The following is a 121,896-nucleotide window of genomic DNA, read 5'->3' on the forward strand; positions in this document are numbered from 1 at the left end:
CCACAAGTTATGAAAGGGCCAAGTTTGAAGACCCCTACACTAAGGGAACCAATTCTAGCTGCAATATCCTCTAGCACAGTAAAAGCAGGACAATCAGGTTTTCTGAATGACAACAGTGTCTAAAGTCTCCTTGTCTACAAGCTTAATGAGAGTTTTCCCTTAACCCCTTCCTGATCTGAGCATATTCAGTTTGAAATAAAGTTTTGAAACAAGGACAGTTTCCCACCTACCATCCAAATTACAGAATCTAAGAAATTGTACTTAAGCAGCTTATTCCCCATTAAATACATTTCTTCTTTTACACTTATCAAACACAGCCATGCAAGCTGGAACTTCTGGAGTTTGATTTAGTCATTCCATTTTCCAAAGAACATTGCCAGAAAAATTATTTTTAAAAGCGGTGAGTTCATGCTTATCTGATTATTCTCTGGCCTTCACTGCTTCACTTCATCCAGCTTCATTTTTCTTGAAATGTTAAGGCAGCACTTCCCAAACTTTTCCTTCATTATCCAAAGCTGTTTATCAGGAAGTTCTTTTCACCCCATGTAGGTGAATTTTAAATCAATTGAAATTTCCCTGTTGTGATTGGGTTTGCAAGTCAGCTAAAGACATAGCATTTCTACTCAATTTAGGGTAATTTACCCAGGTTTTGTTTGTTTGTGTTTTTTTTTTTTTGAGAGGGACACGGTGGCTCAGTGGGTTAGGACACTGACCTTGTCGATCAGATGGTCAGCAGTTTGGCGGGTCGAATCCCGAGTGCCGCGTAGTAGAGTGAGCGCCTGTTACTCGTCCCAGCTTCTGCCAACCTAGCAGTTCGAAAGCACGTAAAAATGCAAGTAGAAAAATAGGGACCACTACGGTGGGAAGGTAACAGCGTTCCGTGCGCCTTTGGTGTCTAGTCATGCCGGCCACATGACCACGGAGACGTCCTTGGACAAGCGCTGGCTCTTCGGCTTTGAAACGGAGATGAGCACCGGCCCCTAGAGATGGAAACGACTAGCACACATGTGCAGGGGAACCTTTACCTTTACCTTTTTTACCCAGTTTTAGGTGTTAAGGGATAGTTTCACAGCTAATGCCAGGAAGGCTTTTTAGTTTAGAGACTAGACTAGTCTAGTCTTCATAAAGTGCAAAGGCCCACTTTAACTCTCCTGCAGGTTTGCAAATTTCAGACTGCACAGTTATGAGAGAGTGTTCCATAGTGCCCTTCTCTCCTGCAAAGCATGGCTTCATTATTTGACTTGTCCTATAAGAGTTCCCAGGTTGAATCTGAGACATTTTCAGTTCCAGCTATTAAGTTGATCCATTTCCCCTCTCCTCCACTTCAAGCAAGGTGGTAGCGCTACTGCCAGTAAAGGTTGTGTTGTTATTCCCATTACATCTCAGTGCAACCCCATTAGCTATTCTGTGCACTGCCAGATCAGTAGAAGCACAATTGTTTGAGGACACAGCAGCAGGGATATGACTTTTGAGTAGCCTGGTGCTGGCAGGGGCAGTCTGTGTTGTGGCAACCACTGGAAAAAACATCTAAAACAAATCAGCTACCCAGAAAAACAAAAAAGATAAGAATCATATATCTTCCCCTTAAATAAAATATGTATTTAATTAAATTAAATTAAGTGAGAAAGAATGCTTTACCACAATGAAGAAAGAAAAGGCATTTGTCCCATTGGTACCAATTGTGGTTGTTAATAATAATAATAATAATAATAATAATAATAATAATAATAATAATAATAATAATAATAATAATAATAATAATAATTTGGAAGGGACCTTGGAGATCATCTAGTCCAATTCCCTGCTCAGGCAGGAAACCCTATACCATTTCAGACAAATGGCTGACCAATCTCTTCTTAAAAACTTCCAGTGTTGGAGCATTCACAGCATTCACAGTAACTTGTACTTACTTACTTATGCAACAAGGCAAGATTGAAGGCCAACAACAGTCAGACACAATGGCTCTGCTAGAACAAATTCTAACTAAAGTAGCGTTTCTCAGCCTTCTCAGCCATTTTAAGATGTGCAGACTTCAACTTCTAGAATTCCCCAGAGAATTCAATTCCCTTGGGAATTGAACTCCAGACATCCTAAAATGGCCAACATTAAGAAACACTGTACCAAAGGAACAGCATGAAGGCAGAAGACAAAGCAGTTAGGGAATGGGTTGAGATTAGATATGGGTTTTAAAAATAATAATAGTAATACTAACCCTACTATTCTGGTAATATAATTCTATGAATTCTATATTTTTTGAATACCATGAAATCTTATGACTTTGAAACTAAATTGCATACTTTTGTGTATTCTATATAATACTAATAATCATATAATAATTTTTCCTACATTTCATCTCCCCCAATTAAAAACATTAATTATAGACATCAGGAAAAAAGTATTATATACATATAGGTGTTCATCTGAAAAGAGAAAATAATCAAACACAGGCAAGTACTGAATCTAAGAAAATGCTACATCCCCTACATTTTTGTCCCATAGAAATAAGTAAGCTAAATTAAATTCTCCTTTGCAAGATTCTTAGACCACTAATGTATATAGGTAATCTTTCACTTACAACCACAATTGGTACCAGAATTTTGATCACATGACGGTGTGGATGCTGTGACAATTGTAAGTGCAAGGATTCGTTGTAACTCACTTTTTTCATGCCATTGTAACATCGAATGGTGGCTAAATGAATGGCTGCAAATTGAGAACTACCTGTATAATTTCTGGGTAGATGATGGTTCTGTTAGTAGGAATGTTGGGCATAGGTGTAATCAGACAATTAAAGCTCCACCTATTCTTACATGCATGTGATGTGTACTTAAAAGGGATGGGCTGTCATTGCCCTGTGGCAATCATTTTGATGCTGTTGACAGCCCCCCATCCCATGGGTGCCCCCAGTATGGAGGAAAATTATATAATGCAATTTTTCCATTATATAATGCAAGTGCAGTACAATTCATTGAAACACCTAGGAAAACTATGATACATATAGTTTATTACACAAAGCACAGGGAGTCTAAATTGTAGACAATACCATATCCATCACTAACAAGATTATGACCCCAAGCTGCTGATCTCCAGTGATTTTGCTTTTAAGGCCCATTTTCTGTCATCATTTTCATCACTGCATCTAGGTAGCAAATTGATCCATTGAAAATGAGATACAATTTCTAAAGTGCTTTTAGCCAGGTCCTTCCAATGATGTTCTGGTGAACAGAATACGTTTATTGGTCTGAAGAAGCAGATCTCTATGACAAAAGAAAGCCTGCGTATCTAACAGAGATTAAAGATTTTCATAATTTTCCCATGCCCAAAATAGAAGTGCCCTCTTGTTGAAACAGCATTATGGGTGGAGCAGAGTGCAGCCTTTGCCAAGGATTTGTAGATTTGTAGATTCAGAGCCCCCCAAAACAGAGAGGATCCAGAAATGGTGAGCTGTCAGCTAGCAACCACTTTAAATGTGGGGACAGACTTCTACTTGTGTCTGAGGTCCTTATGCCTCCTTTAGTCATAACCAAGAATGTCTGAGTATTGTTTGAACTCTCGGATGAGCGCAGCCTCTGTATTCAACATGTGATTAGTGATAAATCTATGTATATTTACCATGGAAGCAGTCAGTGCTATGTAATCAGCTAAATGTAAATGAATTGATTGTGTGTTTTGAGTAATTCTGAATACCTCATATTACGCAATGAACCAGTGCTGCCATTAATTCATATTACTGGCCCAGCTATTCAATGGCTGGGAAAGATCTTTCCTTCGCCTGTTATTCTCTCCACACAGCCAGCTACCTGCAAACTGGAGATGCTAGGAATTGAACCTGCACTGAGGAACTGAGAAAGAGGAAGGCAATAATTCACCCAGGTCTGAAAAGCTTGCTTACTCTGAAACTCCCTGCTGCCCTGAGGAATCTTTAAGTCCCAATTCATGCCTTTTTAAGAAAAGAAGGAAAAGAAATGCAACTCTCCTCCTTACCTCTTTTTTCCCCTCCCTCATGCCAATCCTAAACCTATTTTTGCTCGGACTCTTTTGAAGAGTAAATAATAATGTCCTTATATTTGGAAGAGGTATACTGTACAACGCAAGCGCTAAATGCCTTGAAATGAAGGCATTTAGGTTCAACTAGCTGAACTTTCAGGTACATAAGCCCTCTGCCTCTGCGTCGCTGGAGAAGGCTCACATCTGGAGTTGCAATTTGCAAAGCTACAGCCCAATTAATTCATCTTTTCAAATCTCGCAGCTTCAGCGATCACACAGAGCTTGCCAATTCCTATGTGGCAGTCTCTGAAAAGTGCAGAAACCAGGGTGACTCCTCCCTTGGGGAAAAGGTCTCTGGCCGGACCCCATCACACCGGCCTCTTGGGACACAAGGATAGCAGCCACCCAGCACCACCCAGCACCACCATCCCCCGCCGGTTCCCAGCCTGGTGCCGAGAACTCGAGCAACAACAGTCGCAAGACTTCGGCGCGGCGCAGGACCCCTTACCCCTTCTCCCTCGCCCTCCCCCATCACTTTGTAGCTCTTCCCCAATTGTAAATGCTGCCATGGTTACCGGGGGGGGGGGGGAAATGCTCAAATAAAGACATCAAGACCCGGGCACAAGCCGCGCCGCCCCACACACACACACACACACACTCCATCTCTTCTTCCTCCCCACCAGCAGCCTCCACTCGGCCAATCTCTCCGCAAACTCGTCCGACGCTTCCACACCTCCGCGGACTCTTCTCCACCCCCCCCCCGTCCACGCTCGCCCGCGCAGCATCTGGTTCTGCAGTGAGGCAGCCGCGCGAAACGGCAGCCCCTCGCGGGCACCGGGCTCCGGGTGCCCGGGAGGGGGGGGGGGGAAAGCCACACTTACGAGAAGGGGGACGGTCCTCTCTTCTTTGTGAAGCTCGACTTTGCCGGAGCTTCTCTGGCCACTCTTAACGCCAACGCCGCCGCCGCTGCTGGGAGACCGGCTGGACGCGGCGGAATGAGGCTTGCTGTCCTGCCACAAGTAATAGAAAGTGCCTAGGATCCAGGCTACGGTCAGGATCGCAATGGCATTAGCCCGGATCCGCCTCATTGCGGGACCTCCGGGCTGCCTGGGAGCTCCGAATCAGCTGTAAAGAGGTTCAGTTCTTGGAGAGACGAGAGAGAGAGAGAGAGAGAGAGAGAGAGAGAGAGAGAGAGAGAGAGAGAGAGAGAGAGAGAGAGAGAGAGAGAGAGAGAGAGAGAGAGAGAGAGAGACGAGAGAGAGAGAGACGAGAGAGAGAGAGCAATGGGGAAATGGTGAGACCCGATTCTCTCTCCGCCTCTGTTTGGTTGGCTTGTTCGTTGCCAGCTGTTTGTTCGAGCTCTTGTCTCCCGGCTCAGTCCCGCAGAGCGAAAAGAGAGCGAGAGAGACCGAGGAAGAGAGAGGGAGGCAGGTCTTCCGGGTCCTAACGCCTTCGATGAGACCTCCCAATATATGCTCACCCTTGGACTAACTAACCCATCCAGCCAAGACAAGTGTCGCGCTGGCAGGAGCCAATCTGGGTCGGTCACCGGGACCGGCGTCTCGCTTCCTCGACGTAGCCCTAGCGCTCAAACAAGCAGGGACGGTTGTGTGTATGTATTGCCTTCCTGTTTTTCCCCCTGTTGGGGGCAATGTAGAGGATGAGAAGGCTGGATATTTCACCTCACACGGCTTTTTGAAAAGAAGTGGTGGGGGGGGGGTTGTGTTGTGATGCCACCCTAAATTTTCCTTAAAGCAGCAGCAAGTCGTTTATTCGCTGTTAAAGGCTGCCGTGGAAAGTCATCTCCCACGCTCTGGCGCTGCTGCTGCTGCTGCTGGTGGTGGGCTCATTCATAAAACCAGCATTGTAATTTGCACACAACTGATATAAAATGTGTTGGGAGCCAAGATGCAGTCCCGATCATCATGGGCAATGGGACAAACCAGATGGAAGCTATGAATTCCCTAGATGTTGGGGGCAATAAGCTGACTTTGTAATAATGCCGCTTGGGGGGGAGGGGGCGAAAGCCCTAATAAGCAGGCATATACATAGAATGAAGGCTACTGCTAAGCACATTGGTTTGTGCTTAAATTGTAAGCCACCCTGAGTCTTCGGAGAAGGGCGGGATATAAATAGGATTAAAATAAAATAAAATAAAAACTTAGCCTTGCTAACCCAAAGTATTCAAAAACAGGGACACTGAAAACAGGAGCAATTGAAGGGGAGGCATATTTGACTTCTGCCTTACAAAGGATGCTCAATCTCACCATCATACTTTGGATGTAATCTTGCAGCCTCAGGATCCAGCAGTGTGTAATATCCAAACGTTTATTCCCCTCAGTGTAAGAAGAACCTCTTTGAATGGAGAAAGGGGGAGACGTTTGCCGGCTAATTTAAATTCAGAATCTTTACTGACAGGTGCTGTTGAATTTCAATCCTTTTGAATGTCATTGAAGTAAATCAAAACTTTCTGCTTCCGCCGATGTCCCTAGAAATGAAATAGGACAACTTTTGGAATCTGGGCCTTTCTAGATGATTAGCTCCGTAATTCTCTCAGCTGGAGTTGATTGAGAATTAAGAGAGTTGAAGTCCACAGCATTTCAGGATGAGGAAGATGGATGTCTGTAATAAAGCTGGACCTTCAGGTTTCTGAGGAAAAAGGGGTAAACTCTACTTCTAAAAGAAAGCACCAAAGCTGTCCATTGCAGAGAGAAGGGCCTTTGTGATACTGATGATTCAGAAGTGATTCAGACTCCTCTCTCAGCTGGAGGTGACTAGCATTCCCCTGGCCTGGGAAGATAACATTATGTAGAACAGGGAGGAGGGAATTCTAATGGATCTTTGGCAGTGACTTTCAAAAAGATAGAGCACTACAAGAGTTCACTTTTTGCTGGAGAAACATGAAAAGAGTCCTGTGGTCCCTTTATGACCAACAAGGCTTCAAATCCTGTGACACTTCAGAGGCTTGTGTTCAGGAGAATTCTGTAATTTTTACTGGGGGAGGGGAAGGAATCCAGTTCTGTCAAGGCAATCATTTCACCAGAGCCTTCATTTTATGTCATTATCTGGACTCCTGGGTCTGAATTGTCCTGAACTGCTTACAAGATGTCATGGAGCTCAAATAAACATGGGTTGAATTCCAGTTGCTTAGCTTCCCCATCACAGAGATCTAAAGGGGATCTGTTGCCTAGAGGAGATTCAAGGACCACTGAGGACACAGTAATTAATGTGGGTTCATATGGTAGCTCCTATGGGCAGTCCTTAACTGAGTGTGAAGGGAAGGCAAGAATAAAGACGCCTCAGGGCCAAAAAAAAAGCATGCTGCAGCAGCCAAAAAAGCTAATATAATCCTAGGTGGCATTAACAGAGGTATAGAATCAAGATCACACAAAGTACTACTACCACTTTATAAAGATTTAGTTAAGACCACACTTATAATACTGCATCCAGTTTGGGTCACCATATTATAAAAAAGATGTTGGGACTCTGGAAAGAATGCAGAAGAGATTAGGGGGATGGAGGCTAAAACATATGAAGAACGGTTGGAGGAATTGGGTTAGTCTAGTCCAGGGGTAGGCAACCTCGGCTCTTTTATGACTCTTGGACTTCAACTCCCAGAATTCCTGAGTCAGCTAGTCCATGAGTCATAAAAGAGCCGAGGTTGCCTACCCCTGGTCTAGTCTAGTGAAAAGAAGGACTGGGGTGACATGATATCAGTGTTCCAAAATCTGAGAGGCTGCCACAAAGAAGAGAGGTCAATCTATTCTCCAAAGTAGCAGAAGGTAAGACAAGAAACAATGGATGGAAATTAATCAAAGAGAGAAGCAACCTAGAACTAAGGAGGAAAAGGCTTGCCTTCAGAAGTTGTGGGTGCTCCATCACTGGAGGTTTTTAAGAAGAGACTGGTCAGCCCACTTGTCTGGAACAGTACAAGGTCTCCTGCCTGATCAGGGTGTTAGACTAGAAGACCTCCAATATCCCTTCCAACTCTGTTATTTTGTTATTTTATTCCTTTCAGATCAGTGCCATCTCCAGCATTGGCACCAGCTGACCTCAATTTTATTTTTAGTTCTTTTAAAATAAAGCTCCCGATAATAGGGTTTTTTGAGTTGCCAGCACTCGGTGTGAGAACTTTAAAAACTATATTAAAACTATCCACATTCACACAGAGAACAGCACAAAAGATATATTTTTTAAAAAAAATCAAGAACAATAACGAGAGTAATAGATATGGCAACTAAATTCTGAAGTTCGAAAAAACCAAAATGGTGGATGAATCACTCCATGGATTGTTCTCTACCAGCACTTTTCTGATTAAGAAAGTCTATCCCACTTTATAGCCCTTAGATCAAGGGTACTTCATATTTGGGGCTGGGAAGTATATTTGAACATGGAAAGCAGTGGCCCCCAACCTTTTGGGCACCAGGCACCGGTTCCGTGGAGAGAGATTTTTCCATGGACCAGAGGTGTTGTGGTTTTGCTTGCTGCCTGCATCCCGCAGATGTTGCTTCATTTGTTTGTGCAGCCCGGTTTCTGGCATGCCACGGTCCAGTGCCGGTCCATGGACTGGGGGCTGGGGACCCCTGATGTAAAGAGAGCATTCATAGAGGTGAATATTTAAATTACTTCAAGTAATTTACAGTGTGTATATGACACATTCATCAGACAATTAGGTGCATGTGGAAGCCAAAGCTGCCTGTGCTTCTCTATATATTCAGTGATAAATTTATGGTTTGCTGACATGTGACTAGTGAAATAATGACTGCACAGCTGCCCTGGCCACATTTATTTCTTCTTCCCCCCCCCCTCCTGACATGAAGGTAATCACTGGCCCTATTGTTCTTCAGAGCTCATGTGTGTCAATTTTATAGATACTGTATATTGAAAAATCCCCTTTGCTCCTTCCCCTTCGGAACACACTTCTGCCAACTGATCACCACTAACAACTACAGAGATTATGAGCATGCAGAAAAAGAGGTAAGAATCAAATTGTTTTACCAGTAAAAGAGTAACTCTCTATCATAGCCTTCTCTTATATGGTATGCTCCAGATTAGAGGACTACTACTCCCCCAGAGTTCTCGGTCAGTGTGATATTGGTCATCCTGATTGGGAATTCTGGGGTTTGTAGTCCCAAAGTATTTGGAAGGTATCAGGTGATGGAAAAATTGTGCTCTTGGGTTGACAACATTCTGAGTTTATTTATTCCATTTTCAGACATAGAAAAGACAGAACTTCATAAATGTTACCATTTGTTTTCACTTCCTGTGGAACAGATTTCTGAGAATCTGCATTATCCTACTTTGGCAGACGGGGGAAGGGGGGAGGAAGGATCTGCACCTCACCCACCCAGAAAGCTAATAAAATATATGGGGGGTGGGGAAGCTTTAAGTGAGCTGGTTAATAAAACTATGTTTTAAAAACTAAACTAAAGTCCAAGAGATTGGGATTGACCATATATTGCTCCAAGATCAGCATTATTAAGAGCCTTGTTGGAGCAGTGGGCTAATGCCTCCTTAAGTAACACCAGCTGCCTGCAATTAGTGCAGGTTCGCATCCCACCAGGCTCAAGGTTGACTCAGCCTTCCATCCTTCCGAGGTAGGTAAAATGAGGACCCAGATTGTTGGGGGCAATTAAGCTGACTTTGTAATAATGCCGCTTGGGGTGTGTGTGAAAGCCCTAATAAGCAGGCATATACATAGAATGAAGGCTACTGCTAAGCCGCCCTGAGTCTTCGGAGAAGGGCGGGATATAAATGGAATTAAAAATAAAAATAAATAAAATTATCCAGGAAGCTAGAATTTCACAGCTAGAAGACAGTTTGCCCATCCATTCTTTAGCCTTTTATTTGGCATTTTTTGTTGAGTAGAAAGGAACCCTGCTGGATTTCGCTTATTGCAAGTCCTTTCATGGGATACATTTTCCATTTTCTTCCAATTGAGTTAGAGAGTCAAGCTATGAGAGAGAGAGAGAGAGAGAGAGAGAGAGAGAGAGAGAGAGAGAGAGAGAGAGAGAGAGAGAGAGAGAGAGAGAGAGAGAGAGAGAGAGAGAAGTAGTGACATAAATCCCAAAGTGACAATAAATGGCTATCTTAACTGTCCTCTTGAGAAAGGAATCTCTTCTTCTACCCTAGAAAATCTTAAAAGAATTAGGAGCAGAAACATTGGCCTGCAACAATGCCTACTAGGGTTAATGTGATGTTATTGTGGAGATCTAGGAAATTAAAAAAGCAATTTGAGCACATCTCGTGAAAATACCCTTAGAAAAAATTCAGGGTGATTCCCTCCTGATAACACTAGTATGTGAAACATGAGAGAACTTTTATTGTTATTAAACTTTCCTACTTTTCCCAGCATCCACTTCTCTTTCCTCCAAGAAGAAAAACAGCTAAACTTTGAAGGCATTTAGGCTCTTTTGTCAGCTTTACAAATAACCTGTTCCATACGTTGAGTTTCTTCTGCCATTACCTGCCTTGCCCAAACAGCCATCAGCCATCCTGATGAGTGGAGCCACAAATATTATCTATGTGTTACCGAAACATATATGCAAAATATTATGACAGAGCATCACCACAGCTGCCCTCAGATCATTACATTGGAATACAAACGTCACGTTTATGGGTGGTAGCTTCAAGATGCTTTACATTACACCACATATTTACAGTCATCATGTGATCATAATGTGTAAAATTCAACGTCAGCTTTCCCAAATATTACAATCCTGACAGCAGCCCCATTTAAACAAATAAACCCTAACTTTCAAGAATGCATGGCTAGATTACATCTGAATTCAACAGGATTCACTTTTGACTAGATATGGTCAGCTCTTACTATTCAATCTACTGTATCTTAATAATGAGGGTGTTCCCTAAAGAGATATGCAAATAAATCAAATACTGATAACTCAATAGGACCCCAAACCACCATGGCAGAATAATGGACCCTGGAAACAAAGAGGAGGCAGTAGGGAATTTCAAGGGATAAAGTAGTTTAATATTTAAATCTAAGGTCCCTCTTAGTCCTTTCGTCTTGTTTTACTCAAAGCCACACTTAAACGTAGCTGTCCTCAAAACTTAACATTTGCCTGTATAATCCTAATCACCTTATTAAAGTGCTCTTGAATCTTGAGTGTTTTAAAGCAAGCTTCTAAAAAAGCCTTATTGCACATTTTCTATTTCAATTCTATTCAAGATTTAATTATGACTTAAGATAGTGATTTATGTCCTAATGCTTATAGCATGTGTACTTGAATAGGCACAAAAGAATGGAGAAACTAACATTTATTTGATAGCTTCTAAAATTGTGTTCACTGTAGGACATCTTACTTCCTAAAACACATTTGGAATGTGTCCGGAAAACAATAACTGGCTTTAACAGATGGCATTTTAACTTTGCCTTTCTACAAATCATCAGTAGTACAAGTTATAAATTACTAATAAGCTTTGTTTTCCTTTGATTGCCCCTCTCTCTCTCTCTCTCTCTCTCTCTCTCTCTCTCTCTCTCTCTCTCTCTCTCTCTCTCTCTCTCTCTCTCTTCTTCCTCTTTCTCTCTTGCATGTATAGGTGTGTTGATGGAGAAATCATCTTCTCTAGCAACCATATATTTTTGACCAAAAGTTCTTTGCTTTAGGGCAGACATGTCAAACACAAGGCCCGGGGGGCGGATCCGGCCCGCAAAGTGGTTTCATGTGGCCCGCAAAGCCATCCTGGAAACAGTGAGGGAACGGCCCCCACTGCCTTGGCCCTGGCCCAGAGACCCTCCTTCTGCCAGAGACCCTCAGATCTGTCCCGCTCCTGCCCAGGCCCCCATAGGCACCCTTGATGCGAACGATGTAGAGCTGGCCATGCTCACCCAGTAGGCCATATGCACTCTAGCCACGCCCACCCAGTAGGCCACACCCACCCTGGCCATACCCACCCGGCCCCCTGAGGGCAACCGCAATGCTGATGCGGCCCTCAGTGAAATTGAGTTTGACACCCCTGCTCTATACTCTGTTCTTCCAATTCTTGTTTAGTTTGTAGTTTCCCATCAGTATTCAAAATATTTTTATAAGTCACAAGTTTCTCATAATTAATTAAATTTGGGTGTACAAACGCCTCCATTGTCGAAATCCATCCTAATATTTTCATGTAAATTCTCGATTTTATCTTTTCCCATGTCAAAAGCAATGCAGGTCTTACATAGAGGTTTTGAAAGTATTTGCGAATTTTGTTCTTCCCATACCATAGAAATGTGTGCCATCCAAGTAATAGATCATGTTCTTCTAGGTATAATAGTCTTTTCTAAGGGTTACCCATTCTTTTAAACATGTTAGTGCAGCTGCTTGATAGTACAAAATCCAATCTGGTAGCCCAAAGCCTCCATTTTCTTTCGCTTCTTGTAAAATTTTCTAATTCTAGCTTTTTTTCCCTTGCCAAATAAATTTTAACATCAATGCATTTAATTCATCCAAAAAAATTCTCAATTTTTATCAGTATTGGTAGTTTTGGTAGAATGTTCATTTTCATAGTCCCTATTCTTCCTAAAATTGATAGTTGTAGATTTTTCCATTTTTCCAGGTCTAGTTTTATTTGTTTTAATAATTTTATGTAGTTGTCTTCTTTTATTGTTGCGCACCTTGCTGTTAGATATATCCCCAAGTATTTAACTTCCTTAACTACTTAAAGATCTGTTTTTTCTGAGAATTGGTTTTTTTGTTTATCTGTAAGTTTTTTAGCTATAACTTTAGTCTTTTCTCTATTTATTTTCAATCCTGCTACTTCTCCAAATTCTTCAATCTTTGCTAATAATTTATATTAGGGGTCCTCTAATATAAATACCAAGTCATCTGCAAATGCTTGTAATTTGTACTTTTCATCTATTATTCTTCTATTTGGGGGGGGGGTACCAGAAAAGAAATCTCCCCTACCTTCTTGCTTCTTGGAGCCTTGCTTTTGGGATTTTTTTTTAGAAGGAAGGTTTTTACAATTATAGAGCAGGAAGGCTGATTTCACCCAGTTCCAGATGTGATGCTTTTCTGCTTGGTCGTGCATTTTTTCCTGGCTGTCGGTAGCTTCCGACTGTTTGCTTGCAGTCAGTCTTTTGCCTGTTGGTTCAGAGGACTTTCTCGGATCAAGCAGCTTGGCCACCATCTCACTGCGATTGATGACGGTCCCCTCCTTCTTCGTCGCCTATCTGGGGAGACTTTAGGCCCTTCTTGGACCCCCAGCAGGGCAAAATCAGACGTGGGAGGCAGAGCCCTGCTTCTCTACATCCATCTCGCTACAACGCAGAACTGAAACTCTTCATCTATTTCTTCTGATTGGTTGGGTAGCCTGTAATATACACCTACAGCAATGTCACTTTTTTCTTTTACATTCTGGAGGGATTTTATCTTTGCTCATGTTCATTTCTGTAGATATGTAATATTCTCTTACATATAGTGCAACTCCTGCTCCTCTTTTTGTAGCATGTTGATATTTAGAGTTATAAAAGGCTTTGGATCAGAGAAAGATCTTTCTCTGTAGCTCCCTTCAAGATGGTTGGCTAATACATGAAGGCAGCGCCTGGAATGGCTGCGGCTGCATTGGCTCTTGAAGGCGAATAGTTTTGGGAGCGATAGTAAGGGCTATAGGCCACATGATCAGGAAGATTTTAATGTGTTTGAGCAACATGGTGGAACTAATGTAACATACGACATACGACCAACAATCTTTGCTGGCATGGCGAGTTTCTAGTTGTTCTGGAACTGTTGGTGAGACCGTTAAAAGTCGTTGGCGCTGTTTGAATTTGTTCTACCAGCAGCAAGATCTGACTGCTGGCCCAGTGATGGATTGTATTGCAAATCAGGGCTGTTTCCAGAGGAGGCAGAGGAGGAGAGGACCTGGAGCTTATGGAGCGAAGGAACTGGATGAGGCTGTCGGCAGGGCCAGAGGAAGAGAGAGAGGCTTTTGGAGGAGTTGGTGGCAGCGGCAGCGTGCTCCAGGGGCGAAAAGAAGCAAGGCCTCTTTAAGGAAAGGGTGGAAGAGTCAGGATCAGAAAAAGGAAAGAAGGCGAGGTTGTCAGAATACAAGCGAATTTGAGGGCTAATCCACATGGAGCCCCATTTCCATCTGTCCTGTTTGCCATCGTTCACTCCCTAGAGACTAAAATGGACAATGTGAAATTTGAGCGGGCCACGAACAAGGAGTATTTATCGGAGGTGGTGACCCTTTGAGAGCTGTATGCAACGAAATTTCATTTTGATGTATGCCGATTGGTGTACATTCAAAGTGACAATAAAGTTATCATCATCATCATCAGAGTAGATTCCTGTATCTTAACTCTTCTCTTTACATCATAAGCATTCAGTTCCTCCCTCAAACTCTAGGTATTTGCTGAATATCTGAAAAAGAACCAAACTAAATGTAGTTGCATTTGATGGTCCATACCATTAAAGCTTCCATGTATTCATGTGTGAAGAGGACTCAAATATTAAGACTACCTCTGAAGATGTTTCTATGCCTTTTGCTTCCAGAGGTAAGAAGGTGGTGACTACAAAGTGGACTTTTCTGTGTGCTACCTTATTAATGGCCTTTATAATCTGATGCCCTTCAAATGAGTTGAACTTGCATTCTTATATTCCCCTAGCCACCCCGACCTGGTCAGAGATATGTGCCAGTTGAAATCCAAGATATCAGGAGCACAACAGTTAAGGGAAGGTGAGGCTCCCAACCTTTATTGACAAAAATGAGGCCGCTTTGAAAATATTTATGTCTCTTGGTTAATCTTATTAGACCTTTAAGTTTTTACTATGTTACATTATTGAGGCGGCTACTATTTTATTCACACTTACTTTCTATTTAATTTACAAACTATATAGCAGTATACTGTGCCTAGTAAAAATAAAATATATATGGAAAGACAGGATAAACAAGTAAATTATTATTTATAAGGTTTAGCTGTATATAGATTCAGTTGAAATCCACTGGGCATGCTCTCAGTGGAAATATATTTAACTTGGGATGATCATTTTTAGCAGAAGTCCAAAAATAGTGCATCTCATCTGCCATTATTTTAGTTCTCAGGGCAGTTAATCTTTGGTTATCTGTTTTCTTTAGCGCAAAGGAGGGGGAAAAAGCACTATCTGATTTCCATAATAGTTATCAAAATCCAAGGTCTGCTGTATTCCATCTCAGAATGCTGATTAAATTAATTAACCTCCCCTTCCTGCAAAACCCAATCCCAAATGCCTGGTTTGTACAGTTTTTTATCAAAATAAATTGCTTCAGAAGTGAAATATGTGGAGAGATTTTTGAGTTAGAGTCAGGGATAACTAATACTGATATATCTTGTAGATTCTGCAAACAACTGAGGAAAAAATGGATTATTTTAGGTTTGAAGAATTGACATATTTAAATAATGGCTCTAAAAACTGATTTCTAGAGGGCATGGTGGGAGTGTCTAATATCCTGTAATGAATCACTGTTCTTTCCATCCTTTGAGTGGAGAACAACAGGAAAATAAGTTTGACATATCATGGATAAGGCATCTAAACTTTTGTTGATTAAACATCTGGAATAGTCTAGGAGCTTTACCTTAACATTCTTCTGACCTGAGAAATCAGGGCTGGCTACAGTCATGACCTGCAACGGGGAACATGTCATTCACAACAACAGAGAATGAGCCTTCTAAACACTGGAAAGAATTTAAACTAAATCATGCAAAGTTCATTATTAAAAAAGCAACAGATTTTAACAATGTAACTTCATACATCTTGTCTCTCCACAATGTGCATTTTATTCAAAAATACAGAACTGAGCAATATGTTTATTAGGCCAACTTTAATTACAAAATCATATGAAAGTTTTTTTGATGGTATAGTAATTAATAAACAAGGGACGCGGTGGCTCAGTGGGTTAAGACGCTGAGCTTGTTGATCAGAAGGTCGGCAGTTTGGCGGGTCGAATCCTGAGTGCCGCGTAGCAGAGTGAGTGCCTGTTACTCGTCCCAGCTTCTGCCAACCTAGCAGTTCAAAAGCACATAAAAATGCAAGTAGAAAAATAGGGACCACTACAGTGGGAAGGTAACAGCATTCTGTGCGCCTTTGCCGTCTAGTCATGCCGGCCACATGACCACGGAGACGTCCTCGGACAAGCGCTGGCTCTTCGGCTTTGAAACGGAGATAAGCCCCGGCCCCTAGAGTTGGAAACGACTAGCACGCATGTGCAGGGGAACCTTTACCTTTACTTTTACCTAATTAATAAACAAGCTGGAAAGGGAGGAAAAATTAGAACAGCTGGAGAAAGGTTGGATAATACCTTAATAAACTTGCTTATTATTAAGTTGCCATAAGCTTCATCATTCTTTTTTTACCACAATAAAGTGTTGAGGCTACTACTCTGGAAATGTGGTTCAAATACTTTTTTACTTAATTTCCAGAAACAAAATTTAGTGATAACATATTTAGTGATATTGGGTTTACCCTAATTTAATTGCTTAATTTATTAAACTTGCTATGTTTTCTATAGCCAATTCAGTTTTTCACAAAAACATTTATATTTCTGGCACTCTCTGTGATACTGGGCATGTTCTTTTACCAAGTTCCACACAATCTTGCTCAACCAGATGTCATCTAGTTATGCAAAGATAATTGCTAGGAATTGTCATCTGAAGTCAACAGGATGGCATCAACTAAAGCAAGGTTATCCTATAGAAAGCAATACAAAAGGTGGGTAGAAACTACTTTCACCTGAGAATGCTGCCACCATGTGGCTTCTGGTTAAGTTTTTATATTAAAGCAGACACGTCAAACACAAGGCCCGGGGGCCGGATCCGGCCCACGAAGTGGTTTCATGTGGCCCGCGAAGCCATTCTGGAAACAGTGAGGGAACGGCCCCCACTGCCTTGGCCCTGACCCAGAGACCCTCCTTCTGCCAGAGACCCTCAGATCTGTCCCAGGCCCCCATAGGCACCCTTGATGTGAACAATGTAGAGCTGGCCATGCCCACCCAGTAGGCCATACGCACTCCTGACACCCCTGTACTAAAGTAATGATTTTGTAATTTCATTGGTTTCACCCAGGGGTAGGCAACCTTGGCTCTTTTATGACTCGTAGACTTCAACTCCCAGAATTACTGAGCCAGCATGGCTCAGCTTGGAAACCTCTCCCTTTCCCCTCAGCGTGGCTGGCTCAGGAAATCTGGGAGTTGAAGTACATGAGTCATAAAAGAGCCAAGATTGCCTACCCCTGGTTTAACCCAAACTTACAACTTTCAGATACCACTGGCTCAATCACTTTCCTCCTTTGATTGGAGATAAATTGCATAACAAACTTTCTGGTCACAGAAAAATAAAAACGTTTCCAAAAGACCATGTGTTGTTGTTGTTGTTTCTGAACATCTTGATCAAGAACTCTTTCAGTATTATTTGAGCTATAGCACCACAGCACTTCATAACTGGCTATTAAGCCTCAGCTTAAAACCCCCTAACTGAAGGCAGTATATAACCAGACAAATGATACATGAAACAATATTGAAAACAATTACACCATCAACAAAACACTTCAAAATGCAGGAATATTAAAAACCTTAATGAAAAAGAAAATGTCCTTGCAAAAGAACAAGATAAAATAAATGTTCCTTATCTTTTTTTAGAAGGTGGGGGACATCTTTAAATAATTTGACAATTAAACAAAGAGGGCAAATCATCTGATCTCAAGAAATAGGCCTTAAAATAAGAAGTGCTTTTGGGATTGCAAAAGAAGCAGATGTTTACCAGTACCTTAGCATTTACATGCTGTGAAATCAGTCTTCTCTAGGCCAAGATGTGTTTGAGTGCAAGCCCCATCAAGTTGGGAAGGTAGTTTAAGCTGAAATATTCATAGTTCCAACAGCTAACACAAATCTGTTTCATTTTCTAACTCACAGATGCAGTAAATTCTGCTGGCATAGCTTAAGAAGCGGAAACTAAATTGCAGAATTTGCTTTGTAAGAGTCCTATTAGCCATACGATGGCTGCAATGCATTATTTAGGTAAACTGAATATGAAATAACCTAAATAAATTATCTCTATATTGGGGGAAAATCAAAATTATCTAAATTTTGTTTTGAAAAATGGATATTTTTAAGATAATGGTTTGAGCTAAAAGGCATTTTAAAAGAAACCAAAAATGAAGAATGTTGCTAAAAGTCATGGCAATTAAAAATAGATTTATGTTAAATATAACTTTCTGAAGCCATCTCTCTTCTGGAATAGTACTAATATGAGAAACACTTAATTGCCATCAGAAAACTAAGTATAGGATGCAGATAAACTGTCAGACTGCAAAATAGAAAATCTGTGCAACTTCTGTCTATTTTCATGTCTGTCTGGGAACCTAGGCAATCCCAATTTAAATGAAAAGGGTGTGGCAGAAATTGGAGAACACTGGAGAATAGGAATGATCAGGATTATCCCAACCAATAGCTACAAATAGGGAATCACATTAGTCATGACAGCCATGACAGTCCTGTATCCATTGCTCTTGAACTCCAGTAAAGCATACTGTTTTATTGATAGTGTTGAAATTAAATGTCCTTATATAATTGGAATCAACACAGAGCCTTCTTGTCTATGGAGATTCTCAATGATCCAGGTCATGGTTGTCCCAAAGGTGTTTTTTCCCCAAAAAGGCAACTTGACTATCTTGGTTTTTTTCTTTGAAAATATTTCACTTCTCATCCAATAAGCTTTTTCAGTTCTAACTGACTAGTGGGGAATGGAATGATTTACTGTATATTCCTTGCAGTCATCTGGTTGTTAGCACTCTGAGAATCAGTAGTTAGCTCCTGAGAACTGTTGAAGCCACTTGTGGGGGGGGGGTCTATCTGTTCCTCACGTTCACCTGAGTCAGAATGCAAATGGGTGTGGAACCTTCTTGGGACAGCTGAAAAGACTGTGTTGTAAACAGGAGATAGGTGGTGTCACATCCCTCCCCTCTGTTGACAGAGCGCTGTTCAATTTTAACATAGATGGACTCTTTGAACCCTCTTTCAAACCAGTGGTCCTCTTTCTCCAGAATGCGTACTTTGCTGTCTTCAAAAAAGTGACCTTTGTCTTTCAGATGCAGATGGACTGCTGAATCCAATTCTGATAGCTTTGTTCTCCTGTGCAATGCCATGAGTTTCTGAAGTGGCTGCTTTGTTTCCCCAATGTTCAGATCTGCACATGGCTCATTGTATTGCATTCCAATGCATAATCATAACTGGATTATCAGGTTTCGTAGATTCTGTACTCAAATTTTATGTCACTTGCATTCCCAGCTGCACAAGATATACCACATAGTTCCTAAGAAGGCAGAACTCCATGGATAATTTCTAACAAAACAATTGTAACTATCATGGATGATAATACACCAATATCCCCCCAAAACCACGGACCTCAAGCCACACACACACCTTGCCACCAGATTGTTCAACTTTGGACATACTAATTGCTACTTCACCTTTGGCAATAACATATACTTACAATCAGAAGCACAGACATAACTCCACAATATGCCCTTATCTTCATGGCTGGCCTAAAGCAGGGTTTTTCAACCAGTGGTATGGGTACCACCTGTGGTACATTGGCACCTGGCAGGTGGTACGCGGCCATCCTAGAAAAGTAGTAGCGGGGGAGGGGAATGAGCTGAATCGGTGGCAGCACCACACAAGCCTGAGCAAGAGATGGCTGGAGCTGCAGGGCTGTCAGGGCTCAGCAGAAGCGCCAGAATCAGCGCCAGGCTCCAGCTGGAGCTTGGCGCTGATCCTGGTGCTTCTGCTGAACCCAGAAGAAGCGCCGATCAGCTGGAATGTTGCAGCATCTCCAGGGTCTTGTGATTTAGATTCAAATGCTTAGCAACTGATTCATATTTATGATGGTCACAGTGTCCCAGGGTCATGTGAAGTGACCAAACCTTCTGCAACCACCCAGCAAATGGGGGGGGGGAATAAAGCCAAACTCCACCCCAACCCACCACGATGCCAATCCTCAACATAAATGATCACAATAAAAACCTTGGACAGGAGGAAGAGCGCCACTGGGTGGGCAGGCAGGTGTCTTGCTCGGCTGTAGCTTAGGGGGCACTTTTTTCAATGCCATTGTAACTTCAAACAGTCACTAAGCGAACTGTTGTAAGTTGAGGACTACCTGTACTTTATCACTTTTTTCCTTTTTTTTTTTTGGTCATCAAGTTTTTGACACTTTGCTAGGTGACTGATGGTACTCAGATGTTGCCATATCCTAGAAGTGGTACAATGGGTGAAAAGGTTGAAAAGCCCTGGCCTAGAGTAGTGCTTTAATCTCTTAAAGCTCCCCCTTTACTTGAAATTCATTAATCACATTTTGATCATCTGGACCCATGGAAACTAAATGAATCTCATCAAATTCATCAGGACTTCATACCTTCTACCATCAATCTCAGCCTCAAAAACAAGCTCACTTCCTTGTTGTCACGCTAAAACTACACAATAGACACATAAATAGCACAGGATAGAGGAAACTTACAGATTGTCATGTGCATCTACATGCTTCTAGCTACTGACTGGATTACACCACCAAATTTATCATCTGTAACTAGGCTCTGTGCTACAGCTGCATTTGTTCTGATCTATTTGACAGATTATCAACTGGTGAAATTAAACCAAGGATCCAAGAAACTGAACTAATCACTCAACAAGTTTAATAGGCCAATCAACAGAACCAGTTCAGTTCTCAGAGAACACATATTAAAGGAAAAGCCTCAAAAATAGAACAATAGAATACCACTGAATATCACCCAAAGCTCACCGCTCAAACCACTCAAACACATTATTGATAAGCTACAGCATACTGGATAATGATACTGCACTTTCTTAGGCCTACATGGCAGGCTATATAGATTTGCTGTCTGGGATTTCAATCCACTCTTCCTAACAGGAAGGCTGAATTCAAGAACCATGTACATTAGCAAAAGAAAGGTAATACTATATTTTAGTTGATTGAGGGAAAGGAGCTTTAATTAAGCCCATCACAAAATCATAACATTGTGAACATTAGCATGCCTAATTTCGGATCATTATTGATGCACGAAACTTTCTATAGTGTATCTAGTATGAAATTTGATTTAGTAATCAGATTCCCACTCTTTGGCTGAGAAACAAAAAATGCCTTTGGTATGCCAATATAGATTAAATGTAGCTTGATATAAAGGTGAGGTGAAAGAAAGAAAAACAGTTTTAGCAATAGAATGTGATATTTCCATAATTCCCTTCAAGTCTGTAGCCAAAGCTTTTATTTTTCACTGAAGTCTAAGGAAAAGTAGAAACCTTCCTTCCCACATTGACATTCATACAGGACATACTTTCTTTAAACCCATTCATATTAACTATACCTCTGAGTACAATGAAACTCTTTTTTCCCCATTCAATTGCATCCAATTATCAGAGGCTATTTGGATAAGTCCCGCAGTTTTCTTGGCAAGGTTTTTCAGAAGTTGTTTTCCATTGTCCCCTTCCTAGGGCTGATAGGAAGCCCAGGGTTGGAATGGGACAAATTGGCTGTGGCCAACTCGCCATGGTTAACTCGCCATGGCGAACTCACTGTGGGACAACTCACTGTGGCCAACTCACCATGGGACAACTCACTGCAGGACAATTCAACAATTCAATTTAATCTGTAAGATTATCTGGGACACTACTCATCCTCTTCACAACCTGTTTTCCTTATTACCTTCTTGGGAGGAGGCTTCGTGATATCCATAGCAGAACATCCAAATTCAACCACAGTTTCATTCCATACAGCATTAACCTTGTGAACTATCAGGCTTCCTCCTTCCATTATATATTCAAGATGGACAGTATTTAATATTTTATTGTTATGTATATGTAGAGGAAAAGGGACGCGGTGGCTCAGTGGGTTAGGACGCTGAGCTTGTCTATCAGAAGGTCGGCAGTTTGGCGGGTCGAATCCCAAGTGCCGCGTAACAGAGTGAGTGCCTGTTATTCGTCCCAGCTTCTGCCAACCTAGCAGTTTGAAAGCACGTAAAAATGCAAGTAAAAAAATAGGGAGCACTACGGTGGGAAGGTAACAGCGTTCCGTGCGACTTTGGCGTCTAGTCATGCCGGCCACATGACCACAGAGACGTCCTCGGACAAGCGCTGGATCTTCGGCTTTCAAACGGAGATGAGCACTGGCCCCTAGAGTCGGAAATGACTAGCACGCATGTGCGGGGGAACCTTTACCTTTACCTATATGTAGGGGTGTGGGTCTATACATATGTTGTATGTAGTATGATTTAGGTGTGTCATGTATGTATTTCACTTTGAGAGCAGGCAACTAAATTTCATTTTTGATGTGTGCCATTGTGCACACAGTAAAAATGACAATAAAGATTATGTTATCTTATCTTATTTTTAATAATTAAAAAATTATTTTAATTTCTGTCATTCACATTTTATTTTATCCCTCCTTTTATCCTTTAATGATTCTATTCCACTACTTCTTCAGTATTAGTGTAACTCTTGCCCCCAGCGAGTTGTCCCATGGCGAGTTGTTCTATGGTGAGTTGACTGCAACATGTTGGCTGTGGCGAGCTGACTGCAGCAAATTGGCCATGGTGAGTTGTTGTAGACCTGCCCAGGGTCACCCAACTGGCTTTGTATCCAGGTGGCATAAGAAGTCATGGGTCCCCCATTTCTAGCCTGATATCTTAACCTCTACACCAAGCTGATTGTGACATTGAAACTTAACATAGGCAAAATACAAAATAGTGGTCTCCTGTTATGTATTTTCATTGTAATGGCAGGGTTTTGAACAAGTGGGGGGGATGTGTACATCCCAGTTTCAAGTCCAACTATTCTCTGACTGACATCACAGACATTCTGTGCCAACTTCTTAAATCCATTTTCTCCAACTTCCAAATATGTTGGGATCACAAATGGAATGGAAATTTGGAAACTGTGGTTCTGACACAGCTGCAGGCCATCTGCTTGGAGTAATCTCTTTTAAGTATGGTTTGGACCAGAAAGGTCTTACATGCAAAGCATTCATTCTCCAAATGAGGAAAATGTTGTCACAACATTTCATACCCACCAGATAATATTTCTAATGGAAATGCCACCAAGTAATGATATAGCTATTTATCTAAAAGAAATGTGACATTTATTGAGAACACTATTTGTGCCAGGAGATATTACAAAATATATCTCATCTTTCCTGAGAGGTGATTTATTCTTGGAAGAAAACCTCTAGGATCTTTATGAGTTGCTTACACCATACATGCTCTGTATAGTTCCTCACCTTATCTTTAAGGTTTATTTATTTTATTTAAGGTTTCTTAAATAAGAAGCTCCTGAGAGATATTAACACAAAAGCTTCTGAACTAACTAGAATAATTTAGATTATTAGCTCCTCAGGATTTTATTGCTTACATTACATTGTAAACTGAGGTACATAGAGGAGGATTATAATTTCAAGTAACATTTACACACTGAAATTGCCTTTTCTCAATATTTTGAAAACCCTAAAATTAAATGCAGCAAAGTCTTCATATTTTTCCTTCCTTATTTGATTCTTGAAGAAAGAAACTCTAAAGAAAAAAGAAAAAAATATTCATACTGAAATTCATCCTCATTTGTACATCATAAATATGGAGTCCAGATGACATGAAACCTTCCAAATTCCACTGAAGAATTTAACTTGGTAGTGATATGGCTCAAACATAGAGACATCTTTTTCTCCCCATTTCGTGTTTTCTGGATTTAACTCTCTTCTGGATTAAATCTCTTGGAGATTTAATTCTTGCAATTATTTGTAAACCATCCAGTGACCTAATAAAGGTATTATTTTAGGGATTTTTTTCTCACAATATCTCTGAGCATGTGGCTACTTTACAATATTTACTATAAAATTAAAGTTTTAAGGGGTCTCATGTGATATAAATTTAGTCCAGTACCAGCAACAAAAATCCTCTCCAGAATTATCAAAGAATGACAAATTAATCCTTCTGCAAATATTAATTGCAAATTAATCTCAAAACAACTTTCAATGAGATTTCTATTATCTTTGGACTGAATCACATAAACTATTCACATCAAATGTTGTCTAACATCTTGTTAATATCAAATTACATCACTGGTAAAACAACATGCTGGATGGATGGATGATGGATGGATGGATGGGAGGGAGGGAGGGAGGGAGGGAGGAAGGAAGGAAGGAAGGAAGGAAGGAAGGAAGGAAGGAAGGAAGGAAGGAAGGAAGGAAGGAAGGAAAGGAAGGAAGGAAGGAAGGAAGGATCCAACAATAAAATATAAACACAGGGTCATTTAATAGACAGGACACAGGACCTCTTTATTTTAATCAACAAGCTTTAGAACCATTATGCTAACAGAGATATATGAATGCATCTATTTCTTTATTTAAAAAAAATAGCATGCACAGTATGTGTTCAGAAGGGTTAGGAATCCAGATCCTAAGTGTAACATAAGGACTAGTCCCTTTCCTTCAGGACTTTTCAATTAATAGTCTTTTTGCAATCCACTATTTGTCTTGCCAGAAAATCATATAGGCAGATTTTTCTTAGTAGAGCAGGTTGCAACCCTGGCTTGTGATATTCATCTCTAAACAGGTGAAGCAGCAAGAAGTTAGATTCTGTCCATGTCACGGATCCATTTAGGGTCACCCATCTCTCTACTTCCTAAGAGTATCAAATCTAAATGGTAAATGTGACAAATTAAAAAAAAATTAACTGGGATGTGAAATGTCATGGGAAGAGGAAATAAATGGCTTGCTAGGTTACAATATAGCAACCTTCTGTTTCTTTGGATACAAATAACACGATTTTTAACTGGGTTTTCACTTATTGGAATGTGATATTTCCATAATTGCCTTCAAGTCTGTTTAATTGACAATGTGGATTTTTATTAAGCCATTGATTTGTTGTTTAAGCATCAATTTGTTACAAATATTAATAAGATTTCTACATGGATGTTATTCAGAGATGTATCCAGTGTAGTTAATTAAAACATAATTATCTATATGTCTATTAAACTAGCAATAAAAGTAATAGCATAAAAATGCAAAAATATTATTAGGATATACGATTTGTGAGTTCAAACAAACAAGCAAGAATTGCAATGCCTCTTGTTCTAAGATGCTAAATTCCTACTGCAGTAAAGTCAATAGGATTGTCCACTACTGTACATAGAAAGGGCTGACAGAAAGTTTTCTTACCAAATGCTAGAGAACAATACATTTACATATAAAGTAATCTGACCATAAGGACTACAATCTAAGGATTATCTAATGCCATCTTAGATTTACTCATTGTCCATCCTTGGGCAGCTACTAAGGATGTAATGCTCTTGTCTAGGACAGGGAGCACAATCTCTGTAGCTTGAAGGGCTGTGCCAGGTTGGTGTTGGGTCTGCAGCAAAAACTTCATAGATGCAAAGAGCCAGATATAAACCAGACATCTAGAATTTGTTTAGATTTTTGCAGCACAGATACAGTAGTCATAAATTGGTCTGCACTCCAAATATCCATTCAGCCAAGACCTTGTTGGGGCAGGAGGAGTTTCACAGATTTAAAATCAATGAGGTGCACTAAAGCCTCGCAATGTTTAAATCATTAATTTTACCTTTTCACCGCTTCAAAATGCATAAAGGGGGGAAAAAAAGAACTGGGGGAACTATTTTGATCCCAGCTTGTCTTGCACAGTTCTAGCAGAGCTTAACGCTCCTGCTGGCTCTTTAAGCTGCGCTCCATTTTAATTGCATGAAACAGTCACACTGTAACATGTGAAAAAAGAGACAAATAAGAAGCTGTGGATTGCCCACTCCTCTCTTAATACTAGGACTAATTAAGTTGACTGGCAGTAGATTCAGGAGAAAGTCTGCTTCACACGATGTATAATTAATAGATAGCATTCACTTCAAAAGATGTAAGTGGGTTGAGATGGATTTAAAGGAGGAGTAGAGTAATTAATAGTGGATAAGGCTATGAAAGTACTATGAGTTATGATAGCTACATTAATCATTCATGGCAAGAAGCAGCAATCTACTGAATGAAGCTTCCTGTGTGGAAGGCAATTGTGGGCCAGGATTATTGACTTCTGTCACTTCTTTCAGTCTTTCTAGACATATTTCAACAAACATAATAGGTCTGATGCTGGATCAGATACTCAGCAGAACTGCTATGATCTTAGGTAGTTTTTATTGCCCAGTATACATGACTGTCAGAGTCACAAACTATTTCTTTAAAAAAGATGTACAGTATATCCTGCAAAGACCCTTGTTTGGGGTGCTAACAGCCGTCTCCAGATCTTTAAAACAACCAAATCTTTTCCTGGCATCCCATTACTGCCCTTCACAGTTGAAGCAGCATTAGTGGGGGAAATTATACTGCCTAGGACACAGGTCTGCAACCCGCGGCTCCGGAGCCGCATGCGGCTCTTTCAGCCGTCTCCTGCGGCTCCCAGTCCTCTGCCATGTGCAGTCCAAAAAAAAAAAGTGGGACTAAAAAAGTTCAATCAATTCAAATATGCAGGGTATGTGCATATCTCACCTTGGCTCCACTCTTCAGTCAAACCCTGTTCTGCACATGCGCACATGTACGCGCATGCGCACACATTTTTTGCGGCTCCCAGTTTTTCCTTTTGTGAGGGAACCGGTTCCGAGTGGCTCTTTCACTGTTTCAGGTTGCTGACCCCTGGCCTAGGATGTGTGATTTTCCCTGAAAATTAACTCATTTTCTGGTTTTCTGAGGGTGAACAGAAGAAGCATGTTTCAAGATAGTTTTACTCCTTTATAATTAAAAAAAGAGAGAGGGCTACTTCCCACCTTTTCTCTTTAGATCAGAGGTCTTTAAACTTTGCCCTTTTATGACTTGTGGACTTGAACTCCCAGGCAGACTGGCTGAGGAAGTTTGGGAGTTGAAGACAAATCACAAAAGGGCAAGTTTGAAGACCCCTGCTTTAGACTGATCTCTGCTACTGAAAGCGTGAACTGAGGGATGGCTTCTAGCCTGGTCTGTAACCAGAGGCTATAAAGCAGGGGTGGGGAGCTATGGGCCTTTTGTGATTTGTGGACTTCAACTCCCAGAATTCCTGAGCCAACCATGGTGGCTCAGGAATTCGGGGAGTTGAAGTCCACAAGTCATAAAGGGGCCATAGTTTCCCACCTCAAGTCCTCAAATAGAATAGCCGCCTCTTAAACTGTTATTTCATATGGTTGGGATTTTCCAGCAGGATAATCTCACTATAGACTGCAAGTCTTTGAGCTAGAGCCTTGGTGGAGCAGTGGGCTAATGCCTCCTTAAGTAACACCAGCTGCCTGCAATTAGTGCAGGTTCGCATCCCACCAGGCTCAAGGTTGACTCAGCCTTCCATCCTTCCGAGGTAGGTAAAATGAGGACCAAGATTGTTGGGGGCAATAAGCTGACTTTGTAATAATGCCACTTGGTGTGTGTGTGAAAGCCCTAATAAGCAGGCATATACATAGAATGAAGGCTACTGCTAAGCTTGTAAGCCGCCCTGAGTCTTCGGAGAAGGGTGGGATATAAATGGAATTAAATAAAAAATAAAAAAATCCAGGCTGTTGGAAAATATGAGATCTCTGAATAAATCAGGATCTTTTATACTGGTATTTTTTTGTCTCTAATGGTAATTCCTGATAACCCACAGCTAACATGCCTTTTTGTGTATATCTGAAGGAAACTACTTGGGAAGATGGACAACCTCCTTATGATATGGTGCTCTTATCAAAAGAAATACAAAGTGGGCCCACAGGAGAAAGCAATTCTCTTGCTGTTTTTTAATTATGGCATGAATTGTGAAACAGCCTCCACTAAGAGGCCATAATGGCTTTCCCCAATCAGGCATCTTCCAGATGTATTGGGATTCTGAAGTTCCCAGATTTCTCATAGTAGCTGGAATTTTGTCATTTGATGTCCAAATGCATCTGAATGGGCCTGATAGGGGAAGGCTAAATTCAGGCTCTCTCTATTTTCTGACATTTATAATTTTAAGTCTTTTTGGAACTGCAATAAAAATGAAATTACTGATGGTTTATTCTCAGTTTTAATATAGTAATTGGCTTTATTCTGTTTATTGTTCTACTGGCTGTTTTATGAACCTAAAAATATTAACTGCTCACAAAACATCTGTTACCAGGAAGACAAAAAAAAACGTGCATGTGATGGATGTTAAGTTCCACAGGTTCTTGTAACACATCAATCTTATTCTTGTGTCGCTAATGAGCATCTCTGAGAATAGAATAGAATAGAATAGAATAGAATAGAATAGAATAGAATAGAATAGAATAGAATAGAATAGAATAGAATAGAATAGAATAGAATAGAATAATAACTTTATTGTCACTTTGAATGTACACTAATTGGCATACATTAAAATGAAATTTCATTGCATTCAGCTCTCATTATGCACATACCCACATACACACACATATATGACACAGAGAAATATCAGAGTCTAGTTCAAAAGACCATGCCTTTGCGCGTTCACTGGCAAGCAAGCAACAGCAACAACAACCGTATATGGTGGATGTGCATGGCTGAGCTCCGTTAGGAGCTTCGGCAATTTTAGCAATGTGGCGACCCTGGGGAGCTTCACAGTGATATTTGGGTCCTGTGAAGGTTTTGGGTGAGGAGGAGGACGAGGACGAGGGAGCTGAGCTTTGGTGCCTGCCTTTGGAACGCCTACATGGTTTGCCTGGCTCTGGGAGCCTGGACTCACCGAGGGCTCCGAGGACTCCGAGGACTCTCTGAGGTCTTTCTGAGGACTATCAGCTGAGCCCGGAGGAGCCTGGAGGAGCCCGGAGGAGTTTCGGGAGTTTCTGGACGGCTTGGTGGACACGGAGGAGCTGAGCAGAGCCCCGTGTTGTATGGTGCCGATCAGCTGTTTGTCGGTGCCGTAGGGACCCGGCGAACTCCGATGGAGGCTGTTGGGCGCGGAGGAGCTGGGCGGAGCCCCGATGGAGACTGCTGAGGCTGCTGAGGCTCCTGGAAAGACCCTGATTTTTTGCTGAAGCTTGCTCGGCATGGCTCCGACCGGCTGACCGTTTGTGCAACGGAGGTCCCGAGACCCCTTCTATGGAGCCTGGTGGTGTTCCTGAGATCTGTGACGCCCGGATTAATTTTTTACAGCTCGGTGATGCTCTGGAACGCCTTCCTGCTGCTTGGGGAGCCGCGTGTTGTGGACTGACTATGAATCGCGGCTTGGAGCGGCGGGGGGGGTGAAAATGCTGGAGTGGTGGAGACGTTGTTTAGCTGGTTTCCGAGATGGCTGACGGTGAAGGGAGTGGGCCTCTCTGATATGGTGACCTGGCCTGGTGGTGGAACGCGGACGCTGTTGCCTCGGACATTTGTGAGGCAAAATTTAATCTCTGCGCCGCCAGAAAATCATTGGACCATGTTGTGGTTTCCATTCTTGACTGACTATCATCCAGTCTTTTTTGCAACATGGAAGTGACTTATATAACCGGAATCTCTCCTACCATTTTGTGACCATGCCGGCTTATTAATCCTGATGTATTTTAGATTCTTTGCTCTAACTCCCTCCCCTTCTCCCCCCTCCCCTATAATAGAAGGCCCGGGTTGTAACCACTGTGGGAGAGTGGTTAAGTTTTTACATCTGCTGCCTCCCAGAGGTGAGAGCTCTGGGGGGTATTGCTCCCCCGGTTTGTATGTACCAGGCTGCCCCCCGGCTTTGACCGCCGTGAGAGGGCGGGATTCGATCTGTTCCGGGATTTCGCAGCTCTAGTGGCAGTGGAGCTGGGCTGGCTTTCTGGTCATTTGCCTTCGATTTATTTATTTTGAGATCCTCCCATGTTGATCTGGTCTGCCTTGCTGTTTTTTTTGTCGGACTTGTTAAGATCATGCGTCTGACTTACTCTAGCACGACCTTATACGCTCTCAGGGGGGGCCCCCCATCCTGGGAGCGACCCGCCTTACTTTTTACACCTCCTCTTGATGAAGGGCCCGAGTGTTGGGACCCTGACAGATGGCTGGGCATGGGTAGGGGCCTCCGTTATAAGCCAAATAAGAGGCCCCTGGTTAGTTTTTTGGTTAAATTTTTTAGGAGGTTAGGGAGGGGGGTGGGATCTTTTGGTTGTTTGGATATGGGGGGCAGTCCAGCAACCACTGTTCAGGCCATGGCCGGGATTGATCGCGGAGGGGAGGAGCGGGGGTCGGTCGCCCCCGGGGCTCCAGGGCAAGTCGTGGGAATGCCTATTCCCACGACATTAGGGAATGGCAGCAGGTGCAGAAACAGAGGGCCGTATCGATCTCAGGGAAGGCCTCTCCGCTACTTGCAAGCGGTGAGGCGTTCCGACCCTCTTGTTCTGCCCCGAGGTCCCGGGAGTGAGGATGTGCAGCCTCCTGAGCTCCGGCTGGTGTACTTGAATGCCAGGTCTGTCGTTAATAAAGCTCCTCTCGTCCGTGACTTGGTCAAGGGTGAGCAGGCGGACCTGGCTTGCATCACGGAGACTTGGTTGGGCCCAGAGGGCGGTATTCCTCTGGCTGATCTTTGCCCACCAGGTTTCCGGGTGCTACACCGGCCTCGGGCTCAGGGTAGGGGTGGGGGAGTGGCTGTTGTTATGAGGGAGACCTTAGCTCCGCGGGAGGCCACCGTTCCGCAGATAGTCGGGTGTGAGTCTCTCTTCTTGAGATGCGGCCCTGGTGCGCAGTTGGGCTTGCTGCTGGTGTACCTTTCGCCTAGTCACGCAGCAGCAGCCCTGCCTGAGCTTCTCGATGTCCTCTCTGGGTTGGTGGTTGAGTTCCCGAAACTTATAGTTTTGGGGGACTTCAATCTACCATCTCTGGGAGGATCATCTGAGTTGGCTCGGGAGTTCATGGCTTCCATGACGGCCATGGACCTGACGCAAGTAATTTCAGGACCGACTCATGAGGGAGGCCACACCCTTGACCTAGTTTTCTTATCTGGTCGGTGGTTAGATGATCTTGGTGGGGGCTCCCCAATTATTACTGTATGCCCCTGTCATGGACCGATCATCATCTCCTGCGGCTGGTCTTCCGTTTTGCCACCCCCCGCCGTGGGTGTGTGGAACCAGTTAGATGGTACCGCTCCAGACGCTTAATGGATTCCGCAAGATTCCAGGCAGCGCTGGGGTCCCCACCTGCCTCCCCCACTCACAGCTCGGCAGATGCCTTAGTGGAAGCTTGGGAAAGGGCAGCCACTGAGGCTCTTGACCGAGTTGTACCCTTGCGGCCCCTGACCCGATGCAGATCCCGTCGAGCTCCATGGTTCTCCGTGGAGCTCCGGGAGATGAAGCGTCGGAGACGGGGCCTAGAGAGCGGTTGGAGGTCCAGCCGATCCGAATCCGACCGATTGCGACTAAGAACCCATATTAGGTCTTATCTCGCTGCGATAAGGGTGGCGAGGTCTAATCACTTCGCTACCCTTATCGCGTCCGCAGATAATCGCCCGGCCGCTCTGTTTAGGGTGACTCGCTCCCTCCTTAATCAGGAGGTGAGGGAGGAACCCTTGCAGGGTCGTGCCGAGGAGTTTAACAATTATCTGTCGGACAAAATCACTCGGATTCGGACCGGTCTGGACTCTGACTGGGCAGAGTCTGGCGATCAGGACGCGGGTGGTCTTGTCGATATCACTTGGGAGGAGTTTGATTCTGTGACTCCGGAGGAAGTGGACAGGATTATGGGGAGACTGAGCTCCACCACATGTTTATTGGACCCGTGCCCTTCCTGGCTGGTTTATGCAGCCCAGGAGAGGACACGCAGCTGGTTCCAGGCAGTTATATCAGCTTCTTTGAGTGAGGGTAGCTTCCCTGCCGTCTTGAAAGAGGCAGTGGTGAGGCCCCTCCTCAAGAAGCCTGCCTTGGACCCAGCTGTATTGAACAACTTTCGTCCGGTCTCCAACCTTCGCTTTCTTGCGAAGGTTGTTGAGAGTGTGGTGGCGCATCAGCTCCCTTTGGTCCTGGATGAAGCGGATTATCTAGACCCGTACCAATCGGGTTTCAGGCCCGGGCACAGCACGGAGACGGCATTGGTCGCGCTGGTGAATGATCTCTGGAGGGCTCGGGACAGGGGTCATTCCTCTGTTCTAGTCCTATTAGACCTCTCAGCGGCTTTCGATACCATCGACCATGGTATCCTGCTGCGGCGTCTCAGGGCATTGGGAGTGGGAGGCACGGTCCTTCAGTGGTTCTCCTCCTATCTCCAGGGACGCTCGCAGTCGGTGTTGACAGGGGGGCAGAGGTCGACCGCGAGGTCTCTCGTTTGTGGAGTTCCTCAGGGGTTGGTCCTCTCGCCTCTCCTGTTCAACATCTATATGAAACCGCTGGGTGAGATCATTCGTGGCTTTGGAGTTGGGTATCATCAGTACGCTGATGATACCCAGCTTTTTCTTTCTACCCCAAACCACCCCAGTGATGCCCTCAACGTGATGTCCCGTTGCCTGGAGGCGGTTCGGGTCTGGATGGGGAGGAACAGACTTCAACTCAACCCCAACAAGACCGAGTGGCTTTGCATACCTTCATCCCGGGTCTATTTGGATATTCCATCTCTTTCTATGGGGGGTGAATTATTACCCCCCGTAGATAGGGCTCGCAACTTGGGAGTCCTCCTAGATTCGCGGCTCACCTTGGAAGATCACATGGTGGCTGTGACTAGGGGGGCTTTCGCCCAGGTTCGCCTGGTGCGCCAGTTGCGGCCCTATCTAAGCCGGGATGATTTATGCACGGTCACTCACGCGCTCGTGACCTCTCGTCTAGACTACTGCAATGCTCTCTACATGGGGCTTCCCTTGAGGACCACCCGGAGGCTCCAACTGGTACAGAATGCAGCCGCGAGAGTTGTGTTGGGAGTCTCCCGATACTCCCATGTGACACCTCTGCTCCGTGAGCTGCATTGGTTGCCAGTTGTCTTCCGGGTGAGATTCAAGGTGCTAGTAATGGTGTTCAAAGCCCTCCATGGCATGGGGCCGGAGTACCTCAGGGAACATCTGCTGCCAGCATCAAGCTCCCTGCGCCCTGTGCGTTCCCACAGAGAGGGCCTCCTCAGGGTGCCACCGGTCAGAGAATGCCGTCTGGTGGCCCCCAGGGGGAGATCCTTCTCTGTGGGCGCCCCGGAGCTATGGAACCAGTTACCGGTTGAGCTCCGGACGGCGCCCGATCTGCGCTCCTTTCGCCGCGATCTGAAAACATACTTGTTCGAGCAAGCCGGCCTGGCCTGAGGGGGGATTGGTGGGTTTTTTTTATCATTTTTAATTGGGGTTTTTACTATGTATCAATTGTATTTTAATCGGGCATGTATTTAATTATCTTTTAATTTTTGTAAATTTCTGTGTTTTATTCTTGCCCTGTACACCGCCCTGAGTCCTCCGGGAGAAGGGCGGTATAGAAATATTAATAAATTAAATTAAATTAAATTAAATTAAATTAAATTAAATTAAATTAAATTAAATTAAATTAAATTAAATGTGTGTGTGTGTGTGTGTGTGTATATATATATATATATATATATATATATATATATATATATATATATATATATATATATATATATATATATATATATATATATATATATACACACACACACACACACACACATACGTAACAAAACTGTTACAGGATCTAGTAATTCTGCTATAAATACTTCGAAACCTCCTCCCAGAGGGGAGCAACAGAAACACACCGTGAAGTGGGTGTATGGGGTCTCTAACAATGCTTCAAGCTCTAACCACATAGTGCTTATAAGCAGTATCCTGAATAATGGGAAGCGAGCTTCCTATAATCTTCTCAGCTGTCCTTACCATTCTCTATATGGACCTTCTGAGGCTCTGCTACCACCAAACAAAACAGTGATGCAGTTTGTTAAAACGCTGTCAATCGTGCCTCTCTAAAAAGTGGCCAGGACAGAAGGAGAAAGATGTGCTCTCCTCATCTGACACAATAAATGCTGGTTTGCACACTGGTTTGCATGCTTCACTAAAGATAACATATGAAGAGACCAAGTCAGATTGTTAATTATCTGCACCCCCAGGTACTTAATATTATTGACCACCTCCACAGCTGCAGCCTTGATAAAAGTGGAGTATGACTATGCCGGCTCTTTCTAAAATCAACAATGATCTCCTTTGTTTTATTAACATTCAAAACCAGGTTATTTTTATTGCACCAGTCCACTAAAGCCTTCACCTCCTCCCTATAAGAATCTTCATTATCATCCCAGATAAGACCCACCACTGCTGTGTCATCTTTATACTTCACAATTGTTCTGTTCCAGCCTACAACCGGCCCTGTTTGTGTGTCAGGAACAACCCATTTTTCCTTTTAACAATCAATAGGCTGAAAAAAAACCAAACCAAATTTATTCCAAATAATAAAGTCTTTCAAACAAAAAAGCAGCAGAATATTTTCTTCAACCAAATACATGATTCAAAACATCCAACAAGAGTCAAACAAGAGTCAAACAGATTAGCAAGAACAGACCAGGATTCTCTTTGAATGTCTCTGAATGGTTGCCTTCAGCAACCAGCACCACCCACACCTTCCCCTTTTATTATCTGTCCCAAGGTGTGCCTTCGCAATGCCTTCTCCTCCTTTCACTGAGTTGCCTCATAGATTTTCTTTGCTCTGCTCTGCTGGATTGCCTTCTGCTTCTAGCGTCTCTAAACAGATTCAGCTGTGACTCCTCTGAGCCTGACACCTCCTCCTCACACAGCTGAGCCTCATGAGGAACATAATTGGAGGGGCCAGGCTGAGAGTCCTGCAGTGCATCAGAGCCTCCCTCCGACACTGAAGGCTCTCCAAACCCCTCCTCCTCCTCAGATTCCTCAGACTCAGCTGTTGGGAGCACAGGCTGACACTGAATCACAACGACAATATGATTCATAGTAGACTTAGCACAGCAATCATGGGTTATCAAGGTGAACAGTAACGGACTCCACCAACCTGGCGGAAATGGCAAAGATTTCAGCGTACTTGAAAGACCATTCGCAACAGAGATATATTGTGGAGTGGAAAAAATGAATTGATTACATCCAGAATAAATATGGGACTAAAAAGTTTCACTTAGCATTTGAATAAGTATTGATGTGATATTTATATTGCTTGTAGTTATTTTATAAGAGTTAAAGTGCGACAGATTTAATAGTTATTGTTGTTTGCATATGGTAGATTATGATTGTTTTTACTGTTATACCTTGTATTTAGCTCTGGGAAGTCGGGGAGGGGGGAGGGGGAGGGAGGGAGGTGTTGGGGAGGGTTGGGAAGAGGGGAGGGGGTTGGGAGGGGTTTTGTTTTGTTTTGTTGAAAATAAAATGTACTGTAAAACTTTTCAATAAAAAAAAAGTAATGGACTCCAAACACAGCCCTGTGAGGAACCTGTACTCAAAAAGATGGGATAGGAAACTTTTCTTCCAACTCGCACAAACTTACCTTTAAAGCCCTACATGGCTTAGGCCCGGGATACTTGCAGGACCATCTGCTGCTGGGAACGAATTCCCACCGCCCAGTACGCTCACACAGAGAAGGCCTCCTCAGGGTACCGTCCGCTAGACAATGTCGGCTGGCGACCCCCAGGGGGAGGGCCTTCTCTGTGGGAGCACCAGCCCTGTGGAACCAGCTCCCCCCTGAGCTTCGGATGGCCCCAGATCTCCAGTCCTTTCGCCGCGGCCTCAAAACACTCCTTTTCCACCTGGCTGACCTGGACTGACAGGGATTTTAATTATGTTTTTAATTTTTAACTCTATTTTTTTAATTTATTTTAATTTTTAATTTTAATTTATTGTACAGAGGCCTTTAATTTTAATTTTATCTTAATTTCTGTATTTATTGTATGTTATTGTTGTTAGCCGCCCTGAGTCCTTCGGGAGATAGAGCGGGATATAAGTCCCATTAATAAATAAATAAATAAATAAATAAATAAATAAACAAACTGGAACCTATCAATAAGGAAGTCAAGTACCCAGTTAGGTAAGGAAGTATTAAAATCTAATAGGCCCAGTTTTTTCCCCAAATGCTGAGGAATAATTGTGTTGAATGCCAAACTAAAATCAATATACAGCATTCACATATGAGTATTCTTCTCCTCCAAGTGCATCAAACTAAGATGAAGCACAAGAAAGTGCATCATCTATAGCAGGGGTCCCCAACCCCCGGTCCATGAACCAGCACTGGGCCATAGCATGCCAAAAACCAATCCACGCAAACAAGCAAAGCCCCATCTGCGGGATGAAGGCAGTACATCAAACAACACCCCCTCCGGTCCACACAAAAAATCTCTCTCCACGGAACCGGTCCCTGGTGGTCAAAAGGTTGGGAACCTCTGATCTATAGAACGGTTCTTCCAATAAGCAAACTTCAATGAGTCAAATGTAGGGGGAAGGCATGAAACAATATAGTCCTTTACCAATCTCTCAAAACACTTCATCATAATGAAAATGAGTGCAACCGGACAGTAATCATTAAGGCTTGATGGAAGAAGCAGTATTAATTTTAAAAAATCACAGCAACCAAGTTGGATATAAAATTGCATCTAGCTGGATTTTTCACAAGCTGTTGCAGAAATAATGTGGCTTGTGGTCGAAACAAGGAATTAAATTCCTAAAAAAACCAGTGTATGTAAAGCATTCTTGATGAACAACTATGGTCAAATGGAGAAATTACAGGTAAATACTAGACTCACTGAAACTCTGTTCTATTGAAAAGTCCCTTTTCCAGAAGTCCAACTATGGAAGCAATTCATATAAAGAAGGAAGTTTTAATGTACCAAAACAGAAGACAAATGAAGTATAAATATCGTTGTTCTCATCTGCAGTTGTTCTTTGACAATTATATTATTAATGGTGTGTGCCTTCATAGTTGGATGACTGCTATAAAGCATTTTAAAAAAATCAAGTCATGAAAAATAAACAGAATTTCTTTGCCCTTTGCCATGCTACCCATCAAAAATTCCCTTCTTCCTTCCTTCCTTCCTTCCTTCCTTCCTTCCTTCCTTCCTTCCTTCCTTCCTAACATCTTAATTATATATACTAACAAGCAAGAACAGACAGGAAAAATGGCATATACCAATTGTAAGATGAGTAGGTGTTTCTCTCCTAAAGTTGTGGACTGCATTTTTAAATTCCTTCTTGGTATTTCCAAAACCAGTATGGTGACATAGTCATTCTGTTTTCCAAGAATGCAGAACGCTGTGGTGGTAATTAGGGAGCATGAACATCCACACTATAGCCAGCTACACACACACACACACGTAGATGTAGGTGGTAGGGGTGTGTGTGTGTGTGTGTGTGTGTCACACACAGCATTCTAATTATTTCTTGCCAACTAAAACTGAGGTTAGCAACTGGCAAACTGGGAGAAAACTGGGGGGAGGGGTGCTGCCAACCGGTTTTTTGCTGGCCAATAAAGAACCTGATGTGCTTTCATGGCACTTGAGCATGCACTTGAGCATCGCTACACAAGCCCTCTCCCATGATGGCATCACGATGTGATTGTAGAGCAAGGTTTAACTTGTTCCACTTTGCTGACACTTTATGAGACACTCTTGTCAGGAGGACTGAGAACAACCAAACTCTTCTATTTGTGAACATCCCTCTCTTAAGCTCCAGGTGATATTTTCATGTTGCTATAGTGGAAAGGTGGTCCTCGGCTGCCATTGTTTTTAAAATGTCAGTTATTTGATTTTAAAGGGAATCTCTAGCACTCTATTAGGTTTACAAAGGGAAAGGAATGACATGAATTCTTCAGTTCCCTCTCTTCAGCAGCAAAGTCATTAAATGTTGCTGCCACAACAAGTTCTGAAGCTGCTCCCTCAGGAAAATGGCACAAGCTATTTGCATCCACTATGGAGAAGGCCATCTGTCCAATCCTTTTATCATTTGTGCTCACTGTTCCTCCACACTTTCAGTCACAAAGTACCTCCAGCCGCCTTTATCTCCAGCACTCTCACTTTCAGATCTCGTCTCTGCCCCAGGCAGGCAGCTCTGCTTTTGTGTGCTGCTGCACATCTCTTCTCATAATGTTTGGAAGTACATGGTAGCCAGCACTGAGATGACTTTAATTGGTTCTTTGTGATCATCTGAGCACAGAAGCTCACAGTGGGGTGTGGACAATTTTCTCTGTACTATGATGAAGAGTTGTGTGTCCCTGCCACCATATATGGAGTGTTGGGAGAAATTCATCTGATCTATGTGGTTTGAAGAAAGATTTCTTGTCTGCAACACTCACCATCTGCAGCAATCTCAGAGGGTTTCCATGTAGTTGTTCCAACCCATAAAAACTTTGAATCAACCAGGTGTCCTTTGGATATTCAAAGACGACAGAGCTTCAGAAGAATGGAAACATTCATAATTTAATGATAATAACTTTGCTTTAAATAGCTCTGGACACTGAGGAAGAACAGGACTCTTGTTGCCAAGGCAAACATTTGCTGAGTATTCTCAGTAAAGGCAAAAAAGCTTTTCCTTCCCCAGACTAGAACATCTACTTCAGTTCTCACCCCATTTACTTTACAGCATTTACTTCCTTATCAGTGATTCTTAGTGGGAACCATCTCTTGCTGAAATTATAGAAAGAGCTGCCAGGGTAATGAACATTTTGTCCTAACACTTGGTTTTCTTCTCTGTTTTGTGGGCTGCCACAGTTTGTAGTAGTGCAAGGTAGAGCATTATAAAGATACTGTTCCAGCAAGTACTGGCCCAGCCAAGTTGTTTTGGTGATGCAATAAATAACAGATGAAGAAAAGCTTTGAGTTTCTGTTCTGGCAGTGATGGATAGGATGAAGGAAGGAATCTTGCACTCCCTCCTCCCTCCTCTCTTATTCCCACACCTGAGGCTGCAAACTTGACATTAGGAGCACTGTGACATTTAGTACTGTCAAGAACACCACAGAGACTACATTTCTCAAAAACGCTGGTCCCTGCGTCACCCGTATAGCGATATCCAGGGGGAGTGTAATGCTGCCTTTGAAATTCAGAACATTCAACTGGTCCAAAATCTGCAGCCAGATATGTCTCTCCCTCTTAAAGCAGCTTTACCAGCTACCAGTACTGAGTGCCAGTTTCTGGCAAGGGAATACATAACTGAGATGATGATGATGATGATGGTCTCAATTAGATATTCTCCTTCCACTAAATGGTGTTCACAAGTGAAGCAGTCCTAAACATTCAAAATGTAGCAAAGTGAATATGTATAGCCTGAATACAAAAAATGCATCTGACTCCCACACAGCTAGATCGTGAAAAGTATGGAAATTGGTGGTACAGTATTAGTCAAAATATCCAAGGTTTTATAGAAACAACTATGGAAACGTGGACAATACATTTAGTGTTCAATTCTTGATGAGCTAGATGAAATCAAAATAAAAAGAGAGATCTTTCAAAGTGTTTCAATATTATCTTTATTATTCAAGGATGGAATAATTGACTATATCAGACATGTCAAACACAAGGCCCGGGGGCCAGATCCGGCCCGTGAAGTGGTTTCATGTGGCCTGTGAAGCCATCCTGGAAACAGTGAGGGAACGGCCCCCACTGCCTTGGCCCTGGCCCAGAGACCCTCCTTCTGCCAGAGACCCTCAGATCTGTCCCACTCCTGCCCAGGCCCCCATAGGCACCCTTGATGCGAATGATGTAGAGCTGGCCATGCCCACCCAGTAGGCCATATGCACTCTAGCCACGCCCACCCAGTAGGCCACGCCCACCCAGACCATACCCACCTGGCCCCCTGAGGGCAACCGCAATGCTGATGCGGCCATCAATGAAATTGAGTTTGACACCCCTGGACTATATAATAACTAGATGCAGCAACATCCTATAGATTTATTACCAAAAAAAGGCATGATTGAGTTTGAAAAATGTCGCCACTGGCATTTATGTAAAAACAGTATAGATTCAGACAGTGGTGGGATTCAAATATGGGAACAACCAGGTCTCTGTGTGGATGCTGTTTCCGGAACTCCATTCTGGGCCTGGGCAACAAAAAATTAGCTACCGGTTCTGCCGAAGTGGTGCGAACTGGCTGAATCTCACTACCAGATTTAGACTCAGTAAGAGTAACAAGAAACAAAAAAGTTATAAGGTTTTAAAATTGAGACTGATTTTATACCTACAACACATTAGACATTATTGTCATTGAAAAGAGCTATGTTTAATTTATTGAGTAGCTTTTTCAAGAGCCAGTAATATTGAAGAGAAAGAATTGGAAAAGATTATAAAATAGTGAGGTTTGCATATAGAGATCACAACGGTTTGGGAGATGTCAACAGTGGCATCGATTGCTATTGGACATTGTCTAAATTTGGAACAGGTTACAACAGCCCAGTTACAATTAACAGCACTGATTGGCACCCCATACTGAAGTAGATGCTCCCTCGGTGAGGCTTAAGTCATGATGAGCAAAAGCAGTTGCCATCAGTTGCGATAATACAGGATTAGTGGAATTGAAATAATAATGATAAATTGTACAAGTTGAGAAGGAAGATTCCCGATTATGAAGTGATTACACTTTAGTTGTCAAAAGAGATATTCTTTCCTCCAGGATCCTTTTCAAAGAGCTGCTTCGGTCTCAGGTAGAAATAATTTCAAACCTATCTCGTTCGAAGGGTTTTCATTCCATTTTCCCAACTCACCATCATCAACCATTTGAAATAAATGCTCTGTTTTGCAGCATATGGGCAAGACAGAAAAGTAAACAGTAATTTAATCCATTCTTATTTGTGTGAAAAACCCAAATAGATAAGTCTTTATTGTTGGCGTTAAAGTGAATTCAGTTTCAGTACTGCATTTGCTTTAGAGCAGGGTTGTCAAACTGCTGGCCCGCGGGCCGGATGCATCAGGACAAAACCACACCCACCCCATTGCCGGCAATGGGGAAAAAGCTCCAATATGTCGCGCGACGTCACATGACGTTGCAAGTTATGCTTTAGACCAGACATGTCAAACACAAGGCCCGAGGGCCAGATCCGGCCCGCGAAGTGGTTTCATGTGGCCCGTGAAGCCATCCTGGAAACAGTGAGGGAACGGCCCCCACTGCCTTGGCCCTGGCCCAGAGACCCTCCTTCTGCCAGAGACCCTCAGATCTGTCCCACTCCTGCCCGGGCCCCCATAGGCACCCTTGATGCGAAAGATGTGGAGCTGGCCACGCCCACCCAATAGGCCATACGCACTCTAGCCACGCCCACCCAGTAGGCCAAGCCCACCCTGGCCATACCCACCCGGCCCCCTGAGGGCAACCGCAATGCTGATGCGGCCCTCAATGAAATTGAGTTTGACACCCCTGCTTTAGACAGTCAGTTTGGTGTGATGGTTTGCTAGAAACCAGGTGAGTGTGAGTTCTGGTCCCTCTAAAGGCAATATTAGGGACAACACAATGGTGAATAGAATGTGAAGGACATCTGTATATATGTTTTTACTTGTGTAGTGTGCACTGTGGACAGCACTTAATTTCGTTGTGAGATACACAGTGACAATAAAGATATATTCTATTCTTAGACACAAAGCAAATGGGACCCTCACCCACTTGGGTCACTCAGTCTCTCTCAGCCCCAAGAAGCAGGCAATGCAAACCACTTCTGAAATCTTGCCAAGCAAACTGCAGGGACTTGTTCAGGCAGTCCCCGGGAAACATCACTGACTCAAAGGCACACAAAGACACTGCTTTTACATGCAGAAGCCCCCAGATGATCCGAAGCAACAGCAGGGAATGTAGCAGGCCATTCTAGCACCCAATGTCCAGAGAAGGCCTATCCTATCTCCATCCCAGCATCCACTCTGACAGTAAAATAAATAGAATAGAATAGAGCTGGAAGGGACCTTGGAGGCCTTCTCGTCCAGGCCCCTGCTCAAGCAGGAGAACCTATAACCGTCTCAGACAGGTGAATGTCCAGTCTCCTCTTAAAAATCTCCAATAATGGAGCGCCCATGATCCCTGGGAATAAGCTGTTCCACTGGTTAATTGTCCTCACTGTCAGGAAATTTCTCCTCAATTCCAGGTTGCTTCTCTCTTTGATCAGTTTCCAGCCATTGTTTCTCGTCCTTCCCTCTGGCGCTTTGGTGAATAACGTGACCCCTTCTTCTTTGTGGCAGCCTCTCAGATACTGGAATACTGCTATCATGTCTCCCCTATTTCTTCTTTTCTTTAGACTAGCCAAATCCAAGCCCTGTAGCCGTTCTTCATATGTTTTAGTCTATCTAATCTGATGGCACCTTTCTCGGACCTTTGAAATAATAGGCAGAAGCTGACATAAAATCACGTAGCACAAATGCTTAGCGTGGCTATGCATTAGGGGTGTCAAACTCAATTTCATTGAGGGCCGCATCAGCATTGCAGTTGCCCTCAAGGGGCCGGGTGGGTATGGCCAGGGTGGGCGTGGCCTACTGGGTGGGTGTGGCTAGAGTGCGTATGGCCTACTGGGTGCGCATGGCCAGCTCTACATCGTTCGCACCAAGGGTGCCTATGGGGGCCTGGGCAGGAGTGGGACAGATCTGAGGGTCTCTGGCAGAAGGAGGGTCTCTGGGCCAGGGCCAAGGCAGTGGGGGCCGTTTCCTCACTGTTTCCAGGATGGCTTCGCGGGCCGCATGAAACCACTTCGCGGGCCGAATCTGGGCCCCGGGCCTTGTGTTTGACATGTCTGGATTAGCATTAATAAATAGCATTTTAAAAGAAACAAAATATAAAATACCGTAATAATAATGCCTTTTTAAAGGTTTTAATAACAAGAACTAATGAAATTGGATTGTAGGAGCCTCTGATAATTTTCCCCTTCATTTTAATATCAGGTACTATACAATGGTCTTTTAAAAAAAATAACAACAGTGTTCCATTTTAACATTCACACTAATTAAATAAATCTTAGTTCTTCTGATCCCATGATATGGATGTACCAAAATGTTAAAAATAAGTCCTTCTATGGTAAAGGAGAGTTTCAGTAGGTTTTGGCTTTATTTCCTGAAGGAGAGAGTTTTGGAAAGTTCTCAAGCATTTATATAAAGCAATCCATTAATTTCTGACCCCACTCCCCTCACTGTTCTCAAATTCAAGCCATATGTTCCTAGTAAAGCAGTGAGAACTGCAGAATGAAGCTAAGCCTTGCTTGAAACGTGGAAAAGGGACACTTGCCAGTCAAAGGGATTTGCAGAAATAGACAAGTACCCAGCTCTGACGCTAAGGGATCCTTTTTCAGATCAAAATCTCATCAAATCTTGGCAACTGTTAGGAAGATAATAATCTCTATCGGATGCACTTTACACAAAATGAACTCTCAGACTGTTAGCTACAGGCAGAATTGCCAGATCAAGTTTGTAGAGCTAAGAGATACAGAAAGAGCTAGATATATAGCTATGAATCTTAGAAACAGTAACACACACACACACACACACAGAGAGAGAGAGAGAGAGAGAGAGAGAGAGAGAGAGAGAGAGAGAGAGAGAGAGAGAGAGAGAGAGAGAGAGAGACAATCTGCTGACATCGCCCAGCTGCATATTAGGAAAGAGCTGGCAAAGGAAGGACACAGCAAGACTGTTTGGAGAAATGAATAGCAGATAAGCAGTCAATTTGATGAGGATATTGAGAGCTTAATTTGAACCAGCAAAAAGCCCAGGAATGGACAAACCTAAAGCCAATTTCATGCTTCTTTGACATGTTGGCCTTCTTGTGTGAGTCATTCCTCTTTTGCAGAAAAATTACATCCACAACTCTGAAAAAAGATGACAGCAGAACACTATACACCTGGAGAGAAAGGCCATTAGCATCAATGTTAACTCTGGTAGGTAGCTCAGGTCAAGACACTGCAGGGATTCCAGAAATGCTACTTATTACTGTGGAGTAAATTAGCAGTGAAGAAAACAAATAAATGGAACAGCAAACAAATGAGCCTAAAGTTCTTAACTTGAGGCGAAAATGACCGGGTTCAAATTAATCATACTTTGTTTCGATACATTTTACAAAGACCTAGTTCTCTTACAGAAATCTATATTGCTAGGAAAGTGGAAGGGAAGACAAGGACATGATGACCAGCAGTAAAATGGATAGACTCAGTTACAGCGTCAAAGGTTCTACCATTGGATTTGAAGGACAAAACCCGGGGACACAGCATCCTAGAGAAAATTTATCTGAGTGATTGCTAAGAGTTGACATTGACTTGATGACATATGATCGATCGATCAATCCATCAATCACAGTAACAGAATCTTCTGTACAGGTAAGCCTCAACTGAAAAAGTGACTTACAACCAGTCCTCAGAGTTATGACTGTCACAGCATCCCCATGGTCATGTGATCAAAATTTGGGTGCCTGGCAACTGGCAAGCATTTACAATAGTTGCAGAGTCCCAAGCTCACATGATCACCATTTATGATCATTGCAGGGGATTCTGACAAAGCCAATGGGGGAAGCCAGATTCTCTTAATGACCACATGATTGAACACACACACACACACACACACACACACACACACTTGGAGCAGCTTCTGTCATGCACCCAACTTGGCAGCCAGATCATCATATTCACTAAGAGACTGCTTAACAGCGTGTGGCCTGGCAAATGAAAAACAAAGAAAAAATAACTTGGATATGGCTAGTCTAGTGAAAAGAAGGACTAGGGGAGACATGATAGCAGTGTTCCAATACTTGAGGGGCTGCCACAGAGATGAGGGAGTCAACCTATTTTCCAAAGTACTAGAAGGCAAGACAAGAAACAATGGATGGAAATTAACTAAAGAGAGAAGCAACCTAGAACTAAGGATAAATTTCCTAATGATGAGAATAATTAACCACTGGAATGGTTGGGCTTCAGAGGTTGTGGGCGCTCCATCACTAGTGGCTTTTAATAAAAGACTGGACAGCCATCTATCTGGAATGATATAGGGTCTGCTGCTCAAAGAGGAGGTTAGACTAGAAGACCTCCGAGGTCCCTTCCAACTCTCTTATTCTATGTTCCAGACACAATAGCCCTTAAGAAGGCCCTTTCTCACCAACCTAGGGTAATAAACAGAAAGAATAAACACAGGTTGCTCTGATCCTTATATGATTGCCGTATAATCAGCACTCAAGTAAGTAGGGTAGTGGAGCGTTTCAAGGAGGACTCATTATTCTCTTCAGTATTTAAACGGTTCCAGGCAAAGCTCTGGCAGTTGGGAACATTTTGCCAAGGCAGTTTCACATCTTGTTGTAAGGAGATGTTCACTGTTGCCTTTGTCCCATTGAACCACTTTGTGTCTCTTTTCTAAGCCAGAAAAGGTGGGAGACCATTGTGGCAAATGCAGAGATCCATTTTACCACTAGGAATGGAAGCTGGGCATTTCTTTTCATAGGAAATGTTCTGATCAAGACTAAAGCTTGAAACTAATTCAAGAGAGAGGTGACAATATTTTGATGAGATGAAGTAAATAAAAGTTATCATGCCAAAGAAACACTGTAATTAATAAACTATGGTAATCATTTAATTTCCAGTCCAAAATTAGTTATCCATCAATTCCCTTTATAATTTACTGCCACATTCAGTTCTGACATTTGTGATTTCTATTATCATTCTGTTATTCCCCTTAGCATACTTTTTATTATTTTATTGTATTTTGGGTTTAGTTGTGAACCACCCAGAGCTGCCATATAACAAATTCAAGGATTATGTGAGCTTATTAATTGTATACCTTACAAATATATAATTGAACTAAACCAAGCTTGTAAGCCGCCCTGAGTCTTCGGAGAAGGGCGGGATATAAATGTAATAAAAATAAAAATTAAAAATAAAATAATACCCTTATAATTATATATGTCAAAGTTTTTAAGTTACTTTTAGCATTAGTCTCTCCTAAAACAGTTTACAGAAGAATTGAGAGACATAATCCATGTAATTCAGAGCAAATAGAAACTTTACCTGAAAAATATGTAGCATGTTTGTTCCCCCATTCATCTACCTATCAAAAATGATGGGATTATGTGGGGAAGGTTGAACAACATTGTGTAAAGGTGAACTGTGTAGAGTTCTATTTGTCAACATTGTCCTAAAGTTGCCTACCAGGATGGTCATTTCTCACAGGTCACAATGAGATTTTTCTCCATCTGTGCAATAATAGGTTCATCACCATCTTATTTCCTGGAGTATCAAGGAGTTAAAACATGTCTCCAATTCAACCTCACAGATGATCGTACTTGATGCCCTGGATGATTCAATGACTTAGAAAATCTTGAACATTGGCTAATTTACCTGGAAAGACTGCATGATAATTCCTTAAAAAAATAAGGAAGGGGGTAAGACCACCAGATCAAACTGGCAAAGAAACATCTGATGGAGTTCTTTGTCAGTTTAATCTGAACCATCTGATCAAACTGACATATTTGTTGCAAAGTTTCAACATACACATCCACTTGTATTGAAAATGTAAAAGTCCTGATAAAGCAACAGCTTCTCAACCTGATATCCCCCAAATTATGTTTTTTACAATTCCCACCATTCCCAGCCAGCATAATCAGCCCAGATTGAACTTGTTTCTAACAGAATAAAAAAACACTCACACCATCAAAGATACAGCAGTCAGAGTATAGAAAAACTCAAATAAGCAGTGCAAGCTTGGAGGACATGGAGAGATCTGGCCCATAGAAACACTAAAGTCAGACATGGCTGAATGGATATCATCATCATCATCACCATGTTAGAAAAGCTTCTAAGTCTGTCTTTCTGAGCCATGCAGGAGAAACAGAGGCTCCCATGAGTTGTAGAAATTGGTATGTCTAGTCTGATGAAAAGAAGAACTAGGGATGACATGATAGCAGTGTTCCAATATCTCAGGGGTTGCCACAACGAATAGGGAGTCAAGCTATTCTCCAAAGTACCAGAAGGCAAGACAAGAAGCAATGATGGAAACTAATCAAGGAGAGTAGCAACCTAGCACTAAGTAGAAATTTCTTAATGATGACAACAATTAACCAGTGGAACGACTTGCCTCCAGAAGTTGTGAGTGCTCCATCACTGGAGGTTTTTAAGAAGAGATTGGACAGCCAATGTCTGTGGAAAGTCTCAGTCATCCAGGTCATAGTTGTCTCAAAATTTGTCTGAAATGATATAGGGTCCCCTGCTTGAGCAGGACCAGAAGACCTTCAAGGTCCCTTCCAACTCTTGTTATTCTGTTATCCAAAACAGAGAAGCATGCTCTCTTCCTTTCATGTCTGGATTTTTCCTTGCATTCATTGTAGGATTCTGCCATCTAGTGGCTCATTGATTTAGCAACAAGATCAAACCAGAAATTTTTATTTTGGAGGTAAACCAAAATCAACATTCAGATAAGCAGAGGAAGAATGCTATGAAAAAGGAACTGGGGGGAAAATATTGTGCTTCTAATATTGTTTTTGTGAGAGTAAACCCTTCATTATTGTTCTTGGCTTTGAAAAGAGATATATATGAAGTGGTACATGAATATATTTGGAGGTTAAACAGTTTTATCCATCCTAAAAACCTGGAGCAACTGTGGATGTAGTGGTGTCTTTTCAAGAAAAGCTTTTTTTTCATCCAAATTGGTTAGTGATGGATCCAGTCAAAGGGAAAAAACAAACCAGTAAGTGTACAGTTTTTAAAGCTTTAATTTAAAAAGAACATTAAGAAACTTAAAAATATTAATGATGACTGAAATCTGTACAAATGAAGCACATTTTTAAAAAGCAGGATATCTACATTAGACCTTACAACATTTATTGAGTGTGGAGAATAGTAGATTTATACCACTTCCCACCACCATCTCCAGCACCCACACTACAAAGTAACTTTCTCCAATAATTACTTTGTGGATTTTTTTTCCTCTTCCTTTAGAAAAAAATCAAATATTTCACACAGCATTTCATCAGATCAAATGTCAGTACAATTCTGGTAAGCTTCAAGACCCAGAAGCACTGAATTTGTATTTTAAAAGGCTAGATCGCTCACAAACCCATTATAGTATTGTCATAAGCATCTCTCCCAATTGCTTGCACACATGGCGTTCCTCTCAGGTCTTTTGACAGCAGCTGAATTTCTGTTTGTGAAGAACAGAGGTATTTTCCATGTGTCTAATTATAATTTTCAACTGAACTTTGCCTTCATCAACACTTCAAGAGATGCCTGGGTGTTTAAGCAGTGAATAGGCATTATCATCAAATAACAAATTGGGATGTATATGGCCAAAAGCAATACTATTTTAAAAAAAAATCCAGTGGCATATAGAAAATTGGATCTCTAGCAAAGGGTTCCTATCATACGTTTTCCTTGCATACTGATTTATCTGCAAGTGTCTGAGCATGAAAGATGCAATCATTAGTAACTAACTTATTTCTTCATTATTTGTATATTACAAGTACTTTTATACCATCCACCTAACTTATGACAATTTAGACTAAAGATCAACAAAGAAAAAAAAATAAATAAAAACAGTACATTTAGAATAGAGAGAGCCAGACAATCTGTCGAACACTAAGAGACCTAACGCCCAAATTCCTAACGCCCAAAAATAGTCTTGACTCCTTGTAAAAGTGCTCACCTGGAGCAAGGATATTCCTTAGTACCGTGTTTTCCCAAAAATAAGACCTATCCCGAAAATAAACCCTAGCCTGATTTTTACGTATGTGCCTAATATAAGCCCCTACCCCGCTCCCCAAGGGCTTTGCAGAACCACTGGGGAAGGGGAGCCTGGCCTTCCTCGCCCAGCTGCAGCTGGCATAGTTTTCCTGGAGCTAACATAGCTACGAAGCGTCCTTCCTTTCCTCCCTTCTTTCAAGAGGAAAGTGGCAGAAAATGGGGCTGCCATTTCCAGAAGGGAGACGTGGGCCAATGCAGGGCAGCAAAAAAGTGCGTGGTGGCAACAGAGTGCTAGTGGAGGGATACCAGGTCTGGCGGAGGAGGCTTGTACCCCTGGTCATGGCGCAAGCCATGAGAGAGTTGGTGGAGGAAAAGGAGTTGGCAGCTGCCACCAGGCAGATGATCTGTGGGGTAAAGCGGGGGCAGCAGGGACCGAAAAAAGCCCCTCCAGCAGCAGATGCAGCTCTGAAACAGCGGGGGGGGCAGGTAAGGCCCATCCTCCGTAGCATGGCAGTCCGGCTTGGGAAGGGAGTGAAAGGGAAGAGGTGGGGGAGGTCACTGAGCGGGGATGACCTGGGATCAGGGGCCCTGAGGTAAGCAGGTGCAGGGCACGTGGGTCAAATCCACCTGCCAAAAATAAAACATTCCTTGAAAATAAGCTCTAATGCATTTTTTCGTGCCAAAAAAAATATAAGACCAGGTCTTATTTTCAGGGAAACATGGTACTACAGCCCATTCCTGAGTCCTAACACCACTATCCCCTAGCCATCCCCTAATCCAGCAGTCCCCAACCTTACCAGCTCCATGGGCCAATTTCCAACAGGTCACAGACTGATAACGGGCTGTGGACTGAGGGTTGTGGACCTCTTCCTTAACCCACCAGCTTGATTTTCCTCCCTCCACCTTTACTGACATCCACTTAAGGAAGGAACAGAATGAACAGAAAATGGTGCTTGCAACTCCCATACCCAGCAAGATACCATGAAAAGTCTAACAAGACCAAGAAGGATAAACAGGTAGTTCTTTGTTTAGCAACCACAATTGGGACTTGTAGCCCAGTCATCAAGCAAAGAAGTCATTAAGTGAAACTGCAGTTATGAATATGATTTTGCTTCACCTTTCCTTTCCTTTACACCTTGTGAAAGTCATGAATGCTAAGACTGGTCATAACATTATTTTTTCATCACTGTAGCAACTACAAAAGGTTATGAAGATAGTTGCTAAATGTATTATTACCTGTATAATACAGTACTACAAGAATACTTCTTGCATTCCTATCCTTTAAATAAAACCTCCATCAAAATGGCTAGATGTGAATTCTCCCCTTTCTCCAAGAAAGGGGAGAAAGCTCAAAGGATCTTCAGCCTGGCATTCTGGAAACAAGAGATTCATGTGGTTCTTAGAAATTTAGAGACTCCGCCCAAATGAATTCACTAATGATAAATAAATAAATTCATTGTTAATTAAATGCTATATTTGGGGTTTATTCGGCTCCTAAGATTCTCTATATTAGACCTCCACCTTCTTCAGAATAAATGATATTCATAAATCTTATTTTTTGAGGGGTTAGTATTCTCCTGTTAAGAATTTGACACAATGTTAGGTCTGTCCTCTGACAGGTCTGAATCCAGAGTAAATGAGATCTGGATAATATGGTTCATCTATGATCCTCTGAAGCTAGGAGAAGTTGGAAAAGAGCACAGTAGTGTCATATAAGGCTGGATTGCCTTTTTCAAGCCTAGAACCAACAGAAGCTCTCTCAGAAAATCCATCACCATCTCTCGCATCCAAATAATCTCATCTTCTTCACAGACCAAACCAGTCAAGAGGAGCATGAATTCAACTTAGAAGTCACAGCACTGATATTACAGGGAATCTTAGCCACTTGGTCAGTTTCCACAAGCTTAGTGAACAGCAGATAACCTCAAAAGTCATGCTCTCAGTCATCACATTCTATCATATGGACATCTGCTTAAAATCTAACATTGTAAATGCCCAGCTGGATTCGGCACCTCAGTAAAAAACTAACTTTTTCATCCAAGTAGTAAAAATCCTATCAGAAGCAGCCACCAACACAAATTTAAGTTTAAATTTTCTTTTGTAGAGGATCAGAGATAGATAATGTAGGGAAATGGATAAATTGGAAAAGGACACTTTTTTGAGTTTAGAACAAAATAATACCACTAGGATCGTGTGTGTCTGTGTGTGTGTGTGTGTGTGTGTGTGTGTGTGTGTGTGTGTGTGTTTTGAAAAATTTCTGTGTTTTATATTCCAGCAGAATAAAACTGAAACAATGCAAACTTCCACCCCAGGAAACAATAAAAGATTGAAACAAGCCTCTTGCTCCCTTGTTCTTCATCCTTGAGCCACACACGTAGGTGAAGTGAAAGATAATGCCTCAAAGTTATCCAATGAGTTGTCAGAGCTGCCAGGCTTCGCTCGCAACTATGCTTCGCTAGGTGCCAGTCTGTCATGAGCTTTGTGGGGAGGCAGCTGGGGGAAGACAAGGGAAGGGGAAACCAAAAGGAATCTTCATGCTGTCCCGAGATATCCCAAGACCGCAGTCCTGGGAATGGAATGTAACATCTATCCATCTATCCAAGCTGGGCCAGATCTGACATGAGTTTTAATAGCTAAATATGGGCCTTGAGTGATATATAATTCAACTTTAAAAAAAAAACACCTGATGCTCACCCTTCCTCCTTGGTACCTTCAAGGTAAAACAAGAGGGAAACCTGAAAGCCTCCAGATATTTCATGCTGTCTTCTGTGTCCATGGCCAATGATGACAAATGGCAAGAATAGTACTGTACTTCAGAAGGAACATCTGAAAGGCTGGAAGTGATACACACACATAGATAGATAGATAGATAGATAGATAGATAGATAGATAGATAGATAGATAGATAGATAGATAGATGGATGGATGGATGGATGGATGGATGGATGGATGGATGGATGGATGGATGGATGGACGGACAGACAGACAGACAGTCAGACAGACAGACAGACAGACAGACAGACAGACAGACAGAGACGCCTTTCCTAAGAAGATATGGCTATGGTGGTCTTTACAGAACAAACATTCAAATTGTAATTCGAAACAATTAAAAAGACTTAAAACCACTTTTTACTTTAAAATAATTTGAACTGGCAATGCTGGTGAAATTTTCTACACAATGTAACTGTCTTAGTGGAATCTTGTTAATCCCAACACGAGGGGGAAAGAAAATAATAAATCTCAGTTATATTTTCCACTTTCATCATTTCATCTTCAGGAAAGTTCAATCTGGAGAGTCTCCCCATATTTCCGGATTAACTTGTCATGATTGTGATCAACAGACCATTGTGCTGGGAGATGCTTGGGCTGCATAACATCCAAGAAGTGCTGGCGCCAACGTTTCTCCAGCCCCATGAGAGAATATAAGCCCCCTTGAGCAAAAGACTGGACCACTTTCAGGCCATGTGGCACATACTTCTCATTAAAAATCCTGAAAAAAAGATGAACAAAGGAAGTGTTTGGGAAAGCACAGGCTGGAAGGATGCCAAACATGATTGATTGATTGATTGATTCATTGATTCATTCATTCATTCATTCATTCATTCTTTATAGTGTCGAGAACATTATAGGCACCAATCCTATTTACTAAGTGGTGAGGAAGTGAAATGAAAGGGATGAGCATCTCTAATAAAAACACTGAGCATTTTCAGACTTCCAGTTTTGTGATGCAGCGACGCAGTAAGGCAGAGCTCTGCCTTCTGTGCCCAATTTCACCTTGCTGGGGGCTCTGAAAAGGGCCTAAAGTCACCCTGATGAAGAAGAAGGGGTGCCTTGTTGATCACGGAGAGACGGTGGTCTCTCCATTTAATCCAAGGAAATCCCTCTAAACCAGCAGGGGAAAGACTGGCCACCCCTCTGTGGCCGGCCATTAGCTGCTGACAACCGAAGAACAAAAGCTTTAATTAGCATTTTAATTTTTTATGGGGGACAGAAAAATACAATACTGAAGTGAAAGTAATACAAAGCTACAGTTTTGATAAATTTGAGAACTGAGATAATTAAGATTTTCTCTTTGTGAAAAAAAAATATTGAGGTGAAATATAAGAAATCAACCCTTTATTTTAAGAGTGGAAAATGGACTTTGAATGACATCTAGTGGTGGATTTGAGTACAGCACTATAACTAGCTCCTTGGCTGCTTGGTGACTTTCAGCTTGGGACAACAGCTGCCAATAAAGGAAAATATTTTGGCATATTTATCATCCTGACCTTCTTGGACTAAGAATACCTACTGAGCTTGGACTTTTAATCTCAAGAGCTAGTGGGAGAGAAAGAAAAAAATGACTTTTTGAATACGTCTGGCTGCAGGGAGGTTGAACATTTTGAATACTTGGAACATTGTGGATTACAACCTGGCCTGACTGATAATTTTCAGGATACTTGAGACAAAGGATTACTATAAAATATTGCTATTAGGACTGGATTATAAAGGCTATACACAAAGACCAGAAAATTAGAGGAAATTTTGTTCCACTCTTACTGAGACTGGTGAAACTAGAAGATTTCTAGGAATGATGCCTCAAGAAAAAAATAATATCTTTCAGAAGGAAATACTTTTTATGCTACAATAAATTCATCAAACAATTGTTGTATACAGAGAGGACATCAAAAGAAACCATAATGATACTAAAAATAACCTATATGATATAAAAGACCAAATCTCCAAATTGAAGCTACAACTGGAAAGCTCCCAGACCTTGATTACAAAGTATGAACAAATAAACCAGAAATCAGAGGATGATACAGAAGAAATGGATCTAGAGATGGAGGAGATAGGAGAAGGGAAATATGAACTGTCATACACAAATAAAATACTGCAAGACCTACCTATAACAATGAAAATACAAAAGACTCTTTACTCCTTTCTCCAAAATACACCTGATGACAAGGAAGAAGATTCTAGAAAATGGAACATAGAGCGAGCAGGGGAAATGTCTAGGGAATGTGGATGGGTGGAGTTTCCCCCTCACCCCCAAATACTCTACCTAAATATTGTCTTTCTCATGCCAAGCAGCTTTCACAAAAATAGAAATTAAATTCTTGGATGATTTAATTGCCTTGGTCTGGAAAGCTGCTTGGCAAAGAAAGAAAGCAAGAATTAAATTTTAAAAACAGAGGATTTGATCTACCAGAGGGGGCACTATCTGTTTAACATACCTGTTTGAATATGATTAAATATGAATATGATTTTTCTTTTTTTTGCCCAAGATGGCGACGGCCGCAGCCTAAGCTTCGGGCGCTCTTCGAGGGCTCCAAGGAATCAGCTTAGGGAGGCCCACGGTATGTTTAGGCGACGCTGGGGGTGGGGGATTTAATAAACAGCTGCTGGGCGCTATTCTTTGCGGCGCTTAGCCCCCCCCCGAACTAGCGGCGCTGGAGAACTGCTGCCTGCCGAGCTCCATTATGGCCCCGAACGCTGTTATAGCGTCGTGAAGACAGGGACGCCTTGCCTGATTTCTTCTTCTGCCGGCCTGCCGAGACGACTTTGGGGATTGGGAGGATTCTGGAACAGCTGCTGGGCGCTGCTCCTCGTGGCGCTGAGCCCCCTCCCCCTCTGAACTGTCAGCTGGCTGATCTGAACCGGCGGCTTTCGAGAATTGAGAATCTGCCTGCCTGCCGACCTGCTGTTCTTTGCTATGACGCCGAGAAGTCCGGGACGCCTTGCCCTGCCTTCCCTCTTCTGCTTGCTCGCCGTGAATACCCTCTGCTTGTCGGAGGGGCAGCGGCGACGATCCCACCGGTCAGAGATCTTTTTACGACCATCAGCTGGCTGGCGCCGTTTTTGGCGGCGCGGAGCCTTTTTCTCCTCCCGGATGGTGGCTGCAGACGGTGGGCCTGGTCATCGGCCTCGGCGGACATGTTGGCAAATTCCCGGACTTATTACATCGGCTGAGATTGCCTCTCCCCGCTGTTGGAAGATTGCCTGGACTGGCGGACGAGCGCTGGGAAAGAATGCTTTTGTTCTTCCCCCTCCCGGACTGGTGGTGCTGGCTGGAGATGCGAGGATCGACAGAGGCCTGGCCTGCCTGTTCTTACTTTTCCTGTTGACAGGCAGGCATTTGGCTAGCTCCATGCCTGATGGGAGTTAAGATCCCTCCTATTGAAAGTCCAGTGTGGCCGGGACCGGACCGTGGTGGGAGGACGGTTTTGGACTGGTCAGTGGCCACCTCACTGGTGTGAGAGACCAGTTGGGGTGGCCCTGGCTCAGGATTCCCCTTTCTCTCTCTGCTCCTGGATTTCCATCTCAGGTGAGAGCTGAGATGGCTCTGCAGATTAGGAGATATGCCTACTGGACTTGTTTACCATCTATATACCATCACTGAGTGATCCTTGGACATTAACATCTGCCCTAAAAGACTATCCTAGCGCAGTATGATTTATCATTATTCCGGAGCGGACTTGTATGCCCTTAGGGCAGTTCCTGCCTCATGGGCGCGACCTGTTGCCTGTTTCCATACTCCCCTTAATGACGATCCCAAGCTTTGGGATTCCGAGAGGTGGCTGGGCTTAGATAGGGGCCTCGAGTTAAGACATGCGAAGAGGCCCCTGATAAAATTTTTAGCCGGTTATTTTAAGAAGTTAGGGAGGGGGAGGGAGGGGGGGGTAGGGAGGGAATCTTTAACCGGCACTCAGTCTGGTCCTGTTAGAGGTCCTGACGGGACGGGGTCTGGGGAGGTGGCTGCTGGTTCTGAGAATGTGGGGGTGGGGCTTCAAATCCCCACGGCGATAGGGAATGGCAGCAGGTGTTTGCGCGGAGGGCCATATCAACATCTGGGATCACGCCCCCGCTATCTCCGAGCGGTGGCGCGCTCCGACCCTCCGGTTAGCACCCTCTTACCCGGGGATGAGGGTGATCAGGCCCCTGAGCTCAGGTTGGTCTATTTTAACGCTAGATCCGTAGTTAACAAAGCTCCCCTCATCCGTGATCTGATCGAGGAGGAATGTGCGGATCTAGCGTGCATCACGGAAACTTGGTTGGGTTCGGAGGGAGGGGTGCCTCTCACCGAGTTATGCCCGCCAGGTTTCCGGGTGCTGCACCAGCCACGGGCTCAGGGCAGGGGTGGTGGGGTGGCAGTGGTTATTCGGGAGACCTTGTGTCCCCGGGAGGCCACCATTGTCCAGATGGCCGGGAGTGAATCCCTTCTCTTGAGATGTGGTCCTCGGGTTCAGTTGGGCTTGTTGCTCACATACCTGGCGCCCAGCTGTGTGGCAACAGCCCTGCCTGGGCTGCTTGACACCCTCTCGGGGTTGGCGGTGGAGTTCCCCAGGCTTATAGTCCTGGGTGACTTCAACCTGCCATCACTGGGGGGGTCGTCGGAGTTAGCTCGGGAGTTCATGGCTTCCATGACAGCCATGGGCCTGACCCAGGTTATTGAGGGCCCTACTCACGAGGGGGATCATACTCTCGACCTGGTGTTCCTGTCTGGACAGTGGTTGGATGATCTGGGAGGGGGTTCTCCATCTATCACCCCTCTGTCATGGTCAGATCATTACCTCCTGAGGCTGGTTTTCCGTCATGCCATCCCCCGCCGCTGGGCGGCGGAACCGACCAGGTGGTTCCGCCCCAGGCGCCTAATGGACCCAGACCGGTTCCAGAGGGCGCTTGGGCCGATACCTATCACCCTTACCCACAGCCCAGTTGATGCTCTGGTGGAGGCCTGGGAAACGGCTGCCACCAGGGCACTCGACTGCGTTGTACCCATGCGACCTCTGATTCGGCGCAGATCCCGTTGGGCCCCATGGTTCTCTGTGGAGCTCCGGGAGATGAAGCGTCGGAGACGAGGTCTAGAGAGCGGTTGGAGATCCAGCCGATCCGAATCCGACCGATTGCAGTTAAGAACCTTTATAAGGTCTTATCTTGCGGCGATAAGGACGGCGAAGTCTAACTACTTTGCCGCCCTTGTCGCATCCGCAGATAATCGCCCGGCCGCCCTGTTTAGGGTGACTCGCTCCCTCCTTAACCAGGAGGTGAGAGAGGATCCCTTGCAGGGACGAGCCGAGGAGTTTAGTCATCATCTGGCGGACAAAATCGCTCGGATCCGGACCGGCCTGGACTCTGACTGGGCAGAGTCTGATGTGGAGGAATCAGGCGGTCTTGAGCATGTTATCTGGACTGAGTTCGACCCTGTTTCCCCTGATGATGTGGACAGGATCATGGGGAGACTGAGCTCCACCACCTGTTTGTTGGATCCGTGCCCCTCCTGGCTAGCTTATGCGGCTCGGGAGGGAACACGAGGCTGGTTCCATGCAGTAATAACTGCTTCTTTGAAGGAGGGTGTCTTCCCTGCCGCCCTGAAGGAGGCGGTGGTGAGACCCCTCCTCAAGAAGCCTGCTTTGGACCCGGCTGTTTTAAACAACTATCGTCCAGTCTCCAACCTTCGCTTTCTGGCGAAGGTTGTTGAGAGTGTGGTGGCGCATCAGCTCCCTCTGTTCCTGGAGGAAACTGATTATCTGGACCCGTACCAATCGGGCTTCAGGCCCGGACACAGCACGGAGACGGCATTGGTCGCACTGGTGAATGATCTCTGGAGGGCTAGGGACAGGGGCTGCTCCTCTGTCCTGGTCCTATTAGATCTCTCAGCGGCTTTTGATACCATCGACCATGGTATCCTGCTGCGACGTCTCAGGGGGTTGGGAGTGGGAGGCACCGTTTTACGGTGGTTCTCCTCCTACCTCCGGGGCCGCTCGCAGTCGGTGTTGACAGGAGGGCAGAGATCCGCCCCGAGGTCTCTCGTTTGTGGAGTTCCTCAGGGGTCGGTTCTCTCGCCTCTCCTGTTCAACATCTACATGAAGCCGCTGGGTGAGATCATTCGTGGTTTTGGGGTGGGGTATCACCAGTACGCTGATGATACCCAACTTTTTCTTTCCACCCCGAACCAACCCAGTGATGCCCTCTCCGTGATGTCCCGGTGCCTGGAGGCGGTTCGGGTCTGGATGGGGAGAAACAGGCTTCGTCTCAATCCCGCCAAGACTGAGTGGCTGTGCATATTGGCGTCTCGGGTTAACCATGTTATTCCACCTCTAACGATGGGGGGTGAGGTGTTGCCCCCCGTTGATAGGGCTCGCAACTTGGGCGTCCTCCTGGATTCACGGCTCAATTTTGAAGATCATATAGGAGCCGTGACCAGGGGGGCTTTTGCACAGGTTCGCCTGGTGCGCCAGTTGCGTCCCTATTTGGACCGAGACGCCCTACGCACAGTCACTCATGCGCTTGTGACCTCCCGTTTGGACTACTGTAACGCTCTCTACATGGGGCTGCCCTTGAAGACCACTCGGAGGCTTCAACTGGTGCAGAATGCGGCCGCGCGAGTTGTAATGGGGGTTTCCCGATACTCCCATGTAACACCTCTACTCCGCGAGCTGCATTGGCTTCCGGTTGCCCTCCGGGTGAAATTCAAGGTGCTGGTTATCACCTATAAAGCCCTACATGGCCTGGGTCCGGGTTATTTGAGGGAACACCTGCTGCCGGCATCAAACGCCCTTCGCCCAGTGCGCTCCCACAGGGAGGGTCTGCTCAGGGTTCCGCCGGTGAAAGATTGCCGGCGGGTGACACCCAGGGATAGGGCCTTCTCGGTGGGAGCGCCTGCCCTCTGGAACCAGCTGCCGGTGGAGCTGAGGACTGCCCCCGACCTCCGATCATTCCGCCGGGGCCTGAAGACCTGGCTCTTCGAGCTCTCGGGCCCAGACTGAGGAGGAATTTTTAATTTGGGGTTCTTTTTTTTTAACTGACTACAGGGTTAATTTAATTTTTTTTAATTTGGTTCTTAATTTTTGTATTTTGGATTTTTAATTCCCTGTAAACCGCCCTGAGTCCTCAGGGAATAGGGCGGTATATAAATATAATTAAATAAATAAATAATAAATAAATAAAAGAACGGATGACCCTTAGATATAATTAGATTTTTATAATATATGATTTAGAATTAAAATAGCACTTTCTTTCTTCTTTTGATATGGAAAATTTGAAAATAAGAGGATGATTGGTATGAATAAAATGTTTAGCTATATAAATGTAAGTAATATTGAGAAAATCATAACTGACAAAGATCTTTTAAATATTGATGGGAAATCAAACTTCAATAGGATACAAAAAACAGGATATTGACTTATGAATTGATATTATTGTTATTTCTATAATATTAGTAAAATATGACTAAGATGTCTATATCTAATTTTGTATACATCAACAGTAATAAGAATTGTAATTGCTTAATGAGGGGGAAAGGGAAAAATATGGGGAAGAAAGGAAGATCCAGGAAAAAATACTGGATTGTGTAGTGCTGAATAGATTTATATTGAAAAAGTTAATGTTAATTATGTGAACCCAGACAATATGTTGTTTACTGAGCTCCAAAGATTGTAATTTTAAAAAAAACAATAAAACTTATTAAAAAAAACAACACTGAGCATTTTCCAAAGGCCATCATCCCACCAGGAAGGCCATGGCAAATCAATCTGATGTTAGATGAAGATGGACAGCATCCTCTAACCTGGAACCTTTCAGATATCACAGCAACCGGAAACTTGGAAGTGCAAAACATATATGCTTATCCCAACATGATTTTTATATAGCTAAATATCAGGATTCCCACACAAAAGGGAATTGTCAAGAAGATGGAAACCCAAATATTTACAGAAATACAATAAATAAACAAAAACTTCCAAGAAAGGATTTCCTAGAAGGGAAATCCCCAAACAGCTCAATGAGAACCAAGTGGGTTGGGGCTGCCAGAATATCAAATGGCAAGAGAATAGAATGCCTTCAGAAGAGATTTGGCCACCTGGCTCATTGGCTAGAACCAACCATGCTGCAACTGTTCTCGTCAATTGCTGTTAAAATGGAAGGATAGGAGAGTATTACTTTACTGTTTGAAGATCTAAGAGAGAAAGTCAAGTCCATATTTGATACCACCAATGGAAAGCGTGATGTCTTTTTTATCTTCTGCAAGATCTGAACTGATCCTTTACTTCAGATTAAGTTTTTCACTTTTCCCTGGGAATTCCACTTATTACCGTGGGCCAAATTCTAGAACAAATTCCCCAAGCCAAACCCTGCTCTCCTTCCCACTAGCACTCTCCAAAGTTGGATAATTGGGCCCAGTAAGCAGAAACCTGGAAAACACTGCAAACAAGCAGGCAATAATCATGCATCTTAATCTAAATCTAATCAACCCTTACTCTTAAGACACTGTACCTGGTTTCCAGTCCAGCTGCTTCCTGCACCATCTCTGGGGAAACTGTGTCACATGCAAAGTAATCCCTGATCAGCTGCAACAGCTCTTCCTTCCTGGCAGCAGGCAGGCTATCTGCATTCACAAGTGCTCTAGCTGCTGAACGGACTAATCTGCGGGTGGGATCTTCGAGCAAGCGAACGCCCTCCTCACAACCAATAGGGGCACCAAATTCTTCTGCCAGTTGTTGCTTGAGATGATTATCATAGTAGTTAGAGAGCGCATGACACGCAGTGCAGAGAAGGAGCACATCGTGGGAATTGTGGTCTTTCATTTGGATGGGAAAGTGTTTCCGGTACTCGTGAGGTACAATGTTCTTTCTGTTGAGGAAACAGCAACATTTGAGAGTGGATCACCAATAGTGCCACTGAGCCTGCAGCCACCTTTGTACCACGAGGTCAATCAGGTCCTCTCTTCAGCTGAAGAAGCTGCCACTGAACTCTATAGGGGTCACAGTATGCAAAGGATTTCACTGTTTTGTTAATTAAGACTCTACTCCAGGGTTTCTCAACTTTATCCACACATCATAAAATGCCAAGGTGGAGAAACACTGCTCTACTCATTTTCCTGCGTTTGGTCAGCATGCATATTTTATTGTCAGCTTTTAATGTTTCAAGTACCTTACTTATTTAAGCTTGAACAAGATGGGAGATACATTGCTTTTCTTTTAATGTAATGGCAGAAGCATGTCATCCTGGAGCTGCCAAATAACCTTACAATGATCTGTTTTGTTTTTTGTGTTTCAGTTAGCAAAGTGATTTGCATTAATTACTAAATGAAGCTCTGGAGGGCAGAGATGTAAACATTATTACTTGTGAGCTATTATAAAGCAAATGATGGTTTTAAAAAAAGGTAGATTAGCAAACTTCCTTGATGCCTGTGCCATAGGTTCTTTCACTTTCCTATTTAAAGTTTAATATTCCCCTTTTACTCTTTTACAGAAACAAATTTTCATTCCTATCTTCTGCTGAGGTCTCGAGTTTATAACGCCTCACAGCCCCAAATACATGAATTGACACAAAGCAAACTACCCTTATACCCAACTCAGCTTCGTAATTGCAACCTAGAGTGATGTAGCTGAACACAGCATATTGGAGGTCCAGAACATATTAAATGTTCTTCTTGGAAGATATGAAACAGTGTAGGGTGCTGTGCAACACCTTTAGAATACAAATAGTTTATTGTAACCTACGGGCAGATGGCACAACATTAAGGCAGGGAAGAATATGTTTAAAAGATTATTATGAGTCAGGAGAGAGAATCTTGATGACTACTCTGTAGCTACTTTGGAGAGTACTATCATCAGCTTGGCTTTTAATAAAAGTGGTTAATCAAATTGTCTCACAGTGTTCATTATCTTCGTGTATTGTTTTCTATAGCGTCCATTATTCTTAAACAAGCCAAATGCCAATATGCTATGGAATTTCTGTAAGCTTGGAATTCATTACATCAGCCATCAATAGACATATGAACCATATTAATAAATTAATAAACCAGATTTACACACCATTCAAAAGAAACAATAAAACTCCTAGGAAGGAAACAAAAAGACTACAACACATCCCCTCCAGCAGCCCATATTTAGATAAGCAGTGATCAGCACCAGATAAATAATCAGGCAAAAAACAATACTCTGGTCAAGAAATCATCAAAGAGAAAACTACCGGTATACCTCCATCAAAATTGGCAGGGAAGTTAATGTATATAAATAGGCAGCAAAACTCTATTCATTTACACTGATGATGTTACTTTGTTGGGTAATAAAATTCCTGCAAGTAAACAACCAAGCTCAGGGTACACCAAGAACTCCATTGTTCACCTGTTAGCTTAATTTATACTTCTTCTTTCCACTAAAAAAACAAGTGTTCCAGATAGTTAATGATAAAAGCAAACCATTACAAGTAATTAGTGCCAATATTTGCATCCCACAATAGGTGAAGAGAACACAGCAGTTTGTAAACATACATAGAATTTGTAAACTTTGTCAATATGCAATACACTCATTATACTATGACACTTTAATACTTATGAAGTTCAGACGTACAAAAGCAATCCAAAAATTTATGCAAAAATTGATACTGTATGATCTTGGTTTTTTTATGGCAGATTAAAAATTAATTGATATTGCAGCCACTGAGATACTCAACGCTTTGTGTATGTATATTTACAAAGACATCTCTACACGTTCATTGGATTTAATGCTATTCTTATTTCTTAAATGCAACATAATGGGGTAGGAAGCTTAAGATCTTTCAGTAGTTTGATCAGCCAGACAGAACTGCCTTCTGAACAACTCACCGAATATAAGACTCTTTTTTGCCACACGCAACACAGAGATTTTCTTTGATTGCCAAGTAATAATCCACAGTTGATTCAGGGCGTCCAGAGGGCTCAAACTTTAATCTCACAGTAAATGGCTCCACATTTATTAATTCTGAAATAACAACACACACACAAACACACACAAAAAAAACCCAGAGAATATTTAATGCCTGCTCTTTGGTGCTCTCAAGGACTGTGATCTTCCAGATGTTGCTGATCTGCAGCATCAAAACCCCTCCCCATTAGCCTACAGGCTAGTGGACTAAGAGTTCTAGTTCAGCAACATGAGGGAGGAGCTCCCCAATCCTGCTCCAAATAGTGGATAAATAAAAATTAATATATATAATTGAACTTCAGTGTAAGAGGCGTTGAGGTATAAAATGATGTATAAAATTTGCTAATTTTCCATGGTAACCTCCAAATTTGTAACTCTGTCTCTTTTGTCCACCTTAGGTTTATGGAAGATTCAACTGCCCATGTTTCTCCTCTGATTTTTCAGACTGAGATAAGAAATCCCATTTTAGAGAATGGAAAGAAAAAAGTTGAAGAGCGTAGATGTCCCGTGGGTAGAAGGCAAGTATTAACAGTAGAAACTGTCTCAGTCTCGGTGAAACAAATGGAATGAACATCCTGATTCCATCAAACATGAATACCCATATGTGCTCCTAATATAAAATAACAATAGCACTTAGATTTATATACTGCTTCATAGTGCTTTACAGCCTTCTCTAAACCGTTTACAGAATCAGCATATTGCCCCCAACAATCTGGGTCCTCCTTTTACCAACCTCAGAAAGATGGAAGGCTGAGTCAACCTTGAATCCCATCCCGGTTGAACTCCAGGTCGTGGGCAGAGTTAGCCTCCGATACTGCATTCTAACCATTGTGCCAATGGGGCTCTTAGCCTCTTAATAAAAGCTACATTTGGTTTAAATAACTTTTTTAAAACCTAAAATTAATGTCTGATTTTAGTTTTGTTTTTTTGTGGGTGTTTTTTTTAAAAATCAGCCAGGCCAGGAATCTACATGCTTTACTCTTGCCATCGTAGATGAACCAACATTTCTGTGTTCTAGAAAGCACAGTATGTATTAATATTTGCAAAAGCCACCTTGACCTCACATACACAACCTGCTTTTACATCTCAAGACTTACTTTAAGCTGCAAACCATTTTAACTAAACCTCCTGGCCTAATTTCTGGACTTCTTGTTTCCTCATCTTCTAATTTTTGTATTATTTTGCTTCGTGAAGAGTCCTGAAACCTCTGAAAACCAGAATACTTTTAATGTCATTTAGCTAGTATTACTAAAGGCATTATCCCACTATGGATTTTGGATTATAGCATAGCTTTTTAGGACACAACAGCAAGCACACTTCTTTCCAAGCTTGTGTTTAGGCCTTTTTGACTCTAAAAAATCAGATTCACAAACCTCCAATCCCTTTGTCAAGATACCACTGGGCTTTCTTGCGATCACATGTACATAAAGGCTGCCCATCTGGAGCGTGTAAAAAGCAATTATCATACAAGGGAGATTTCCTGTGTAAAGAAAAGAATGCCACAATCGCTATCAGATAAGAATATGGGAATCCTAATAGCCACATTTGTTAAGTGAATCACTCACTGCAGCTGTTAAATTATTAACATGACTGTTAGCTGAATCTGGCTTCTCCAATGACTTTGCTTTGCAAAAGGTGATCGCATGACCTTAGGACACTGCAACGATCATAAATATGAGTCAGTTGCCAGGCCTCTGAATTTTGACCATGTGACCATGGGGATGCTGCAGTGTGAACAACAGTCACAAGTCATTTTTTTTCAGCACCACTGTAACTTTGAACGCTCACTAAACAAACTGCTGTAAGTCAAGGACTACCTGTACAACTGTTAAAAATGTTAAATAACTGCCTCCTCAGTGTTGTTCCTTTGCATTTACCATTGATTTTAACTAAACATACTCCCAAGCAAAGACTTAAAACTTTGCAAATTTTATAGAGAGTAAGATCCACAGAATTTTTAAAGAAAGGCATATCATTCAATGAGAGCCAGTGCAGTGTAATGGTTACGGTGCTGGACTGGGAGCAGGGGTACCCAGCTTGTAGTCATTAAGCATGAAAGCCAGCTGTGTGATTTGGGCTACTCACCCTCTATTAGCCCTGGTCCAGGGAAAGAGAAGTATATATATTAACTCCCACAGAAACAATGCAGTCAATTAGATGAACATTTCACACTTGATAAAGAGTCTGAGCAATAAGAACAAATGTCTGCCTAATTATCTAGAGCAAAGAAAATAACTCTCATTAGAGTTCACTATCACATCCACACTCAAGGAATCCCTTGTCATGATTCTCTGGTGTCCCACAAAGCAGAAAACCAACTCTGAATTCATTTAGTATTTGGCCAAGAAGAGGAAAATAGTCTCTAAAGCACTATATACATAATCTCTGGGTTTGGGCGTGCACTTTCAATGGGGATCTTCACAAAAGACTTAATCTAAACTAATCTAACTTTCATTACGATCAAAGACCGTCATAAGGAGGATAAGATGCAAGAAATTAAAAGGCATAAAATACCACAAAATAAAATTACATGTAAAAAGTTAAAAAAAACATCAAAACAAAACAAAACAAAACATTGGCCACAATCAAAACTATGCCGAAAGAGGGGGAAAAATCTTCAACATTTTGATGAAAAAGTACACAAGGAACACTCACCTTGCAGAATATCCTACACCCAGAGGCTTCCGTTTGTGTTTGCGAGGATCCTTCACCTGCTGGTTGATTGGGGAGGATTCATGAGATGGAAGTTTCTCAGACTGTGGGCAGTGCTCCACATTTCCTGGGTTTTCATCATCACCAAAGCTATTGTTTTTTCCCCTGAAGGGTACATCCACCAGACCCTGACATTTCTTCAGGACTTTTTCCCAAGCAGGAAGAACATATCCATCACCTGACAAACAAGGGGGGCAGGAAAGGTTCACCAGATGGAGGAACAAAGCCACTGACACCTGCGCATCTCGGGCAGCATAATCAATCTGGGGAAGAAAACCAAGAGGCATGCCTTAACTTATTTATCAGCATCTCGAATATCCAAAGTGAATTCTCCCCAACAACAAACAGAAGACTAGTTGGTAAATAAAAAGTTCTTCCTTATGCTGTTAACCATAGGCCAAAATTACCTCACTAGCCATCTTCTAATCTAGGCCAAGCCCTCGTGATATTTGTTTGTTTGTTTATCTCATTTCTAGATCGCCCATCTCCTTCAAGAAGGGAAATATTTATTTATTTATTTATTTATTTATTTATTTATTTATTTATTTATTTATGGGGCTTATATCCCGCCCTATCTCCCGAAGGACTCAGGGTGGCTAACAGCAATAATATACAATAAATACAGAAATTAAGATAAAATTAAAATTAAAGGCCTCTGTACAATAAATTAAAATTAAAAATTAAAATAAATTAACAATTAGAGTTAAAAATTGTAAACATAATTAAAATAAAAATTAAACATAATTAAATCCCTATCAGTCCAGGTCAGCCAGTTGAAAAAGGAGTGTTTTGAGGCCGCGGCGAAAGGACTGGAGATCTGGGGCCATCCGAAGCTCAGGGGGGAGCTGGTTCCACAGGGCTGGCGCTCCCACAGAGAAGGCCCTTCCCCTGGGGGTTGCCAGCCGACATTGGCTAGCCGACGGTACCCTGGTATTACTTTTATCTCATTCTCAGACTACTGGAGGCGCAGTGTACATCTGAATTTAGCTGTTGCCGTTTAGAAGCAGCATTCTCCGCTTTTCCTGGCACAGAACTTACCCTAGAAATATATATAGATTGCCTGCTTTTCCAGACAGAACCGTATACACATGCCTGTCTACAGATCAGTGAGTTTAGAGCCAGGTTCTGGCAGATGATCTAGCCATCTATCAAAATCTGCCTCTCTCCTGTTTCCTGTTTGGTCTACTTGAGAAGCCGACAGTCTTCCTCCCAAGGGACAGGGATTGGTGGTTGTTTTTCTCAAATAGCAGCTGATGTTGGGGAATCCATCAAGCACTTCTCCTAAGTTGTCCCAGACTAATCATGTGAGGACAGTCTCAGTTTCTTGCCTTGTTACTGTGACAAAATACAGCTGAGCCATAAGAGCATCAAAGACTTTTGTGCTGCCTCACAGTCTAGAGCAGGGGTAGGCAACCTCGGCTCTTTTATGACTCGTGGACTTCAACTCCCAGAATTCCTGAGCCAGCTGGCTCAGGAATTCTGGGAGTTGAAGTCCACGAGTCATAAAAGAGCCGAGGTTGCCTACCCCTGGTCTAGAGGAAGGCACATCATGAGGAAAAGCCTTTTTATTCTATTTAGAAGCATCCCCCAAAGATGTCAATGCCCATCTTCAATGAGACTACAATATAGGCATGACAATCCACATTTGCTCTTCAAGATCTCTTCAGAGGAATCTGGCAGCAAAATGGATACAGCAGTGGTTGTTGTCTCCACCACCACCACCACCAAAATCAAGATAGAAATGGGAATGGGAGCCCAATTTCAGCCCATGTTTTGTTTTGGAGGGAGGAATTAACAATGAAAATGGAAGTGGGAGAGCAAGAGGCTTCCACTTCCACTTTTAAAAACTGAAATAAACCAAAAGCAGCTGATTAAGCTCCACCTCTTTCAGTAAAGTCACCATGTCATTGAATTAATTCTTGATCCACCCAACCCTAAAACAGAAAAGGGCTATAATAATTTCATCTAAGGATTTCAAGTCACCTCCTATGTTCAAAAGTTCCCCATTTTTGAAAACTGGTATTCCTTCCCCTCCTTCCCTTGGGAGAAAAGAGGGGTTTGACTGCCAAAATGAAGGACCAGATAACACCATGAATTGCCTTCATTGAAAGCTGCTACTACAAAACTTACAAAGAAAACAAACCTGTTCTTGAGTTAACTGTTCCGCTTCCCAATTGCTGCAGCACAAGTGTAGAGATTTGTCAAGGGAATATTGGAGAAGCTTTTCAGCAAGAGACTTCAGGCTGAGCCCATTTTTGCAGAAGGTCTTACTTCAGGATTGTACATGGAAGAAAAAAAATGCCCTTTATCCCATCAAACAAATGCTTAGGAACCAAATCATCACTATTTATGTGTGTGTGTGTGTGTGTGTGTGAGTGTGTCTGTTTCTCTGTTTCTCTGTCTGTTAACTTGGGGATCTGATATTGAAATTATCAACAGCAGGTTAACTTTTCTTGAGTTCTTTTCATAATTGCATCCATTTACCTATGGGAGAAAACTTTATGTTTGTACAGCATGCTTAACAGGGGCACAAGCGGGATTAAGTGAGTGTTTTAAGGTGAGCAATTAGGGGGCCAGGAAAGAAAGGTAGCTAGAATGAGCGAGAGCTATAAATTCGTGTGGAATTTTAATTTTCAGCACAGCTGCTTTTCTTTCCCTTTTCTGATCGATCTGGAATATAATGAAGATTTGCTTATATCCTTTGGGGGAAAAAGGACCCTTGTGACACCAAGTATTCCTGCATTAAAATCAACAGGGATACTATATTCCCCAAACTGAAGATAGTTGACACGAGTGTAATTGTGCGCTAGCAAACTAGCAACCGATAGACGTAATTAGGTGAATAACTGATTGGGTAAAACATATTGTATAAACAGGGCCCACATAGATCTCAAAATTTAAAATAAATAAAGTACAGTTAACAATGAGACATTGCCAACACTCTATTACTTACTGCAATTAGTATTCTAGAGAACGAAAAGCCCTAAAACTATGTTAAATTATAACCTTCTCAAGTAACAAAACATTTGGAATATTCAGAAACACCATTATGATGAAACCTCAATTTAATAGATTTTGGGGGTGATGGACATTTTCGTCTGGTCACCCTACCATAATAAGAGACATATCCATTGTGTCTGTGGATGAGAGGGACTTTTAAAATATCAAACCAAAAAAACTCTACTGTATTTCCCTCATTCACAGTTATTTACATAATTTGTATGATAATACTATGTAGATTAAGTCATTTGCATGAAATTATGTTGTTTAAGCAAATGTCAGATGACAAAAATGATATAATTTGTTACTTTTGCTTAATAATGTCACTATGCCCCAATGACATAGTTTGCAATATTATTGCCATTCAGGAACAACATCCAACACTTCCACCATAAATGGTCTGTTAAATCAAGGTTACCTTTCGAGGAAACAGACTGATTCAAAGATACATACCTATGTCTTAGGGCCAGATAGCGGAGGTCCACAGTCCCTTTGACTGTTACACTATAGTCATGAAACAGCTTACTGGCATCTTCCCAACATCCTACCCCAACTTTTAGGATTTTGCCATCTGCCAGAACTTCAAGCAAAGTCTTTGGAAGAACTTGTCCCCCACTGGTCAGTTGGGGCAAACGAAGAAGAAGGCAAAGTCCATTACAAGTAGCCAATTGTAAGAGAGAAACAGGCTTGGACTTTTTTCCTTTCACTGAGACCTAGAAGGATTTCAGACGAGAAGAACAATGGCAATAAAAGCAACTGGGCAACCTAGACTATGTCAAATCTACAGACAACTCTATGTATTTTTAGTAATACCAAGTATACAGGCTGATCCTGACACCTAAATCTATATTAAACGTTCACTATGTAATCCAGTAACCATTCTGCTGATTGTAGAATTTACGTAATTAGTTGTTCATCTTATAGAATCTCAGAAGAACTCTCATCTCCAGATTGTGATACCATAAATAAGCCAAGAATATTAGGTCTATGCATTTCAGATCAAGATCTAGCAGTTCCCAATTGTGTTGAAAATCCTGGTTGATTGTGGTAATTCTATTGTGGAAGAAGGATTGCAAATCCAGATTTATTTAACTTGGCTACGGAATAGGTTTTTCAGTTGGTTAGTTACACCAGATTTATCTAATAGATGGTGAGGTTTTTTCTGCCAAAATAGCAAGTAAGAGAGAAATCATTTTACAGCAGCAATAGAAAATAAATTAGAAAAACAACAAATAGATGGAAGGACAGTGTGGATGCCTGTGAAGTTTAGCTATGGGCAGTGATTTGAGAAGAACTGATCACTTGGTGACTTTTAACCCTTTGTGTAGCCGATTCAAAGCAATATGTAAAAGCTGCTCAAATAGGCTACTCTTTTTTGCATCCCCTATTCTTTACAAGTATCAGTATTTTTCTGTAAACATTTAGGTAGATCTGGAAAACCCAGAGTCAGCAACCCCTCCTATATCATACTTTTGAGTGAGGATGGTCCAGTTTTGTCTACAAAAGGATTTGCTCTTCAGTAAACTAGTAAACAGGGTGATATAAATTCACATTTGGGCAATACTGTAGAATTTGTATAAAGTACCTAAACTACCATATGAACAGATGTCAATCCAAAACCAGTGTGAAGATAAAACCAGTGTGAGGATAAAAAAGCATTTGTTTATGACTACTACCTGTGAAAAGATAGTGGTCACTATGACATGGAAAGAGTCTCCAAAGCAGCCTCCAAAGTTAGGCTCCAACAGAAATATTTAGTGCTGATAGGGAAACTCTTCATAAGACCAAGCAAACCATGTTATCACAGACTCACCTAACTTGTCATGGGAGTATATGGTATCCAAGCCAGCCCTCAGTCTTAGCTTATAAAGCCTACGTAAAGTAGTTTATTAATAACCTCTACCTTTAGCTTGCGAAACAGATTTTCCAATAGACTCTAAGACTTACCCACTCACAGTCAATTCCAAGGACTAGACAACATTCCAACTCTTTCATTAATATGGGTTCCACTTCATTCCACTTCTCTACCTCAGAAACAATTATTACTTTTGCCTCAAGGATCTCCTCCAGCCAGCAAATTGTAGGAGAAGGTAAAGATGAACGAAAAATATCTTCTGAGATATCTTTCTTTTCTCGTTCCTTCACATTTTCTCCTTGGTTAGGTGTAATGCAAGTTTTATGTTTTCGACGTTGGATGACCTTCCAGACAGCTAGACCTCCTGCTGCAATGCCAAACAGGGTAGCCACAGTAACAGTGACTGCTGTTGGTCTGGGCATGTTTTCATCTTCCTTTCTACTCCACCTTTGCAAAAATGGCAATACGCAGTGATCTAATAACATGGAATAACATTGATTAAAAATAAAGCAAAATTGTGGAGAAAAATTAGTAAGCCTGAAGAACCCACTCACCTGAAATAAGTCCTCCTAAGTTTCTGTCTAATACAGCAACAGGAACTGCTGGGATTGCCATCACTAAATGATGTGGTCATATGGCACTACGTTTTACCACTGCAACATTTAGTGACAAAATTCTGGTCCCAATTACCATTCTATCCCAAATTCTATCTGTAACAACCCTCTGTAACAACAACAAAAAAGAGGTTGGGGATTGGACACAAATTGTCCAAACCTGTTGCATCTAGTAATAGCTTTTTAAAAGGGACAGACCACTGCTTCTTTCAGACGTGGGAAAACCACCCTGTCCGTCAAGACATAATTTATCATCACAGGAATCCAGTTACATATAATCTCCTTGGGAGGCCTTGACCAATCAGAAGGGACTGACCTATGGACTACTAGCACATAGTGGAAGCCCACAGATACAACACAGCTAGAATAATGTTTTATGACAAAAAAGAAACCACATATACAACTTTCTACTTCCTTCAGAACACAGCAGTCCAAGCCAGTATACAGAGATTTAATTTCTTCCCACCTAAGTTAAAGAATATTTGCTTGGTCTTTTCAAACCTTTGAACATTTTCTATGTAACAGTCCTCTCTAGAAAGAGAGGACTGCTTCGTCTCATAAGCTTTAGTCCTTATAATACTAAAAAAGATAAGGAGATTATAAAGAAGATGAAGATGATTATTGTTATGGGGAAAATAGGAGGAGGAAGGAGCAGTGTGTGTGTTTGCCACCTTGAGTTATTTATAAAAATAATAAGGGCAGGATATAAATATGTAATCATAAACAAATAATCATGAGTTCTTTGCATTTCAGAAATTGTAGGGTAGACAAGTAGTGTGTGATTAAAATTTTCAGGCAGAGAATATGAGTTAGTGATTTAAAAAATAAGTAGTATTTGCCAAGAATATAGCAATGTGAAATCTTAAAACAATGTTTTACAACTTTTCTTTAAGATTCACTCCAGCCCCAGGGAAGGAGAAAAAGGCCAATGTGGTTCCCATTCTTAAAATAAAATCCTGCTGGGATTCAGAAAATTATACCTAATTTCAGTTCAGTTCAAATTATACAAAGTATGATTAATATAACATTTTCCAGTGCTTACATTTCAGCCCTTCTGAGGTAGGCCAGGTCAGGAAATAGACTCCAAAAGAATGATAGGAACTCTATTTTATTTATATAGGCATTAGTAATAAAATCTTGAAAGCCTGACTGTATTTTCTCTTCCTTTCCTCTTGCACCCCACCAAGTTAAGGCAAAACCAGTTCGAATTTCTTTCTAATATTTTTTTTTTCATTTTCTGGGCTTAACGTATGTTTATAATGGTTTTCACAGTTTCTCCAAGCTCATCTTTTTGCTTCTCTGCACCAGGACCAGTTTTGCTGAAGAGGAGTCAATATAGAAAGTTTCCAAGTATAAGACTAAATTTCATAATCTCCGAAAGTGTCAACGCACATGAATGGTCAGATGAATCCATTTAATATCAACAAGTAACTGTGTCTTATATACCCAAGGAAGAAAAATGAATACCCATTATAAAATCCAAATTAGTGATATTTTTATTATATAATATGAGAAGGTGTGCAAACTCTCAAGCTCTTCAGAACTGTTTTGATTTCTGAAGAACAAGAAGTATAGAAGAAATACACGAAATTAGGCTAATTCAAGCTACAAAGTCTGTCATCTCAACCAATATGACTGGACTTTCAGAACACTTTTGACAAGACTCATTAAAAATTCCTGAGCAAATTTAGAAGTTATGAAATAAGAGAAAAATATTGTCTTCTAGATTGTTTGCCAAATAAAATACAGAAGAGAACAAAAATAAAACAACAGTCCCCATATTGGAAGGAAACAAGACATTATATTGTTAATCATGTTCATGAACACCAGTGCTTTAAAAAAAAATTCTACATGTGATTTTGAATTAGGAGCAGGATGGCCAAGTGTACTCACGGAGGGATCTCTCCAAATTACAGAAATGAAATGAACATGCAATTCAATATAAGATGTGAAATATTACAGATTGGAGCAAAACTCTCAGAAAGAAGTCTTGTTAAGGGATAGGATAGACAGTAATAATTTGTTGCTGGTCACATTTTTTGTTTCAGTGGATTTATTCCTCAACTGCACTAACATATAAACAGAAAAACTTTATAGTGGTACAACTACAGTAAAATATACCGTCCCCTTAAATATTACTTTTCTTCATACCAGGAAAATGACATATCATTTATAACTGAGGAAACATTCATCACGCTTTCTGCCACACCTAACTGCTTTCTCAAAACCCTATAAATAAAAAAATAAGAAGAAAACTGGCATACTGCAAACAACCCCAGCTTCTGGCATTATTTACAGCACTGCCTTTCGATCCATGCTGGTAAGAATTCTGGGAATTTCAAGCCCAACACAGAGACTGACATAGAATTTGATTCAATTGTGACACATAGTCAAAGGTGTCAGTAAATCTTGTTTTAAATTCATAGATGGGACTGAAATGTGCAACAACATTTTTGTATACAATGTGTGAGCTATGTCAATGCCTGAATGTAAGATTACCAACACTTTTACATGTGCCTTTTATGGTCTCACAGGAAAAACAAGTATAATAAACACACTTTGCGAACATTTTTTTCAGCTCCCATTTTTGTGCAGGTTCAATGAGCAAAAAAGTGAACAGTTTCCCTACCCTTCCCATCATTGTATGCAGCGGATTACAACAATTAGGACATACTATCTTTACATTTCTAAACATTTATTTATTCTTGGAAATTTGCTCCACATTTGATCAATATGCTTCATCATTAAGTTTTCTTGATCTTCAACAATATTATTGAGGCATGAGAGGACCCATTTAAATGTCAAACATTCAAAATGTACAAGTAAATAAAGCACAGTAATCTTTGCAACCACTTTTCAGCCTTGATATATAAGTTATTTGGAATTTTAAAATCTATATAAAGGGCAGAATTTTTACTTTTATGTGTTCAGTTCTTGCAACACTGTCCCTCATAAAGGTAGCCAAATACATTTACACAGCAGATTGACAGTAATAATGAAGATTTTTCACTGGGAGCAACCACAATCCTCCCCCAACTACTGCCTCCAAAATACCGAATAATTTCCATTATCCCCAGCTAGCTTTGTTGAGGAATAAGCCACAATAGGGAACCAAAGCAAAAAGGACTGCTAATAATAACATATCTGGATGACAAAATGTTCCTGTTTTCCTCAACAGGGAAACACCGCGAGAGATTCCACAAAGAGCAGTTTCTCCATCTTGTAAACTTCTACTAGGCTAAAGTCCATTATGAATTTGGAAGCTTTACATTATTAACATCTTTAGAAAAAGGCTTCAAGCAGAAAGCAAAAAGACCCAATAACTACTAAACAGTACTGTATTATAATCACAATCTCGGAGGAGGGGAGACTACCCATACCTAAAGAAAAAGAAATCATACATCCAGCATATTTTGCCTACAGTCCTCAAACTAATAATAATCCCCATTCTCCTCTGACGGCGCTTTTATCAATAAAAGGCGCTCACGTGTACGTTACCTGTTTTAGTAGCGAAAGCCAAAAAAATTCTTCGTTGGCACAGCAAGACTTCCGGGCTCCCCCTTCAGAGCGGAACGTACAAGTGTATTGTCATACAAGCGCTCCGGGGCGCTGCCATGTTGTACGGCAACTGTGGCTTAAATTCGATTTGTTTGGGCTTCTGTTTTCTGAAACGGTGGTCTCTAAGCGTTGATTAAAATAATCACTCCTGCTACACTAAAGCTTAAAAAAAAACAATAGCCGGTACTGTGTGGCATGCACCTTTTGGATTTCCTGCGAAGTACCCAAATTGTTTGACATAGGTGTTGAACTGTTCATTGAAGCAATTAATTAATCTACACCTTAGCATCCCTTAATTTACCGGAGACGTGGGAATTTGCTGTGAAAAGGGAAGCTCTTCTTAGTGCTGCCTGATTCTATACATATACGTTACTTGGACTAGAAGACCTCCAAAGTCCCTTCCAGTTTCTGTTACTGTTGCTTGTATGTACACTGAGAGCTTATGCACCGGAAACAAATTCCTTGTGTATCAACCACACTTGGCTAATAAAGAATTGTATTCTAATCTATTTACTCGGAAACAAATAGCATCGAGTTCAAAGCAAAGATTGCAGTGTTGTTTATGCCTGGAGGTGAAGACTCGGCTGTCTCTGACAGCAACTTGCTTTAGTTTGACTAGAAAATTACGAAGCAAGGGGTTTTTCCCCCCACATTTTCTCCCAGGCTAAGTATTTATTTATTTATTTATTTAATTGAATTTTTATACCGCCCTTCTCCCGAAGGACTCAGGGCGGTGAACAGGGCATATAAATAGAAGTACAAAAGTTAAAAAGGATTAAATTATTGCCCAAATTAAAACAATCAAAATATAAAAAAACATTAAAACCCTAACATTTCCCCCATCAGGCCAGGCCAGCTTGGACTGCATTGGACTGTATTAGACTGCATTATTGCTGAGGACTTCATTACAGAATGCCTCTCCTCACCATCTGGTGTCTTCTGAAAATGTTTTACTACAATTTCCATAATTCCCAACCAGCAGGGCAAGAGCATGCTCCTCTGTAGGTTATCAGACTGAATAACTTCTAAAACTTGTACTGAACACTTTGAAATTGTACTACTGTATTTGGTAAGAGTAAGTGTTCAATTAGCTTTACCTGCTTTACCAGAAAATCATTATAAAGACTACAGGTAGTCCTCGACTTATGACCACAATTGAGTGCAAAATTTCTGTTGCTAAGTGAGATATTTGTTAAGTGAATTTTACTCCATGTTACAACCTTTCTTGCCACAGTTGTTAAGTGAATCACTGCAGTTGTTAAATTAATAACACGATTATTATAAGTGAATATGGCTTCCCCATTAACTTTGCTTGTCACAAAAGGTGATCACATAACCCTGGGACACTGCAACGGTCATAAATGCTAGTCAATTCCTAAGCGCCTGAATTTTGATCATGTGACCATGGGGATGCTGCAACGGTTGTAAGTGTGAAAAATGGTCATAAGTCACTTTTTTCAGTACTGTTGTAACTTTGAACTAAATGAACTGTTGTAAGTCAAGGACTAACTGTATTCACATGTCCCTTCACTTAGTTTCACTGGCTCTGAAAAGGGGAAAGTTCCTTCTGGTTAAGTACAGTACAAGGAATCCTCGACTTACAACAGTTTGTTTGGTGACCGTTCAAAGTTACAACGGTACTGGAAAAAAGTGACCTATGACCGTTTTTCACATTTACAATGAATTTATCTCAAAGTCAATTAATGGAGTCTGTTTATGAAATTCACAAAGCATTGCCCAGATTCAGTTGCCACTTGGAGGTGGAGGAAGGAGAAAATTAACAACAAAAATGTCTAAGACAGTCATAGGTAATTGCTAGAGCATGCGCATGTGCTCATGAGAGAGGGAGACTCCTCATAATATTAATAGCAATTCTGGTTTTCCCCAGGGGCCATAAACCAACATAAAAGTTGCTGTGATCATAGCAGAAGGCAAGCACTGTTAAATGGAAAAAACTTTTATTCTTCATGATATAAGTATTGCATAGCAAACATATTCAGCAAATGGTAATTTCTTTTAGCAACTTAGCATGCCACCTGGGTAACAGTTTTAGTAAAGTTCATTTTAACCAAATCTCATTACCATGTAGGAAAAGAATAACCAAATGTTAGATGGGGAGAATTTGCTTTACATAATATATAAATTATATAAATTAAATAAATAAATAAATAAATAAATAAATAAATAAATAAATAATAAACCTCTCCCTTAGGTAAATAAGTTTGTTGGATATCTTTTAATATTTAATTCATATTTATGTACAATTATATAAATTAATAAAATCCCAAGCTATAATAGTTTTGATTTCAATTTTGCATTTTGTACTTTGGTAACACCTTATATCTAAAACTCAAAAGTGCTTTTTACATAGTCCAGAACCTAGTTTCCTAATCTAAGTTATTGGATGAACTATCATAAATTATGTTTGCATAATAATCTAGGCAAATTAATTCTATGATGTATTAATATGAACACATATTTCAGTATTTTTGTATGGTTTGTTTTTGGCTGACTGAATATAACTGAGTTTTCTGAATATACATAATAAGATTAATTTAATAAACTGTAGTTCAGCAAATTATGGAATCATGTGTCTGGCACAGCCAAAGGCAGCATGGCTCTGTAACTCTACTAACCCTCTTTCTTGGTTGCTGAATTAAACCATATTCTGAATTCACATAATACAGTGAATCATAATATCAAACTGAGGTTGCACAACTCACTATGCCAAAAAAAAAGAACCAAAGTAAAAATAACCCATGTGATATGTTGTGTGAAAGATTAAACATTGCAAATAAATGACTGTATACCCTCAGTGCTAAATCACATTCTGTTTTTTTCTCTTGGATAAAATTGAGGATTAGGTGTCAGGTGTATTAAGCTCTTGCTGAGGAATATCTTTCAGAGAGCTGCTGTGGAATCTGTTATCTGAATATATCTGGTGCCATGGGATAATGGCATCCTCCTAGGATCAGTGAAAGCCCTAATAAGCAGGCATATACATAGAATGAAGGCTACTGCTAAGTTTGTAAGCCACCCTGAGTCTTCGGAGAAGGGCGGGATATAAATGGAATTAAAATAAATAAATAAATAATCTCTGCTATTAATACATCCCACCGTGAACCAAATGAAAACCCATAAATTTTACTATTATAAACTCACCTATTTGGGAGATTTATATTAATATCAAACATGTATGCACCATGTACCATGTACCATGTATTTAAAAATTGTATATATATCATAAAGTTGTCAAAGCAGATTCTACAGCAATTTAAATTCTCTTTAAAGACAAACTAAAGATAGAAATATTCCATGAAGTAATGTACACTTTGATGAGGCAGAGTTCTGTACATTTCATGTAAGTTCCACTAAGATAGTCTTCAGCAAGTACAGGCAGTCCTCGACTTACAACAGTTCATTAAGAGACTGTTCAAAGTTACAACGGCACTGAAAAAAGTGACTTAGGACAGTTTTTCAGTTACAGCCTTTGTAGCATAACTATGGTCACATCATCAAAATTCAGATGATTTGCAACTGGTTCCTACTTATGACTGTCGCAGTGCTGCAGGGTCATGTGATCCCCTTTTGTGACCTTCTGACATGCAAAATCAATGGGGAAGCAGGATTCACTTAGTAACAAAGTTACAAACTTATCAACTGCAGTGATTCACTTAACAGCTGTGGCAAGGAATGTCGTAAAATGGTACAATACTCACTGAACAAACGTCTCACTTAACAACAGAAATTTTGGGCTCAATTGTGGTTATAGGTCAAGGACTACTCATATTGTTTTATTCATTTCTTGGGTACAGTATATCTCTTCCCCAGAATCCCTTTTCAAAATATTTAATTGGTATGGAATTATTTCCTAAGATGTCTTTTTAGGATATGTTAACATTCCAGAATGTGTTTTAAAACACACACACACACAGGAAAAATAGCCTTCTGTCGTTTGGTCGATTCAAACCAAAATCATTAGGGTTCCATGATACCGTGAGGAATATATAAAATGTCAGCATTAGTCACCAGAGAAAGATTAAAAAACGAATTCGGAAATCTCATCTTCCGGTCAAGAAGTGTTATTGTCCTAGAAAGAATTTTGAAGAAAACTCCAGGAAGTTCCTAAATCTGGTTATGTCTCATTACGCCTCCTCAATTTCAATAAGTTACTTTAATGGAGATCGTAAAGAAGGAAGGCAGGGCAAACGGCACCTGGCGGCTGGCCGCTTTATCCTATCTACCCGTTCTTGTCCCGCCCGAGCGAGATCTATTGGCTTTCCGCTGTGGCAACTCCGTAACATAAGAGTGATGGTGGATTCAACGTCTGTTCGGTCTCCAGCGAAAGTCAAATATACTTCCGCCGATCTTGGATTTTATAGGGAAGGAGTGGTGATGATGAGAGTGATGATGGTGGCGAGGGACCACTTCGTCAAGAGCACATCCTCGATCTCCAAAACCACTGCCCCCCCCCCGCCCCCGAGCAACGTTCAGTCCAAGGAAGCAGCCGGCAGAAGAATCGCATCAAGGAAAAGGCTGCAGCTGTGAATCAGCTGCTGTGGCCGCCGCCGCCGCTGTAAGGCAGGGGAGGAGTTTAAAGGGGATCAGGAAGCAACGGAGTGTCTAATACCTCTCCCCTGCTATGGCCGGCTAAAGAAAATCATCATAACCATAACAAGGGAGGGCGGGGAGAAAGCGGAGGGAGGGAGCGAGGAAGCGAGCGAGCGAGCGAGGGGGGCAAGTGGGGGGACCAGCACCAGCACCATGAGACGGCGAGCTGGCCTAGGGGGCAACATGAGGTCAGTCGTGGGCTTCTTGTCCCAGAGGGGCTTGCAGGGAGACCCTCTGCTCACCCAGGACTTTCAGCGGAGGCGCCTGCGAGGCTGTAGAAACCTCTACAAGAAGGATCTGCTGGGCCACTTCGGTTGTGTCAATGCCATTGAATTCTCCAACAATGGAGGCCAATGGCTGGTCTCAGGTAATGCAAGCCCTCCTCTCTCCCCCTCCCCCGCCCTCCCCCTCCCCCAATTTTATCTCCTTCTTCTCCGTCCCCCTCGCCCCGCATCGCCGAACCCGACTGGAGAAGCAGATGCCCTCCCTCTCCCCCCAAAACACACCCTGAGGTTTCCCAAATATAGATCTAAAATGGTTGACAGTTTGGGGGGGGAGGGGGGATGGTCCTATTCCCCCTGCTCCCAATCCTGTTTATTGAGCTCCAGCTTGCAGGAGGTGTTTTTGGGGGGGGGGGGGAGTTGGGCTTCCCCATCCGGACGCAGTGGCTCCTCCGGAAGGTTTATAGGAGTTTTGTTTTTTTGTTTTTTTTGCTCTGGGTGTCTCTTGCGTATTAATTAATAACAGGATTTCGTTCTTCTTCTTTCGTTGCGTTCTCCTGCTGGAGGTGTCGGAGTAGCTGGAAACAAAATGGATAAGACGCGTAGACATTCCCAAGCGAGATCCGACCAAGTCCGTAACTGGGACGCAACGCGTCGTAAAGGGGAGTCCGAGATAGGGATTGGGGTCCAGATTTGAAGGGAGGGGGGTGTCCGGGTCAGATGTGGGGGGTTTTGTTTTGTTTTTTTTTACTCCGCTTAGGGGGCGGGGGGGGGGGTTTGGGGAAGAAGGAAGCACCTAGGAAGCCGAGAGTCCTTGTAATTTGCAAGCTTTTCTCTTTTTTGCCCTCTCCCCGGAAGGGGAGCCCCTATGCTTATTTGACTGCCCGGTTTTAATTGCAGCTGGAGGGGGAAAGCGAGCGGGGGGTGAACGAGGAGGAGGGGGGGGCTGCTGTCAGGTGTCGGGGAGACTCGGAGTTGACGTGAGCTGCGGCGCGACGGGGTGGTGGGCGAAGGAGGGAGGAGCCCCTTCGGGCTTCGCCGCTTCCTTCCGCGCCTTTCACCGGAGAAGGAATCCGAGGGCAGCGCTTCTTCTTGTCAGCTCCCGCTGCTGCTTTTAGGCGGAGTTCCCACCCGCTCCGAGGGGAAATGCAAACTCCAGGCCGGGGCTTGAGTGGGAACCGCAGGCCTTGCTCTCCTTGAGCTCCTCATAGCGACAGGCCGGGGAATCGATGGCCTATTCCAGGGGTCGGCAACCTCGGCTCTTTTATGACTCGTGGACTTCAACTCCCAGAATTCCTGAGCCAGCTATGCTGGCTCAGGAATTCTGGGAGTTGAAGTCCACGAGTCATAAAAGAGCCGAGGTTGCAGACCCCTGGCCTATTCCGTCCAGAGCGTGGAGGCGACAGAAGTGGCATCTCCCTCCGCCCGCCTTGGCCTTCCACTACCCGGGGAAGGTGCGTGTGCCTCTTCCACGCAGGCTTTCCTCCGCGTAACTAAACGTGGAGTATTTTTTTTGACAAGGAGCAAGAGAGACGTTTGCATTTTCCTTTCTCTTCAGCCACAGTTAAGAGAGCACATTTATCAAGACACTCCCAGCACAGTTTATGGGGAATAAGCACCATTACTTATTTGTAGTTTTGGTCTTTCGATTCGGGTCTCCAAGTCACTCACAAAGGCATATAAACCCTTTTATAGGCCTGACAGGAGACCTAAAATGCCTAGTAATATGGTAATATTTTCCCAACTTAAGATGTCCACAGCATCTCTGTCTCAAAGGGGGGAAAAAGTTGGAAATCTGAAGAGCTTTGGGTTCCTTGCAAGAGAATAAAGAAAGAGATCAACATTCACACATTCCCCATGAGCCCAATATTTAAAACAAAGCAATTTTATTATAACACAATGCTATTGATTAGTATTGATGATACAATGCTATTGTACTATTGATACTACATAATCACCTCTATAAGACCTTAAGTATATAAGGTGTTATGTTTTCTATTTTAGCCTGAAAACAACTACGCAAGTGACTTGCCTGAGGCCATCTTCTTTGCTCATACTTAGCCAATTAATCAAACCAATTCTATCCATTATACCACACTGCCTTCCCTAGTAATGAAAAGAGCTTCCATATTGGCAGCTACATGACAGATCCTTTTGCTTAATATCAAACAGTATTTCAGTTGTGCCTGTATTTATTTCCAGTATTTTTATACACCACTATTATACATGTCTAGGTAGTTCATCCACAAAAAGCAATTTTAAAACATAAACAACAATTTTCATAAAATAGCAAAATATTTAAAAGCCTGCTGGTGATCAGAGAAGAAACAAAGCATAGAAGTTAATTTCAAGACTTGTTGGAAAAGCTACATTTTAACCACTTACCTCCAGATGGTAACTGAAGTGCAAAAATATTCATTTTACAAAGCTTATAAGCCACTCCAATTGAAGCTGACTCTTAAATGACATATATATGTTGCCAAATATGCTGCTGGCAATAATCTGAGACTTTTATTTAATAGGGTTTTAAATGGTTAATATTATGTTGATTTGACTTTCATATAGTCACAGACTAGGCAGTATAGTAAAGGGAATAGCTTCTGTGAAGTGGCAGAGATTTTGCATCAAATAAATGCAAACTTCCACTTGTTTTGAAACAAAGGTTTTTCTATATGTATCCTGATTGTCTTAAGATCTTTGTCAATCCAAATATTTTCTATATTTCTGGCCAAATATTAACATTCAATAACTACCTCATCATTTGTTCCCTCTCTCTCCCTCATTGACTTTGCTCTGACCATTGTTGGTATTTGTATTGTTAAATGTATTGTTGCCTCCTTGGAACTCAGACTCAGAATCTGAGGTAGGAAGAAAACAACTCATCTTCCTTCTGTAAAGTGTCATTTCAAATTTGAATCCAAGTTTAGTTATTTAGGAAATTTGTACACTGCCTCAATTCAATTGAGCATTAGGAACTTGACAAGATATATAATAAAATGCAATAATAATAATATGATATGATATGAATACAAAACTAAATAAAGCTAAATGTAACATCAGTGATTCTAGAATCAGTTCTAAAGGTTTGTTTTATCTGTTGTTTGTAAACTTGCTGATGTCAGTGGCACTTGTTTTTTTCAGGCCAAGGGCTAAATTTGGTATTTGAGTAGTGTGCTGAAAACAGCCTTCCCTAACACTGGAAGCCTTGAAATGTATGGACAACTTTCAGTTTTCTCAGCAATGGTCATGTAGCTGGGAAATTCTGGGAATATGCATATCTGGAGCATAGCATTGCTGGGGAGATGTCTCTTAATAATGGACAAAATCAGGACACAGAAATAGATAAGGTCCTTATAAAAATATACATATTTGAGTTAATGTGAGGCTTAAATTATTTAAATATGGTAATTAGGTTATACCTCTTATATTCCCATTTTACAAAAAACATTGGGAGAGTAATCATATCATACTAGAATTCAGCATAATGCAGGCAAAGGCAACTGGACATAGTCAGATCGGTGTTTCAGAGAGCTTATTTTAACAAACTATGAGAAATTACCAAGGACTCCAAGGATGGAAATCCTAGGAGAAACAGTTCAGGATGCATGGGAAATTCTGAAAAACAAAATACTAAAGGCCCAAACAAAAACAATTCCACAGGGAAAGAAAAACCAGATGAGACCAACATGGTCGTACAAAGAGCTCTCTAACAAACTGATGAACAAGGACAAATATAAAAAAAATGAAAAGAGCAGTACATGTACTCTATTTCACATATTTTTTAAAAAGGATATTTTTGGAAGTTAAATTGATCATTTTACTTGACCTAAAGAAAACTGGTGTGCTAATTCAGATAGTGGTTGCAGAGGTTTTGATTTCAAAATCACATTCTGCATGGTCACCCTAGCTTATTCAATGCTCAGGAAAGTTATATTCACCATATGAGTAAGTGAATATAAATTTTAGAATGAGATTGAGTACAAGTATCACAATGGGGCAACAGCTATTTCCTGCATTTAGTGTTTCCCCATGGGTTAGACAGAAGAGGGAGTAGCTAACACATGTTTTATATGGAAATGGTAATTGGGGATTTTCATTCATGATGAAAATGATGGTTATGGCTAGGAGAGAAAAACCAGAAAGGCCTATGTATCCCTTCCCCCAAAAGTGGCTAGCACTAAATGTTGTGACAAAGTTACTCAAGAAAGTGTCTCATTGGGTACAATCTTACAGTACTTTGTAGAAACCTTCACTTTAGCTGCCAATCAACTACCTTTTTGAAGATGGTGACATTTGTTTTATAAGACCTAAACAGAATTATCTGTTTACTCACAGACATACTCAAATAAGAAGTGTCTGTAATGGTATCTATTATTGGAACTTCTAATTAAAATTATGTGGGTTCCCACTGTAGGGTCTTTTTCTCAAAAATTTAAAATCTACCTCTTCAACCAGGACTTGTCTATTTAATCAGCTGCCATAATTTCTGGCATTTCTCCATTCTTGGTTTTATGGATTTAAAAACTTTTTTTAGCTTTAATTTTTATTATAATTATTATGTGGTACTCTTTTTCCTTTGAACCACTTTGATGTTTAAATGAAAAGCACTATAGGAATATTCAGAGTTCTGAAATAAGAGAGGAATTTCTACACTGTAAACAGACATCTATGGGATTTGATAGTTAACTTGCTTTAACTCAAGTTAAATGTCTGTCACTCATAATTATGAACAAAATGAGATCACTCAGTTGAGGGAGATCATGTTATCTATTTAGTACAGTACATGCTGTTTGCTCTAGATTATTTACTGCAGTTCTAGGGCTTTCTAGTATGATTGAGAAGTCAGTATTAATGGACGCCAGATTCTTAAACTATTAATAGAAGATGGACAAAGATAAAATAGAAGTCAATTCAAATAAACCAAGAACAATTATGCCTGACCTAAAATGGAGAAATAGTATTGTCCAAATGCAGCATAAAATATTGAAGAGATGTTTATTATCTTTGCCTCTTCATTTTTTGCAGCACTATCAGACAGCTGTACAGAAATAATGTTGTGCTTTATACCTGTCCAGAAAAGGCATTCATGATCATAACAAATCTGGAGTTGCAGGAATAGAGGTGTTGAGTTGGAATTAGGGTTAATGCGTAAAAATTGAAATGTTGCATGTATTGGCTGGATGCATGTAAATTTGATTTTATGTTGGTTCCATTGAAGTCCTATTCAAAATGCTGGTTCTAGCTTTTAAATCTCTACACAGCTTAGGGTCTTTTAAAAACCAATTGCATTCATTTAAGTATGCCTGGGATTCAAAATCTAAAAAAAAAACCTATCTTGGAGCTGTTTGTCATTGCTGTAATTTTAGTAGTCTGATAAGTGAACAGGCAAGTCAAGTATTACAATTCTGGAATGGCCTTCCAATAGAAATTCAACCTGTCTGTTGGTCTCCTTTGCTAGGAACCAGAGATGCATCATATAATGCATAATTTGCACACTGTCCTATGGATTACTACAAAAATCATGAGCCTTCTGCATATTTTGCCTCACTTTCTCTGTACTGAAACAGGCTAGGAAAAAAAAGACAGGAAACATTCTTTAAGTGTTCAAATGTGGTTACTTGCTATGTCTGAAACCAGATAAACTATGCTAAGTTTAACTCTGTTTTAGGACAGGGGTGTCAAACTGCCAGCCCACAGGCCGGTTGGGTCATGAAGAAACCGTGCCCACCCCATTGCCGGCAATGGCAAAAAAGCTCCAATACGTCACGTGACATCATGTGATGTTGCGAGTTTGACATATTTGTTTTAGGGAAATGAGCCAACCTCATGTGGATGATACTTCTTGGTTTAAAAAGACATAGTTCATACTAATTACAATTACAGTTTCAGTACACTCCATAATGATGGTTAGTTGAAAAAGTAAATTACAATTTATAATCTATTTCTCATAGTCAAATTGGGAGAGGGGATAATTTATACACCCAAGATTCATCTCTGAACAGTCTTTTAATGCTGGGTTAAATAAAATTTAGAAATTCAACCCCTAGGTTTCATCCTTTATTTCCAGTGTTAATTATACTACATGCTTTTGTTATTGATTGTAGAAATTATTAAGTGTAGCTCACAATACATTATTAGTATTATATTTAGCAGATATAAATAAATGTAATCAAATACTATTCTGAAGTTATTCTATCAAATCAAGATATTGCTGATGCTCCAGGTATTATTGGATCACCTGCCAAGAACTGCAGGTTAGCATGGTTATTAATAAGAGATGCTGAGGGTTACTCAAATGTGCATAGGTTTTCCATCCCTGTTTTAGAGATTTGATGTGGTTTGTTTATGTTACATATTTTCAGCAGATCCAAATATATTCAATAGTTTATTTACTTATTATATTTAATTTGCACTCAAGGCAACTTATGACAATTATGTATTATTTTATTTTATTATTTAATTTGTTTGCCACTCATCTCACTGCAAGGCGACTCTGGGTGGCTTAATTAAAATAAAACCATAAATACTTATGTACAGTATGTATGTATAAAATCACCATAACATCTCAATACAAATACAGGTTTTAACTAAAAGATGGGGAGGGAGGGAGCAGAATGTACAGGAGGGAGGTGGGAGCTGCTATTTAAACGTCCTAAATATAAAACATAACAATAAACTAATGCTGCTAAAATGAAAAGCAAAAAACAGAAATAATTAATTAAAATAATTATCAAGAGTTAATTAATATGCTCTGGAATGGAGTTTTATAACTAGTGTTGATCTATATGGAAGATACAGGAGCCAGAACAGGCACTTTCTCATGCAGCAATATCTGAGCTTCTGGTAACAGAGGATCTTCAGAACAGTCTTTCCTGCTGATTTAACTCTGCAGAATTGTAGCAATAGTCCTTCAAATAATCAGGCCTTATGCTGTTTATGATTTAAAGGTCAACACTGGTAAGGCCATACTTGGGATACAGTACTACATCCAGTTTTGGTTACCACAATGTAAAAAAGATGTTGAGACTCTAGAAAGAGTACAGAGAAGAACAACAAAGGTAGGGACTGGAGGCTAAAACCTATGAGGAACGATTGCTGAAATTGGGTATATCTAGTTTAATGAAGAGAAGGATGAGGGGTGACATGATAGCAGTGTTCCAATATCTCACGGGTTGCCACAAAGAAGAGAAAGTCAAGCTATTCTCCAAAGCACCTGAAAGCAGAACAATTAGCAATGGATGGAAACTCATCAAAGAAAGAAGAAACCTAGAACTCAGAAGAAATTTCCTGACAGTTAGAACAATTAATCAGTGGAACAATGTGCCTCCAGTAGTGGTGAATGTTCCAACACTTGAAGTTTTTAAGAAGAGACTGGACAACCATTTGCCTGAAATGGTATAGGGTTGGACTGAGCAGAGTGTTGGACTAGATGACCTCCAAGGTCCCTTCCAACTTTCACTACTACTACTACTATTATTATTATTTTCTTAAATTGTGCTAAGTACAAAACTATGTCTATGCAGATCTTTCAGTACAGGTTTCATGGGATCTCTACGTCTTATACTAATTAGAAGTCCGACTACTGTATTTTGCACAAATTACAAGTTCTGGACACAGCCATCAAAATGGGTTGTAAATAACCAAGGTTACTGTTTTAAGGTTATGCTGAAGAGCAGCTAGCCAAATAGTCTCCATTTTTAGCAGCTAGGCATAATAAAATATAATTCTGATTATTAGAAATTGAGATATAAATAAAAGTACTGAATGTGGAGGTTTTCTTTAATTTTTAGTTCTATTAGCTTTCATGTATTCTTGAAGGATAGAGATTATCATGTTCCAAGTCTAACCATACTTGGTTTTGACACTGAAATGCCCTTTGTTGCAATGACACATGGCCAGCTCTAGGCTGATGTCACTGCTATGCTAATGACATCCATTCTCCTACCATCAGAGTTAGGTAAGTCAGTGTAGCTGTTGGACCAGTGTTTGTGATCCTTTATGAAAAGGATGGTCTCAGGAATCAGTAATGTTCAGTAATCTCCCAGGAAGACACCTCAGTCTACATTTAGTGAGTTTTTTTTTCATTTAAGAGGAACGTCCAAACATACTGTTGCAGTAATAAATAGTTAAATCCTTGTTATGCAAATCTCAAACAACACAATAAAACATTCATTTAATTTAAATTTCAGCTCTAGGACATGTTCTAATTCATCTATTTCATTATTTCACCTATTCATTATGTTACATATATAAATACACATATTTCTCCTATTTTGTAAACTGTTACCACACCGAAGGTTTCATCATTGAGCAAATGATGTATGTTAATGTGTTAGAAAAACTATATTGTAACTAACAGAAGGTCAAACAATTTATGATGCTTTTCTCTAACTGCTTAATTGTCTTTGAAGACTTTTTTCATATAATATTGGATGTAGGAGCTACCATCATACCTATAAACTTAGGTTGATTACTGGACTGATAATTTTGGCAAGATATTTGTAAAAAGCTGAACATGTATAGCTCTTAATATTTAACTTTGTTCTCTCAGATTAAGATTTTGATTTCAAGTAAATTTGAATTATTTTTAATGCTCTCCCTATGATTTTGAAAGAATGTTGGAAAAGATAAGGCAGATAGCCAAGAAAATTCATTACAGGGATAAATTGTGTTAAAACTCTTCTTTAAACATGGCATGAATAGTAGATTTATTAGAAATATGCTAGCCAACACCACAGTATTGGACTAGAACTGCAAGTACCATAAGTCAAATCCCAATTCTACATTGAAGTTCTAACTCATGGGTGTTAAACTTGCTGTGTCACGTGACGTGTCGCAACTTTTTTTTGCATTGCCGGAGCTGGGGTGGGCGCAGCCTCTGTATGGTGCAACCGGCCGGGGGGGGGGCGGCAGTTTGACATCCCTGCGTTTAACTGGATATCCTTAGGCAAGTCATGCTTTCAGCCTAAGTATTTCATAGCATTATTCGGAAGTTAAATGTAAAAAAAAGAAACCTATATGTGTCACCTTGAGTATCTTGAAGGAAATATAGCTTTACATGCAATAAATACATTAAATACATGTTGACTCTTTCTTACCTGAGATTTGAATCTATTTTTCAAAAAGGCTTCAGTCTGAGACTGCATGATGTGACACAAACAGCCTCGCTCAGGGGCATATGGTGCCTCTAGGCTGCCTTGAATGATGGTGCCACCTCCTAGAGATGATGCTACCTCCCTCTTGGATTTGTAAAATAGATTTTGTTTTTGGAAGGAAGGGCAGCATTGGTGCCCTCTAAGTTTTGACACCCTAGGCCAAAATCCTGGATTCAAGCATAATACATATTATTTCACTGTTGTATTGGGTATTTGTATGTGATCATCTATATTTCAAAAAGTGCCTTCTGAAGAAGTCTGTAAGAAGCAAGACTTCTGTTCAGTATTTACAGTCTAGAGTTCTCAGTTAAAGAATTCCCATCGCCCAGTACGCTCACAGAGAGAGGGCCTCCTCAGGGTACCGTCGGCTAGACAATGTCAGCTGGCGAACCCCAGGGGAAGAGCCTTCTCTGTGGGAGCGCCAGCCCTGTGGAACCAGCTCCCCCCTGAGCTTCAGATGGCCCAAGATCTCCAGTCCTTTCGCCGCGGCCTCAAAACACTCCTTTTTCAACTGGCTGACCTGGACTGACAGGGATTTAATTATGTTTAATTTTTATTTTAATTATGTTTACAATTTTTAACTCTAATTTTTAATTTATTTTAATTTTTAATTTTAATTTATTGTACAGAGGCCTTTAATTTTAATTTTATCTTAATTTCTGTATTTATTGTATATTATTGCTGTTAGCCGCCCTGAGTCCCTCGGGAGATAGGGCGGGATATAAGCCCCATAAATAAATAAATAAATAAATAAATAAATAAATAAATAAATAAATAAATAAATAATCCGAACCATATAGAAGAATGAATGTAAATGCCCAAGACAACAGCTAGTTTGTTTATATTTATGTAGCTGTTAGAGTTTTCCCCTTTTTTCCCATCTCAGTTCAACATTATATAATAGCCTCTATTTAGAAAAAAGAATGAGCAATAATGGAGAAATTCATCCTAACTTGTAGTGGCTCTTCATATGATCCAGCAATGCAGACTTAAAATATTCAGGATTTGATATCACAAGATATATAGATGCTAGTTGTGGTGCTTTTCTTGATAATTATGCTCTGTACTGTGTAGGTGGAGATGACCGTCGAGTTCTGCTCTGGCATATGGAACAAGCAATCCACTCCAGGGTCAAGCCTGTTCAACTGAAAGGAGAACATCACTCTAATATCTTCTGCCTGGCTTTTAATAGTGGTAACACCAGAGTCTTTTCTGGAGGTAAAGAATACAGTTTTTCAAAACAAAGCAAGGATACCTTCATTGATTGATGGATTGCAATTTACATCCCGCTTCAATCTGAACAGTATTTTTAAGTGGTTCCAGTGTATATCTCCAAACCTTTTTTTTTGGCAATATTATTGAAGCTGCACAACTGAAAAGTAATAGACAGACAGACCAACTAACCACCTTCTGAGCACATTGTCTTGGATTAGACAACGATTTTTTTCCATTCACTGCTGTTGCCGCTGCAATGTAGCATGTATTGGATACAGCATGAGACATATGATGGCAGAGTGCCTCACAGGATAGCCATCTATTTTAATAAAGTTGTAGAATGCCTTTTTTGTCCCCTGACCTGCTCTATAATCTTGCAGGTTATACATATACACAGGAAAAAAATGCACCAAAGTATTTTTAAAAATAAGCAATATTATCCTCTTCCTAAGCTGAGCTATCTTTAGCATATAGTAGGAAGGAAAAAAAAGAGTCCTTTATTTGCACCCATTTCTTTAGTGACCTTTTGAAGTTAACCACAGCACTGGAAAAAGTGACTTATGACCATTTTTCACACAATCGTTGCAGCATCCCAGTGGTCATGTGATCAAAATTTGGCCACTTGGCCACTAGCTCATATTTATGATGGTTGTAGTGTCCCGGGTCAACTGATCACCTCTTATGATCTGACAAGCAAAGTCAATGAGGAAGCCAGATCCACTTAATAACCATATTACTAATTTAACAATTGCAGTAATTTGCTTAACAGCTGTGGTAAGAAAGGTAATAAAATGGGGCAAAGCTCACTTAATAACTGTCTTGCTTAGCAACAGAAATTTTGGGCTCAATTGTGGTCGTATGTCGGGGGCTATCTGTACTTTTTTCTGATCATCAGATGGAAAAGCATTCTGTGTCCTGCACTATTTCTGTTGCTCCTGGAGGATCCCAGAAGTTGAGCATTACTTCAGTGATGCACAGAAGTCTGGTTTCACACCATTTTGAGAGAGAAAAACCTATGGAAACTGTAATGTAAACCTAAAATAGGCTTGGCATCATTTAAAACAAAAGACCATAAATTCCTCAAAACTGCACTCATGTTGTATCATGCTCCAGACATTTTGAAATGTCATTCCACCCAGTGTAGTTACTGATCCCTGTCGTACTTATGCAAGGCCATTCAAATCATTTCCCAATTGCCAAAAGTTTGCCCTTCTTGAGGATACAGGTATTCAGTAACAAAAAGGATTCCAAATCTTGTATATTCCTGTGATGTGCGATGTGATAATGTTTCTAAAGCAAACAATGGGATGGTAGGCTTTTTTCTGTACAACTTCTCCACACTTAACTTCCTGGTGCCTTTAAAGATAGAATGGACTTATAGTGAACAACTTGTTTTATGGTCACAAAGGTGCTTTTCAAAAGCACCTGGACTTTCTTAAGAAGTTGCCTTTTGAAAATCACCTCTCAGACAACCATGACCAGGATGATTGAGAATCTCCATAGACAAGTTCTTTTACTGCTGCTCCACAACAAATTGTTATTTATACTTCAAAAGCAAGCCAATAAGTAGGAGTCATTGTCATGAATATTTGGTCCACAATAAAATTTAAAAGCTAATATCTTTCTTGTGTTCCCAGACCATTTTACCTTTTCCTTTTCCACAATCCTTCTCACTTATGTTACTAAATGACAAATTTTATTTCTGTTTATAGGTAATGATGAGCAGGTTTTGCTTCATGATGTCCAAAGGTAAATGCATTTTTTCCAATGTCGAAATACTCTTTATCTGGATGGAAAGAAGGAGAAACACTGAGATATCGGTGGGCCCAAGTTGTAGGACATTGTAGTCATATCTGATGATCTAAAATATTTACATGATTGGAATATTCCATTATCCCACAGATTTCAATGCAATAATCTATTCAGAAATAAAACACCACCACCACCCCATCTTCAGTAAGACTAACTTTCAAGAAGTGGCATGTAGGATTGCATTGTTAGTTAATGTAACATTCTCAAGGTCACCGTTACAAGCATGTTAATCCATGTGCTTCAAGCATATATGCGGCTCTACTAAGAGTACAACTATGCAAGCAGTTTGAAACTTCTCTGAATTTAAAGATGAGTGATATGATATCTGTCTTCCTGTCTACTTTGCATTAAGATCAAGATGCTTACTCCATTGCATACTTACTCCTAATGAATAAGGCTTGCAAAAACCTGGAAAGCCATTTGATGACAGCAACAGATACAGAAACTTCTATTAGTGATTTAGAATTTTGCAGTCCAAATATGAGTGTCCTAGTTTATATAGAATCACATTACATTAACATATTTGTAGATACTTTTTCTATATACTGTTGCTTCTAAGGATATGTATGGGATAATGGACTTTAAATGTTTGGAAATAAATTTTGTAGCACACTGTAAAAGATAAGAAGCTGATGATGCTGGTGTATGTTTCAGTGGTGAAACTCTGGATGTGTTTGCCCATGAAGATGCAGTCTATGGACTGTCCGTGAGTCCAGTTGATGATAATGTTTTTGCAAGCTCATCTGATGATGGTCGAGTTCTCATTTGGGATATCAGAGAGTCTTCTCAGGGAGGTGAGGATCACATCTGCTTTTTCTGTTAAAACAGAAAACTTTAGTTTGATAAGGAAAGAATTGCATGTATTTCAATTTTCTTTAAAATGTTTGTTCACTTGGAGTGGGCAGTATTTTTCTCCTGTGGCTTCAGAAACTTGGAATCTGTAGCTTTAAATAGTAATGAAATAAGATGAACTACCTCATGTTTTGTAGTACTTAATTTTTTATGCTGTTCTTCAATTTCATGTATTTACATAGTAGAGCCAGTTTGATCTAATGGTTGGCTCTGGACTAGAAACCTGGGAACCTGAGTTCTAGTCCTGCCTAGACAGGAAAACCAGCTGGGTGACCTCTGGCCACTTACACAGTCTCAGCATTAGGAAGAAGGCAATGACAAATGCTGCTTAGAAAACTACATGGAGTTCTCCTTATAGTCATCAGGAGTAATAAAAACAAATTTATTTATTTATTTTTATTACATTTATATCCCGCCCTTCTCCAAAGACTCAGGGCGGCTTACAAGCTTAGCAGTAGCCTTCATTCTATGTATATGCCTGCTTGTTAGGGCTTTCACACACACACCCCAAGTGGCATTATTACAAAGTCAGCTTAATTGCCCCCAACAATCTGGGTCCTCATTTTACCTACCTCGAAAGGATGGAAGGCTGAGTCAACCTTGAGCCTGGTGGGATGCGAACCTGCACTAATTGCAGGCAGCTGGTGTTACTTAAGGAGGCAAAGGAAGAGAAGGAGGAAGAGGAAGAAAAAAGAGTATATCTCTTTGCGGCATAAAATGTATTTCAGTTGAAAATGTAAACATCTGGGAAATAAAATGTTACCAAGCAGTAAGAATGGATGCCAAAAAGCTTTTCCAAAAGAGTGTTTTAATAGCAGGGATTGTCTTTCCACCCACTTCACCCCTGAAGATGAAGTTTTTTATCCTTAAGACCAGATTATGGAAATAAAAAGGGGGCAACAGAGAATATAAGACAAAGTTCAGTGTGGCACTAAGACAAAATGTGGTTTATTTCTTATCAAATTACTTTTTTGTGTGAACCTAGTCAGGGTGATTTAGGAACCACATTGGGATTTCTACTTTGTCAACTATTGCATGAAGTGTTTAGCTCTTAGCTAAAAATGTAATGTTTAATTACTGAAGCTATTATAGACTTGTCTTTGTCATCTGGATACTAGCATGTGGCCTACTTCCCATATAATTCTGTTTCTCAAGAATTTTTAAGCAAGATCTGAGGAACAAGCCATTATGATCTGACTCACATTAATGTTAAACCATAATGGAATAGAATGCAAACCACAGTAAACTGAAAGCATATAAAGCTGTATTCACAATAAAAGCAAATGTAAAAGACTTTAAAAGTTAATTTATCAAGAAGCATTATAGAGCTGACATCCATTAGAGATACCTGGGAGAAAGGACTTTGATAATAGTGAGGAGAATTGAATGAATACAATGAAATGGAAAAATAAGATGAAAAATATAAATATTGCCACAGAACATGAGATCTTGATATCTGCCAATAGCAACCATATTTTAAGATGTTGATAGGGCAACCACTATTGTTGTGAATAGCAGTTTATAAACTTATTAAAGTTATAATATAAAAAGTTGAAAATCCATTTCAACTTTTATTAAACTCATTTCAGTGCCACAGTTTGATACAATAATCCAATTTTAATTAGATGGTAAGTGAAGCTTTTGTAGAGTCCCTGGTGCCCTCTGAGCTTGGTTGCTTGCTTGCAGATGTTTCATTACCCAACTAATAATAACATCAGTGAAGCTCCTTTAACAACTTTGCAAAATATCTTGCAGATTGGAGCATTATTTTGTATATGCAAGTGAACACATACTTTTCAGAATTTAGGTTAAAATAACTTGAAAATGCAGAAGAGACCGATCTAAATTATTTGTTGCTATTGGTCACTTTCAAGATTAAGATTAAGATTAAGACTCTATTTGTATTTTTTGGTAGGCATTAATGAAGAGATAATACATATTTCAGTAGAGATTACTGTTCTATCATTTTTGTGGGACTTACAGGAAGATAATTTAAATTCTAATATGAAACCTCTGCCAGGATGGCTTAAAACTAATTCTACAAATGATTGCCAAATATAAACAAAGTTTATCTAGAAATATTTTAATTGAAAATGTTCCATCTTTTCAGCTGTATTTTAATTTTTTTTCACAGAGCCCTTTTGCTTGGCAAATTATCCTTCTGCCTTTCATAGCGTGATGTTCAATCCAGTGGAGCCCAGATTACTGGCCACTGCCAACTCAAAAGAAGGTGTTGGGCTATGGGATATTCGAAAACCTCAAAGGTAAAGATTAACATGCTTTCTTAGGCAATGTTTAAAGAAATTGGAAAGAGAAATCAAAGTGGAACTTGTAATCTGATAAGAATTTGATTTATCTTTAAATTTTCCTTGGTAAAAATTTTTCTGTATATCATATAATATATAGAAAAAGCCTGTAGTGAGCATTCTGCTTGGATACTGATAAATTGCATCTCTTTATCCAGAATATTTAAGCAAACTTTTCAGTTTGAAATGAAAATACCTGGCTTCTGCTCAATCTATATTGGGTTTTCAGAGTTTCAAGAATGGATTCTATTACTTGATTACTTAATTTCCTTTAGTGCACTTCTAACCTCTAACAATATGGATACAATAGGCTATTTATATTATTTTCTATAAATCATCTTTACACTGTATATTAAAAATGCTGTTATATGATTGGTTGTTCCTGCTCCAGTTATTACTTCACATGAAGCTTAATTGATTCATTGTGTATTTCATATGTCTTTCAATTCATTTGATAACAAACAACAGAATGACCTATAGACTATCTAGCAGAATCGCCTACAATACTTAGAGCTTGCTAGAAGTACATCCTACGTTAGTTTTGAATGCTGCAAATGAAGAAGATATCACTAAGCGTTCTGTCATTTCATATTGGTGAAACATGTTACTTAAAACACGTGTTTCACAATGCAGAGTAGGATGAATAAACCATATCTCTTCAAATTGTCCTAGCATTTGTATCATTTAAATGGCTTGTGCAGCTGCATTGAAGACTGTCTTAGCATATGTGTGCATGCATAACCACATTCCTTTCTTTCTGGTACCTCCTTTGCCTTAATATATAGTAAAAGTGGGGTGCTGATAGTGATTGTAACTTTAAATAAATTCTTATCTTATCCTGGACTTGCTTGGATATATACGTCAAATAAAATTGTGGTTAAGTCTTGCTTCAAGTGTATATATGGTTGTACTTAAATTGGGCCTCTGAAAGCCTCTTCCCTCTTATGTCAATTGAGAATGGTCAAAATTATTAGTTTTAACTAAAAACATATAGACTCATTTCCTCCTTCTCCACTATTGCTAAACTGTCAAGATAGTGTTGAAAAAATGCTGAGTAAATAATTGCAAGTGGTTAATTGTATGGAACCATACAATTTAGTTGCATATTTGTGCATGTTTTTACTGCAGGTCAGTATTGGGCAGCTTGTATTTGCATTTACTATTATAAGTACTATAGTATAAAATTGTATCTTCCTGGGCAAAGTCTGTTGTGGTGAATGAGGCAATGTCTTGCTATGTTATCTGGGATTCTTTTTTAGCCTGCAGATTTTGAAGAAATTGATAAAGTCTCTCTAAGCTGTCTCAAATAGTATGTGAACTCAATCATGCCCATTCTTGGCCCTATAATCTTTAATTCTCCTAGATTTTGGAGGTAGTTAACATTTCTCTCTTGGAGGGATTGATGCCAACAGTCTTGAAATAGGGTCTTCCTAGGTCTGACTGTCTTTGGCAACTATTGCCCTATGTCTTAAAGAAAGTTATTGAGACTATGGGTAGAATTGTGAAGCGTGCTAGAAGAAGTAGATTATCCAGACCCTCTCCAGTGAGGGTTCAGAACTGCCCATGGATTTTTTATAAATCGTCACTCTCCCATATGAAATCTGACTAGGGGTGGTATGCACCTCCTAATCCAAATTTCTTCTGGATACCTTCAAGGAATGGAGATTCAAGGCACTGTTCTGCAGTGGTTCAACTCCTTACCCATTGAGCACTTACCGTTAGGACTGGGGGGAATGGAAAGTTAAGAGAGAAAAAGGATACTTTTGTTAAGATATTCAGTTTATTCCTTAAAATCTTGACCCACATAAATACATTTGGGCTCTGGCCTCTCTACCTTTGAGATACAAATTTAACATGATGCTGTTTTCTGAGAATATAGGAAACTATTATCATAGTTGACCATATCTCAGCTTCAGTATGATTTCTCTCAGAAGATAGATAAAGCAATTATGGGATTTTTCAGCCACTGACAAAAAAAATGTTGTCTGAATATCCTGTGGTTATATGATAAAGGTAGTCTTTAAAGTGTACTGTGAGTCTTGTTTGCTAGAAGATACTGGCTGTTACCCTTCAGAATTGCTAGAGTGTTTACATCACCTTATGACTTTTTGTGTTTCAGCTATCTTGACAATGGTTTTTGAGATAAGATTGGATTCCAGCCATCATGTGACTTTTTGAAAGACTCCAGGAAATCATCCCCTAAAGATGATTTTTTTATAATTTTATTTAAAAAAATTATAATTACTAATCACTGAGGAATATGTGTTTACAGACAATGTAGCTTTAATCAGTGGTGGGATTCAAATATGTGAACAACCAGTTCTCTGTGTGGATGCTGCTTCCAGAAGTCCATTCTGAGGTTGGGCAACAAACAGTTAGCTACCGGTTCTGCTGAAGTGATGCAAACCGGCTGAATCCCACCACTGGCTTTAATTCATTTCGTTAGGAATGGAAAATAAATATTATAGAATATATACGCTTATTCATGCAGAAGACCCATGTAGTCACTGAGTCAACATTAACTTGATGGCACATACAATAATCACACAATATATAATAACATATCATTGCACTGTAACTTTCCATAAAGTTGCCTCTGTTAATTACCTTGCAATATCCATCTCGCTTTTCTCACTTTTATTTTACATTAAAACTAGGTGTTTGGAGAAATTGTTTAGTTGGACTTAATGGAGATATTGCTACATGATAGGATATGATGCTATAACTTTTGGATTTTCTCAGCTTGGCCAAGAATTACTTTTTTGCTCATTAGTTGTATTGCTATATACCAGACATGTCAAACACAAGGCCCAGGGGCCACATCCGGCCCACGAAGTGGTTTCATGCGGCCCACGAAGCCATCCTGGAAACAGTGAGGGAACGGCCCCCCCACTGCCTTGGCCCTGGCCCAGAGACCCTCCTCCTGCCAGAGACCCTCAGATCTGTCCCACTCCTGCCCAGGCCCCCATAGGCACCCTTGATGCCAACGATGTAGAGCTGGCCACGTCCACCCAGTAGGCCATACGCACTTTAGCCATGCCCACCCAGTAGGCCACGCCCACCCAGGCCACACCCACCCGGCCTCCTGAGGGCACCACAATGCTGATGCGGCCCTCAATGAAATTGAGTTTGACACCCCTGCTATATACATTCTTGTTGCAGTAATAAAAATATCACAATTTGTAATAATGGCAGGTTTTTTCATTATATATAATAACTTTTATGTTCATAGTCTTTAGCACTAGATATTCTTTGTCCTTCTTTCCACCCAAAGATTATCATTTCCTATATCCATTGGCTAGCATGCAGCTAATTTAGCTACGATTGTGACTTACCAAGATATCCAGACTGAATAACATAATAAAAGCAACTGAAGATATTTCATGCCCCAATCTCTTTGCCCTTTGTTAGTAGTGTTTTGTTTTTGTTTTTGTGAGCTTCCAATAAGCAATTCAGATGATGCCACTTGCCAAAAGAAGATAACCTTTTATCTTTTATCTTGGAAATGAAGCCATTGATTCTTGAATGCAAGAATTGTCATTTGTTTCCACAAGCTATTGGTAAAAACTACTTTGAAATAAGAAACTTATTCTTGCATTTAAAGTTATATTGTTTCACTTTTTTTAATTTACTGCCTGATTGCCCAATGACTTTTTAAGGCCTATCCTTTCTGCTTTCCAAAAGGCTTTAAGAGGCTTAAATTTGTATAATAGATTGCTTTATGTAACAATAGCAACCCAACTGTATCTTCCTCCAGTTTTTGTATAGCAATAACCTGAGGGTATCTTCTTTATACCTGTGTAGCAGGACACACTATAAATGTGTTTGTGTGTGTTTCCCCATTTCCACAAAGAAATTACTTCCTGCCCAGAGACAACTTTAATAGGTACATGAAGCAGCTCAGTAGTATAGTTGCAAGATTTCAGTAGATTATCCAGGGAGAAATAATGAGGACCCAGATTGTTGGGGGCAATTAAGCTGACTTTGTAATAATGCCGCTTGGGGTGTGTGTGAAAAAACCCTAACAAGCAGGCATATACATAGAATGAAGGCTACTGCTAAGCTTGTAAGCCGCCCTGAGTCTTCGGAGAAGGGCGGGATATAAATGGAATTAAAATAAAAAATAAATAAATAAATTAATGAAGCAACCAGTGAAATAAACAATCAACTAATGTTGATTTATGTTTTTATTGAGAACAGCACAATGCTAACAGATATTGGATTTGAGCTTTTTTTATTCTGCTCTGACACTCAGCCACTGTGCATTTTAATATGAAGAACTTTATGACATAAACATCTTAGAAGATTTCATATACTGTATTCATGCAGCCTTTGGCCCAAAACTAGATTTTTTTTCAGTTAAACAGAATGTGATAAATATGATATGCACCAAAACAAAGGCAGCACATAAATTTAGCAAACAAATTATCTTATTCCTAAAGATTTACTTTTTCTGTCTAAAATCTTACATTTTAAGACTTTAAGTTTTTAAAATGTTATTACATTTAAGGCAAAAATCTTAAATTGATTTCTTTGTGAGAGTGCCTTATTCAACACTGATTACCTTTGAAGAAACATGCATGGAAGTGATCTCTTAGACTTAGATCTAAACATTATCTGTTTTTTACTGGAAGGGAACCCAGGTTAAATCGGTGCTTATTTTCTGCACTGTAGCCAGAATCCGCAACCCCAGCTTAGCAGTCAGTAAAATAAATTGGTTAAAATCACCCTCCTCCCTTTGACTTCTATGCCGTTAGACTTAACTGCAATAAGGTTGCAAAATATATACCGCTCACTTGAAATGTGTTCCAAATGTTTTTGCAAAAGTAATTCTAATTCAAATACCTTGGATATCTGAGGGATATCTGGCTACAGTATCCAAATTATTATGATGTTGTTACAAAATAGCACATTCAGACACTCTGCCACTCTCCGTTACGGAAACTTGGGTAGGCTCGTAGGGAGGGGTCCCTCTGACCGAGTTATGCCCCCAGGTTTCCGTGTGCTACACTGGGCACGGGCTCAGGGTAGGGGCGGAGGGGTGGCGGTGGTTATCAGGGAGACTTTATGTCCGTGGGAGACCACCATTCTCCAGACTGGCAGGAGTGAGACCCTCCTCCTGAGATGGGGCCCTCGGGTTCAGATGGGTTTGTTGCTCACATACCTGGTGCCCAGCTGTGTGGCAACAACCCTGCCCGAGCTGCTCGACACCCTCTCAGGGTTGGCGGTGGAGTTCCCCAGGCTTATGGTGCTGGGTGACTTCAACCTGCCTTCACTGGGAGGGTCGTCGGAGTTAGCTCGGGAGTTCATGGCTTCCATGACAGCCATGGGCCTGACCCAAGTAATTCAGGGCCCAACTCATTTGGGGGGGTCACACTCTCGATCTGGTGTTCCTGTCCAGACAGTGGTTGGATGATCTGGGAGGGGGTTCACCGGTCATTGTTCCCCTGTCATGGTCCGACCATTATCTCCTGCGGCTGGTCTTCCGTTATGCTACCCAGGTGGTTCCGCCCCAGGCGCCTAATGGACCCGAAACGGTTCCACATGGCACTTGGGTCTATACCCATCGCCCTCACTCACAGCCCAGTTGATGCCTTGGTTGATGTCTGGGATAGGGCGGCCGCTGAGGCACTCGACTGTGTTGTACCCTTGCGACCCCTGACCCAGCGCAGATCCCGTTGGGCTTCATGGTTTTCTGTGGAGCTCCGGGAGATGAAGCGTCAGAGACGGGATCTAGAGAGCTTTTGGAGATCCACCCGATCCGAATCTGACCGATTGCAGTTAAGAATCTTTATAAGGTCTTATCTTGCGGCGATGAGGACGGCGAAGGCTAATTACTTCGCTGCCCTCATCGCATCTGCAGATAATCGCCCAGCCGCCCTGTTTAGGGTGACTCGCTCCTTTCTTAACTAGGAGGTGAGGGAGGATCCCTTGCAGGGGCGGGCCAAGGAGTTTAGTCATCATCTGATGGACAAAATCACTCAGATCCGGGCCGGTTTGGACTCTGACTGGGCAGAGTCTGATGTGGAGGAATCGGACGGTCTTGAGCATGTTATCTGGACTGAGTTCGATCCTGTTTCTCCTGATGATGTGGACAGGATGAGGAGGAGGCTGAGCTCCACCACCTGTTTGTTGGACCCGTGCCCCTCCTGGCTGGTTTATGCGGCTCGGGAGGAGACACTAGGCTGGTTCCAGGCAGTAATAACTGCTTCCTTGAAGGAAGGTGTCTTCCCCGCCTCCCTGAAGGAGGCGGTGGTGAGACCCCTCCTCAAGAAGCCTGCCCTGGACCCAGCTGTTTTAAATAACTATCGTCCGGTCTCCAACCTTCGCTTTCTGGCGAAGCTTGTTGAGAGTGTGGTGGCGCATCAGCTTCCTCTGTTCCTGGATGAAACTGATTATCTGGACCCGTACCAATCGGGTTTCAGGCCTGGGCACAGCACGGAGATGGCATTGGTCGTGCTGGTGAATGATCTCTGGCGGGCTCGGGACAGGGGTTGTTCCTCTGTCCTAGTCCTATTAGATCTCTCAGCGGCTTTCGATACCATCGACCATGGTATCCTACTGCGGCGTCTCGGGGTTGGGACTGGGAGGCACTGTTTTGCGGTGGTTCTCCTCCTGTCTCCTGGGCCGCTCACAGTCGGTGTTGACGGGAGAGCAGAGGTCTGCCCCGAGGCCTCTCATTTGTGGAGTTCCTCAGGGGTCAGTTCTCTCACCCCTCCTGTTCAACATCTATATGAAGCCGCTGGGCGAGATCATTCGTGGTTTCGGGGTGGGGTATCATCAGTATGCTGATGATACCCAACTTTTTTTCTCCACCCCAAACCAACCCAGCGATGCCCTTGCCGTGATGTCCCGTTGCCTGGAAGTGGTCCGTGTCTGGATGGGGAGAAACAGGCTTCGTTTCAATCCTGCCAAGACTGAGTGGCTGTGCATACCGGCATCTTGGGTCAACCAGATTATTCCATCTCTAACGATGGGGGGGTGAGGTGTTACCCCCGTTGATAGGGCTCGCAACTTGGGTGTCCTCCTGGATTCACGGCTCAATTTTAAAGATCACATAGGAGCTGTGACCAGGGGGGCTTTTGCCCAGGTTCGCCTGGTGTGCCAGTTGTGACCCTATCTGGACCGAGATGCCCTACGCACAGTCACTCATGCGCTCGTGACCTCCCGTTTAGACTACTGCAATGCTCTCTACATGGGGCTGCCGTTGAGGACCACCCGGAGTCTTCAGCTGGTGCAGAATGCGGCCGCACGAGTTGTGATGGGGGTTTCCCGATACTCCCATGTAACACCTCTACTCCGCAAGCTGCATTGGCTTCCGGTTGCCCTTCGGTTGAGATTCAAGGTGCTGGTGATGACCTATAAAGCCCTAAATGGTGAGGGTCCAGGATATCTGAGGGAACACCTGCTGCCAGCATCAAGCTCCCTTCGTCCAGTGCGCTCCCACAGAGAGGGTCTTCTCAGGGTGCCGCCGGTTAAAGATTGCCGGCGAGTAACACCCAGGGGGAGGGCCTTCTCAGTGGGCGCGCCTGCCCTTTAGAACCAGCTGCCCGCGGACTGCCCCTGACCTCCGTTCATTCCGCCGAGACCTGAAGACCTGGCTCTTCGAGCTCTCTGGCCCAGGCTGAGAATTTTTTAACTTTAACTGGGGTTTTTATTTTTTCTCAGGGAATGATGTAATCTTTTAAAATTGTTTTTAGCTTTTGTATTGATTTTCTTTTAAATATCCTGTAAACCGCCCTGAGTCCTTCGGGAAAGGGCGGTATATAAATCTAAATAAATAAATTAAATAAATAAATAAATCCTTGAACACTAATGCTAATGATAACAGAGACCACTTTGGCGACAGTTGACTTGTGGCAGCTCATTTTAATTCATTTTTGTCCCTTTTTTCCTAGTTCCTTGCTCCGTTATGGTGGGAATCTGTCACTTCAGAGTGCCATGAGTGTGAGATTTAACAGCAATGGAACGCAGCTGCTTGCTCTCAGGCGTCGGTTGCCACCAGTCCTTTATGACATCCATTCCCGGCTGCCTGTCTTCCAGTTTGACAACCAGGGTTATTTTAATTCTTGTACCATGAAAAGCTGCTGTTTTGCAGGAGATCGTGATCAGGTAAGGAGCATTAATTCCTAAAATCCATGAGTTATACAGAGAGGCATTTTAAGATGTTTTAAGACTGCTTGAGAATATAGTGTAGAACACTGTAAGATTTCCTTGTGTGTAAAACAACAAATCTAGATCAATATAAATAATTTTTAGTGACATAGTTCTCACAGCATGCTAAATGATATCGTGGTTAGTCCTCCACATAAGTTAAATAGTAATTAATGATGTGTGTGTGTGTATGATAAAATTGGTACCTCTAAACGTATATAGTGAATGATAGAAAGATCAAATTATAAGCATTTGTGGGATGTAGACACAAAAACTCACACAGGGTTGTTGTTGTGGGAAAATTAGGAGGAGGAAGGTGTGTTGGATATGTTCGCTGCCATGAGTTATTTCTAAAGATAATAAAGGTAGGAAAAATAATAATAATATGGAAAGTAAGTTTCAGTTCTACTTGAACTATGCTGCAAAAAGTAGTGATATTCAGGAGTGCCATACCCTATCTGTCTGTAAGTCCCTGGTCACAAAGTCTGGTGGGTGACTTTTTCAAGCAAGGGTTAATATATGCCATATATGACTGGGTAGTTTTGTTTTGCTTATTAGACTTGGGGCATATCTCAGACATTACATCACCACCCAATCCCCTTTGTTGACTTTATTCTGGTACAGGAGAACTTCAGGAATGCAGCAGTCATTGGTAGCATTCCCAGTAGAAATTCCTGCATTTCTGATGTGTGCTACATGCTGAAAAGCCATTTTAGCTGTTTCTACATTCATTCTCCATAGGGATCCTAAAAGAACATGCCCTATCACTTTGATACTTAAAAATAATCACAAAAACTTATGTTGTGCCTAATTAAGATTTAGTCAGGGTGTCTGTATGTATATGTGGTTCTCCCATTTCCTGCTATATTAGTATTTTATTGAAAAATGCCAAAATTTCTCTGTGTTGACAGTAGAGGGCAACAATGGGCTATTAGTAGATATTGGAAAGAGATTAGTAATCTACAATTAATATTTTATTTAATGGAAAAATGTAATGCCTGTAATGGAACAGTTATGTATAATAATGTATGGATTTGGATATGTTATTAATTCTAATATTGATGAACTTTATAAGGTTGAAGCAGTTTCCTAAGGATCCTAGGACATTACTTATTTTTTAAAAATTTTTATTTAGAAATTGTTAAGTGCGAATATTGTTAGCCCAGATTCTTTAGAGGAAGGGGAAAAATAATGAAAATATTATTCTTATCATTTAAATATATCAATAAATATATGAAGTAAAACTGAGACACTGATTAAAAGGAAAACTGGCTATTGCAAGGTTATTGCAAGTCCATGCAAATGATCATATTGAGGACACTTCGCTCATTATTGATTTGGTTGAGGTAGAAATTGCAAAGATTTAAGGGTACTTAATAATAGAGATGGCAGCCTGTACTTCAGTGGTTAAAAAAATACTAAAAAACTTCACTGTTTATAAAACTACTGTACACGGAAATCTAAACAGAGGTCAGAACAGAATAGCTAACTTGATTTAAGCCACTATTTTACTTTGCTTTTAGCTTTCATTTAACTTAGCTGTCAGTCTTGGATGTACTGTAGCTCTGATACACACATTCTTCAAGCAGAAGTCCCATATTTTAAAGGTGCCACGTGTTCATTTGTTGCCTTGTTTAATCTATCCTTTGCTGTCCAGCTGACAAGGTCACAAGATCTGAACTTTCTATTTTCTTGTAACTGGACAATCAAGAACTCTTAAATAGGATGCTAAAAATGGTTCTTGTTTTGGATGCAGATTTACCTAATTCCTGACTTACTTAGTATGTTGCTTCTATTATTTTTTTTAGCATAACTTCTGAATGCAGAGTCTAAATCTGTTAATTACCTCATTCAGGCCACTCAGTCAGCTTGGTGCACAGTTGGCCTTCTTAACATTTGTAATATCCATTCTTCTCCCTGCCTATCAAAGTCCAGGAGAAGAAAAGGCTTCTAAATCAATTCTAGTGTCCTAAAAAAAATACTTTTCTTATTGATCTAGCTCAGATTTTTATATAGATTGACTTTCTTTCTGTGAATGGAAGATCTATCTCTGCAGTTTAATCAAGGTTAATATACTGAAATTTATTTTGAATTTGATACTGAAAAGGTTTAATTGTATTATCTTTAATTTAGTGATATACAAATACCTTTTGTTTTAAGGAAATAGAGAAATTGATCACACAAGAATGTATTGTTGAAGGTACGTACTTTGCCTCTCAATGTAGAGAGGCTTATCGCTGATCAAATATCAAATAGAGTCCAGGACTTTGGTAAATCCTGAATTCTTAATGTGAGCAGCTATACTGAACAGAAATTAGAATTATTGTCCTTATTTTACTAGCCGGAATGGCACGATTGAGTTTGTTGCAACTCCTGGATTGCCTATGGAAAACAAAGACATTCCTGATGTTTTATATGGCACAGCAAACTTCTGATTTTTAGTTTAGCTGCTGGTGTTGCTAGTAAGAATGAAGATGGCTAAAAATAGACTAAATGCAAAAGCTCATAGCAAATTACAAATTGCTATAATTCTGGTTTAGCATGACATGTCCAGTGAAGTTTATTTATACATTTTTCAGTTTTGGAGGAAAGGATGGCATTAGGACATTTGGGATTCTATCTCTCTCTCTCTCTCTCTCAATACCAACAATCCCCATAAACTTTATTTTAAAAGTGATTGAAAAACAGTGGGATCTTTCATTAAGAAAGAGCTAACATGAATAGGAATTTTTTTTGGGGGGGGGAATAGAAGAAAGGTAGTTGTCCATAGAACGTTTGATTAACTTTTATAATTAAATGTATTTCAACATTTTTACTTTTTGCCTTTCTTCTCAAGAACTCTGTTAATAGTTTTGACTTTAGTATGGCAGCCTTTAGTTACCTTGGAATCCTGCAGAAAATTCTCCATTCTGGGCTAACTTTCACAGAAAAAGAAATCAGGAAAAACGTGGCCACAGAAAAATGGAATTATTATTTTTTTGGTGCTTGAAGTGAGGAGCATAGTTCTATTCTACATTCCATAAAAATGAAGGAAATGGGAAAATGACAGGAGGCTGAATTTTTCCTCAAGCAGATAAAACGTAGAAAAACACTGTTATAAGGTCATACTACTGTACTACTCCCCATATTCTACCAGTTATAAGGTCATACTACTCTACTACTCCCCATATTCTACCTTGCATAAGATGCTAGTATGAAGTTACTTTGGGGACAGAGGTGGGAGGGAGCCGTAAGATATCCCATGCAACTGCCGTAGGATGGCTAATTCTAAACATTTGAGACATGTTTATTGTTCTGAGATTGATGTTTCATGCCGCAGTTATTAACCACGCCTGGGAATTTCTTCCATCTAAGGCAAACTTCTGAATCAGCAGCTGGTCGTCTGGAAGCCATTTCTTCCCTCCACCCACAGCCTGTTGTTGTTTTTTCCCAGCTAATCATTTATGAAGAACGATTGCTTAAGAATTTTGCTCAGAAACAACTTTTAATCAGTCCAGTGCTTGAATTCACAACTTTACACAGGGTAGCAGAAAAAACGATTACTTATCTGACATTGCTAAAATGGGCATACTTTTGAACTTTGGTTGTTCCAAAAAGGTACAACTAGAAGAGTGACTATTGGTTGTAGATAGCATGTAATTTGTTTGTTTTATCAGCTTCTCTTCCTACTCATTTTTCTTCAGGCACAATTCCAAGTGCTATCTCTCCCTTGAGAATTTGCCTGGATTTGAATACCCTTGGGAGACATTAATTTCTGTTATACTACAATTAGTGGCATGTTTGTAAAACTTTTGGAAAGAGTGTACCTTCAGTGTACCTTCAGTGTACCTTCTCACTCAAGTCAGTGTTTCTCAACATTAGCAACTTACAGATATGTAAACTTCAACTCTCAAAATTCTCTAGCTGGCATGCTGGCTGGTGAATTCTGGGAGCTGAAGTCCAGATGTTTTAAAATTACCAAAGCTGAGAATCTCTGGTCTAGCTATAGTTCATTCTCTGCTACCAAATTCTGGACATTATTACAAAAAATATCTTGGTAGCATTTCTCCAAAGTTACTTATCCAATATACCATTTACTGTTTATCCAATATACCATTTACATAGTTTTTCTAATACTTCTAACAATATTCCTCTTACAAGAAAATCTAAAGTTCTACTTCAAAGAGAATAATCAGTATGTTTAATAAATCTAATAAAAGTGGAGACAGCCTTGGCTTTAAATTTTGACAAGGTCTGGAGTAAAAACTATTTTTTTCCAGAGAAGAATAGCATATGGAATAAAGTACTATAACTCTATATTAAGCTACTGTTTAATACTATTTAATCTTCCGTTGAAGCAATAAATATCTAGTATGCTAGCAGTTTCATAGTTCTGCAATGTTTGCAAGTTTTTCATCTGTAAGTGCAATTGTGCTTTTCTTTTCTTTTCTTTTTTCTTTTAAGTAGACCAGTAATTTAGTTTAAGGAAATTATGGGTATTAAGGACCTGATAACTTTTTATTCAGAGAATGTACTAAATGAGAGAATTTAGGGGAAAGCTCTGCATAAAAATTAAAGACATCCTAATATTTTTAAACAACAGACTTCATTGGTTTTATGACACCAGTACTATTATTGTATTTTGTAAGATTTATAAGTTATTCAAAAATATGCAAAATTTGTTTGTGCCAGTTATAGCTTGTAAACACTAAATATTTCAAAATGTTGAAAACAGAAGTCAGTCTCCAATGCTGCTGAGCAGACATGCCAGCAAAAGAATTGCTTACTTAGAATTGCTTGTATTTTAAGTAAGGCTTCACCATTGCAGAGACAGTCATATTTTTTTTTGTTTTATTGGCCTGGGCCAATAGTAATTTTACCAATACGGATGAAAACATGAAGGATATGTCAAGTCCACGTCTAAGCATTATTGACTATAATACTGATATCCCATGAGAAATGTGCTTCTGGCTATTATGTAACACAGCATGAAATTCTGAAATAGAATAGAATAATAACTTTATTGTCACTTTGAATGTACACTAATCAGCATACATTAAAATGAAATTTCGTTGCATTCGGTTCTCAAAGGGTCACCACCTCCGATATACACTACATATAAATATGACAAAAATAAATAAATAAATACAGAATTATGCATAAACCTACATATATTATATGACACAGAGAAACAACATTCTAGTTCGGGTTATGCATACATGTGCATGGCAAGAAAAACAAATCTTGCGAGTTTACCAGACAGATGGCATAGGGAACAAAACTATTACAGAATCGGGTCATCCTGCTGTATATGATCTCTCTTACATTTTATAATATAGTCATGATGGGTTGTAAAATACATTGTGATAACCCTATTTTGGTAAAAAAAAATGGTTGCAGCAATTGGGAAATTATATATATCATTATGTAATTTGGATGTAATACAAGAAACAACAGGAAGTTGTTTTTCAGAGACTTCATGGCCTGTCAGTTCATTAGACCACCTAACGCAGTACTCAATCTAACTGTACTTGAAAATTATAGGCACTGTTCTTAGCCTTGCCCTCAAGCAAGGAATCTTTTTAAGACAAAATATTTATTCTGTCACTGAGCTATAGATCTTTCTGGGAATTCTTTTATAAATGAGGTAATAAAATTTTATAAATGTAACCTGTGGCATATGAAAAGTTCTTGTACAAGTAAAAGTATGGTAAAGAATACCCAAAATAGAATAAATATATTTAGGGAGGCGTTCTCATTATTTCATTGGCAATTCTAAATCAATGTTTATAAGTAGATTTGTAATCTTTTTGTAGGTAACTAGTCTTCACACTGTCAGCATTTAATCTGTCATAATCCTAATAATACTAATTGACCAAAGCACAGAACATGCATTAGCCATGTTATGCAATTAAATTATATTATTATTTTGCATGTATTTTAATTGTCCTTTTCTCGTAACTTATAATATTTTGGTTTCTAATAGTACATTCTCTCGGGATCTGATGACTTCAATTTATACATGTGGAGAATTCCTCCAGATCCTGAAGCTGGTGAGTGTATGGAATTTGCTGAACTTAATTCCCCATAAGAAATGTAAGGAATGTTGTATTTTGGAATTAATGCAGAACATGAGGGATTGATAAGAAAATTATCCATGTAGGTGGGATTAATTTATTAATCTAAAATGCAATAACGAAAGGAGTTCCTTTAAAAGTCATATAGGGGTATTTTACTTTCCTTGGTAAACCTTAGTAAATACATTTTCACTTCCGTAGTCAAAATAACACATCTACAATCTGCAGCTTGTTTGGACTTGTTTTCATTCTAACAAGTTCTTAATCTACTGTTAAACATCAGTTAAGCCAAATGGGTTGTCTCATTTGATATTCTTTTTGTACTCTGAGGAAGCAACATGACTAATAATATCCAGGATAGTTTTGAGATAAAAATCCAGCACTCCCCTGGGGCATTGAAGCTTTATGTTTTCCTTTGATCAGACTGATCAAATAATATTATGTCATGCTTAACCACAAATGATCGGATTTGTGGCAGCAACTTTTTTAAAAAAAAACAAAACTTGAAATTAGTAATTTTTTTATGGTGAAGAACTTCTACTGACATTTTCTTTTGCTAACTATTTGCATAAATATAAATTTAGAAGGATATACAATATCTCTCATACTACTGAAGATTTTGATCAGGTAACCTATATATTCTGATGCAGACCATTGCTGCAATCCTTCAGGGCTTTTGTTTTCCATTCTTGTAGTTCTTTTATTGAAAGAAGATTAATACAATTCTTCAGAACTGCAGAGGATGTGTCCATATAGCGCAGACATGTCAAACACAAGGCCCGGGGGCCGGATCCGGCCCGCGCAGTGGTTTCATGTGGCCCGCGAAGCCATCCTGGAAACAGTGAGGGAACGGCCCCCACTGCCTTGGCCCTGGCCCAGAGACCCTCCTTCTGCCAGAGACCCTCAGTTCTGTCCCACTCCTGCCCAGGTCCCCATAGGCACCCTTGATGCGAACGATGTAGAGCTGGCCACGCCCACCCAGTAGGCCATACACACTCTAGCCATGCCCACCCAGTAGGCCACGCCCACCCTGGCCATACCCACCTGGCCCCCTGAGGGCAACCGCAATGCTGATGCGGCCCTCAATGAAATTGAGTTTGACACCCCTGATTAGAGTATTGTTCTGGGTAATGCAGGATGTATTTCTATTTTAGTACCTACTTGCTGCATTTGTATCTCTCTGGATTTTCTTTTGTGCCATTGTTTCCATACCTTTTGCTTGCTGATGTTTTATATTTATAAATAATCCCAGATGTTTTAAATTTAAGTTTCAAACTGTGTTCAAAGGTCTTCTCAGTTTCAACCTCTTAACGTATTTTTGCGGTGTATAAGACGACTGGGCGTATCAGACGACCCCCTACATTTCCTGTTAAATTATAGGGTTTGGGCTATACTCGCCGTATAAGACTACCCCTCTTCCAACGCACACCAAATAAAAATTAAAAAACATCAGATTTGATTTTAATATGGTAATTTTAATTCAAATGCTTATGACAATAATAATAATAATAATAATAATAATAATAATAATAATAATAATGAAGAAGAAGAAGAAGAAGAAGGAGGAGGAGGAGGAGGAGGAGGAGGAGGAGGAGGAGGAGGAGGAGAAGGAGGAGGAGGAAGGGACCTTGGAGGTCATCTAGTCCAACCCCCTGCTAAGGCAGGAAACCCTATACCATTTCAGACAAATGGCTGTCCAGTCTCTTCTTAAAAACTTCCAGTGTTGGAGCATTCACCACTTCTGGAGGCAGGTTGTTCCACTGGTTAATTGTTCTAACTGTCAGGAAGTTTCTCCTTAGTTCTAGGTTGCTTCTCTCCTTGACTAGTTTCCATCCATTGCTTCTTGTCCTGCTTTCAGGTGCTTTGGAGAATAGCTTGGCTCCCTCTTCTTTGTGGCAGCCCCTGAGATATTGGATCACTGCTATCATGTCACCCCTCACCCTTCTCTTCGTTAAACTACACATACCCAATTCCAGCAACCGTTTCCTATTTTCCTAATTCACTTTTTCACTTTTTCTAATTCACTCTAAAGCTTTCCCTGCACAGAGCCTTAAGTTACAGCCTTAAGCTGCCTGCAATTAGTGCAGGTTCTCATCCCACCAGGCTCAAGGTTGACTCAGCCTTCCATCCTTCCGAGGTAGGTAAAATGAGGACTCAGATTGTTGGGAGCAATAAGCTGACTTTGTAATAATGCTGCTTGGGGGGGGGGTGAAAGTTCTAATAAGCAGGCATATACATAGAATGAAGGCTATTGCTAAGCACATTGATTTGTGCTTTAAATTGTAAGCTGCCCTGAGTCTTCGGAGAAGGGCGGGATATAAATGGGATTTTTTAAAAAAAAGACCAAATGGGAGATCCGCTCCAGGTTTTCCAGCCAGCCCACCCAGTTCCTGAGTCAAATGTGTCCTTAGAGCTAAGCTGCTGCTCTGGCTACGCATTCCCCACCTGCCTTTCAAGTTGCTCTTGCATTCCCCACCTGCCTACAGCTGCTCTTCAACTTTAGAAGGAAAGAAGCCCAGACCCCAGCCTGTAAAAAATCACAGACTGCAGCTTCTACTCCAATTGGTCCTGCTTTCCCTGTGCAGACTAAATGGAAGATCCGCTCCAGGTTTTCCAGCCAGCCCTGTCCCTAAAGTTTCAGCACCCGGCATATAAGAGGACCCCTGACTTTTGAGAAGATTTTCATGGGTTAAAAAGTTGTCTTATACGCCGGAAACTACGGTAATTTGAACTACTGACAGAAATATGCTATGCCCTATCATGACCTCATTATTAAACTAATCAACATTCTGGAACTTATTTTAATTTCTTTCTGAAGTATTTTTCTTCTCTTCCCTTAGCCCCACTCATTTTGGCAGAAACAGCAAAGATTAAAGGGCAGTTTTCACATGATTCCAAAGTGACTGCTACGTGCTTCAAACAATTTATTATGACTGCTGTTTGCTTTTAATGCACAGTATTAAAATGCAGTATTCTGATGTTCAGAACTTTTTTCATTGCATGACTAGATAGTGTTAAAACCATGTGTAAACTAGGAAGACATTCATTCTTTTTGTAAATACAGCTAGTCCTTGACTTACAACAGTTCATTTAGTGATCATTCAAAGTTACGACAAAATTGGAAAAAGTGACTTATGACCATTTTTCACAGTTACAACCTTTGCAGCATTCCCATGATCATGTGATCAAAATTCAGAGGCTTGGAAACTGGTTCATATTTATGACCACTTTTGGGTCCCATGGCCATGTCATCAACTTTTGTGACCTTCTGACAAGCAAAGTCAGTGGGGAAGCTGGATTCATTTAACAACTGAGTTACTAACTTATCAGCTGCAATGATTCACTTAACAACTGAGGCAAGAAAAATCATAAAATGGAGCAAAGCTCACTTAACAAATGTCCCACTTAACAACAGAAATTTTGGGCTCAATTGTGGTTGTAAGTCGAGGACTACCTGTAATAAGTTGAAAATGAGTTGTTTGTTCTTAGCTGAATTTTGCATCATGTTCTTTACTAAAAAAAACACCTGTCTTTCAACTGTAAAGGCAATATACATAATTATAGAATGTATCTGTGCACAGATTTAAGTCAAGAAATCACACAAAGGTATTAAAAACAAAAGTCTTGTTTTTTAGACTAAAAATGACATATACCTGGAGGCTAAGCTTCTCTAATGGAAAATGTATCCATAAAGACTCTCCACTTACTTTTTATTCCATAATAGAGGCTTTCCACTGCTGATACTCACCTGTTACACATGGAAGACAAAAAACACAGACAGGATTTGCACAATCACTAACAATAATAATAACAACTATAATACAGGAATGACAGTTGAATAGTAGGAGATAATATTATGTACGTTCACTACCTGAAAAATAATAAAGGCAGGATAATTTTTTATAATTCAAAAAAGTAGTCTCGTTAGGGGAGCGCTAGCTTTTAATGGAATAGGGGAATACCAGACAGGCAACTACAACAAAAAGAATGGATACATTAGATCCTATAAAACCTACTAATTAATTAAATCATGTAAGATTAAGCAATGTACAATATAAAAACCAGATTGTGTCAAGAGCCGGGGAAATCAGGAAATTCAGGCAGTTCAAATGAGTGTAAAGATTTATTGCAAGTTTAAGCTCTCTACAAGAATCTGAACTACTAACAGTCAAAACGAAATTAATGGGAGTTAAGAATAGAAAGGAATTCCAGGTGAGCTGGACTTAGATCTCTTGTGGGCATGCAGGGTCTCATGACTGATGACATGTTTGACCCCTCCCTCAGGCTCAGCCTGGTCATCTCCTACAGAAAGGCCTGTCAGGAAGCAATAAGTCCCCAGTCAAGGAGTACCCCTATTCCTTATTATCAAATCAAAGAGCCTTGGTGGAGCAGTGGGCTAATGCCTCCTTAAGTAACACCAGCTGCCTGCAATTAATGCAGGTTCGCATCCCACCAGGCTCAAGGTTGACTCAGCCTTCCATCCTTCCGAGGTAGGTAAAATGAGGACCCAGATTGTTGGGGGCAATAAGCTGACTTTGTAAAAATGCCGCTTGGGGCCCCCCGAAAGCCCTAATAAGCAGTTATATACATAGAATGAAGGCTATTGCTAAGTACATTGTGCTTTAGATTGTAAGCCGCCCTGAGTCTTCGGAGAAGGGCGGGATATAAATGGGATTAATATATATATATATATATCTTCATTCACTCATTATTTGCACCTCCTTATTTTTGGATTTCAACAGTATCTTTTTCTAAAATCATGTTCTCAACAACAAATGGGGGTCGGTGGGCTACCATGCTTAACTCATTCCCCCCTTCCTATGACAACAGCATGTACTTCTGGGTTCTCAGCATCAAGAGCAGGGCAGGCCTCTTCCCTGTCTGGCAGTGACTTCTGTTTAACTGCCGCTCTGTCTCTTTGATACCAAATCTAAAACAATCTTTGCATGTTACACAATGTTAGCTTAGCCTTAGATTATAACAGCTTTTATTTTACATATAGAATGAAATGATCTGTTCAAGTAGGTAAACGTGACCCTTGTCAAAGGTTGTTGTATACTGTCATTATGCATTTATTAACAAAGTACACATATCTACTGTCTCATTTCTCTTGATTAAACTGCTGGTGGTGCTGGTTCTGAATATTTCCAAAGAATAATATGGGGGCACTGAGGCAGAATGTGGTGCCTGCTTATATTAAGAGGACATATTCCACTAGCAATACAATCAAGCCAATTTATATAAAGTCACCCAATTCTGACTTTTTTTTTCCTTTCCAGGTGGAATTGGCAGAGTGGTTAATGGGGCCTTTATGGTGCTGAAAGGCCACCGTTCAATTGTCAACCAAGTCCGATTTAACCCTTACACTTACATGATCTGCTCTTCTGGTGTGGAAAAAATTATAAAAGTGAGTTTCGGAGGGTTTGTTTTTTCTTCATGGTCATGATTTTAGTTTTTATTTAAAAATTGGTTAAGCTTTACGTAGCAGGAGAGACGTGTTATCAGACCGGTCTACAAAAGAGTGTTATCTTGTGGATCCCAGAAAAAAAGCCTTTTCTTCCATGGCATCCACCCTATGGAATATCGTTCCCCTGGACCTTACATTGGCCCTGACCCTCCCAGCCTTTAGAAAGGCCCTAAAGACAGAGCTCTGCTGCCATGCCTGGGGATTCAGCAATGCTGGGCAACTCTGTGTTGAGCAGATGTAGGGTGAATTCTGCCACTGATCCTAATATTTCTGTTTTTTTAAAAAAAAAATGATTTTAGATACTTTTTATGTATGTCTATATTGATTTTTAATTTGTTTTTATCAGAGAGTTTTTACTTGATGTAAGCTGCCCAAAGTTGCTTAGATAAGATAGAGGCCATCCCCAATCAAATTAATAATGATAAAATGATGGTAATTTTTTGTTTTTATAATTAGTGGATTTTTAATATTTCTATGCATCGCTTTCGCTCTTAAAAACAGAGCATAAAATATTCTAAACAAATAAACACATTTTGATCTTTCCAAAAATAAATGATCCATAAAGGGTGAAATTGGTCCTGATTCTCTAAATGTTTATTGCTCAACTATAAGTTATCATTTCTCCCTATATATTAAATAAATAGCTACAAAAATTGATATACCGTATATGCTTGAGTATAAGCCGACTCGAGTATAAGCCGAGACCCCCAATTTCACCCCCAAAAACTGGAAAAAGTTATTGACTCGAGTATAAGCCGATCCGCCATTCTGCAAGCCTCTGCCGCCAGCAGAGGCTCGATCCGCCATTTTGCAAGCCTGAATACACAGGAATACCCTGTGTGGCCGGGGCTCTCGGGGAAGCCCTGGCTGTCCGCTTCCTCGCTCCACGCTGCTATTCGGGGCCCGCGCGTTCCCCGGGCAAATCGCGGCGCCCAGCAGGCGAGGAAACACGCCCGCTCCAGTCGCCCCCCCTTCCCTCAGGAGACGCGAAGCAAGTGACCGCCCGGAGCTTACCGAGGACTTGCGCGCGGCCGAGGCTTCGGTGCTTCCAGGATCGCGCGCACCTCTCCCAAGCTGCCGCCGTCCGGAGACCTGCCGAAGTTTGGGGAGGTTTGGGGAGGTGCGCGCGCACCTCCCCAAACCTCCCCAAACGTCGGCAGGTCTCCGGACCTCCGCACCCTGCCTGCCTGCTTCTTTCCGCAGCGGAAAGAAGCAGGCAGGCAGGGCGCGGAGGAACGGAGACCTGCCGACGTTTGGGGAGGTTTGGGCGCCTCCCCAAACCTCCCCAAACGTCGGCAGGTCTCCGTTCCTCCTGCCGACGTTTGGGGAGATTTGGGCGCCTCCCCAAACGTCGGCAGGTCTCCGTTCCTCCGCGCAGACCTGCCGACATTTGGGGAGGTTTGGGCGCCTCCCCAAACGTCGGCAGGTCTCCGTTCCTCCGCGCAGACCTGCCGACGTTTGGGGAGGTTTGGGGAGGCGCCCAAACCTCCCCAAACGTCGGCAGGTCTGCGCGGAGGAACGGAGACCTGCCGACGTTTGGGGAGGTTTGGGGAGGCGCCCAAACCTCCCCAAACGTCGGCAGGAGGAACGGAGACCTGCCGACGTTTGGGGAGGTTTGGGGAGGCGCCCAAACCTCCCCAAACGTCGGCAGGTCTGCGCGGAGGAACGGAGACCTGCCGACGTTTGGGGAGGTTTGGGGAGGCGCCCAAACCTCCCCAAACGTCGGCAGGTCTGCGCGGAGGAACGGAGACCTGCCGACGTTTGGGGAGGTTTGGGGAGGCGCCCAAACCTCCCCAAACGTCGGCAGGAGGAACGGAGACCTGCCGACGTTTGGGGAGGTTTGGGGAGGCGCCCAAACCTCCCCAAACGTCGGCAGGTCTGCGCGGAGGAACGGAGACCTGCCGACGTTTGGGGAGGTTTGGGGAGGCGCCCAAACCTCCCCAAACGTCGGCAGGAGGAACGGAGACCTGCCGACGTTTGGGGAGGTTTGGGGAGGCGCCCAAACCTCCCCAAACGTCGGCAGGTCTGCGCGGAGGAATGGAGACCTGCCGACGTTTGGGGAGGTTTGGGGAGGCGCCCAAACCTCCCCAAACGTCGTCAGGAGGAACGGAGACCTGCCGACGTTTGGGGAGGTTTGGGGAGGCGCCCAAACCTCCCCAAACATCGGCAGGAGGAACAGAGACCTGCCGACGTTTGGGGAGGTTTGGGGAGGCGCCCAAACCTCCCCAAACGTCAGCAGGTCTGCGCGGAGGAACGGAGACCTGCCGACGTTTGGGGAGGTTTGGGGAGGCGCCAAACGATAAATGATAATGCTATAGCCATACTACATAGATAATTAGGTATAGTTAGACAGTACTGTGAGAATTAGGAGTTCAGCAGAATGATGGCATGAGGAAAAAAACTGTCCCTGTGTCTAGTTAGTTTGGCATGCAATGCCCTGTAGCATTGTCCCAAGAGGAGGATTTGAAACAGTTTATGTCCATGATGTGAGGGGGGCCATAGATATCTTCTCAGCCCTCCTTCTAACCCACGCAAAACACAGGTCTATGGAAGGCAGGCTGGTTGCAGTTGCTCTTTCTGCAGTCTTAACTATCCGTTGGAGTCTGTACCTGTCCTATTTGGTTGCTGTATCAAAACCAGACAGTTATAAAAGTACAAATGACAAACTCAGTAATTCCTCTGTAAAACTCTATCAACAGCTCATGGGGCAGTATGAACTTCTGAGTTGATGCAGGAAGAACATTCTTTGTTTTGCCTTTTTAATGATGGTTCTAATATTAAGTTGAAGCAGTAGGCTTGAGCTTAAATGGACTCCAGAAGATGGTAGAGGACAGGAAAGTCTGGAGGAACGTTGTCCATAGGGTCACGATGGGTCGGACACGACTTCGCAACTAACAACAACAACAACAACAACTATATTAAGTATTCATTTCAAGTCCTGGGAGATTATAGAACCCAAAAACTCTACTGCTGTTTTGTAATAGAGCACAACTGGTTTCCTAGATAAAACTATATATGATACATTTTATGTGTTTAAATCCATTTTTTCTCAGGAGAAGTCAATAGGTTTCACCAGACCCTCACCCTTTTGTCCATGTTACAAAAAAGTTAAAAACTAGTGCGCAAAAAAAACATCATCTACTGCTTTTGTTGCAGCCTATCACTATTTAGGGGCTGTTCTCAATCTGTTAGATAATTATTTTGAAAGGGAATTTCTTTAGGTTCCCATCATATATCTGATGAGACATAACTATGTTTCTGATTTATAAAGCAATTAAAAGTGTGAAAGAAACACTATAATAAAAACTTTATTATCATTTTTAAGACAAAATAACTCAACTATTAGTGGGTCTCAAATTTCTATACCAATCTAGTCTAACACAGGGAAGTGCGGCCTACTCTTTTATAACTTCTCCATCACCTAAAGTCCAAAGATGAAGCCTTTCTCCCACCTTCTGGATTTTTTTTAATGTTACATATATATCCCACTTCTTATCTTTTACTTTTCCAGTGAGTATTGTAGTATTATGCAGATCACAGAAAAGGAGTAAGAAATATTAAAGCATAGAAATTAAAGACCTGAGATGGGGGTAGGAGGGGGGAGAGATAGCTTAATCTAATTTACCTCAGGACTTTTCATAATTGTAATAATTTGTCCCTGAGCAAATCTATCTAGTGCTTATGTTTCTTTTTAGACAGCATAATATTGTAGGTTTGTTTCAATCTAATGTGAAAGAAAACAACGTTAGTTTCCTGCTCTGTGTGACTTTGAATAGTAAATTTGGTTTGGCTTGATGGAAGGATTTTTGTAAAACAAAAATTGTCAGTGATAGGCAATCTTTTCAGAAGAGCCTTGAAACAAAATGTAGTGTGCAGCAAACAGCAGAGAAGACCATAGAGAACTTTTCTTGGAGACCAATATTGCTGAGGAATTTCATCTTATTTAAAAAAACTGGTTAAATCTGTAAAAGGCTGACAGCAGGAGGGCAGTGTTGAACTGAATGTTGATGCCAATGGCATTTTGTCAATTGCATAGAAGGAAAAAGTATTGCTGATGTATATTTTAATGAGAATCAAAATACTCATAGACCTTTGTTTCTATGGAGATAACTATAGAGATAGGCTATCTATCTCTGCTTTTCAGTAGGGGATTATCTAATGTGTACCACATTAGTTCTAATTATAAATACTTGCAGCAATTTTACTCCTTCTAGCATGTAAAAGTCATTTGAGGATTTCATTCATAATGGAGATGCTATGTTAGATTTCATTTCTGATTAACAATCTCAAATGTTCTACACCAAATGTAACTTAATAATTCTAAGTAATACATTTATTGTACAAAATTCTACTTCCTGAGTTAAGATTTTTAAAGAAGGTTTTGTGAGTTAGGATTACTGTAACAAAATAAAATGTAAGGAAGGAAGGATATAAAGTTATAGAATAAAGGTTTTATTTTATAATAGCCATGAAAGTAATAGTTGCACAGTTACCATAGTAAATTTTCTCCTCCTTGGAGCTGAAGAAGTGCCCGATACATTTCTCAGCTAATAATATTTTTCATTTTATAATATAGGAAAGTCTGCAATTACTAAATGAAGTATTTATATGTTATCTCATAAAGCACAATGGCATATTTCTTCATCCAAGTAATGCTAGTTTCCTGGGAAACCAGTATCTTGGTTTGTGCCTAGATTTTTACACAGAATGCAGCTAGGCATTTTTAGCCATTCCTTCTGCACTCTTTCTTTCCCCACCCCCACCCCGTCCCAACAGTAGACACTTATTGCATAAAAATAGAGCCCTGCAGTCTGATGTTTCTTTTCTAGTTTAGGGCATTTTTATGAGTTGTGAATCCTCCAGTTCAGGTAGGGAAAAATATTTTATCTGAATGCACCTATAGAATGGAATTAAAATTAAATTAAAATACAATTTCTCTAAAATCGTTATGACATAAATATACAAGTTGCTTTTTTATTTTTCTCAATGTCTTGATGTTATGTGTGGTAAGGATATAAAGTGACTTTTTCTTTTTGTTTATAGATTTGGAGTCCTTATCGACAACCTGGTTGTACGGGAGATCTTGATGGTAAAATTGAAGATGATTCACGTTGTCTCTATACACATGAGGAGTACATTAATCTTGTGTTGAACAGTGGCAGTGGCCTGTCTCATGATTATGCCAATCAGTCAGTACAAGAGGACCCACGCATGATGGCCTTCTTTGATTCCTTGGTTCGCCGAGAAATTGAAGGGTGGAGTTCTGACTCTGACAGTGACCTCAGTGAAAGTACTATCCTGCAGCTTCATGCTGGAGTAAGCGAACGCTCTGGCTACAGTGAATCTGAGTCCTCTACTTCTCTACATCACTCCCCACCTCATATGACCGAAGAATCTGATGAACATGCCTATAACTTGGGAACTTTGAGATCCACGGAATCTCCATCACCCAGAGAAACTGCAGTTTCTCGTCAGCAGCGGTTATCTGCACTTAGGAGATACCAGGACAAACGTCTCTTAGCCCTTTCCAATGAGTCTGATTCTGATGAAAACACCTGTGAGACTGAGCTGGATGCTGATCTTTTCCCAAGACCAAGGTCGCCTAGTCCTGAAGAGAATGATTCAAGTAGCTCCAGCAGTAGCAGCAGCACAGAAGATGACGAGGAACTGAATGAGAGACGTGCCTTAACCAGGCAGCGCAATGCTCAGAGACGTAGACAAAGACAAAAGCCACAAAAGGAAGAAAGGACTAATGCAAATGCAGGAAACACAAGTACCTATATAGGTGAAGACCTTTATGATTATCCCCAAATCAAAGTGGATGATCTCTCTGCCTCTCCATCTTCATCGCCTGAAAGAAGTGCTGGAAACACCGAGGTCCGTAAAGACAAGATTTTTCCTTGCTCGGAGAGTGAATCGGTAGATAGGAAGATCTATAAAGCTTTTCGTTGGCTTCATTATTCTTACATGTCTTACGCAGCTAATAAAGATGGTGAATCTTCATGTGGAGGTGGAGAAAGTGAAGGAAGACCAGGAACTAGTAGAAAAGCTCTTAGCGGTCAAGATTCTTCTGTTGCTGAAAGCTGTAACAGAGACATTTTCAAGGATTGTAACCCAGCAGAAAGTTCTATAAATGTTCAAGAACATGAATGTGATAATCAGTGGCAGATGGAAAACCAGGAAACCCTACCCCAAGATTCTGGGAGTAGTGGATCTATAGAGCATTCTTTTGAAGCTAAGAAGCTCAACGGAAAAGCCATTTGTAAAGAAAGAGTTAATTGCATTGAGGAGTCATGCAATCCACCCGCAGGATTCGTGGAACAGAAAAATAACCAGAATTGTCAAACAACATCCAGCCACAACTCACTGGCTGTTTCTAAGGATTCGTTTTCTACTCCTGCCAATGGTAATGCATCTGGAAATTTATCTAGAAACCAAACAGATGACAATGAGGATAGGAACACTGACAATTCCTGTACAAACTACAATAATGGCCATATACACTCTCATTCTCCTTACCTTAATAATGGACAGAATTTTGGAGAGCAGGAGGTTCTGGGTCAAGGAAGACAATTACACTTAAATGTCGATAAAGGCGGCAGCTTTGTGCAGACATGCACATCCTTGCACAAGGAGTGCTGCCTATCCGCAACAGACTCTTCCAGTCACAGCATGAGCATGAAAGAGGAGGTTGCTGAATTGCACCCCGCAGACAGTGATGGCTCACAAAACCATGGACGACAGAAAAGGCACAGAGCAGAGTTTGAAGACACAGATTCTGAGAGGTCTTCCTCAGAAAAGAAGTTGAAAACACACACAGTCTGGTTCTGAAATGCTGCATTTCCAACTCTTCATTCCATTCTTCAGTGGGTCTGTTTTAAATTGACAGGGGCTATGTTGTATAAAAATCTAATCAACTTCTTTAAAATAAGACTGAGTATAGTGTACCCTTACAAGGTTTTGCTCAAGTAAACACTGATTCAGACAGTTGACTTTTTCTTGTGTGATGTGTGGTGTTTGTTCAGCCAAGCTACTTAAAGTAGCTATTGTACATTTTATTCTAAAAATATAATTCTTAGCGTGTTAATACTGTGGGGATTTTTTTTTAGTCCGAGCTGAATGATAGGCAAATGACATCCTACTAATGATGCTTTTTGAAGATGGTTTCTGTTTAAGAAAACAGACAAATTTGGAAGCAGCCTTTAGAATCTCTCATGCTTCTGAAATCTTGGAAGCAACTTCATGGTTTATGTATGTGAAGTAACATCAACAGCTGTTATGAACTTGTAATCCATTACTCATATAAGAGGTTTTGTTTGAATTAGAGACTGTTAAGGTAGTATCCATAATGATCTTTTTTTTCTCTCAAACTAACTTTCTCCCATTATATGGTAATAACAGTAACCATGTTGAATGGATTGAGAAGTAGATTCACTTCCAATTGAAATTTGTTGCAGTATGATCCTGAAGGAGCCATTGCAATTTTTGACCTTCCCAGACTATGCTCTAATTACAAAATAACTTTTATCTCTGTGATATTAACAGCAGAGTCTAGAGAAGATGGTTAGTCATTTCAGAGGAGGAGAAAGATGCATAATGGTGTACCTAACAGAATTTGAACTGATTCTTGAGATTTGATTTTTTTTTCCTTATTTTTTTTAAAAAAACGAACTGATCTTATTCAGAACAGTTGCCTGACTTGAGGCACCCTTGTTTTACAGTCTTGCACTATATTACACACAGTGCAGATTGATGTATGGTTTCAAATTAAACAAATATTTTTGTCTGTATGGGCTATCTTTGTGTTTTATAGTAAACCTAGAGTGGATATATTTTTATAATAGTTGTATATTGAAGGGAAGAGGTCTGGTAAATTCTTCTGGGACACCAATTAAAACATTTTCTTTGTCAGTTGGCTTTTACATGTTACTTGCCTAATTAATTATGCTGGCTGATATAATCATAATCAGATGAGTGGGAAGGCAGTTGTTTACTTCCCACGTTACTGTTGGGATGTGCAGTTCACTTATGGAGGGGTACCAACATTTCAGTCTGAAATCTGCTCCTTCCAAAATAGGTATTTGCCCTGTTACACACTGCTGCTTGAAAAGATACAAAGGTGGGATTAATTTCAGTATGAAGCCTATTTCCAGATGC

The 121,896-nt window shown here is 41.0% G+C and overlaps 3 protein-coding genes across 4 annotated transcripts in view; 1 reads left to right on the top strand and 2 right to left on the bottom strand.

Annotated features, from left to right (window-relative positions):
- GALNT16 (polypeptide N-acetylgalactosaminyltransferase 16) overlaps positions 1 to 5,439 on the bottom strand; it is a 199,989-nt gene extending 194,550 nt beyond the window's left edge. The window contains exon 1 of the mRNA XM_083348504.1: positions 4,869 to 5,439. Coding sequence (XP_083204630.1) covers positions 4,869 to 5,075 — 207 coding nt within the window. The 5' untranslated portion in view covers positions 5,076 to 5,439. The remainder of the gene's footprint in view (positions 1 to 4,868) is intronic.
- Positions 5,440 to 51,640: 46,201 nt separating this feature from the next.
- Positions 51,641 to 73,936, bottom strand: EXD2 (exonuclease 3'-5' domain containing 2). Its single transcript, XM_083348502.1, has 9 exons — positions 73,831 to 73,936; positions 69,811 to 70,193; positions 68,317 to 68,576; positions 67,007 to 67,133; positions 64,807 to 65,126; positions 63,525 to 63,631; positions 62,073 to 62,208; positions 59,738 to 60,094; positions 51,641 to 51,974 (listed from the first exon to the last, which is right to left on the bottom strand). The coding sequence occupies exons 2-9, from the start codon at positions 70,138 to 70,140 to the stop codon at positions 51,758 to 51,760; spliced, it is 1,854 nt and encodes a 617-aa protein (XP_083204628.1). The 5' UTR covers positions 70,141 to 70,193; positions 73,831 to 73,936; the 3' UTR covers positions 51,641 to 51,757.
- Positions 73,937 to 78,631: 4,695 nt separating this feature from the next.
- Positions 78,632 to 121,529, top strand: DCAF5 (DDB1 and CUL4 associated factor 5). Of its 2 annotated transcripts, XM_083357096.1 has the most exons (9): positions 78,632 to 78,868; positions 88,952 to 89,095; positions 90,805 to 90,841; positions 91,559 to 91,698; positions 93,891 to 94,020; positions 101,961 to 102,174; positions 108,182 to 108,248; positions 113,552 to 113,679; positions 118,783 to 121,529. In XM_083357096.1, exons 1-9 carry the CDS (start codon positions 78,655 to 78,657, stop codon positions 120,568 to 120,570), a joined length of 2,862 nt encoding a protein of 953 aa, XP_083213222.1. In that variant the 5' UTR covers positions 78,632 to 78,654; the 3' UTR covers positions 120,571 to 121,529. The 2 variants fall into 2 exon arrangements, with proteins under 2 accessions (XP_083213222.1, XP_083213223.1); XM_083357097.1 differs by lacking the exon at positions 88,952 to 89,095.
- Positions 121,530 to 121,896: the final 367 nt, after the last annotated feature.

This window comes from Vipera ursinii, assembly GCF_947247035.1.
Source record: "Vipera ursinii genome assembly, chromosome: 1".
Classification (NCBI taxonomy): Eukaryota; Metazoa; Chordata; class Lepidosauria; order Squamata; family Viperidae; genus Vipera; species Vipera ursinii.

Excerpts from the sequence above, each read along its gene's own strand:
- EXD2 (XM_083348502.1), bottom strand. The coding sequence starts at position 70,140 with ATGCCCAGACCAACAGCAGTCACTGTTACTGTGGCTACCCTGTTTGGC. Across the intron at positions 68,577-69,810 it reads TTGGAATTGACTGTGAGTGG|GTCTCAGTGAAAGGAAAAAA; the intron begins GTAAGTCTTAGA and ends AAATCCTTCTAG. Across the intron at positions 51,975-59,737 it reads GCAGCTGGACTGGAAACCAG|GATTTTTAATGAGAAGTATG; the intron begins GTACAGTGTCTT and ends TCTTTTTTTCAG.
- DCAF5 (XM_083357096.1), top strand. The coding sequence starts at position 78,655 with ATGAGACGGCGAGCTGGCCTAGGGGGCAACATGAGGTCAGTCGTGGGC. Across the intron at positions 89,096-90,804 it reads CACCAGAGTCTTTTCTGGAG|GTAATGATGAGCAGGTTTTG; the intron begins GTAAAGAATACA and ends TTCTGTTTATAG. Across the intron at positions 113,680-118,782 it reads GTGTGGAAAAAATTATAAAA|ATTTGGAGTCCTTATCGACA; the intron begins GTGAGTTTCGGA and ends TTTTGTTTATAG.